The 144179-nt window shown below is 38.1% G+C and overlaps 2 protein-coding genes across 2 annotated transcripts; one reads left to right on the forward strand and one right to left on the reverse strand.

The window, feature by feature from the left end:
- Nucleotides 1-2256: 2256 nt before the first annotated feature.
- On the reverse strand, nt 2257-30056 carry NUP62CL (nucleoporin 62 C-terminal like; the record flags this gene model as incomplete). The annotated part of the gene is made up of 8 exons (XM_080910832.1): nt 2257-2390; nt 17107-17173; nt 20317-20428; nt 22664-22798; nt 22940-22989; nt 23249-23402; nt 28304-28460; nt 30002-30056. 8 exons carry the CDS (start codon nt 30054-30056, stop codon nt 2299-2301), a joined length of 822 nt encoding a protein of 273 aa, XP_080766958.1. The 3' UTR covers nt 2257-2298.
- Nucleotides 30057-61864: 31808 nt separating this feature from the next.
- On the forward strand, nt 61865-98876 carry DNAAF6 (dynein axonemal assembly factor 6; the record flags this gene model as incomplete). The annotated part of the gene is made up of 6 exons (XM_080910675.1): nt 61865-62032; nt 65541-65613; nt 67687-67792; nt 72880-72976; nt 92185-92270; nt 98750-98876. 6 exons carry the CDS (start codon nt 61865-61867, stop codon nt 98874-98876), a joined length of 657 nt encoding a protein of 218 aa, XP_080766801.1.
- Nucleotides 98877-144179: the final 45303 nt, after the last annotated feature.

The following is a 144179-nucleotide window of genomic DNA, read 5'->3' on the forward strand; positions in this document are numbered from 1 at the left end:
TGGTAGATGGCTCAGTCTCTGGGAGCTCCCGGAGGTCCGGGTTAGTTGAGACTGATGAAAAATATTTTTAAAAAATATCAAAATCTTCTCTTGAATTTACTGAACATCTAATATTAAAAGAAAAAAAAACTTGTTTGTGGCTTTCAAATTTCTTCTTAAAGGAGAAAAATGGCTATGTATTGAGAAAAGGCCATGACATTAGAAATTTAAGAACTTCCCTTCAGTAATATTTAAGCTAGGTAACAAGGGTTGTGTTAGAATTATTAGCAAAATAGATTCTTTCTGATCTTTAAAATTAACATTGGTTTGAGCAATGTCATGTCTTTTAGACAAGTTCGAACCAGAATCCAACCGTCTTTAGGGGCTATTTCGTGTAAGGCTCTAAATTCCCACACAGTACAGAGGCTTACTAGATTAATCTGGGAGCCACTGGCCACTTTTATGGTCTGAGGGTCAAAATACTACACATTCCAGTATAGATACTTCAAAAGGACAGAGTAAACAGGACTTTAGCTTCCTCTTTATCAAGAAAAGTTGTAAAACACCCTCTGCTAGCATTCAAAAACTTTAGAGACTTGAAAAAAGTTTTAGTCTCGCAAAACGGTTGGCAAAACCCAATGTTGCTCAGGATGATTCTCTCCAGTGAATTCGATAAAAAGAAGTTTAAAACTAAAAATTCATATAAAACATTATATTGTCTTCAGTGAATGTGGAACCTCACTTACATGTGGGCAATTATACGAGAATTTTATCAGAAACAAAATAAGGACTTTTGTCCTCACCTAGGGTATACTGGTAATAATATTGAACCCTAAAAATTAGAGATTACTCAAGATTCTACTCCAAAACCATGTTTACCTTCAAGAGTCTACAAGATCTAATAGTCTGTGATCTTCTCTCTCATAACTGCCCCCCACACACACTTCAGTACTAAAGACTGAAGCTTGTGCATGCTAGGACTGCACTCTATCACAAAACTGCAGGTTGCCATTGTTTCATTCTTTGAGACAAGGTCTTTAGTTGAATTCAAGCTGGCTTTTAATCTATGATCCCTCTGCCTCAGCCTTCCAGGTGGCTGAGATTATAGGCCTGTGATCTCAGGTCGAGTTCACATTGTATAATTTTGAATGCTGACAAGAACCTTACTGACTTGGCTCTCTATTTCATGGCAACATTTGCATAGGAGGTGAATGCATTAAGTTCTACTTATTTATTCTACTATTTATTCTACTCATAAAACTTACTACTACTGGTAGTCCTTTAAAAATTTGTTTCTGTAACATGAACCCTTCAATGTTTATGAGTGATATGGAGAACAAAAGCTCAGTTCAGTCACTTCAAGTCTTTTAATCAGTTTATTTTCATTTTTAGGACGTCATATGATTAGTGACTTGGATGAAACACAAGAGATGAAGATGTTTTAGAGCTAAGAAGGCGGCTTTTTTATTCTTTAAAGACAAAAAAGCTAGATCATATGCTAAAACAAAACAAATGGTAAAAGTCATCAGGACACCTAGGTATGGTGGCACTTGGAAAACTGAGGCAGGAGGATTGTAAGTTCCAAGGCAGCATAGGCTACAGTGAGATCTTGATTTAAAAACAAAAGCGCTGAGGTATTTGTCTATTGTCAAAAGTAAGTAGATCACTGGACCTTACCCATGCAGTGCTGGGTATATTATCCAAGAGTGTGGCACAGGGTTTGATCTCTAGTACCATAAGGAAAATAAAAGCCTTAATTAAATCTCTAATCCATAAAACCATGTTACCATCTGTGAGTTCCTGAAAGACACTTGCTGTAATTTATAATACACTTCCTTTTCATTGCCCATATTACCCTTAACAGGTAAAATTATATCTCAGAGTGGATAGTAAATTCCATTGAGACTTTACAGGATCCAGCACTTTCTGGGAATGGCCACAAACACCCAGTAAAGACTGGGTGACATGTGCATTTTGGCAAACAACTGCCCACAATTAAGCTGCAGTAAGAAGCTGGTGTGTATTAGTGTAGAATCGGAGTAAGGTAAGGATTACATACACAAAATCAAGGGGGTTACTTAATTCTGGGTAAGCATTACTATCACCGTGTTCAGATTTTATTCCCTTCTGAAAGAAAAAAAAGTATACTTCACAGTATTTAAATGAAAAATAAACACACGCACAAATTATTGCAACCAAAGATTAAGTAGTAACTGAAAATACTACTCTATTTAATATCATCAGAATTCAGGATTAGTGAGTAGTAATTCAGAAGGAGCAGTTTGGAGTGATAGTAGTTAGCGACAGCTATTCAGATAGTTATTCAAAGGCAGCCCTCATGGCTTCTTGCTCCTTGCGGCGGAACTCCTCAAACGCATTTGCAACCTCTTCCACCTTCTTCTGCATGATGCCTAGAGTGGGAAAGGCACACAACCATTAGTCAGAGTCACATTCCGTGGGCCCAATAACACACCCTCCCCATCCACTAGGACATATGGAACTTTACACCACAACTTCAATAGGATCAAGCTTTAGAAAATTTGAGAGAGAGAATTCATTGGTTTGGTAACTATGAACATAGTGGATGAGAAAATGTTTCCTTTGTTGTCTTTAACTTTGGGGCAATAACAGTTTGCCATAAATTTGTGTTTTATTGGAGAGAATATTAACTTTGTTTTTACTCATTTTTACCCAAAAGGACAATTCAGAGTGGTCAATACACTGAACACATAGATTTCGGTAGGTCTACCTATAAGACACAGATCTTGGAGAATATTTATTTTTCTGTTGTTTCCTGATTATTTATTTACCTTGGTGGTTCTTAAGTTCACTCAGGGGCAGTGTACTGCAAACTGTCATTAGTAGTTACCCTATCTAATAGTACTTTTCTGCCAGGCAAAGTAAACTGTTGAGATTTTCTACAATGCACAAACAAAACTGCTCACTGGGGTTTAGTAGGGGACAAACGATAGTTAAGACTCCCAAAGGAAAGAGAAGTTTTGAAAAAATAAAAACTAAAACTTAATTGATCTACTTTATTTCTTTCAGCCATCCAGAACTGTCTTCATGTTTACCCAGTTTTTAAAAAAGCATCATGCCTTATTTTATCATACAAAATACATGCATTCTGCAGGATCACACTCATAAGAGTGGGTAATTTCAATCATGGCCATCTGATAAAGGGCCAGAACAACAACGAATAATGAGCTTGACAAAATACATCTCTTCTTCTTGTTCTAACAACAAACTGCAGGGTGCAGCTTTCCCCCCTTACAAAACTGTTTTAATGTGATAGAACCCCAAATGAGCAGTCCGAGCCATTAGCTTCAGACTAGAGATGTCAACATAAGTGCAATTTACTAATTTGCTGATTGATACATACTAAATGCAAAGGAGTAGATTTATAACAATCTTAAAAATCAATAAAATGTCAAGAAACACAAGTCAGCATTATTCAGAGAGGCTTACTATAAACAGTTTGTCATGTCTTGGATTCCCAGGACTATTTCTGAATTAACTCACTTTAAATGTTTAGGCCCTTCATTCATTAAGGCCAAAAATTCTATCGCTAGACAAAATGTGAGCTATCTACAAAGACAAGAAGTAGATTCAAGGTTTCCTGAGACTTGCTTGGGATAGGAATGAATGGTAAGTACTAGTAGGCCAATAGGAAACTTGGGAGCAAGAGAAATGTTCAAATATTGAAATGCTATTGATGTTCTTATAGCTCTACCGACTTATCTAAATAGCCAATGACAATGACTACATGTTTAGTAATGAAATCACAACAATCTATTTTCAGAAACAGCCATTCTCCTGCTTCACCTCCTTAAACCTGGGATTGCAGACATAAACAACCACATTTGGCCCTTGATTTTACTTTTGTGCCTGATCAAAAATAAGTTTGGGGTAAGCTTGAATTTTTGTTTATTTTGTGGTCTTTATTTTGTGGATCTTTGTGTCTCTATTAAATATCACTCAGCCCTAAGTTCATTTATTATTTTCAGTTCGCTTATGAGTATCAAGGTAAAAATACTCAATAAAATGCTATCAAACTGAATCCAAGAACACATCAAAACGATCATTCACTATGATCAAGTAGGCTTCATCCCTGGGATGCAGGGATGTTTTAATATATGGAAATCCATCAATGTAATCCACCATATAAACAAACTCAAAGAAAAAAAAACTACATGGTCATCTCACTAGATGCTGAGAAAACATTTGACAAAATTCAACACCCCTTCATGTTAAAAGTCCTGGAGAGATCAGTGAAGCACAATTTAAAATAAAAAAAAGTTGGGGACTTTAAGACTTAACAATGGACTATAAAAACCATTTGTATGTCTCTCTCTCTCTCTCTCTCTCTCTCTCTCTCTCTCTCTCTCTCTCTCTCTCTCTCTCTCTCTGTGTGTGTGTGTGTGTGTGTGTGTGTGTGTGTGTAACAACAATTAACTTACAAAGAGGTCATAAATTTGAAAGAAAGTAGTAGTATATAGGAGGCTTGGGAGGAAGGGAAGAGAAGGGGGAATGATGTAGTTATACTATAATCTCAGAAATAAAAGAAATAAAAATAAACACCGTGGCATATCCAAATATTTAGCTAACTGTCATTAGTAACATGGAGAGATATCATGTATACTGGTCTATCACTGATCAGTTTTGTATCTTCTCTTTCATCAAAAGCTCAGGGGTTGGTGACACAGCTTAGCAGGATAATGCTGGCTGTATAATCAGGAGGGCTTGGGTTCAAGCTCCAACATCTTGGTAAAGGGTGCTTTGGAACTAGAGACAGATGGATTTCTTGGGCCTGTTGGCCAGCCAGCCTAGATGATGAGCCCAATGTCCCAATGAGGTGTCATGTTTCAAAAGACATGGTAGGATGGCTCCTAAGGAATGACACTGAGGCTTACCTCTGGTCTACACACACACACACACACACACACACACACACACACACACAGCAGGAGGTAAGAGGGAGAGACAGACAGAGACAGAGAGGAAAAGAGAGACAGAGATGGAGAGAGACACAGTAGCTTATATACACTCACGTAAGTACACATATACATACTCACATACACACAGGGGCACACACACTGACCCATACAAGAAGTTGATTATACTGTACTGGGTACATGTCAGGGGACAAATACACTACCACTGTCTATTAAACCCTAAACTAAATCAAAACCTAAGGTCAGAGCTTCATTTTGAAAATTACAGAAAAATTAATGCATTTTTTTTGTGAAGAAGTTAAAAATTGTACTTTGTATTTCATGCCAAGAGCAGGTCTTACTGAAAAATCAGGAGTAAGGGGTCTGTAGTAAAGACGGTGTCATGAGGATCATTCTGACAGGAGTGTGGAAACAAGCAGAAGTTAGAATGAGAAGAGAAAGAGGGAGAAGATCACTAAGGTTTGTGCAGACTAAACTCACACATCTGTAAAATAGTCATAAAGATGTAGAAGACTAAAACACTAAAACATTAAGTGTACAAAGAAAGGTGCAAAACACTTTAAAAGTACAAGTTATGCATCAGAAATATGGACTTGGTAGGACTCTCTCATTCCAAATGGTGTTCAAAGTGGAGCAGAAAACAGGATGTATGACTCAGAAGCTGACCCTTCCTCTCCTCTGGGTAATGCTCCCTATTCAAGCTCTACAGAAGATTTGCTTTGACAACTGAACAGGCTAAGCTCTAGATCAGAGATACCAGATCGAGTCAAGGACAGGCATTCTGAATTAAACCTAAGGATTAAACAGAAGTTTCCAAGAGCTTAAGTGTACGAGTTCACAAAGGAGCATGGAGTGTCTACTTCCTGCTCTGTGGCTCTAAGAATGCTGGGTTAGCACCAGCCTAACTAATCTACAGCCAGGAACTGCAAAATTCTTCTCCACAGACTTTGACCCCCTAGACAGAAAGTCTAAAAAAGATAGTGGCTAGAAGTCCTTCAATGATGGGAAAAGAGAGGACTCTAATCATATTATCGCACAGCAAGCTAACAAACTCAGCTACATAATGTTTCATGTTGCTTTAAGTATAAGAATATTTGAAAAAAATTATTTGAGATTGAAACAAAATGGAAAGATGAAAGCAACAAATTAGGAAGAGCAAGGTAAGTTTTTGAAAATACTTAACCCACTCAGGGATGATACTAAATCTATAAACATAAATGAATGTTACTAACTGCACAGGCGCTTGTCATATGACAGGAAGCTCTTGCAACATAAAGGTCATTGCAGAAAGTAAAGATCAACACAAAAGTTTGGAATAAGAAGTAGCAAAAATTTAACAAAACCATGAGACACTAGGAAAAAATAGAAATGTAGATCAATTCAGGGAAGCAAGCATTAGATTAAATATATTTCCAGAAAGTGGAACAGAGATAACACAAGCAAAGAAATGAGCAGAAAGCTCACTTGAGAGCACAGCCTCAGACAAAAAGAACTGAGTTTCTTGACTCATTAATATTAGGCTCTACAGATGAAACAGATTCACATCAAAGTATATCATCATAAATTTAAGAATTCTGAGAAAGAGCTTAAAATTTTCAATAGGGAAAAAACCAAAATGAAGAATCTTCAGAAAAGGTTCAGAATCACAATGGCCCTCAGAGTTTGAAGACAACAGAATGGCTTCTTTTGAACTCCTGGGGAAAATTCAAGACCTATATTATCAATTAAGTGAGCTGGTTGGATGCCTATCTTTTCAGAGATGCAAAATATCAACATATTTACACGATGCACATTCTTTCTGGAAGCTGGGGGAATATGTGACAGTGAAAAGAAAATAACCATTTGTGAAATTAAGAGAAATGCCCTTCTAAAAGGCATTAGATTCAGGGAGAGGTCTCAAGTCAATATTCTAATACCTACCTTAGAAAAATAGAAAAAGGATGAAGTCAACACAAAGAAAGAAAAGGGAGGAATAAAGACAAGAGCTAAGCGCAATAAACGTGCAAACAGAATCACCATAGAGAAAAAAAAAATCAATGAGCTAAAAAGCTAGTTCTTTGAGAGAGAAAAAAAGTCAATAAAATTAATAAACTTCAGGCAAGCGGGAGAAATTTAAGCACAGGAACCACAAATCACCAGGACCACAAAAGAAACAGTACATAACATTGCAAAACTGCAAAACTACTTTGTACTTACAACTCAAGAGAAACAGAAAGCTTTTAAAATATAACCAAGGTAAAATACACAATCAGAATAGTTTTAGAAACAAATGAAACGTTTTCCCTACAAAATTACCCAGGCCCAAACAGATTTACTGAAGATCTACCAAATATTCAAAGAAGCACGAATACCATTTTCCTACAAATCCTAAGAAATGGAAGACAGTGTTGATTCCAAAAGCAGGCAAAGACAGTACAGTATCAAGAGAAAACTACAGACCAATTAATCTGCAGAACACCCAAAATATCTCATATCTTTAAAAGCCTGTAGCAGAGTGTTAGAAAAACAGATCCGAAAGGGCTGATGTTTTATTCCACGTGTGTGTGGCTGACTCTATATTTTAAAAATAACAGTGAGTCCACTATGTAAACAAATTAAATGAAAACCTCTTCTAACAATTGATACTGAAAAAGTATTTGATAAAATCTAGTACTTACTTATGATTTTAAAAAATCAGCTACTTAGGAATACACAAGAATACATGAGCTAATATTACCATCTTAATATAGTAAGACTGAATACTTGCATATATGATCAGAAATTAAAGCAATAAATAAACTTAGGGATGAGTGATATTTAAGAGGAAAGACAGAAAGATCTATAAAATAAAGACCTCAGGAAAAGAAATCTAAGCTTGCCCCAAACTGACTTTTGATGAGGCAAAAAAGTAAATTTAAGGGCCAAATGTGGTGGTTCATGTCTGCTATCCCAGGTTTATGGAAGTTGAAGCAGGAGAATTTCTGTGAGTTAGAGATCAATTTGGGTTACAGTGTCAGAAGCCAACTTTCAAAAGGAAAGACATTTGGACATCATGGTAGAGAGAGCTGATTCCTGCATGTTGTCTTCTGACTTTTACATGTGTTTTGTGGCATGTGGTTGTGTGTGAACATACACACAATATAAACAAACAAACATAGTAATAAAAGAAAATAAACTAATTTGACCAAGGACAGCTTTTTCAGTAGTATTGGATCAACTGAATGAATGCAGGCAAAAATCAACAAACAAAAAGCCATTGATCTAAACCTATCCTACAAAACGAAACCAAAATGCATCACAAACCTTAAAATATAAAATGCAAAAAGACAAAACTTTTAGAAATGAGAGAAAAATCTTTGGGAAACAGATAATAAAAGCGAAACCAAACACTGACAAATTGCCTATAATCAAAATCTGTGACAGGCTGGGTCAATGTCAGTACCCTGATTATGGTATTATACTGCCGTATTGCTAAGATGTTATAACTGAGAAAAATAAGATAATAAGATAAATAAGGTAATAAGAAAATTAAGGTAATAAGAAAAATAAGGTAATAATAAGTAAGGTTTCTGTATTATTTCTTACAACTCTGTGAATCTGAGTTGACCTCAAACCAATTTTAGAAACAAAAAGCCCAACACATATATGTAAGCTATTTTGATATTGCTATTGAAATGGGTTTTTTTCCTCTATAATTGAAGTTGGCCTGGGGACCTCACTCAGAAGCTCAGGCTCGCTTCATACTTGTGACTGTCCTACTTTAGCTTCTCTAGATCTGTCACATATTAAGGTTTTAGCTATTGCAGAACATATCCTACATCTGAGGTTAGGTTGATTTTGACAACTTTGAAATGTTGGGAATTTAATATAGTTGATGTTTCCTTGTAATTCAGAAAAAGGAAGTGAAGAGAAAGAGGGGAAAGAGGATATGACATTATCCTCTGACTATTCATAGCTACTTTTAAGACATTCATTTTACTAAAATTCAAGTAACAGCCGACTATACTTCCATTCTTGGTATATACTTCTGGATAGAGAGAGTATTTCTACACGTACAAAGCCCCTCATAAGAATGTATGTGTTTCATTGCTGTATTAAAGTGATGAGAAGACACTGTGCTTGGTGTGGCACTGTTATTCACACACAATTGATGGAAAAACACAGCTCAAGGAGGGATAAAAAAGAAAGATGAGCAAGTGGCAAAGGGGTCCTAAATTATTGCAGGGGGGTAGCCCAGGCAGCAGAATTATGTTTACATCTTTATGTGATCCTAATTTGGTCAGTTATCAAAATTATCCAAATATCACTCATTGTAGAAGTCTCACTTCAAATATCATCTTCGTGAAAATGAAAACAGCAGCAGCAGTAACAACAATAACGACCCTGCAGTGCCATTTTGCCCATCCTGCTTTTATTTCTTTATCACACCTCACTCTTCTCCCCCTGTATCTTTGGAGGCAGAGATAGCTTTGCCATTTGTGCCTGCTCCAGACTAACATGGAGCCATGGCACATAGGTGTTCTGTTCAATATCTCCATAACATCTACAGTTACAACATCTAACCACAGAGCACTTTGGTTTTTATTTTTCTTCATGTGTGTCTACACAATGCAGTGTGCAGGGTCCCCATATGTGGTGTATGTGCGTGAGTGTGCGCATGTGTGCATGCAGAGGACATTTGTGTCTGTGTATCATTCTTTGCCTTATTCCACTGAGACAGGATCTTGTATTTAATCAGGAGCCAGCCTAGCAGCCAGCAAGTCTCAGCGATCTTTGTCCCCCACCTCTTCAGCACTGCATTTACAGGCAGAACCCAGTTTTTTTGTATCAGGGTTGGAAATCTGAACTCAGGCCCACAAGACTGCATATGCACAGCAAGCACCCAAGCTCACCGAATCATCTCCCAGCCCCAGTGCCTGTGGATGCTACTTCGAGTCTCATAATATTCTGTGATGGTAAATAAAAATGTAGGAAGGTTTAAATAACTTCCCAGAAACCAAAGCTTATGAGAATTCATAGTTAGGCCTGTATAGTTGCCTCTTCTCTAACAGAGTTTTTCCTATTAATGTACCTGCTTGTTAAATGCTGTGAAATTTTTGAAAAGTGCATAATTCACGCATATATTGAAATATCACACTGAACTTCATTGATATGTATAACAGAAACGTGTTGATTAAAAGTAACTAAATGCTGGGCCAGCAAGATGCCTTGGCAGATAAAAAGAACTTGCCACCAAGACGAATGACATGATTTCGAGTCCCAGAGTGAGCTGACTTCCTCCCACAAGTTGTCCTTTGAATTTCACAGAGTCACCATGAATATACAGAGCCCCTCCAAATAAATAATAATAATTTAAAAATCAGATCAACCTAGTGCTGAGCTAAGCATGGTGGCAGAATTGTAGTCCCAACACTTAAAGGCTGAGGCAGGGGGAGCACCATGAATTCAAAGGCAGCCTGGGCTACATAGTGAGACCATGTCTCAAAAATAAAATAAGTGTGTGCTGAGCCATAACTGGCAGCATAATGGTATTTCTTGTTCCTTCAAACACTGGTGCGCTTAACATGAGGACTCTCTATTTGAATACTATATGAATATAGAGGCTTAACTGAAGAAAAGCCACCGGGTTATTTCATGTCTGAGTTGTCTATTGAGCATGGGCCCCCAAACAACATTATCATGAGGTTCCAGTGTATGTATATACGCATGCATGCAAGCATGTGTTTAGTTACTAGCAGGAAGGAAACCACTTTGGAGGGGGGAAAAAAACCCTATCTTTCTCACAAACAATATAAAATCTGGTATTTGTGAGTGATTTAAATTATGTTGCGTATAATTCATGTTGTGGAGCTCTCCGGCTTGAGGAAACTCACTTGGGCACAAAATGTACATAAGTAGGATTAGTGAGAAATCTAATTTTGCAGGTGTACGTATTGAGGGTATGTCAAATCTGGATTTACATACGGAAAAAGAATTCTGAGAATTCCACTCCGAGAATGTTAACCACCACACACGATTTCTTAACGGGAACTAAAGATTTGCTTAATTCTAATGTTAGCCCCCTAATCTAAAGTACAGGACATTCTTTGGAATTGAGGGCAAACATCTGTTTTTTTTTTTTTTTCTGTAAAGAATAGGAGAGATGATCCAGTGGATCATTTAAATAGTGGAAAGACACAAAACTCCATTCAGTTAACTGAAATGGCAAGGCTTAAGTGTCCCTGTGGAGTTTCAAACTCACATTCTACATGAGCAAAGTCCACTTAGGGGGCTTTGGGCTGCTGTCACAGAGCTGGCAGAAGCCATTCAATTCTGAAGTAACTGGAGTGGAATGTTCAATTCCAGAACATAAGATATGACCTTACCAGTCCACCAGTGTCGGCAAGATTGCCCAAAGAATGTAAGAAAAGGAAGAGGCAAAAGGAACAGCCTCAATCAGTGAATCTGAATCGGAGCCTAGTCTAGAAGATGAAAGAGGAAGAGGCTCAATTGCAATTTAAAGGCATCTTTTGGTACTTTAGCATTGGACGCTCTCCAGAAAAGAGAGCTGAAATAACTAACAAAATATCCTGCCTTTTCTGTTTGTTCGTTTTGACACAAGGTCTCATACAACACAGGCTAACCTTGAACTACTGATGACCTTGAACTACCGATTCTTCCGTCTTTACCACCCTCACAAAGGTAACAGACCATGTGTCTGCACCATCATGTCTAGCTTTAATAAAAAGTGTTTATTTGAAACAAGGTGTCACTATTAGACTTGCATGGTCTGGTACTCACTGTATAGATCAGGCCAGTCTAGAACTCAGAGAGATCCACCTACCACTGTCTTCCAACTGAGGGTAGTAAAGTGTAATACCACCATGGTTGGTTAATAAAAATATTTTTAAAACCACTTATTGGCTGAATCAAAACTGCTTTAAAAACATCTAACACACACACACACACACACACACATACACACAAAACCCTTCAATTTGAAACTGTCACCTCAAATAAGAACCATTAATATTGGGCAAAACAAAAGCATAATTATAACACATTATGCCAAACAGTTGTTCTAGGATGACCTTAAAAGCATTTTATGCAAGAATTACTTAGATACAGCTGATGACTAAGAATATTTAGCATAGAAAGTAAGTTAGGAACAGACATAGGACTATACTTTGGACATATAACAACCCTCAAGGCCATTTTAGTTACTCTAAAGATAAGTCTTTCTGCTCTAAATAACAATATGAATGTGAGAATCCACAGAATAACTATGCAGCTCTAGTCTTTAGGGGCCTGCAATGATTACAGATTTAGTCTTAGAACCTCGGGATACCTCATGAAAGAAGCCAAATACTAAAGTCTCAAATAATAGTGTTGTTTTCCTGGCCCGTTCCTTCATTATGGTGTTATTTGGTGATTATGAATAGATGTGGCGATGATTTGGAGGTATATGAAGCAACAGGAAACATGAATCCCTTATCCCATCTCCATCCTCCTCCAGAAGTAGCTCCACATACTTAAAACAAATAATAAATGACCTCAGATGGATTGCCAATTCTGTCCTAAGTGGTCCCAGAAGACCTAGAGTTGCTGCAGCTTCAGTGGCTGCCAACTCAGGAGACAGACAAGGGACTGCAGCACCATTGTCGAGCCAACCTTGAAATAATGCTGCACACTTTTACAAAAAGGAAGACAAGTTGAGGGAGCACAGGCTTATATCTGTGGCTACTATTTACATATTTCTTGGCTGAAAAAAAAAACCCCACAGATAATGTCTAACAGTAAATAACCATCACATTTGAAACCCTGCATATGCCCAGACTCCTCTTAATTTGATGCTCTCTGATCCCCCTTTTAATTCTGCCCTATCCCTATGGACTATTGTAGGAGTTAGAGATCTAAAGGAGCCTGGCTTTCCACACCTTTGTGATGTTCAAAAGTTCATTGGACAAGGAAGTAAAGAGTTAACATATTTAACGCGTATGTGCTGTTCAATTTCCAGCTCATCTTCATTTATTTCATTTATTTTTCTTTTGAAATACAATGGGCTCTTTGAAGTAACTTTAAATTCATGGAAAATATTGCCCAGATAAAGAGACTCAATATACTCAGAAGTCCTACCCTCACAAGCCTCTCCAGCTACCAACATCCCATATCAGAGCAGTGTCTTCAATATCCCTGATAAACTACCATTGCCACCCAAGGTTCATGAGCAGTGTTGTTCATCCTACAGGTTTTAGCAAAGGTATAATGATAGTTATCCATCATTAAAGTGCCACAGTAAACATTTTTACAGCTCTGTGACTGCCTATTTATTCATCACCACACCCACTACTGATCTTTTTCTTTTTCTTTTTTTTAAAACTATCTTTACAGTTTTGCCTTTTACAGAATGTCATATATTTGGAATCACACAGTATATACAGTCTTTTCATTTTAGCTTTTCTCCGTTAATAATATTCATCAAAATCACTTTTAAAGAAATGATTTTTCAGTTAAATATGTGATCTTTTTCATATAACCGCTGCCATGTTTTATGATGGAAAAATTTTGTGCCAATATCACAGACATTAAGTTACAAAAACATTTTCCAGGAAACCTTTAAAATAAAGATTTGATTTTATATGATTTAATGATTTCTTTTTAGTAAAATATAATTTTTGTATTGCCAGAAGAACACACTCATTCATTTTTTTTATAACTGCTCTCTGAAAGTGAAAAAAAATGGACTAATTTAATCTTAAACTTTCAGTCCACAGAACGTTTCAACAGACACGATCCAATTAGCTATTAAAAAGGAAAATAAAACAAAAAGAAAAAATCCTCTCCTGGACAACATAATTAAACCCCGCCATGCTGCCTTTCTTGATTACCTCATTTCCTGCTATGAAAAGAAAAGGCTTGTTGAGTGGGGATGTCAGAAAGAAGCTTGCGTTATCAAGAATGAACAGGCTTTTCTCATTCTTCAGCACAGCTCTTCTCAAATGAAACCCTCTAGACTAGGGGTTCTCACCCTTCCTAATGCTGTGACCCTTTAATGCAGTTCCTCATTTGTGGTGACCCCCAACCATAAAATTATGCTACTTCATAACTATAATTTTTGCTGCTGCTATGCATCAAAATATAAATATTTTTGAAGATAGAGGTTCACCAAAGGGGTCATGATGCACAGGTTCAGAACAGCTGCTCTACATTTCTCTGGTTCTTCAGCACAAATAAATCTTTACCAAAAAGGGAATTCTTACTAATCTCAACTCTCTACTGCCTTATTCTTGCTATCGATTTTGACTAAGAGCTTCACCCAGACACTGAAAATTAACATCCCATCCAAAATATAATCTTATTTTGACTATCCTGTCCTCCACTTGTTTGGTGCATGATTAAAATTTGTTTTTATATCTAACAAAAGCTAAACTGTTTGAAAAGCATATCAGAATTAAAAATACTGTTTTTCACATAAGGACCTCTGGGTTCTGATCCGAATTCTTCTATCTATGTCTTGGCTGTGTGTTCTAAAGAAGTCATTAAAGTTTTCTGGGCCACATTTTTTTTTTCACTTATATAAAGTAAATCCCTTGCAACACTAACAACTTTAATTTTATAAAGGAAACACTGGCTGGGAACCTTGCGGTTTCATTTATAACAAAGAGGATCCCCGCCAAGAGAAAAATCACTGCAATTTTTCTTTATAACCTAAATTACCTTGCAACACCCCTTCAACTCCACCCCAAAAGTATTGTTCACTGTAGAAAACAAGCCACACACAGGAAAACTTTGAATAATCTCATTCCTTGGAATTGTATGGTTATTAACATTTCCCTACTTCTTAGCTACTCTATCACCTTCTCAATGTAAATGGTATTTAATTGAGAACCTACCTGGAACTAACTTATTTAGATCCAGTTTAATAGCTACCTTTGAACCCCATGACCTTTCTTATCTCCAACCTCCTTCACAAGCAGCACAAATTTTAACAACCAGTAACTAGTTCTTCCCAATATAATTTACTGACTACCAACTATGGATTAGATACTAATCAAAGAAACTTATACACTGCTTCTTTTAATCTTCAAAAATATTAAGGGTAGGTATTATCTATCTTTTGTTTTGGAGAATAAAAATAAAGGCTCCAAGAGACTAAGTGTATGCTAAAAATAGGTAATGACTTGACCTCAATTGTGTGTGTGTGTGTGTGTGTGTGTGTGTGTGTGTGTGTGTGTGTGTGTTATTCATCAATACATGGAGTAATAAATTTTAGGAGTATATAAATATCTTATTCCTCAATCATCTTAAATTTTATAGTTTCACCATTATTGATGACCCTTGCCTGAATCAGCTAACATAGAACACAAATACACAATCATGATTTCCCCATTGACTTAAACAACTAAAATGCTGAATTTCATGGTATGTAAATTGTACCTCAATACGACTATTTTTAGAAAGTTAACAAAATAACCTTTAGTCTTTATTTGGTTCATTTTCTGCTAGCATAATTTTCTGCCAAGAAATGACTATCAGTATTCAAGATAAAGATGAACTTAAACATATTCTGTGGAAAACTTGGAATTATAGTTTCCTAATTCTATCACTTTCTATAATTATTTGTTGGCACAATTTTGCAAAGATTTGCTCCCCTTTACATCTCTCAATTTTCTTTTAAAAGGTATAATTTTTACTTTGTGAGGTTTTGCATTTAAAGTATCATAATCTATCATTGCTATTATTTTCATGTACAAAGCATACTAACATAGTAGTGTAAATCCCATGTAATCCCATGTAGTAGTCTTAGGTGTTGGTGGTATTTTATAAGTGTGTTGCCATTTCTTTCTTAACCCCAAAAAATTGAGACTGGACTATCATATTTATTGTTTAGCTTTAAGGCACAACAACTAAGTAGAATTATTCTACTTTAATCCTTTATGCTTATCTGCCTATCTCCCAGTCAAAATCCCCAAGATACTTGCATTTTATGGGTTTTTCTGTTCCAGGTGTTTTTCCATAGTCTCTCCAGGACTCTCTGCACAGGGCAGAGTCCCACTTCCTTCCTCTCCTTCCTCTGCCCCCCCCCCACTCCCCCAGGAGGACTTCCAGCCCTATTCTTTCCCCTGGCCATTCATTGGCTGATCAGCTTCTTTACTGACCAATCAGGGAAAAATTGGGGAGTAGTGTTTTGCAACCAGATATGGGGGCACAGAAATCAGCATTTGAATAATCCAGGGACAATCTTTACATAGTGCACAATAATATTATGCCTATACTTATATTCTGGTATAACATTATTAATATTAGAACAATGTTAATTTCTTGCACATCTGAAGTTTTCATGTATTTCCCTCCCTTAGTTCTGAGATCAAAGACCTCCAAGAAGAATAACTTTCTTTTAAAGGGAATTATCTATAGAAACTGAGATCTTAGTGCTAGATATGTTCATTTATCTGTCAGTGCTTTTAAGCCCTTTGCATGCATACAGCAAAGCAATATAAGTTCATTACTCATATTTGAATTTTAAGTTTATATGACTGTGTAAGAAAAATGACTTGTATCTCATTTATCAATACAAATCCTAATTTTTATTGACATTAGTATATGTAAACATTTGGTTTATTCTGCTATATCTATAAAGTGACCATGATATTTGTTTTATAATTCTGAAGCTAACAAAAGTATTAAGAAAGTTTACTCATTTTTGCATTTAATTTCATTTTCAATTAATAAAAATGCACCACCAAGAACACTCCACTCTAGGATGCTGGAGATGGCTCAGTTGGTAAAGTGCTTGCTGCTAGTATCACAAGATCAGTGAGCTCCAGGCTCAGAGACTGTCAAAAATAAAGCAGAGGAAGATACCAAACTTCGACTTGCCCAGTTTCTACAAGCATGCACACACATGACCTAAACACACATCATGAAAACATATACATTCATACCCTCAAACCCAAATCATTCAAAAAAGAATGTTTTATTCAATGGTTATCTGCACTGAGTATGCTATAAATTGTGCTGTTTTGGGGTGAGGAGGACTACAGTATTTGTCTTTCCATTTGGGGTCCAATTATGAGTATATAAAACATATGTTTTACCAAGATCAAAATTGTATATAAAAGATAAATGCGCTTAAGTCAGTGTGGTCACTGAAAGCACAACGTGTGTTATACATTTTCATACCTACAACAGTATGTACAAAACAAACTCTCACCTGAGTTGTGACTAATCCATTGCAGAGATTCCATATGAGCATTCAGAATTTTGCAGATCTGCTCCAGCTGAAAATAAACCAAAGCCTTTTAGACTATGATTATTGTAATGTAGTAAACAAAAAAGAGAGCAACAGAGGAAACTGAAACTAAGAAGCAACATTTCATTTTGTTCCAGTAAGTGGTGCATTAACAATGAAGTACATATTAATGGTGTTTTGCCGTTTCATATTTATACACTAACTTTATGCATTAGTTCAATGTATTCACTTGGTAACTGTCAAGAATTAGATTCCTACAAATCAATAAAAAATTGACAAGCACAATATAAAAGACACTGAGAAATGTTTCAAAAAACAAATAAATAAATCCATTTAAAGTTAATAACTTCAAATTTGTCAATCAAATCTGCATATTTGGGGAGACACTGGCTTTTTTTGTAGTACAGACTGGCCTGCACTTAATCATGTAGCCGAGTCCCCTCCTCAGCCTTCTGAATGATATAGTAACAAGCATGGCCCCTCAAATTCATTATTGAAAAATAATAACATTCAATACTCAAGTACAGGTTGATTATTCCTTACTCAAAATGCTCAAAATAGAATTGCTTCAAACTTTCTTTTCAAATTTTGGAACACTGCATTATATTATAAAATGAAATATCCCAGATAAGGGAAGCAAGTTCAAACATGAAAATTTGTGTCATACATATTTTGTACATATAGCCTGAAGGTGATGTTATATAATATTTATATCATACCTGCAGTTTTGTATGTATGTTGATTTGTTTGATCATTTGTTTCTCACGTGCTACTTTGACCACCGAGCTATACCCAAGCCTAGCTATACCCATATTTTTTTACTCTGACCCATTTCATGGATGTGGATTTTTCCACTTGTGCACTATCTCTTCACTGAAAGAATTCTAGATTTTAGAGCATTTAAAATTTCTCCATTGCAGATTAAGAACACTCAATTTGCAAGTAGGAAAAAATTCGCATGTTAATATACACTAAGCAGTAATGTAAATAGGCCCAAATTTACAAATGTAATTTTTATGTCACACCAATAGTTTAAAAATATTTATAGCATTTTACAGTTTATTCAACTTCTGGGAGCCTACCCAACTCTAAATATAATTGGTCATTACAAGGCTATATTAGATAGCTCCAAAATTGGAAATAATATCACCATCAATAAAAATGTTAAATAGAGTATGAAATTCATGTCCAGTGATATATCTTGGCATTATTAAAACTCACACTGTCAAAGAATGACTAAAAGTTTTCAAAAAGGACCATGAAAACAGAAGGTAAAAATCAATATATTTATGTTTCTGATTTTGTTTAAATAGAAGAACTTTTGTGTGTTTGTCAGCAGTGTAAGACTAGAAGAAATGCATCAATATAAAAGAGAGGGATTGGTAATATTGATGCTTTAATTTTCTTTATGGATTTTATAAAATTATAATTGGGTAATAGACATAATATGTTCAACAAAAATGTACATATTATGTGATCTTTCCCATTCATTGAGACACACAAACCCACACATAAGAGTAATAAAAGTCATTAAATCTCAGCACTGTGGATGCTGGAACACAAAGCTCCTATTTTTGTACTGTGAGTGTGATGATCATCACATTATCCCTAGGAACATTATCATTCAGTAGGTGTGATTTTTCTGTTCAATGATTTATGCTATCTGAAAAGAGAGATGATCTCTCACTTCCTTTGTCCTGATATCACACAGTAATTACCCTTAACTCACTCATCTTAAACATCTCCATTATCCCTACCAGGAAAAATGAAAACAAAAGACTGTTTCCTAGTCGCCATTAAAACAAAATAATCATGGGCCAAGTTGAGAAAATGACAAAGATAGATTTTACTAACTCTGTTGACGACACTTCTCACATTAATTCAGCACTCCAGGACTAGACATCCGTTCTGCTGTGTCTAAATCTGCTTATATTTATCTATGCATCAGAAACCTATCCCAGCAAAACAATTTTGGATCTTGGAATTACATGCAGAGACTAATAGAAATGTACTTTGTTGACTCGTGATCATCTTTGTGAACACAGGGCAGATGGTAGCATTGGTAATTCCAGACTAATTTATATTTGTCATTGTTCAATTTTAGATTGATTCTAAGTAGACAATAGCACTGTTTTATGGTTGAAAGGGACTTACAGATCATTTATTCTATCCTTGACATTTTACAAACGAAGGAGCTGAGACCCAAGGAGATTATGTGACAAAATTCTAATAGTTTCTCAGCTATAACTGTCTTTTCATAATTAAAAAAAATTCGGTAATAATATGTATGCACAGAACGAACTGTCTGCATCTAATTGGACAAAGAGCTTGCTAGAGAATAATCACCACTTATGTATATGTTATTCATTCTCATCTACCCAGATCTAGCCTCACTCCTACTTATAATTAATGAGAAAAAGCACAATAGGCGCTCCTACAATGGGAGATTCCTCTTAGCTTTAGTCCCATTGAGTGGGAGTGGGGGAAATGAGGACTTCATTTAGGCTTCTGAGACAATAGGTGAAGATAGGGGGAATATGCTCTTTATTACTGGAGTATAGAGGACTGAAAGAGAAACCCCCTACTTCTTTCTTACTGCCAGATTGATTCACAGACTCTCAATTCTAAAAGGATCCTCAGTCATACATGTGTAAAATATAATGTATTTGCTTTATGAACTAAGGAGGATGCTCTGAAGCAGTTAGAAACATAATGACAACATTTAACAGAAAATTTCTATGGGAGAGTGTTGTCTTAATAGTTAGGTCACTATAATTTAAAAATATAAATTAGAGTGCCTACATATGTCCAACAGACCTAGACATATCTGTTCATATGTACAAGAGTATGTAAATAATTATATGGTATAAAAAATTAACTAGTAAGTGAAAAAAACACACCAGGATCCATTTAATTATGCAAAAAGTAAACCCTGAATAACATTGAGAGACATTTATTTTACCCTCCCCGGAATAACTACAAAAATCTCACAACTGTAAATATTTACTAAATATTTACTGTCCCACTAATCATGCCTAAGGACTTCATATCTCTAGAGGGCGGATAAGGAGTACTCTGGAGAACAGGAGAATGTGACTAATTAAAAAAACCCACAGAGGGCTAATTTTCTATAAAATCTTGGCGTCTAAATCAAAGGAGCAGGGAGCATACCGGTTCAGCAGCATCAGCAGGATGCACCAGTGAATTCAGGTAAACAATGATGTCCCTGAGTTCTTGAGACATCCTCCTCAGCTCAGCATCTATCATTTCGGCCAATCTGTAGCTGCAAAGGAAAGTGAATGAGATTAACAAGAAATGTTTTCTCATGTCTACTGTTACTGATATAGAGAGATGTAGTCGTCAACTAGATCGGTTTGGACTCTCCTACAATCAGATTAGTTTCCAGTTATGATCAAGGACATATGGTCTCAGATTCAGTGTTACCACCATGACTTAAGACTGCAAAGGCAAAGGCTTTATAGCCTCTGTTTAAATTTCTGATGAGTGTTACAGCAAAGGAACCCTTTGATAGAACCAAAATATATGCATAGGACATTTAGATAGACAGGAGTCCATTGTTCAGTAATAGTCAGTAGTGAGATTTCTTCAATGATTGTGAATACATAAACTTTCACAGTGAAACATTCATTACATGATATGCTATAGCAAGTAATAACAGATATTTTGAGAAACAAGCTTCACAACAATAAGAGGTAGATCCATCTAAGTTTAGTTTTGAACTGATCAGTGGCCTAAATTCTCAAATATTTTACTCAAACTGCTTATGAGACAGACAGAGAAGGGAACGAGGAGTGACGGAGAAAGGTCGCTTGCTTGCTTGCATGCTTTAGTCTGGACTATTGATATGTTTACAAGAATTAAAAGCAAAGTGACAATTTTTCAACCTTATTATCTATAAAATTAAAAGACTCATTTAAATTCCTTGGTAACTGTCCATTGCTTTCTGTGCCAAATCACTTATATGTAATGGATTGCCTAAACTGTTCAAAATTCTGGTGAAAGTATTATTGCAATATAAATTTGAGTAGAATACAAAAGAACAATTGGGAAGGAGTTTTTAAGGTTTTCTTCCCCAATCTACAGTTAATATATTTTAAAAATGTGTTTATAAACAAAACCAAACAAAGACTATAGAATAAAGTAGAACATGGTGATACATTCCTGTAAACACATCACTTGCAAAGAATAGGTAGGAGGGGCAAGCTTTTTAGGCCACTCTTAGCTGTTACATAGTTTGTGCTAGATGAGACCTTCTCCAAGAACAGGTAATAAAATATACTGTCAGGTATGGTGCTGCAAATCCTACAGTCCCAGTACTCAAGAGGTGGAGGCAGATGGATCTCTTGAGTTCAAGGACAGCCTTGGTCTACATAAGGAGTTCTAAGTCATCCATGGATACATAGCCATACTTATCTCAAACAAGAAAACAATGTTTGTGTGTGTGCGTGCGTGCACACACACTCACATGCATTGTGCATGTGTGTTGCACAGAAACAATGCCAAAGAATAGAGCAAATAAAGAAGCATAAAAGAAAAAAACCAGGAAAGAGAAAGAAAACACAGACAAAAACATGGCTGAAATAAAATGGAGGTCAGTACAGATTAGCCATACTTATCCACATTCCTACAACAAAGCATCATTTATCAAGCCTTATAACAAGTAAGTTCTGCTGAACACTTGCAAAAGCTCAGCTGGGCACTGTGATGTGTGCCTGCAGTTCCTGCTACTCACAATGACATAAAGTGACAGAATCACTTTAACCCAGGAGTTTGACATAAACCTGGGCAAAACCGCGAAGAACCTGTCTTAAAAAACAGAAAAAAAAAATCCAAAACATAAAAGCCCCATCTCAATTCACTAACAAGCCACTGACAAAGTGAGCCCAAGTTAGTTGCAATTTAGATTATATAGTATGTTCACACAACATCTCTTAATGCTGTCTAAAGTGGCCTGATTATCAAATCACAGGTCCAGAGACAGAGTTACCATGGGAACCCTGACAGCGAACAGTCACAAAGTAAAAACTGAACAGTACACAAATAAAACATACCTAGTTTAAAACCCTGACAAAATCACTCAATTTTTTGAAAGCCATAGTTCATCCTCAAATTATCACTCTGTGTTTGAAAAAATCAAATAATGTATGACTAAAACCATTGTATGAATATTATTTTAGGTTTAGATGTGCCAATATGAGGCCAGAAATATTCCATAATACTATGTCATACTTTGTATTTTCACTTTAAGAATACACTTGACAAATATAAAAGCTTTATAGGAGATAAACATGAGCTTGAGATTTATAATAGCGAATGAAACGCTATAAAACAAAGCTGCCAGAATGATTTCTTCATTTGCAAGCATCTGCTAAAGATAAACATGGTGCAGTCAAACAGGCTGGTAAGTACCAACTAGAAATTGCCCTTTCCTACCAGTATTTATTTTCTTCTTTGTGAGTCAGTTTCTCCCTCCTTCAATCTTTATGTCGTTACTTACATTATCTCATACTCCTTATTCACAAACATCATATTAAGACGACCATTCTGCGCCTTTAAAAACTCCTCTATAGGAGTCAACATATGCTCCAGTTCCTTCTGCTGTAACAGGATAACATCCAAATCTTGTTCCAACCTGAATAAAACAAGCCAACAGAAGGGCTAATGCAAGCAATTTTGGGAAGCAAATTAAATGCCAATTAATAGCAAGGGGCAAAAAAAGAAAAGCAGAACAAAAGCATCTCAACTTTTTCAACCAAAGACATCAAGGGCTTACCTGCTCTGATCCATTTTCACTCTTTCCATTTCGTTGTACAAATAAGCAATCTTTAAAGAGAAATAAGAACAAGATTATGTTGATATTCAAATTGTCTCAAAATTTTTAGAACAATATACATTTTCTCAAACATCTCTCAACTACCAAACACTTCCTAATTCGGAGAGCATATTCATTCAAGAAAATGTTTTTTAAGGTACTCATCAATATGGCAACAGAAAAACTAATCACAAAACCAAAGTCTATTCTCCTGTGTTTATCTGAAAGTTCTTGTACAATACAGGGAGATGAATGAGAATACCTTCTTACCTCATTACCAGATTCAATCATTGCAGCATGGTTCCAAAAGTTGAACTGGTTGGCATGATAAAAATAGAGTTTTTCTTGCTCCTGTAGATGATAGTTCCACCTGTTCACCATGCTGTCCAGAGGACCATATGTCATCACAGGAGTTACAATCGAGCTGGAATACATAAAAATATGATCATATTTATGAAAGTATAATCATATTTTAAAACAAACAATACAAGAAGACCAGGGGAGAAAAGCCTGTGGGGAAATTCTCCAATCTGCTGTCCAGCAAAACCATAACATGTAGAGATGATTTTCAAATATCCAGTTGAATTCTCTGAAAATTATCCTAAAGAACTAGAGCAAATGAATATGTCTGAAGATGTATACTAAATCAAAATATAAACAGCTAAAGCCAGGGCCACAGTCTGCTTCTGATCTCCATGCTATATTGGTAGCACAGTATGATGGAAGCTCCAGAAATTACTCATCTAAGTCAAAGTGTGATTCTGAGTATCATTCACAAAAGACAGGCATTTCTTACCCACAAGGTATCATGCAGAACTCCAACTCCCTTGCTGATTGTATTAAGAGCTGATCTCCCATATTCTATGATCAGGGTAACTAGGCCAAACTCTGATTGTAGCAGGGGTAGTATCAGTGGAGCTCAATGGGAAAGTAATAGGTTAATACTTTCCTGGCAGAAGCATGTATCATTCTAATTTCCTACTAGGGTACTAATGGGGACATATAATGCCAGAGTAAAGCTAAATCCTCTCTCAGAAGCAATAAGATTTAATAAGAGTGGGTAAGTCAGGATTAGTCAGTAGGCTTCTCCATCTGCTCTGGTATCCTAGAGACCCAGTAGAGAATCTAACCTCTGAAGACTGAACATTCTAACACAAATTCAGACTGGTAAGGACTCCCATTTCCTCCACTCTGGAAGTCAAGTTAAGACTTCATGGGGAGTTTAACCTGCTCGCTAATGGGCAAAACCAAAAGTGGAGGCCAATCAGAGAAGGACTATCCTCTTTTTTTCTATGAGCCTTGTATCAGCAAGACCCAAATGAGGGCCAAGCCACCATGTCAATAGAGTATCCATGAGGCCAAACAAGTAGCATAAAGGTAAAATAGTTGGTATTCTGAGTCTTCTGTCAGCATAGTCCCAGTAATTGAAATTTTGCCTACCCCTATATCAACTAAGTATTGAGGTAGCTCATCACTTGTCTCTTCCGCTGGTGTTCCTAGCCCCATGTGCACGCTGGGCTTACATTCCTGCAAGAGCTAGTGACTTGGTGTGATACAGTGTCCCACTTTCATGGGGAATGAGTCAGCAGAGCTCAGCGTTGAACTTCCACACCACCTATGTGCACTGAGGCAGTATGACTCAGGGTTCCAATTTTGCTGGGGGTGGGGCAAGGTCCAGTAGGAAGTGAAACATAAAAGCACACCCACTCTTAGCATTAGATCTCAACAAAAGGGCCATCTAATGAAAATAAAGAAGATACAAATAGAACCCAAATACTCCTAAAATAATAGACATATGCCCATGACACAATAAAAATGAGACATATCAAGATCTTGGGAAATCAGCACTCCAAAGAGAAAAAGCCAGTAGCAGAGATAAAAACATTGAGAGGTATCGTCAGGTGTTCGCAACTGTCTGAAAGGAACTTTAAAGCAGCCACTAAACATGTCTGAAGAGGGCAATTTTGAATTCTCTTGAAATTAAAAACAAGAAACAAAGAAAGGGGGATTATAAAAAATACAAGGGAAGAATATACAACTGAAAACTTAAAATAAAAAAAAAAACAGGAATAATCAGGGCTCCTGAGAGGCTTGACACCAGACTGAGCTTACGAAAAACAAACTCCTAAATGTAATGGCCGGTGACTAAAATGTACCGAACAACATTTGAGGGAAACAAACCAATGGGAAATAAAAGTCCTCCGGGGCACAGGAGGGCAGTAATAGTTGAGATAAAAGTATATGCAAGAGAACTTCCAGAAAGAGAGAATGGGCCTGAAACATTATTGAGAAGAAAAAGTTGCAAAGGTCCTGAGTTTGGGAAAAGGCATAAACATGCCAATTCAAGAGGTAAACAACCTAAACTAGGATAAGTCACAAAAACCCATCCTGTGAGGCGGTTGTGACAGCCACTATGTTATGGAAAGAGCTCTAGAAAAAATCCGTGGTGAGACACATAGTGATTGAACTTCTGAAAGGTAAAGATGTGTGCATTTGTGTGTGTGTGTGTGTGTGTGTGTGTGTGTGTGTGTGTGTGTGTGTGTGTGTTTTAAGTCATGGAAGAAAAACCTAAACAGAAAAAAATGTGCTTAAAATATCAGAGCAATTGAATGATAGCTGATTTCTCATCTGAAATGGAAAAGTTAGGGTTGCACTTGTCGGTGGGAACGAAAACACAGCCTTCTGTGCTGTTGTGTTCAATCTGTACATGGACGAAATACTTGTGACAACACTAACAAAGTAGGGAAGTAAGTGATGGGTTTCTCTAATTGGGCCAAAATGGTAAAAAGCCACTATGAATAGACCATTTAAGTTACATATGCATACCTTAATATTCATAGCAACCAGTAAAGATGTATATGAAAAAAGTATTAAAAGCACCATATATACAACAAGGTAAAATCCCCTAAAATTTTCCATCAATGACAGTTAGATTAAATCCAAGGAGAAATAGAAGACAAGTCAAACTAGCAATCAAATAACCGAAGAGCAGAGTCAAGCTGTGATAGTCAATAACCACTTTAACCATAAATGAGCTAACTATAGCAAATAAAATACAGTGGTTGATATTGCAGTTTAAAAACATCCAACATGGAATCACACCAAGATATGAAACATTTAACAAACAACTATAAAGGGCACTAGAATTTTCCCAAAAAGAAAAACTGATAAAGCTAACAAGAGAAAATAAGACAAATCCAAAACTATTTAGTTGAGAACTTCAAAAGCTACTTTCCAACAACCACAGGAATTACTAGACTGGAATAAGACAGACCTTGAAAATCTTTACATATAATAACAGAAGCACAGGACATTAAACTTGCTAAGATTAAAAAAACATAATATTTAGCTTTCTCTGGAACAGTCTGTAACACAAACCATTTCCCCACACACAGGAAGTGTGAGCAAATATAAAATAGCTAAAATCATACGGAACATGTTCACTGACTGTAACTAATTCAAGAAGAAAAGAAGACAATCTCAGAACACTTGGAAATTAAGCAACATGCTTCCAAATAACCCACTGCTCGAAATGAAATCAGAGCATAATGAAAGATGCGGGCCACAGGAAAAGCAGTGCGAAGGCTATTTATAGCAGTGCTGGCTGCCATGAGAAGAAAATGCCTCAAATCAATAGGCTAAGATGAGCCCTTAAGAAACTAGCAAAAGAAAATGAACCCAATCCAACCAGAAGAAAAGAATCAGCAGTGGATAGCCGGGAACCTGAAAACAGGCAAGTTTTACAGATTAATCGATGAAACAAATGCTGGTTCTTTAGAGAAACATCAATAAAATTCATATAAGAAAGACCCAGGCCACCAATATCAGAAACGAAACAAGGATATGTCTCCAATGTAACAAAGACAATAAGGGAGGAACTCAGATAACTTGATGCTTATGAATTTTGGATTTGTTCCTTTAAAACCACACACTGATCAAGCTCATTAAAGATGAACTAGACATTCTGGCTGGTTCTGGATCCATTAAATAAGTTTATCTTTAATTTAAAGGCTTCTGCATGAGATGTGTCTGGGCTCAAGAGTTTTCATTAAAGAAACATTTAATGAATCAGTATTTGATCATTTCTTTGAGAAAACAGGAATAGGAATACCTCCCAGAGCATTTTGTAGGTTGTAAAGCTGGTACTGATTCATTGAATATTATTCTGTTGCCAAAACTTAAAAGTAAAAAACCAAATCCACATGTATACACACAAATACATATATAAAATTCAAAAATAAGTAAAATAGATATAATTGTATCAGAGCCAGCCAGAATGGGGAGTGTAAGGGACAGAGGTAACAGATGACTGTAAGGTCATAGCAGGGTAGCTTCACATAGCAACTCACAGCAATTACGACAGCATTCACAAGGCTTGGGAAAGCCCACACCAGTCCAAACCCCAACATGGAAAGGGTAGGTAGGCATCAAGTCCCACCCTTATCTAGACTGTTGGGAGAAAACCAGTATGTTTTCTTTAGGAGTTGAAAAGGAAGCCCACACATCCAATAATATATAGTCAGGACAGACTGGACTTCTTGATAGTTGTTAAGAAAAAGAAAGGGGAACAAAAAGTTGAGTGAGTAAGATTGGGGTGGATCTGGGAGGAGTTGGAAGAGAGGATGAGTCTGAATCAAACCACACTGTATTAAATTCTCAAAGAACGAAAGAAAATTTGAAGATGTATATCAGCAGGCATTAGAATTCAAACCACAGTATAACCACTTCACATTTGTAAGAAGGGTAATAAAAAGTGTCTTCAGCTCCCTAAGTTGTATCTTGACTGAATCAACATCAAAATTCTAGCTAGTTTTATTCTATGGTAATACGAGATTCTGTCATTGAAGGAACTATACAAAAAACACACAGGATATTTCATATAATATGCAAGTTTATCTAAGTTCTAGAGTTCAACTGTTTGAATTTTTTTCATGACACACACATTACAAAGTGTGTAGCCATTAAAGTATTACCTGATCTCTATGTGCTCCGGTATTCTATAAAACAGGACCCCAAAACAGTATCTATTTCATAGGGTTATTATGAGTATTAAATGATATGATGTTCTTAAAGCATTACCGTCTTCCTAACCATGCAGAATTGCACAGTAAAGTATAACTATTAGTTGTACTAGAAATGGTGGTATTGTAACAGTAGTACAGAAACTTGTTGACTGTTCACCTTCCAGAGCTACATTTTTTAAAAAAAGTCCTTCCCTGTTCCCTCAACTGATTTATAAAATACTAGTTTAAAGTTACCCATGCAAGTATGGTAATATACGGAGTATATAAAACAAAACAGAGAATTTCCAATAAACAAACTTACTTCACAGTCATGGTAGCAGGCAGAGCAGCCACATTGATCAAGCCAAGGTTATTAAACCAAGGTGATGCAGGTGGTCGCACATACAGGTTGAAGCCACTTGTAATTGTGGTAGTGGTATTGGTGGTAACCGTGGTAGTCGTAGTTGTTGAGGTTGTGGCTAGAAAATAAAATAGACAGTGTTGGTGAAAATTTAGAGTGTTAGTAAGGGATGAGAAACTTGCCTCAGTCATTCAAGATTTAAAAAGTGTGTGTGTGTGGGGGGGAGTCCTTGTTAATAAGAATTTGAAATAAAAGCCATGGATTTGAACCCAACACTGTTGCAATATGAAGTGATATACTGCACACCAGGCATCTAAATTAACCTTCATGCTGAAAATTAAAACTCCTGGAGAGATTCATTAAAATATAAAACAACTTAAGGAGCTCTATAACCATTAAGGGAATTCAATCAATTTTCAAAACTCTTCCCATAAATATTGAAAACTCTAGACCCAAATGGCCTCACTGGTAAGTTCTTTCAAAGAAGAAAAATAATTGCAATGTACACAAAATCTCTGTACATATTTTGCATAATAACATGACTGTATTTGAAATATTAATTCCTACAAGTGAAATTGCTAAATCAAGAGGCTGGTATGCTTTAAAATCTTAATATGTCTTGTAAAAGAAACCTAGCAGAGTGATTTTGAAAAAGCTGTGGTCTTGTCAATAGGGAAAAGTACCCAATTCTCTACATTGTAGCTAACACTAGGCACTTATCTTTGGCACCCTCATCAACAGAAGCCTCTTGAAGTTTTACTTACATCCAAGAGTTCTTTTATAACTTTGTTGTTGTATTTAGTCTAGAATGCCTTGCCCTCTCATAGATTAAATCTGAACAAACATCCCAGCACCAACTAGGCATGTGCATAAAAATACACCATAGGAAGGCTCTAACACTTATTCTTTTGTATTTGTGACAGACAATAAGGATTTCTTTTATTCAGGGGTACTTGGAGAGCTTCCTTGCTTATTCTTTATAGTTATCTTAAAACACCATATTGTTAGTGACAGAGATGCTAAAATGTGTCATTATAACATATTTACTGTGGTGGTCTGAATGAGATTAGTCTCCATAGGCTCCTACATTATTGACTACCTGGCTCTCAGTAGTTGGAACAGTTTGAGAAAATTAGGAGGTGTGGCCTAGTTGGAGGAGGCGTGTCACTGAGGTGGGCTTTCAGGTTTTCAAAAGGCCATCCCATTCTCAGTTGGTGCTCTCTCTGCTTTGGGGCTGTGGATCATAAGAAAGCTCCCAGCTGCTGCTCCAGTATCATACCTGCCTGTCTGCTGCCATGTTCTATGCCATGATGGGCATGGATTCTAACCTTCTGAAACTCTAAGCAAATCCCAATAGACTCTAAGAAAACCCCAATAGACTCTTTTCTAGAAGCTGCCTTGGAAATAGTGTTTTACCGCAGCAATTTAAAGGGTACCAAGAGATATAATAATAATAATAATAATAATAATAAAAACATCATAGCTAAAGTCATGATAATGAGCTTTATGCAAAGCTACTACTGATATCAACAGTGGTAGATAAATTCAAACTTAGTGATTATTTATAAGATACAGAAAATCTATAGCTTTTATTGAAAAACTGAGTTAAACTGACTCATGCAAAATAACAGTCATTTCTTTAAAACAAGTGGAACTTACCTGAGAGTTCCTGAGAAGCCATGCAGGCAGGAACATATGGCATTGAAGGGAACATCTTGGTGCTCAGAGTCTCAGTGGTGTCCACAGAGTAGATCCAGAAGTAGACCTAAACAGCAGAGTAACAAGTAAAATTTAACTCTCCAAAAGTAAAACACCGGTACAGGATTCGTTGACATGGGGGAATGAAAGCAGAGAACAGAAAAGTAAAAACTACAAATTAAATGTCTTAAAGAAAAACATTAGTAAAAGCCTTATTCTGAAAACGTTCCTCGGTGCCGCCGGCTATGAGCAGTACTAGTGACATCGGTCGAAAGAATAAACATGAGACGCATCCCCACCCTGCAAGTTCAGTCTAAGAACTCCTGTGAACCAGATTGAAGCTCGTGAAAGTGTTTTTTAAACACTGTAAACTACTGTATATAAGTGTATACAGAGAGGGAAGAGATATTTCTTCAAGAACAAGCCAGTGATCTAACAGTGATGGTCTACATATGGCATATGAGCCATAACTCACTGCCATTCCTCCCATGCCCTTGCTTGACTTTGTATAAGTAACACCCCAGATAAGAGTGGCTTACAAGACTGGATGGTCTCTGGCTTTCTCAGTCAAAGGAAACAGGCTTCCCATGAGAAAGCCAGCAGCCAGCATTCTCATCACCTCCACACTGATGGGAAGAGCAAAATTCCTGGCAGGGACGGGCAAAGCTTCTGGAACTTGTTTCTTTTAGCCAGTTCCCATTCATGGATAGAAACTCCATGATACAAAGGGTTGAGAATAGGAGGGATGTAGTCGCTCCACTCTGCTTCCCATGACTAAAATTCTTTGCAATTCTAAGTTCCCCCAAGTGAAGAGGCAATCAAGATTGATGGTTGTTTACCACTGCCCAACACCGCAAAGTCCCTGATCAATAAAAGATTTTGCCCCAGAGCTAACAGCTGCTCCTGAGAACGTAGAGCTCCCAAACTTTCCCACCAAGAGATGCCTTTATGTAAAACAGAACGTGAAGTAGTTCCAGTTGCAGGATTCCCTTTTTATAAGATAAAGGTTTGGTGGTGAGCAATGAAAAGGTGACGGGTAAGCTTTATGACAACAAGAAGCTGTCTCACTCCTCTTGTCTACCAGAGAAAATACGAAAGAATTAAGCACTGATCTAGCTATAGCATGAACAAATATTGGGACTAGTAAGCTAAATAAGACAGACACAGAAGGCAATGTGTTCTATAATTTCAATTATATGAAATATCCAGAATAGGCAAAGCCATTGACAGAAAGTGTGTTAGTGGTTGGCAGGAGCTGCAGGGTGGAAGAGGTTGGGGTTAATGGAGGGTGACCACTAACTAGGACCAGGGTTTCTTTTAGGGGTAATGAAAATGTTCTCAAGTTACATGCTGGGGATGGTTGTATATTCTGTGGCTATATTAAAAACCACTGAATTGTACAATTTCAAAGAGTGAATTGCAAGATGTGAATTATATGTCAATTATACTGTTATTAAAAAACACATTATCATCTCAGGAAAAGGAAAAAAACAGCATTTGACAAAAATGAAATGCCCCTCCATGATAAAAACACTCAACGAACCAGAAAGAGAACTTCAACTATTACTAATGATTTTTAATAACATGAAATATCAAGGCTATTTATTCTTCCATATGATGTAAATACTCCCCTACCCCAGTTTTGTCAATGACTTTTAATTTTCTTACTACTCTAATAAGTGGCCACATCTTTGTGTCATTTTCTTCCTTTATGGTCTAATCTAGGTCTTAATATCATGTTTTAAAAGGCCTTCCCTTTTATACATGAGAAAAAGTGTTCAATCTATTTTTTTAAGAGAAAACTACAAATTGTGCCTACACTGAGAGAAATTTCACATAGCAGAGACAAGAATTCAAACACTACTCACGCACTCTATTAGAACATCAAGGAAAAAAAAAAAAAAAGAACCAAGCAGGCAGCTTCATGGAAGTGTGACGTGGCATGGCTTCTGAGGAAATGACAAAGCTATCTGCTATCCGAGACAGAAACCCTTCTGGAAATGTATCCACAAGGAATGCACTTTACATTACAGAACTATCTACTCAGAGGTGGATCATCCTTAAAGTGATGAAGAGTTTGATTGTTTGCTTGGGTTTTGTTGTTGTTTTGGATAGTTTTTGCTTTTGTTCTTTTAGAGGCAGAGTTTCTCTGAGAAGCCTTGGCTGTCCTGGAACTCACCCTGTAGACGAGGCTGGCCTTGAACTCAGAGATCCAACTGTCCCTGCCTCCTGAGATTGAAGATGTGTGCTAATACCGCCCATGCTAATTTTTAAATGTATAGTTTACCACAGTAAGTATGTAAGATGTTCTTGTGTACTTGTGAAATGTCACATAAAATGATATCCAAGGCTAGCGAGGTAGTTAAGTTGGTGAAAACGCTTGCCGCCAACCATTATCCAGGATCCACATGGTAGGGTGGGGTATTTGGTAGAAAGGACAGAATGTCCACTTATCTCCACACAGGTGCTATGGTGCATACATATACACAAAAATAAATAAATGTAATGGAATTATATCCACTTCATTACTGCTTGTATCAGCAAAAATAAGCTAATATACTAAATGCCAAGGGGGTAGATATACAAATTATGTACTTCCAGACCATGGAATACTATGATGATATGAAAAAGATACTAAAAAATCTTTCAACGATGCAAAAGCTTTTAAACAAGTATAGTATAAAAACTACAAGTTGAAAAAGCAAGATACACACTGATAAATGGACTATATTATCTATGTTTAAAAAAGATAGAAGTTTGGAAACCCTGGGATGGCTCAGTGTCACAAGATGATGCAAACAACCCGAGATCTGTCCCTGGAAACCACTTAAAGGCAGAAAGAGATAACTGACTCAAGAAAAGTTGCCCTCTGAACTTTATATGTAAGCCATGACCTGTGTGCCAAGCCCATCTTTCTCTTTCTATCTACGTATTTCTCCCTCTCTCTCCCTTCCTCCCTCTCTGTCTCTGTCTCTCTCTCTTCATATATACATATATATGTGTATGTATATATATAATCACATACAAATAATAACTATAATAATCATAATTTCTAAAGGTGGAAGGCTAGAACTTAGATTTTGTCACTGAAAAGGCTCTGGAAGGAGGGACACAGTGGCAGTGGTTAGCAGCTGGGTATGAAAACAGAGAGGGGTGCAGTGCATGAGGGCATAGTACATCTATTTATAGAATAATTTATAGTTTTATTTTGAGACCATTAGCCTATATTATTTACGAATTAGAAATAAGTACATGTTCTTGTAGCCAGTGTGGGAAACCTTACTTGCACAGTTTCATATTCACCTACGCCTTTAAAATATTTATACACTCTATTTTCCACCTTTAATTCACACAATATTTCTTATGATTAATATTTTAGGCAAACAACAGTTACCCAGCTATTACAATTCATTTATTCATTATTTGAGCGTCTCCCCTTACGGATTAGAAATGCTAGCTTCATACACACGGGTTTGTTTCTCTGCCCTAAAATATTTCACTGATTATTATTTTTTTCTCCTTGTGCCTATTATATGACAGAATCTCAATTATTATAGCCCTCAAATTATTTATTTTCACATTACATAACATTTTAAACTCACAGGAAGAGCATTAACTTATGCATTTGATATATTTTCTCCCATAGTATTCCATCATTACCTGCCCAAGAAAACATCAGGAATGGCTAGTCTTGTACATTTATTTCTCCATTTGGATTTCAGAAACTTTTGAAGTTCTTTGCTCCTTACCTTCTCTCCCCAAAGAACAAGCATGGCCCCACAAACAAAAGTGTTTGTAACAAAGAATTACATTAGATTTATAGATTAATTTGGAGGTAAATTTTGTTTTGATATTACTGAGTCTGATTGTTCCTAGTCATTATTCAGTGTATCTTTTATATGTTTTGGTAAAATTTTGTGAGATTTTTCCATCTAATGCATGCATATGTTCAAAAGTTTATTCCTGGGTATTTGTAATTTTGGTTGAACTTGTTAATGGGCCTTTTCTCAGCTGTATTTCCCAACAACTATTGCCCAAATATAGTGAAACTATTGATTTTTTAATATAATTTATTTTGTAAATGGCTGCATTACTGAAATCTCTTCACTAGCTCTAATTACATTTCTACTTGATTTATACCTATATTTTTAAAATCCTCATCATTTATCACTGATACTAGCATAATTTCTGTGCCTGACCTTAAATCACATGCCCGAAGATAGCCAAGGAAGCAAATACCCTTTAATATGACTTAGTTTTAAGTTAAATGGATCTTACTGTAAAATAGAAAAGGGTTGAAGACACAAAACCTTTTTTTCCTTAATTATAAATAGGATTTCTTAACTTGGCCCTACTGATATTGTGTCTGATTATATTTTCTTAAGGAAGAACGTCTTGTAAAACTTAGGACATTTAACTAGCTCTACTCAGTATGTGCCACTCCTGAGTCTATACTCAAATGACTTTGTCTTACTACAGAGTTACTTACTACCATGTTTACTGATGCTCTATTCACAAGTTAGGAAATTGAATTAGAATAGATATCCGTTGTCTTGGTTAAGGTTTCTATTGCTCTGAAGACACACTATATGACCATGGCAACTCATAAATAAAGACATTTAATTGGAGTTGGATTTCAATTCTGAGGTTTAGTCTATTGCCATGATGGGAATCATGGTGGCATGCAGGCAGATATAGTGCTGTAGAAGAAGCCAAGAGCTCTTTATCTGGATCATCAGGCAGCACAGAGAATGATACTGGGCCTGTCTTGAGCATTGGAAGCCTCCAAGCCCACCCCCAGTGACACACTTCCTCCAACAAGGCCACACCTTCTAATAGTGCTGCTCCCTATAAGCCTATGGGGGCCACTGTCATTCAGACCACCACATCCATCAACTGACACATGGGTAAGAAAAATGCCATATACATAATGGAATATGAGTTAGATAGAAAAAAAATAAAAGTATGAAACTTACAGAGAAATGAATAGTGTTGGGAAAATTATACTGAATGAGCTCACAGAGAGAGAGAGAGAGAGAGAGAGAGAGAGAGAGAGAGAGAGAGAGAGAGAGAGAGAGAGAGAGGGAGGGAGGGAGGGAGGGAAGGAGGAAGGGAGGGAGAGGCAGAGACACACAGAGAGAGACAGAGAGAGAGATAGAGAGAGTTGGGATGGGGTCTTGTTGGATGGGTCCAGAGAAATGTGATAGGGGAGAAATGGTGAGTGGCTATGCTCAAAATACATTGTATGTGTCTACAATTTTTTTAAAGATATACATTATTTTTAAGTCCTTTGCATAAAATGAAAAATGTGGTCAACCCTCACAGCCTAGGAGATAATAGTCTCTAGGGGAAGGAATACTATGGTTTAGCTAAACTGATATAGCATCACACTGCCTTCTAAATATTTGTTTATACCCATAGACAAATGTTACTCTCCACCTTAGTCAGCAAAGACAAAGCCTCATGGCTACACAAGGTATTTAGACTAAGTGACAGATGAATACTCAGCCCCAAACTAGACAGTAAAGCTCAAAGTACACTTCTAAAGTAGAGACAGAATAAAAAACTAAGAGCCAGAAAACAGAGAAAATGTTGCTAAATGATATCATCTATGCAAGTCACAGCCATTGCAATCATGAGCTCCCAACAGCTGTGGATTCTGTGCACTGGATCTACACAAGAACGGACCCATGAAGTGTCAGGAGTGGATGGAGCAGGCACTCAAGAGACCTTAACCCTTATTGCACAGCTATTTGTCCCTTGTAGATCCAGGGAGGAGAGGAGTCACTGTCTTTAGTTGTGTACCCATTGGTAACCCCAGTTTGTTCCAGTTAACAGTTCTAGTCCCACACAGATAATCCTGATTAAAGCAAATGGATCACAAAACCAAACCAGAAGTCATGAATCTGCAAAGGGGATTGGTAACTGGGAGCAAGGGTTGGTTATAACAAGGAGATGAGAAAGGCTGGGGAGAAAGTAATCAGAAGGCATTCTATGCAAGTGTGAAATTGTCACAGTACAAGCTAAGTCACAGGGAGGGTTGGTACCCTTGTGAGACTTTCCTTTTCAGAGGAAAAGGGGAGGAGGGAATGGGGAAAAGGGGTGTGAGCATGGGACTTGGAGGAGATGAACCGAGGCAAGAGCTGCGATTGGGATGTAAAAGGGAATGAGTAAATTAAAGGGAAAAAGTGACTGCCTTTTCACACAAGGTGTTAATAAATTGTTTCATGTTTTTAAAAAAAGGTAATACAAGAAAGCCAAAATCATTTTTTTTAAAACACCCAAATAGCAAATTCGAAATGGAGGGGGATGGGAAAGAAACAGACATAGAAAGCTGAACAAATGAAAACAGAAAGTGTGGTGGCATACATCTGAGTTCCCAGCACTGGGAGATGGAGGCAGGAGCATCAAGAGTTCAAGGCCCATCTCAGCTACATCGTGAATTCAAGGTCAGCCTTGGATACACGAGACTATTTGTTACCAAAAAAAAAAAAAAAAGGAAAGGAAAGAAAAGAAAAATGAATCGAAAACAAAATCACAGAGAACAAGAATTTTAAAAAAGTAACTACAAGCCAAGTATGGTAGCACACAGCTTTTATCCTAGCGCTGAAGCAGAATTATAAATTTCACTTCAGCTGCCCTGCAAACCAAGACCCTACTTCAAAAGCAAATAATAAAAAATGGAAATGTCAGATTTCAGCCCTAATATAACAATAATCACAGAACATGTTAAGTGATCTGCGTATACCAATCAAAGAGAGCCTGAGAGAGAGATTTAAAAGCCACAAATGACTATGTCTATAGTGTATAAGAAAATTCATTTCCAAAACAATTACATTGGCAGGCTAAGAATAAAAAGATGAGAAGATGTGTCCCATGCTACATTAATCAACAGACAGAAAGATTCAGTGTATTATTATTAGGTAAGTAGACTTCAGATTAGATGAAATTACCATAGAAAGAATGGAAGGTTACATAATAATTAAGGGTCAGTCCTGTAAGGCATCTAGCAGTTCTGTCAATGCACCAAATAATGGAGCTTCAAAATACAAAAGGTAGAAACTGGAAATACAGCAGGAGAAAATGTCCTACATGGATACTTCAGTACCTCTCTCTTACTAGCCCATAGAGCCAGTCAGAATATTAGCAAAGATACAAAAGAACTCAGCAACAACATTAACCACGAACATGCAATTGATGTTTATAAAACAAAGCAAAGCAAAGCAAAGCAAAAAAAAAAAAAAAACAAAAAACAAAACAAAACAAAAAACAAAAAAAAACTAACTTAGCCCCAGAATGCTAGACATTCTTTCCGTTGTCAAGGTGAAAACAACTCCCCCACCCCCCACACAGTGTTCTCTAACTGCAGCCCAGTCAAACTAGGCATATAGGTCAGGAATCTAGAAAGGAAACCATAAAAGGAGAAAAGAGATTTTATTGGAGAGGAAGAAGTTAGAGGAACAGATATAACAGGAAAGTAGAAAGAGGGCGTTTGGGCAGAGGAAGTGGACCATCAGGAGGGGGCAGGAGGGCAGGAGAGGACAGGGGAAAAGGAGGATTAACAAGAACGAAGTATGTTTGGAAAATGCTATAATGAAACTCTGTGCTTTGCATGCTAATTTTAAAAAAATGAATTAAACTTAAAACTAAAAGAAATCAATAACAAAAAGATAAGGAAAGTTCCCAAGCATTTGGAAAGCAAGCACACTTTCAATAATTGGTGGTTCCAAGAGGAAGAAGTTAAAAACATGTTGAACCGAATGAAAATTAAAACACACACCCTATGAAAATTCAGGGGAAACAAAGCAGCCTGGCCAACAAATTGGCAGTGTAAAATGTGGGTGTTAAAAGACAAGAAAGGCATAATCAATATAAGCTTCCAACTCAAGAAATGTCAAAACAAACCCAAGGCAAGCAAAAGAAATCACAGGGCAGAAATCAATGATGTTAAACACCAAAGCCATGGGAGGGGGTGGGGAGGCACCAGTGCTATAAACTTCTGATTGTTAAAATACATCAATAAAATTTAAAGCGGAAGGGATGACATCACCTCAGTGGGCACAAGTGCTCATTATATTACATAGGTCTAATGACCTGAGTGTACATCCCCAGACACCAAGTAAGAGACGACTGCATGGTGTGTCTCTGTAATTCTAGTACTCCTAAGTGACACGGCACAGGAAGAAGTGACCAGAAGCTTGCAGCATATGCAGCATTGCCTCCAGACAGGGTAGAAGTAAAGGCACTTGAAGTTGTGCTGTGACTTCTACACACACACTGTACCACACACGGCCTGTTATACACAGACATGTGCACATATACATCATACACCGATGTGCACACTCTGATGCACGTGGCTCATTTGAGTGTGCACACATAAGTAAACAAATGGACAAGTAATGAAAAATTTTAAATCTCACTGAACAGCACTTCCGTCTTTTGCAAAATCACATTATGCACCAATATCCAAACCCCTATACAAAAGTATTCATATAACAATACATTTTTTTTCTGGCTGAAGAAAGACATCCACAAACAAGATACATAGATGAGACATTAGCATTGGAAAAGATATTCAACATCATTAGCCATCAGGGAAGTTGCAAGTTAAAGGCACAATCTGGTATCATTATCTGCAAAGGAATCAAACTGAAAAAGATAACACCAAATTATAGTGACAATGCAGAGAGACTGCATCACGAACATATTGTTGGTGAGTATGCAAAATGGCACAGCTAACCTGGAAATAGTTTGGCAGTTTCTTAGAAAACTGAATATGCAACTACCATATGACCCAGCAATGTAATTGCTGGGCATTTGTCCCAGAGAAATAAAGGTTCACGTTTGAAAATATATAGAAGTATTCATAGAGGCTTTATTTGTAATAGCAAAAGGGTGATGTTATCATTTGAATGTGTCCCCCTCCAAATTTATATAGTAGAAAATTAATACCTGATACAAACCAAGTAGTGGCCCTTCAATATGTCATTAGATCCGTCCTTCTGAGTGGCTTGTTGCTATTTCTACTCAGGGTCCATTAAAACAAGATGAGCTCGATGCTCTTATGCCTGTCTCATGTCTAGTATTGTGACTTTTGCTCTGGGATATCACAGCATGAAAGTCTTTGTCAGATACAGGGCCCTAGATTTCTCCATTTTCGTAATTGAAGGAAAAGCTTTTGTTAGAAATTACCCAGTCTCATACAATGTTTAACAACGAGCAAACAGTTCAACTGCAATGTTTTTCCACGATGGAATACTATGCAGCAAAAAACCAACCAAAAAAACCCCAAAGACTTGATGTGCACAACAAACAGGGAATTATTATAGTAAGTTTAAAAAAAGTCATTCCCTAAGGATTATATACGATGTAGTTTAAGGTATATAATTTTATATGCTGTCAAAGACTAAAAACCATAACCATTCTGAAATGACAATCATTATAGAACAGGTTGGTGATTATTAGACTTAGTGAGTTGGAGTAGAAAAAAGTGGATGCCTCTATAAAAAGGCAAACTGAGAAAAATATTCCTGTAGGGGCAGAGATAAATATTTACAAAATGGTATTGCATACGTGTATGTAAGATGTCAGTACTGGACATGGCATTTTGGCAAGAATATACTACAGTGTTTTTCATGAGTAGTTTAGAAGCAGCATGTGTTGACATATACCTGTAATTCCAGCATTCAGGAGGCAACCTAGATTATATGTTGAGTTTTAGCTCAGCCTAACAAGGGCTATACAACAAGACCCTATCTAAAAAATAATTCATAAAATGTTAATTTTGGCAGATTATAGGTCTTACACGTTTACTTTCTGAAGTTTATTTTTAAAAGGCGAGTTTCAGTTTTAGGGAAAAAATCACAATCACAAGAAGCATCCCCTTAAAAGTATTTCTTATGTATAATATTTTATGACAAAGTGCTTCCACATTTACAGTATCCCTAAAATAAAGGTGTCTTTACTATGGTGGGACCAAGGAGAATTGCAGGGAGTGTACCCTAGCTTCTACCAGGCATCAGGTAACTACAGAGGACTATAAATCCAACTACATTTGCCTAGAAGACTCTAAATGAGTGTCTCCCCAAAGTCATTTAGGAGGAGAGGCTCATGCCTTCAAAAAGGCTGAGGCAGAGGAATTAGCATGAGTCCCAAACATTAGATGCTGCCTCAAAAAAAAATTGTCATTAATTCTGAAATTCAAGAGGGAAGATCTTCACTAACAAGGTCAGATAATGATGATAAGGGCTTTCTCTTTAGAGAGATGCTGAGTAAACAGCTTCATTTCAGCAAGATCTATGCCTAAAACTCAGAATATTTCTTTAGCTTGCAATAAATCCAGGGGGGCACACAGCACAGAATTCAAAGTGCCCCATGCCTTCTCTGCGAGAGAATGTCAGTTTCTAAGACTGTCTTAGGAGTGAGGGGCATAATTCCAAATGTCCCTCGGTTCACACTCTAACCTTACATCTGCTTTCTAGACAAACCAGCCATCACCATGTAAAGAACCACACACTGTTTTGCTCTCACCCAAAGGAAATGCAGTTTAGGACATGATACTGCTCATGGGACAATCCTACTGTCTGCAGAGCTGAGGACAGGACGGGAGAAAATGGCTGGGTCAGTATCTCAAAATGAGAACCAGCTGGAGTAAAAGGAAAGCCACCCTGTAGGTGAACTGCAAAGCAGCTCCTCCTAAATTAAACCTGTTCTTGACTCCAGACCCTAAAAGGGGTAAAAGAATGACAGGGGAAAATTATAGGCCTCAATGAAACTTCATAGTGAATATTTTGGATGGAAGCTAAAATAGAATCACTTCCTCTTGATTGAGACACACAGAAAGAGACAGAGAGAAAGAGAGAGACAGAAACATGGAGACAGAGACACAGAAAGAAACATTCAGGGTCCAAACAATTTGCCCATGCTATTGCTCAACAGCAAGGTCTTCACTTTCTAAATTACATGTTTTTAAAGGCCACAAAGACTGATTAATATAAAGTAAAATCATAGAACATGCAAGTCAGTGGTCTTTAGGATATTAAATGAAGGAATACCCTTCCAATAAAATAGAGACAATGCATGAAAATGTGCTGATTATGTCCAAAGAGCCCAAGTGAGAGAGTTTCCATAGAGCAAATGAATGTGAAAAATGGAGAAGGCATTCAAGAAATGGATGTTAGTTGTTAGCACTAAAGGAAAAAAGGTTTGCTCAAGAGGTCTAGCTTAGCATTGTACAACACTCTACGACTTGATCCCCAGGACTAAACACATTTCTCAAGATAGGTTTAAACAATAACTACACATAACTGAAGAGAATATTAAGTCACTGAACTGAACAAGAAAAACAGTAAAAGATTGTCAGAATACAGGGCGACTGGAAATGAGAGAGAAATGAAAAGATCAGAAAAAATGGCTACACAAACTTATATCCAGGGATCACAGGGAATATAAAAGAAATAAAACAGAATGGCTAAGACAATATCCGTGCCATTAATACATGTGTTACTTAGAACTAAAGAAAAGTGATTCTTCAGACTCAAAAGGCCACTAATTACAAGAAACCAACTTTCTTCCAACACACACACACATACATACACTCACATACACACCCACACACACATACACACTCACACACATGCACTAACACACACATACACTCACATACATACACTCACACACACACACACACACACATGATATACTGAAATGCTAGAAAATTAAGTATACTCTGAAACTTAATAGAGAGAAAAATGACTTATCTAATATGCAGAAAAATCAGACTGACAAGAAGTGTTTCATTATCATGAATAAATGTTGAAAGACAATACATAAAGCATCTCCAAGTGCTAGGGGAAAATCATTGCACATTTATAATCTTATCCCGGTTGAGTAAGAGTGGGATGTGCCTAAAAATCTGCTTTTATACAATAGCTATAAAAGGCAGTTTAAGTAATCAGGTCTAAAAATACTCCATTGAAACTAAGAGTTCCCATTATTTTACATGCTACCGAGGAAGGACAGAAAGAAAGAAAAAAGACACCAACCTGTCATACTTTTAGTTAACTTTTTTACTTGCTCATAAAGCTCTTTTCATTGATTTTTTTATCAGACGCATAGTCGCTAAATAAAAAGTCAGGCATGGTATCACATGCTTGTAATCTCAGAAATCTGGTGTTATAGGCAGGATGATCACAAGTTCAACACCAGTCTGGTTTGCATAGTGATACCTTGCTTCCAAAGAGCATAGGAGAAGAAAGAGGAGGAGAAAGAGAGGGAAGTGGGGGGGGGGTGAGGACAGGAGAGGAAAGAAAATGAGGGAAAAGAAAAATAAAACCAAAAAAGCATATGAAATCACATATAATCTAACTTTCATCTCAAAGTTCCTGGTACTGTCACAACAGCACTGTAGAAAATATTAATTTATTTATATTCTCTCTTCTCATCCTCCTTCCCCCTCTCTGTCTCTCCCTGTCTCCTCCTCTCATTTCTCATGTTTTGAAATAAGATGTCACTATGTAGCCCAGGTTGGCTTTGAACTTAAAATCCTCCTCCCCTTGTCTCCATTATGTTGGGATTAAAAATGTGTACCATCATGCCTGACTGAAGCACTTTCTCCTCCTCTTCCTTACAGAACTTCACAAGTTTTTATTATACACAGTTGCTACTAAGAGGAAAGTTTACATAAAGTATTTTAGATAGATTTTTAAAAGTGCTTGACTACAAAAGCCATTTATGCAATTGTACCCAGACATGTAAACTCATAGTGTTTTCCATTATAATAATTATACATGTATGCACGTATGCTGTTTAAATTATTTCACATTTTTCCAAAACAAAAGACAATTATCAAAACAAAAAAAAAACTAATGGAAAGGTAAACAAAATAGACATTACATTTAAAATATTACAAAACTATTCTTTAATCTAGAGGATGGAGTTATTTTGTCCAAATATCAAAGCTAAAGTTTCTGAGTTAGGTCCCTGTTATTGTTTTTCTTTCATTTTTGGTAACAATTTAAAAATAAATATTCTTACCAGTGCCAGTGAGGTCAGACCATTGGTCTGAATAAGCTGAGCATATAGACCAGTTGAGCAGAAAATGTAGATGATCATCTAGCCATCAAAACTGAGGCAAAACTCCCACTTAAAACCAAAAGCTTCTGTGTAGAATGAATCAAACTCCAAAAAATTGAGCAACTTATATGTATTTTGACTTCTCAGAGAGTATCTTCAGCACGAAACAGCATCTCTTTCTTTCTGTTTTCTTTTTTTTTTTTTTTTAAGGTCTGGAAATCACTTTGCTATATACTCTTTAACCAACTTTGCAAATAAAACTAGCATTCCTTTGTCTCCCATTTTATGATACTGATAATTAATCTGTTCAGCATATGCTCCACTCCCCACAATCGCTGCTTCCTAGGAGTCAATAAGCCATCCTCAGCATCTGGGAGCTTTTCACCCCAGCTGCCTACCATGCAAACGTTGATCCTAGAGATTTCCACATTGCCTGTGTGCACAAGGAGGATTAGGATGTCAAGACTACCACCTGGACAGCAGACAGTCTCAACTTATTTTCATTTCTGAGGTTAAAATATGAAGCTGTACATGCTTCTTAAAATTGAATGTTACAATCATGAGTTTTAGAGGGAGACAACAGCTCAAAAGGACCATGTTGAATGAGCTAGTTACTGGATGCTTACTTTAAAGTTATCTATACTTGCTATGACTTGATGCCATGTGGAATAAATCAGTCTCAGAGAAGGAGGTACAAGGAGCAGAATAAGAGTGCTTAGTACTGTATTTAATTTTATATCCCCAAATGTATTTCTCTCCTGGGGCTCAAGTGCTATGCTGCTATAAATTATATTAGATTTTTATAGCATGTAATTATATTCTTTTATATTTATAGATTCCCATTTACCGTCATGAAATACAGCTATCTATGATAAAATTACAAAAGCTGGTAGAAAAACTCAGCATTGTTAACCGTGATGTTGATCTTGTAGCAGAATTTTGGACATATTGTTTTTTGACAAGGTCTCACTCTGAAGCCCAGGCTGTCCTGGAACTTAATGATGTATTCCCAGGCTGCCCTTGAATTCATGGCAATTCTTCTTTCTCAGCCTCCAGAGTGCTGGGATCTAGGGTATGAAGCACTGTGACTGACTTTTGGAGTACAAGTGAACACTTTCAGATTTATGTGCTGTCATGAGTACCTGTATCTGTAATACATACTGCAAACGAAAAGATGCTGCCTGGGTAGCCATTAGAAGATGGCCTTGCAGCCATAGACTTCCTATTCTTTTGCAAATCAGTGAAATGTAATTTCATTAAATCGTGATTTTATTTACCTTTAAATTGTTTCTAATTGAGAAACTTGGGGTATAAAATCTTCTCCAAATCATTACTTTGGGGATTGAAAATTGACTTTTGTCACTAAAAATTGTGAACCAAAGATTATTTCCCTTCCATTTAATACAGATCTTAATGGTTATTCTGAAACTGACTTTACTCAACTAGTTTCTGATAAGGATGGTTTTAGAGCTACCATCATTATTAGGATTTGTCCATTCTCTCTATAATTACATTGTATTTTTGCTTCACTTATGTTTTTAAAAACTATACCATTGCGGACCTCCACTGGAACTCGTGTTTGTAAAAAAAACTATACCATTGAGGACCCACATTGGAACTCATGTCTATTACTCTCCTGGTAACAAGTTTTCTCTTTCATCAACACAAGTATCTGTTTCTTGCTAAATTGCATTAAATTTAAATCATATTTTATCTGATCTCAGGGTTGCATTGCTATTTTTTTGTTTGATATTTGTCTAGTACATCTTCTTCCAACTCATCACTTTTAGGTGTCATTTTTCAGACTTTTGTAAAGATCACAGTTAATTTTTTCAAAGTATTTAGAATGTAGTTAGGGATTGTGCTGGTTAAATAAAGTAACAGTGAAAGATTCCCCTCAAAGATCCAGACTTCACTAGCCCTACTTAGCTGGCTAGGTTTCCAGTAACATGAATTATTTCCATGGAAAGGAGGGGCTGATGTAATTACATTGTATGATCGTTTTTTAATTATAAAAATTAATACTAAAAATACCAAGACTGACATAAGTGGGCTTTTTTCTTCAATATTACTTTCTGTTTCTTATTTGCTAAGACTTACCTTTGATCCTTTCCGCATATTTGGGTTGGTAGGGTTTTCTTTACTTGATTAGTCTTTCCAAGTTTAGAAGTTATATATTCTAATTATATTACCTATGTTCTCCTAAATTCTTTTAATGGGAAATAGTTGCTCTTACGAGTTTCTAGCAAAGCCCGAAGACAATCCAAAGGTCCTACCACATTTTGATAAACAAGACAATGGCACACACTTTGATGTCCCTGTACAGGTCAGTATTTTCTTTAAAAGGGGAAAACAGGCCTGGGCTCTTTATCTCTGGCTATCAGTGGGACAACCTTTCTGTCTCCTTGAGTAGCCTTTTCCATGGCACTCGTTTCGTTTCTCCTCTTTCTGTGTCCACTAGGCCTGGCGACTCTAAGTAAATTACAGCTTTGCCTGTTGAGCCCAGTTTACAATTCTATCTCGGATGACTCAACAGAAGTCCACACAGTCAAAGGAAATAGTTAATGGTAAACGCTTTCTGCAGAAACCAACTACGCCTGGAGAGCTCATTGCAGCTCGCTTCGGAGGCTATTAGAAACAGGCAGATGTTCTCAGCCTGGCTATACAATCTAAATAGGGCTTCTTAAATTAGCTAAATTACTGGAGGGAAATGAAACAGCTCACGGAGTGTGAATACCTGCCAGACTCTGCTGGACCCAAATGCATGGGTGCATCTCTTTCTGCATTTCTAAATTTTGCCGGTTCCACTAGGTGAGAAATCAAAATATTTTTTAAATAAAATTCACTAAAGACTCTGCATAAATTACCTTATCTAATTCAATTTAATTTAAAGCGTTATGTGAAAGCTTTCCAAAAACTAATACTGGGTTATCCTGATGTTGTCAGTGAAGGATCAGCAAATCCAGGGTAATTATAGAACACTTTCAGCTGGGCAAGAAATTGAACATACATTAAATTTCAATTATAAAAATCATACCACACATTAACTACACTGTTGCTTACTGACTGTCACTTATTGACCTTAGGAACATTTTAGGTAGTAGGACCCAGATCTAGAATCAATAAATGATGATGAGACACTTCAGAAAACAACAGTCTGTCAATCAAACTCTTGAATCTCCTATAAACAGAGATTAATTATAAAGGGAAAATGTACTGAATCTAAAATTCCTTAATAACTCACAGAAGGAAATCCTGATCACAATTCTGTAGCTGGGGAAACTCGGTCACTGTAACACCACACATGTTTCCCCAAGTGAAGCAGCTATTAAGTAAAGGAAATGGACATAATAATTGTATTTTGATAATAACTTTAACACATAACATTATGAAGATAAATGTGTGCCTCAAATGAAAGAAAGATGAATTCAAGCCCAGGTGCCTATTAGAAGTCATTTTGGTGCCAATGTGTAGAGGCTTTTGTCTCTCCAGGCATAAGCATTTTTGTTTTGGATTATTTGTACCATTATTTCCCTACATTTCTTTGATGACAACTGTCGAGAGGTAACCACCATAGAAACTCGGTCATATAATTTATTAAAAATTGTTCCCACCTTCTTAGAAGAAAATAAGCCATTTTCCTTGGAGATAGCATTTTCTCTAAAATGCCTAGTTACTTGACAACCTTCGAGTTCCATGAATACACTTTTCCTCCTCAGGAACATCCTGATGAAAGGGTCTGGCCAGAAAATGCACAAAATGTGACTATCAAGTAATAAAGCCGTTTCTATGAATAGCCACATCTGATGTAGTGTATGATTCTTTAGCATACCATTCATTAGAAAGGCAGGGAGGCAAAAGAGCACAAATCTGCAGAAGAAAGCGCTGACTCTACTAAGATATAAAGCCCTATAGAAAAAACACTGGGTACGAAAGTCACAAACCTAATTCTCAAAGCAGAGTGAAAATTGTATTTACTACTAATGGCCGGGATGACAACTCTGAATATTCCAGTTCCTGGGGGTTTATTTTAATCTTGTCACTAGTAAGCAACTGCTGGAGAGAGGTGGAATTTGTCCGTGCATTTCAAAGGAAATGGGGAAGAATTCCTTTGTCACTTTACTCCATGTCAAAATAAAATAGAGGGCTTCTGAAACTAGTGTGCCAGGTCTGAGTTCATAGTAAACATCTTTTGGAGCAGCGTGTTCTTGTGAGCTCTTGCTCACAAAGCACATTTCCACTCATCTGTAATAGAGTGTCTGAAAGCTCCAAGAGTGGAACTTAACTTCAAGAAGTTGAAAAAAGTAAAACAAAAACGAAAGCAAACAAAGAAAAGCAAAACCCCTAAAGACCAAGACATAAAAGCAGGACTGTTTAGGAGGTGAAACGGAGCTTAGGGGAGGGGAGCAGAAGAGTAAAGGGCATTTATGATCTGAACAAATTTTAATAAAATGGCCATGGACAATGTTACAATGAAAACAGAATTTGTATGCTACCCATAATAATAATAACAATAATGATTTTTAAAATCACAATATTCTTAAAGTTAAAAAATGTATATAGACACTTTGCCTAGCTATATGTCTGTGTACCTCTTGTGTGCCTGCACCTCGGGGAGGCAAGAAGGTGGCATCTGTTCCCCTGGAACTGGAGTTACAGATAGTTGTGAGTTATGGTATGGGGTGCTGTGACTTGAACCCACGTTCTCTGCAAGAGCAGCCAGTGCTCTTAACTCCTGAGGCACCTCTCTAGATACCACCCTCATTAAAAAGATGCAGGGTTTTATGTACCCAAGTCTACCCTTCAACTAGACAGCCATGGATAAAGTTGAAGTTCTGATTCTTATGCCTAATACCTCCCAAGTGCCAAGTAATGTGCCACACAAAATCATGTGCCACCACACCCATTTTTGTTTCTGTGTATTGTCTGGCTGTGTACCACATGCAGGCCATCATGGAGTCCAGAAGAGGGCATCAAATATCCTGGAACTAAAATTAGAGAAGACTGTGCATAGTCCTGTGCATCCTGTGTGTGCTAGATATAGAACCTGGATCCTCTGGAAGAGCAGCCAGTTCGCTTATCCACTAAGCCATTTCTCCAGCCATCTCTTACATATCACACACACACGCACACACACAGTTTTACTTTTATCAGCCATCACACCATTAAAAAAATGGGAAATTAAAATAAATTTGATGCTTGTTTTTAATTTTAATTTTTAAAAGAGACAGGTTAGGGTTGGAGGATGATAAGTTTGATCAAAAAACAGTGCACAAAATTCTCAAAGAATAAAATTAAACAAAAAATACACTTGGGGACTAGAGAGATGGCTCAGCAGTTAAGTTAAAAGTTTATACTGCTTTTAAAGATGACATAAGCTTGGATACCAACACCCAAATCAGAAAGCTCGCTGTAACCCCAGCTTCAGGGTACCTGGGGCCTTTGGCCTCCTTGAAAACATGTGAGCCCTTGGTGTCAATCAAATAAAAAAAAGCATCTAAAGAAAATGTACAGGCAAACTCTGGCAACTATTGCATCTACAGTGAGTGTACCTGGGTGATAGATTACTTGCATTTGAAGTATCTAATAATTTCTATAAGAGAGATTACTTAATGTTCTAGAATATACAGGGACAAAAAATATGACAGCGTGTGTGGTCTGAAGAGGAAGGTGTGCTCTAAAATCAATTATAGCCTCTCTTGTTGTCAACTTAATTGGCTACTTGGTAAAAAAAATTAAATTAAAAAATTAATAGACATATAATTTTTGAAGAAGATATTAATAAAGAAAGCTAATCAGTGTGAGTGCTATTATGGCACTTGAGTCCCCTTGAGTCTTCTATGATTCATATATTTCAAAAATGATTTTGAAAATGTCTATTTGGTTTTTAAAAATGCACCCAACCTAACTCTTTCATTTTTAAAAAAAAAAAAAAGACACCATGGCTAATCGCTACTGCTTGAGCATAATAAACTAGATAGCTAAATTCAAATCCAAACATCCAAGGGTGACAGACACTCCATTGCAAGTCCAGATCTCTGGCCTTCCCTGTCGACTTCTTAAGTCCAACAGAATGGAAGGGTCAAGTTGTACAAACGATTTTAAGTAATCAAGATTTTATAACTGTTAGCTTGTAACACAGAAAAACTGGAACTTTTCTTGCTGGCATAGGATAAATAAAGTCACTAATTAGAATATTGTTAGGTTATATTAAGGCAAAATTTAAAGACTATTAAACACACTAAATAATTCCCCAGGGCAATATTAAACAAGTAAACAGCAAACTTGTAAACAAGGCTCAAAATCCTGTATAAATTCTGGAGTTATGTGGATAAATGTGAGAAATAAGAGTATGATCTTATGATACAGGGATAGGAGAAATTTTCATCTTTAATCTTTTTGAATGTTGATATAATCAACTATTTACCCAGTATTTTAAAGTGGTGACATATATTCTAAAAGATTGTCCAAGTGATATCCCGTTTCTATAGCTAGTAACACACAGAAACCTTCAGGTGTATTTTGTTCAGTCTTCTACAACATTCAAATTTCATGACTTTAGAACAGAATTAGAAATCGAATTAAGCTACCAGTGACCTGGCTAGGCAAGTAGGGGAAGCACTCTGTACTCCTCTCTAGAGCTGATCGCCTATTAAAGCAGGCTAGACTGGACTTAGGTAAGTCAAGGGAGTCCTACTCTCTGAGAATCACTGACATCAGGAATCCAGGCAAGCCACTGAGTGTTTGAAGTCACAATGTTTTGCAACCTTCAAGTTTCTGTCTGCAAGTCCCCAGGAGGTTTATCTCAGATCTGAGAGCCACCATTTTCTGTGTCAGCCCTTTAGGCACTGGACTCCATTTTGCAGGGACAAACCAAATCTGGAAGGTTCCATTATATCCCTAAAGTAAGTAGCACTTACTTTTCCACGTGGTAAGGGGGACTGAACACCTTTACATCTGCCACTGTGCTGCAAACACATAGAACCAATTTTCAGAGTATTCCAGAACAACCTGTGGTTTTGATAAATTCAGTAAAGGCATACAAAAGTCTGAAACTGAGAGGTGTAAGGCCAGAGTTTTTCCACAATGAAAGACGATTTATTAATAGATCATGTTCTACATCTAAATATATATATATATATATATATATATATATATATATATATATATATATATATAGTGTTAGATTGTACTTGCACATAATACTGATTTTTACAAATGTCAATTATATTATCTATCTGTAGTACACAGATAGACAATATAATGTTTCTTTTTAAAAGAAAGTGGCTTGCTACTTAGTCCAGACTGGCCTTGAACTTGTGATCCTCCTGCTTCAGACAACCCTTACACTCAGTTCTTAAAATGTATTTCCTTCTATGACTCAGGGCCAAAAGATTTCCAAAACAGTGGCTGAATATTACAGATGTAGAATGGAGAAAGGGGCACAACAAAGACCAAACAAGGAAACCAACAGAGATAGCAAAGCATATATAATATGCTGTAGAAGTATCTAGAGACTTAACAAAATAGAAGGCATTTAAACTGTGATCACCCACAATAATAAAGGGAATTATGGTATTGCTTATTTGGCTAAAAAATCAATAATTTAGGTACTCCACTCCCATATTTTTGTTTATCTTGCATGATAACAAGCAGAATAATAAATTACTAAAACTTCATTATCACTTCCCCTTTGCCACATGCAGTGAAGTTACGAAAAACTTAGACAAGTTCAGTGCCTTCATAATCGAATTCCATTCCCTGGGTAAGAAAAAATATTCATTAAAACCATTCTATGTCTCCTAGCTTACAGCTGGAATCATATATCCAAGTAATTTTACACCATTTCCCCCTACCTTCCTCCTTTACTTAAAATCAAATCAAGCAATTCTTGGGAAACTCCTCTAACAGGAAGGTAGATACTTCCCTATCAACGACTAAGGGTACTCACACCTAGGCTTCCCCACTTTGCCAGCAGGCAAAGCTGAGCACTCTGCCCAGAGACTTTCCTGGGACTTAGGAGTCACTGTGGCCTCCAACAGTGCTCCGCAGGAGCATCTTACCAGCTGAGCCCTCTGCTTTCCCCAGGGCTCCTGGACAGACCCGCTTTACCCCCAGGCTCCCGGACGGACCCGCTTCACCCCGAGTCCCCAGGACGAACCCGCTTTTACCAGGGCTCCGGGACCGATCCGCTCCCCAGTCCCAGGGCTCCCAGACCGACCTGCTTTTCCCGGGCTCCCAGACTGATCCGCTCCCCCGCCCCAGGGCTCCCAGACGGACCTGCTTTCCTCCAGCTCCCTGACCGATCCGCTCCCCCGCCCCAGGGCTGCCAGACGGATCCGCTCCCTCCCCCCCGGCTCCTGGACAGACCCGCTCACCACCCCCCCCCCCCCGCGCGCGCCCAGGCTCCCGGACCGACAGGCTTTCTCCCGGGCACCTGGACGGACCCGCGCTTTTCTCTGGGATCCCGGACGCACCCACTTTTACCCCCCGGGCTCCCGGACGGACCCGCGCTTTTCTCTGGGATCCCGGACGCACCCACTTTTACCCCCCGGGCTCCCGGACGGACCCGCGCTTTTCTCTGGGATCCGGACGCACCCACTTTTACCCCCCGGGCTCCCGGACGGACCCACGCTTTTCTCTGGGATCCCGGACGCACCCACTTTCAGCCCCCGGGCTCCCGGACGGACCCGCGCTTTTCTCTGGGATCCAGGACGCACCCACTTTTACCCCCGGGCTCCGGGACGGACCCGCTTTATTCCAGGGCTCCCAGATGGACCCACTTTATTCCCGGGCTCCATGACGGACCCGCTTTTTTCTGGATTCCCGGACGCACCCACTTTACCCCCGGGCTCCCTGATGAACCCGCTTTATTCCAGGGCTCCCAGATGGACCCGCTTTATTCCCTGGCTCCCGGACGGACCCACCTTACCCCCGGGCTCCCAGACGGACCCGCTTTACCCCGGGTCTCCCCGACCGACCCGCTCCTCCGCCCCAGGGCTCTCGGACAGATCCGCTCCCCACCCCGCGCTCCGGGATCGACCCGCTCCCCCCACTCCGGACTCCCGGACCGATTCGCTCCCCACCCCGCGCTCCGGGATCGACCTGCTCCCACACACACAAACTCCGGGCTCCGGGACGGACCCGCTTTTCCCCCGGGGGCTCCGGGACTGACCGGCTTTCCCCAGGGGCTCCCGGACGGACCCGCTCCCCCCGCCACACACACTCCGGGCTCCCGGACGGACCCGTTTTCTCCCGGGGGCTCCGGGACGAACCGGCTTTCCCCGGGGGCTCCCGGACGTACCCGCTTTCCTCAGGGAGCTCCCGGACGGACCCCGCTCCCCCGCAACACACACTCCGGGCTCCCAGACGGACCCGCTTTCCCCTGGGAGCTCCGGAACTCATCCGCGTTCCCCCGGGGGCTCCAGGACGGACCGCTTCCCACCCTCCACCCCCTCTGTACAGAATAAAACGTGCAATCCCACCGCCACCGCTCAGGGCTCCGCGACCTCCACGGCACAGGCTCCGCTGGAATGAGTGCCTACAAGCAACAAGAGTCGGCACAACACGTGTTTCTGTCACGGGAGGGGGCGTGAAGAGCCCGAGCATCTCCCAACGCTTTCCCACCCAAGCCCAGGAGCCCTACCCTTCCACGTCCGCTGCTCCCGATCGACTGAAGGTACTGAGTTCTCAGACCCGGAATTCGCGATTGGGTAAGGGGTGGGAGGTAGGAGGGGGGGGGCGGGAATGCTCGCTGCAGAAAGCCAGCAGAGCAAAAGTCCTGCTCTTACCTCCGCAGCTGAGCAAGCGCGCTGTGCGCTGTCCCGTCTAGGAAGTGAAGGCGGGGGCCGGGCAAGAGGCAGTCCCAGAGAAGGGGGCGGACCCTTAGTCGGAACTACTCTAGCGGAGAAGCGGTGAACTCCCAGGAACTGGCAGAAACGGATCCCGCAGCATAGCCAGGGTCCACCTACTTAACTAAAAGAGCGGCCAGAGCCCCGGAACGGGACTAGCTGGGATTGGTTGCCGCTGGGAGGGCTTCAAAGGAGACTCTTTTGTGATTGGCCAATAGAGTCTAGCGGGAACTACAGGTGGATGGGGGGGCAGTTTTATAAAGTTGCCCTGGCAACAGAGCGACGCACAGCGAGAGGCTGTCTATTTTCAGCGCCTAAGCTGTGACCGCGAGGAGCTCCGACCAAGGTGAGGAAAATTGAAACTTAGGAGGGAAAACCGAGGAGGGTGCTTAATTCTGTGACTGTCAGAGAAACTAGGGACTAGGGAGAATTTAAAATACTTAAGGGCTCAATGAGATAGCCCTGAAAAGCCCTCTGTTGAGCAGGAGTGGAGGCAAACGTTCCCAAAGCCCCTCCCACCCTGCTCAACCCCTGAAGCAGGATGGCGGTTTCTAGAAAATTGGAGAAGGGATGGGTGCTGAACCTCTAATATTTCCCAATTTTCCTTTCTTAAATCTCACACACACTCAGTGTGTACTGCCCCCTCCCCCACTTTCCGTTAAAAAAAAAAAAAAAAAACATTTGTAGGTAGTCTGGCGCTCAAAGTTGGGAGACTTACTGTACCTTCCGTTTTATGTGAACAAGCAGTATTAATTTTGGACCAGCAGGCCTTGGTTGAGAACTGGAGGAAGAGAGCATTCTGTCTTTCAGACAGGAAAGAACAAAATAAAATGCCTCCCACCTCTCACTATGGCAAGGTAAATGTGGGAGGGAATTTCAGTGGCCTAAAAGTTCTGAGGCCACTGGTCACATCCTTAAGAGTGGAGATCAATAGTCACACAGTTACAGTACCTTAAAAATATTACTCAACCAAAGACTGATTAGGAGAGTATTTTGTCATTTGACTAACTTTGGAACACACAAGTGGGATAAAAATTGAATCTGAAGAATGGCAAAGAACTGAGTTCTAGTTGATAGATAAGGATCATTAATCTTAAGAATTCTCCTAGGCTGAAGAGATGGCTCAGTGGTTAAAAGCACTGACTAGTCTTCAGAGGTCCTGAGTTCAATTCCCAGCCACCACATGGTGGCTCACAACCATCTGTATTGGGATCCGATGCCCTCTCCCGGTGTGTCTAAACATAGCTACAGTGTACTTATATATAATAAATAAATAAATATTTAAAAATAGTTTTCCTGTAGTGATAGGGATTCAGAACAGACTGCAGAAGTAAACAAAACTGGCTTTTTTTTACATTTCAAGAACTGAAAGAAAAATTACCAGTTGAATACAAAACTAAGAACCAGTTACTGCCAAGTGTATTAAGTTTGCCTGAAATGTGCTATATATAGTACCCCCTCCTATTTACTATTTAGGCTCCCCTAAACTTAAGTTCCTTCTGCCACAGCCTTCCAAGTGCAAGGATTGCAAGCACACTACACAGCTTTTGATGACTCAGGGTGAGTCCTATAAAAATGAAGTTTCCCATCCAGAATAAAAATTTACTTTCCAGCTCATGTAATACCAGCTACTAGGGAGGCTGAGGTGTGAGGTTCCTTTGAGCCCAGGAGTTCAAGATCAGCCTTGTAGAGTTAGGAAGATTGACTCAAAAACAAAAGCGAAGCAACACATCTTTTAAAGGATGGGAGAGACTCCATTTTTTAAAAAAAATAGATAACCTAAGTAAAGTGCAGACTCAGGAATTATTAAATCAAATGAGGCTTAGGGTTTTATCTTTAGATAAAATGCCACCACTGGGCCCCATGCCTAAGCACTCTCTTTTGTTTTTTCATTTTGAGACAAGGGCTCACTAAGTTGCCCGGGCTGGCCTTGACCTCTGTAGTACAGACTTGCCTGAAGTGTATCAGCCTTCTGAGTAGCTGTACCTCAAATCTTGGCTTGTATTTGTATGTAAGATTCCAGGTACTTAAAAAAAAAAGAAAACAATTTCCATGAACTATATTTTAGCTTTGTTACAGAAACCTTGTTAAGCTCCCACATTTATGAATATTTTTATGGTAGTAAATGTTAAAAATATAAAAAAGGAAATTATTGTTGGCTATTTAAAAGATATAACACTGTTATTTCCCATTGGACCCAGGAACTTCGACAGGCTTAAGAACATAACTATTGAAACCTACATCCCCAATCCATAACAAAATTGTTTTAGTAGGCAAAGAATTACTGATGAGTATATACTTGTCAAAAAATTAATTATGTCTGTCTGTCTGGGGGTATGTGTATAGGAGTGCAGCTGCTCATGGAGGCCTGAGCTGTTGGAGCCTCCTGGAGCAGGCATCCCAGGCATTTCCAAGCTGTCTGATGTGGATACTGTCAACTAGAGTCTTCTGCAGGAGCAGTAGGCAGTCTTAACCACTGAGCAATCCTATCAGTTTCCCCTCCCTGCCCTGTCCTACCCCAATACATTTTTAATGGTATGAATAGTTAGTGTACCATAATAGAACACTTACTTAATAAGGGCCCAGATTCAATCCTAAGCATCACCAAAAATAGAAAAATAATTAGTCAGAATGTTATTAATCAGACATGAGCAGTGATGATACTTTTATATTCCCACAAGACTTTCAATACCAGAATCGATAAATAAGACAATGTGTAAGTAAACTTGTGGAAGAAATGGCAAAATTTATTTGGAGAATAAACAGATTTTGAAATATTTGAAGCCATTCAGCCATTAACTAGTTTTTCCTTAGAGCTATGGCTTCACCTATTTACCAAAATTCAAACAGGATGCTATTTGCTGATTCATTGTTGTTCTAGCAGCACCTGGGATTCAATTCAGGCCTTCTTCCACATTTAGCGAGCACTCTACCCTTGAGCTACACCCCTAGCTATATTTGGTGAGTTTTTTTTTTTTTTTTTTTTTTCTTTCTATTTCCTGGTTCCCTTTACCGTGCGTACTTAGTGAAATATGCTGGGGTTGACTTTTCTCCAAGTAGTTAAAAGTTAAATAGTCATTCTTATTAATGTCATGTACAGAGGCCAATAGAGAGACGGACAGACAGACACAGACAGACAGACAAGAAAGAATGGTGGTAATCTCACACTCAAAGTCTGACTAGATCCCAAGGCTACTGATACTGTCTCAGTGTTACAGATCTCTTGAGCCTTCTTGGTAAATATTTTTAGTCCCTAACTGGTCCCGGTGTTTTTGTTTGAGCTAGTTGCAGACTGTGTGGTGTTTTAACTGGTTAGCCAGACAGGTCACCCAGTTACATTTTCATTTATGAAGGCTCGAAAGACTCAGGCTCATGTAAGGAAATCAAAGCTCTGTCTGGGAACACTGCTTTTGGCATTGGCTGGTCAAAATAGACTGGGGAGTGGAAGAAAGAAAAAACACGACCTTAAAAATTATTTTCTGAGTGGCCACATGTCGAGAAAATGATTCTCTGCTCTTTCTCATGATCTTACTTCTCTGACCTGCCCTGCCTCAGGCTTGCTGAGAACCAAGCTCAAGGCCTCATACAGGATTTTGGGCTAGTATTTTATACCACAACCCCTATCCTGATATTGACCCATTTAAAAGATTCCTGTTAACATTCAGGTATGTGTAGAAAAGGGACTAGGGAGGGCCAATTCTCACTGCCGAACTATTGGATAATTCAGGGAGGGGGTCTTGTTGAATTTATGTACCCACTGATAACTCTTCCAAGCTCCAATGGATAGTTCAAATTCAGTGGTCACTAAATGGCTAACAAAATTCGCCCTATCCCCAAATCATGAATCTGGGAAAGGAACTGGTAGAGAGGAGGAGGGGTGACGGTGATAGGATCAAGATAAGGAAGGTGCTGAGGAAAAGGTAATCAGAATTCATTACGTGATTGTATGTATAGAATTGTCAAAAAAACTTGATAAAAATTATAAATGTTGCATTGAAACATAGGCTTTAGAAATTTTTACTTAAAAAAAAAAAAAATCACCGGGCTGGAGAGATGGCTCAGTGGTTAAGAGCACTGACTGCTCTTCCAGAGGTCCTGACTTTAATTCCCAGTAATCACATGGTGGCTCACTGTAATGAGATCTGATACCCTCTTCTGGTGTGTATGAAGTCAGCTAGAGTGTACTTATACATAATAAATAAGTAAATCTTTTAAAAATGTACCGTACTAGTTTGCCCAAGTTGTCTAGTAATTAGAAAAAAATATACTGTGAAATTTAAAGGCTGCAAGTTAGAGGGTACATTATTAACAGAATGTATAGCATATATATGTAGGGGGAGATTGTGTGAGAAGGGCAGAAAATTAGGATGAGGCTATATCCTGAAATCACCAATTACCAGACTTGAGATTGTATTAAGCTGACAAAAAACTAAAAAGCATATTTCCTTTTCTTTTTTTAATATGATGATCATGACATATGAGGTTTGATAAATCTGTTTTAATTTAATATCATTTTTGACTTGTTGAACTTCTTCTACAAGGTTAGTAGCATTTTCATTTTCAATGGACTCGTGGCTTTTCCAATATTTCATATAATTGTTTTCTTTTTGATATTTTGAACTATTTTGTTATTCTCAAAATATTTGTGATTTTTTTGTGTCTCAAATTGTATCATCAAATTTATCAGTACTAATTAATTGCTTACAGATTATTATTACATTTCATATAGTGAATATTTTTTGTAAATGTGTCCATTTTATCAAATTTTGGATCTAATTAGCTATAATGTGAGTCTATGTGATTTTTATGCCGATGGAATTTGGAAGTCCAATTGCAAATATGTCTCAGATATATAAAATATTAACAAGAATTTTTGTGGAGGATGTTTAAACACAGACCCATGCCCCAAGATGTCTCTGTCACTCCTTCAATTTGGTCACTTTGAGTGGCTAGTGTATTATTCTAATAATGTTGCCATTACTCCGATTGCTTCTAAGTCTGGTATTTTTAGAACTGCCTTGAGGCTTGTATCATATTCCCTTTAATATTCTCAAGAAAGCAAATCTTCATATTTTGAATATAGATATCTAGATATATCTGGAAATCACTCATACACAAATCTGATGTGTAATCAAACAGAATGATGCTGTAATGACATCTATTTTCTTAGTGATACATATGAAGGAAATGCCAAGAGAAATGACAATTTCTAAAATATTTTGAGCATTGATGGCATAATTTACATCAGTATGTAACCTCCCAAGTTTACTATTTTGAAATGCCACATTCCTTAGAATTTAATCATATTTCATTCACTATTCATCAACTGCTGACGAAATTCCAGCTGTGGTTTTGAAGATGTTCTTTCTATGTGTAGAGTTTCTCAGTGACCTCACTGCCCTGCTTCCCACCTCAAAGCCAGTCAGAGCCTTCCCAAGCAACTGGTAGAAATTTAGAGTCAATTTGTTTTTCCTCAATCCTATATGCTATATACTTTCTGAGCCCAAATCTTCCTTCATCACCTGCCCTGTGGGTGCTGGATGACAGAAAGCCCATGATGCAGGGCCTGGCTCAGTTAATATTTTCCCTCTGGAATTTTGATCCCTGCCCTATTCTCAGTGTGTAACTGCTAGTGTCCAAACCCCTGACATTTTTCAGTAACTGGACCTTCCTCTACTCTGACGTGAGGTGGGGTCCTATGTCACTTTGAATATCCCTCTACATCCAGGAAGTCCCACTAGACAGAGAGGACTATGTGAGCAGCTCTTGCTATATTTGGAACTTCTGAATATGTTTGTTATGGCTTAGCTTAATAGTTTGCTTGTTTGTTTTTTCTCTCTGGCTCCCTAATAAGTCTCAGAAGCCTCATGACATACATAGTGCCCCATCTGTGGATACTATGTTTTAGATAATAATGGTACTGTATAGCCTTTCATATTTAAGCAACTACTGTTATTGGGACTGAAAAATTGGCCATCATGTTAGAAAGTTTGTAGAGTAAGTGATGCTGATGTATGTAAGAAACAATTCCATTGTTTGTTTCTTAAACATATAATTGTACAATGTCTAGGCAACATCCTAATTATATCTGCTATTGGGTGTGTTTATTTCCCTTTCACTATCAAAGGTAGAAAATATTTCAATAAACACTTTGCTGTCTATGTTGGCTAAATATTTAATGAACACACAATCAAAGGAGAATTTTAAAATATAAACAGAAACCTCTTTGTTTAATTTCTTGTATGTCAATTATTTATGTCTTAGCAGACCAAACTGTGAGAGAGATTGCTTTGTCACCTTATATTTTAGATTTTTCTGATTTAATGAGTTTCCAGTGTAATGAGCTTTATCACTAACTTAGTATATATCATCATTAACAGTGAAACTAATGTTCAGGAAAATGAAACTTTTAAAGAAATAATAATAGCTTACATAGGTTGAGTATTTACTATGCACAAGGTACTAGTCCAGACTCCTTTATATGTTTTAAGCTACTTAATACTTGTAACAATTCAAAGAGATAGACACTACATTTATCCTCCACTTTCCAGATAAAGAAATTTAGATAGAGAAAATTTAAATAATTGCTCAAAGCCAAAGAGCTAAGAAGTACATGAAGGATCAAATTCCAAACATCATGATCCCAGCTCTCTTATTCTTAGTCAGTATGATATTTTGCCTCCATATTAGAAATTAAAAAGTAGCTAGCATTTTCCATAACCCTAACATCTCCAGTAGGTATCCAAATCAGTTATATATTTAACAAAAAAATATTTATAAAACAAGACTTGGTAAATACCTTCAATGCAGGTTGATTTTGACAAGTGACTATATTAGGACTTTTATTACCACTCTAGGTACAATGGAAAATTTTTCATGTATAATTAAAACAGCTAGAGCAGTGTTCACTGGAAGTGAAGTTTATAAAATGATGTTTCAAAAATATCTGTAAAAGTGTGGGAAAGATACCTATTTCAGTTTTGCTCACTTTACCAACAATAAACACAACTCTCCAGTCCTTTTCAGGCTCCTCATTAAAGTCTGACACCTCCAAGACATAGTTTTTAAAGATCTTAACTGTCCTGCTGTGGATGTAACTGCAGGGATTATTTTCAAAATTGCTACTAAGATGACAGGATTCAGTACTACTGTTATAATCATAAAAACATGCGCTTCTTTGTTCATGAATTTCACTGAAATGAGCCAATGCTCATTTCAAATGTCATTGTAAGGCTAGGTCTCATCAAAGGTTAATTAACAGTAATAAATGAAGCAAAGAGGTACACACATACCCGAGGCAAATATATGAAATAAGTAAAGGTTATCTGGGTATATCCCTGAAGCAAAATCTTTTTTTAGTTCACAAATTGGAATATACAGCAGATATGAAACATGTTAAAAAATAGAGTCTAAAAACTGTGTCCTCGAATACAAGTACACATCTTATAACAAATTGTACTTTTAAGTCAAGTCATCAAGTGGAGTCTCTTTCTGCTTTATCAGTGTTGGGAATTTAATCTGGGGCTTTGAACATGGTAGGCAAGCATTTTGCAACTGAGCCACATTTGAAGATTTACTCCTAGCCATTTCTTTTTACTTTTCCTTAAGTGTTTTTTTTAAATTAACCATTCTATTCATTTACATCTCATATAATATCCCACTTTCTGGTTACCCCCTCCAACAACCCCCCCATCCCATCCATTGTTGCAGTAAATATTACGAAATAAAAATTGGTTTATCTATTTACCAACCCTGAGGTCTCACTCTTCAGGCCCAACCCTGATACTGAGCCTCGCAGACCTCTGGCACCTGGTCCGAGCTATCACGGCTCAACTTGTCCATGCAACTCCCTTCCTTGGCTGTTTACTACTGCTTGTTCTCTGCCTCTGTCCCGAGGTATTTCTGTGCCCCAAAATCCCACACAAACACAACTCTACAGCCTGATAGCTTTTCATACAGGTTTATATGTTCAACTCTCAATCCACAAACCCTCTACACAACAAGATTACATCAAATAGACAAAGATACAAACTGCCCTTTATAGAAGATGCTAGACCTATAAAATCTTTAATGTTCATAGCTATTTAATGCCATTTAATACCACCTGGGTCCAGCTGGTCCTTGGGAACCTCCATGTTGTCACAACGACCTTCACCCTCCATCTTCTCACCTCCTCAGAGCTCTCAGCCCACTCTACTTCCCTCACCCCGCCCAGTCACTGGCTTTTCTTTATTTTACTAATTAAAATGGGAATGTTCAGTTGGAGTTATGTGACTAGGCAGCCCTTCTTGGAGAAGTGAAATTAACATTAAAATACAACAGCTTCAGGACAATCTACAATCCATGATATCCTACTTCCAGTTACACCTCCACCAGGCCCCCATCTCACATCTGACCACCCTCCCCTTTGCCTGTATAAGAGTGCTAACCACCCACCCACACTCTCCAGCCCACCCCTCTAGCATCTTCCAACACTGGGGCATCAAGCCCCTCCGAGACCAAGGGCCTACCCCTCCTGTTGCTGTCAGGCAAGACCATCCCTTGCTACATATGTATCTGTAGCCATGGATCCCTCCAGGTACACTCCTTGGTTGGTTGTCTAGACTCTGGGAGCACTGGATGATCAGGCCAGCCTAGTCATTTCTAAGCACACTGAAAAAACAATAGCCACTTAGGTAGAAACTCAGTGTGTGCTGGTGAGACTGAATAAGAAGTTTTAGTAAAGCAGGCTGAATGCTTGGATTACTCAGTTCTGTGTGTTCTGGGACTTAGCAAACTACATGTGCGCAGGAGTTTATAAGCATTTGCAGATATGACAGAGGCTCTGAAGTGACACAGTGAAAGAAGGGATACGTGAGAAAATTAAAACATGTGTATGATCATTTTCCCCACTCAGAATATGGAATCAAACAATGAAGAAGCTGAGAACGTGAACACAGGAAATTTAAAAGCAAAAGGCATAGAAACTAAAAATATGCAATTTGAGACACTGTCTTCTGCCTCAGCCCTGCAAGCACTGTCCAATCTCCTGAATCCAGAAGAAGAGGATGACTTTGATTTTGAACAGGTAGTCATATACTTACAGATAAATTAGTTGTATTAAGGAAGTTGTAGAACTATATTTGAACAACTCATTCCTATCTTTTTGTGGGAGCAGAACTGTGTCATCTGATACATGAATAGGAGGCTGAAAGGCTTATTATGCATGAGACTATAACCTCTTGTACATTTCTAGCAAACATAATTATATTTTTTTTTTCTACACCACCTGAACACTGAATAGGAAAATAGTTCTGTAACTATGGTAGCGGTAGCCACATTTCAGAATGTTTGTCATTTGTATTTATGGTCAAAGAATGCTTGACAACCATTGCAAAGAGCAGTAGCTAGGATTGTTTTTGCCTAGACAATATTTCTACAAAACAAATACTTTCAATTACACAGTATTAATTTATTTCCCAATGTGAATCTCTTAATTTTAAAAAAAGGTCTGCATATGAAAACAGCAAAACACTTTAAGCCAAATAATAGAAAAATAGCTTTTGTCTACTAATAGGGGTCCTCAGCACATGTGTAAATAAATATGTAGAATTTAATCAGGTTATTCTCATTTGGGGATCTGGATAGGTAACATCTTCAAGCCTTGGGACAGCAGGGTGGCCCACGTTTAGGATAGAAGAGTTACTAATCTAAGGCCACAACTATTATTTCCTGGATAACCAAAACAGTGTTATATAATGCCCAGTTTCCCCCTCCCCTCCTTAAATAGAAATGAACTTTGTTAATTAGACCAGCTATGATGATAAAAGTTAAGTGCACAATTATTCTAATATATTAGAATATTTCAATTTGTATAAAAGTATTTTAAAGAATATTTACTGACTATGACCACAAATAAATCATGTTCTATAAAGGTATATATCAATTTATTCCTTCCTAATTTTTTGACATAGTATGAAAACCAAGTATTTTATGAATGGGCCATAAATGCAGTGGCCCAGAACAATATCCACCTTCATTAGGTGAAACAGATCAGACTTAAATAAGATAGGAAATGGAAATAAAATTTGTAGGAGAGGACTATTAAGTCAGTTTGGAGCCAAGGTAAGGAGACATGAAGTTTTAGAGAAAAGCCTTAGTAGAGCCAAATAAAGAAATCTCAAGACATTAATAATAGCACTAAATATATATGACAAATAAGACACAGGGGGAAATGTTAGGTACAATGTATCCATGAAGACAAGAAAACAAGTTGATTTTGCTATCCAGGTTGAAATAGAATGCTAAATTTCCAGAACACACATCTTTGGAAAGGCAGGCTTATACTACATAGAAAGAGCATATTAAATATTTGAAAAACAGAAGCCATTATTATTGAGCAGAACTTGCAATTGGCACTGATGCAGAGATAAAGATCAGCGCTGGTTACAAAGCCTCTCGCCTCTGGTCTTTATGTCTAGGGATGTTTATTTTCATCTAGAGGTATTTCCAAGAAGAAATACAAGTGTTTATGAAAATAGAGAGACTATAACATCATTTTACTGAATTGCACAATTCATAATAGAAAATTACCATAATAATATATGATTGTGTATATGTGGGTTATAAGCAATTTTGAGATAATTGGTCATTCAGTCATCTCAGTACAGATAGCATTAGAGGGTATAGAATCAGAGACTCAGTACAGTGGGAGAATAATTAATGCTCCTCCTGAACTATTAAATTTTCCTGGAGGGAAAATGCCTTTCATTTTTAACATGCATTAATCCTGTGAACCAGGAAATGATTGCAAGTGTGATGTGTTTTCTAAAATGTACTCTGAAAAACAGCAAGAGTACTGTTGCATACACATTGGCTCATTTGCACTATCCCTCTTCTAAATGAATTGTTAAGTCTCTGGGAGATTGGGAAGAGAGTCTGTTGTTTTTCAAACTCCTGGGGGGAATCTCAAGACTTATGGGAAATATGATCCCACCAATCTTCAGACACTGTGACAAGGATGTTCAAAATCTCTCCAGTATTACCAAGTGGCATGGTTTGGAATGACAAATTTCTCTGATAATTGGCTGTGCGTACATGGTACAGGCTTAAATGATACCCTTATAGAAAACAATTACCAGGTGATATTTTAATATTTCACTCTATCTTCTCACTTGAAAATTTATTTTTAATCAGTTATTTTCATTAAGTTCATAAATTGGAACTCCCCTCCACTCTGATACACTCATCCAATCATAACTGTCCATGAAGAGCATATCAATTTTGGCTAAAATGTTCATGGTTTAATTTCCACTGATTTCAATTTTCAGTGGAAAGAGACACTGCAAAATAAGAGGCCCTTATGTTCCAAGAACTGCTTTGCTCTGATTGACTATTAGTATTCTGATGATTAATAATTTAATAAAAGTACCACACATTCATGTGACCTTGGTGATTAAACAGGAAAAAAAAAGGCCCAGAATACTATTGGAATTTTCACATAAAAATATCTGCAGTTTCTTAACTCCTCACACAAAGCTTTTAAATCTCCTTTTCAAAAACAGTAGTTACCGTCTCTCACACTGCAGAGATGTACATATTATTTTCTGATTTATAATTGTTGGAATAATTGAGCATCATAAAGATGCAGGTGAGCTGCTGGGACATATATTACTCTTCTTACCCAAACAAGACCTTGTAAGTTCTGAAAAATGTCTGAAGTTCTGGATAATGAGGGCAAGAACTCAAAAAGGGGACAGGTAGAGGTGGTACTTTGCCAGGATCCAAGGAGATAAGGATATTTTGACTGTCAGTAATGAGTACTTCAGACTCTGATGTTAGAATGAACAGCTAGGAAGAAATTAAGTTTGTCTTGAAATAGCAAACAATCTCTGAAAGAAGCCAGGGAAGCAATGGGGTAAATATATGTCACACTGACTTGGAAAGAGTGAAGATTTTTCTGTGCACATTAAAAAAATCTGTAATAAAATGATAGCAAAATAAGCACATGGCTATATTAAAACAGAAGTGGTTTGGCATTCATCGGACACTATGATGTGGGAGTTGCTGCATTAGGAAGTGTAGGAAAGAGAAACATTTCATCCCCAAAGTAGGAAGAGATAAAAAGTTACCAGGACTATTAAATGGTTCCTTTGGTGTCTAACTTCTTAGCTTTTGTTTACTTTTATTTCAATAGAATGCTCCTATAATTCTGTCTTTCATCTACCTATAAACAAACACTGACTAAACCCCAAAGTGCCAAGACTTTCCTACTAACCTTCATAGAGATGAATGTGGTCCATTCCTTCTCTCTCAAGGGATACATGATTCGCTGGGCTGGAACCAGGGATTTAGTTCAACCAAAAAAATCAATTCGACCTCAGAGTCTATTAAGCCAAATACTTTTTTTCCTCCGAAAGGACAAGAAAAGCACATTGAAAAGGATAGTTGGATCTGTGTCTGTATTGTATAACAATAGTGAATAATTAAAGTGGAACTTTTTTAGAGTGTTTAGAAAACTTGACTGGTTTAAGTTATTAGTGATATTTATTATACAGGTAGTAGTTACAGAATACTGGACTTCTCTTCTTTCCAAGGTACAATGCTCATCTGCTATTGGCGCCATGGGCCCTGGGAATATTGGACCACCTAAAGCAAAAGAGTCCAAAGGTAAGTTATTTAATAAAGTAGTATAGATAAATAGAATCAATATGGTATTTTCCTCAGCAAAGTCAAAGAGTAATAAAAACTAATAGTTCATAAGAGGAATTCATTAAATGACATTGTATTAGATACTTCAGGTTACTATGAAGGTATATCTTGAGTGTTTTCACCACAAATGATAAATATATGAAGTAATACATATGACTTGATTAGTCATTCCACTTCAAAACATTTTGCTGCACATGACAACAAATTAATTTTTAATTTGTCCATTCAAACCAAGCATGCAGTTTCTGAACGTTAAAGGGGTGAGTTGAAGCAATCGTTCCCATGATGTGCTGCCATTTACATACAAAGATATCATCTTACTTCTGCTGTATGTTAGTAATTTTCTAATAAGGAAAATAATTTTGCCTCCAATTGTCTGAATTCCTTGGTACATTTTTTTGGAGCTAGAAGCCTGAGGAGCTCATACATTAATTAGTAGGTTTCATTGTAGGCACATTGCTCCTCCTCTGCGGCGACCATGGGGATCTCAAAACCTTTTGAGTCTTCGTTTTCACTCTGCTATAGAATAGCAATTTCCAAAACCCAATTTATTAATACAAGTTCAGTAAATATCTATTGAGAATCTGTTATATACCAGGAAATATGATAATCTTTGAGACTACGAAGGAAATCAAAGTGCTGTTCTGAAGAAGGAAGTAAAACAAATAGCTATGTAATTTTACCTTACATTGAAATTCTTCTAAAAGCAATTTATGGAGTTCCTTAAAAACATTCCTGGCCCAGGGCCTAGGATTCAGGTTTAGTAGTACTCATCTAATGCTGTACAAAATCACAACTCACACAAATAAGAAATCGATTTTTTGTGACCCAAACATTTTTTATGTGTACATTGTCACAGAATTGAATATTTTACAAACCTTTGAACATGTAAAAGCATTAATTCTGTTGTTCCTGATCAAAGTTATCAGAGGATGACCAGAAAGGGGAAACACATTTTGTTCATCGAATTAACTTATTTAAAAGGTAGTGTATAAAAAATGTTTAAAATAATGGATAAAATGAGGTCTGAGAATGCTTTTAAATGTTACAGGTATTATTACTGTTTGTACTCAAAAGGCTCTTTGCCCTACTACAGAGATATTCACTACATGACAGACTAGTTCACATCTGGATGGATTTCTGTACTGTCATATTTTCAATAATGTGGGTCTAATAATTTCAACAGTTGGAGGGCAATGAGTCATATGTAAAGTGCTATATATGAGCCTGTACTTCGGCTTTGGAAAGCTCATGCTAGATAGAAGCAGATGATTTGCAAAAAATTGTGGAATTGAAAACCTGACCATCAGGTACATTTCTGGGAACTCGTTAAAAGGACTGAAAGTAATATTCTGAGCCTAATATTTTGTGCCAATGGAAGAAATGCAAGCTGGGCTTCTGCATGCTTACTGAAGTCTCTATATTTTTAAACACTTAAAGATAATACATAAAAACCAAAGCACCTGCTCAGCTCTGCATAAAGGACAAGTGATAGAGATTTTCTTTAAAGCACACATGTGCAGTAAGAAAATACTGCATTAAAACGTAATCATCCTAGCCACTGTTTTCCATGTCTTTAATTCACATTGTTTTGTACAATTACATAACGCACACACAGGAAATGTATCAAAGGGCTTTTTTAGTAAAACACAATGCATGATAATATAACTCTAATCAAATCAAATTCCTTGCCCTTTAGTTTTTTTATGTAAAAAATTATACAAGATCATATTTGTGCTTTGAAAACTATGTATAACACCAGCATAACTATACTGAATATCTCCATGCCATCTAGTTATAGATTATCTTATTTTCTTCTTTTTCCTTATGTGCTTTTTTTCTTCAGTTATTATTACATTTATACATTGTATTGGTGTATATTGATATTAAAGGTAAATTGTAATTTAGTTTATGTGGACCAAAAATAAATTAGTGATTACAAAGCACAATGCTTCTGATCACCTTTCCCAAATGAGTATAAAAACCATTAACAAGCAACAGCAGCAGTTATCTCTTCCTTTTTCTTCAAAGCTACTCCTGAACCCAAGAGTGATGAAAGTGACAACATCTGGAATCCAGAAGAGGTTCCAGAAGGAGCAGAGCATGACGATATATGGGATGTTCGAGAAATCCCTGAGTAAGTCATATGACACCAGGAATGTGTCTAGATGCTTAGGTTGATGTGTTATCTAATACTATTATATTTTTATACAATTCAGGAATGAATTATACTACCTAATAGATAATACTACAGTGTCATACAGAGATCACACACAATTGATTATTTTTCCTGTTCTAGAACAAAAACAAATAATTAAACACAATGCCTCCCTGTTAGTTATTATCTAGCAATAGTAAATTTTTTAATAAATTGAACAATTTTATTTCAAAAGAACAAAGATAAATGTACATATTTTAAGCATTTTTGCATAAAAGTATACGAATACATTTTTGTCAGAACTTGATTTTGTTTAAAGGTTTGATATTGTGCATTAAAATCTTACTAGTTACAATGAGCATAAAGTACATGTAAAACAAGATGTAACCTGGAATTAGTCAAAGTTTTCTTGGTGTGTAAAGATTAAGCATAATGGTTTTTCATTTTCTTTTCTTTTTCTTTTTTTGGCCTTTGTTTTTTCTTGAACTTCATATGGCCTGTGAGAGGTTTCTCGGGTGCTTTCTGGGGTTAGCATCCCATTATCAGTGACTGCATATTATGTCTGTTCTTTTGTGACTGGGTTATCTCACTCAGGATGATAGATGCATCCATTTTCTTAAGAATTTCATAAAGTCATTGTTTCTGATAGCTGAGTAGTACTCCAATGTGTAAATGTCCACATTTTGTATCCATTCATCTACTGAAGGACATCTGGGTTCTTTCCAGCTTTTGGCTATTATAAATAGGGCTGCTATGAACATTGTTGTGCATGTGTCTTTGTTGTATGTTGGAGTTTCTTTGGGGTCTATGCCCAGAAGTGAAATAGCTGGGTCTTCAGGTAGTACTATGTCCAATTTTCTGAGGAATCGCCAGACTGATTTCCAGAGTGGTTGTACCAGTTTACAACCCTACCAACAGTGGAGGAGTGTTCCTCTTTCTCCGCATCCTCACCAGCATCTGCTGTCATCTGAATTTTTGATCTTAGCCATTTGGTTGGTGTGAGGAGGAATCTCAGGTTTGTTTTGATTTCCATTTCCCCGATGGCTAATGATGTTGAACACTTCCTTAGATGCTTCTCAGCCATTTGATATTCCTCAATTGAGATCATTTTGTTTGCAATAGTGAAATCTATATTCAATTTTAGTTTTGTTTAATGGAGAACTACCAGTAAGAGAAAAACAGCTATTAAATTATAAAAATTCATGCAGACAAAATTACAATACCATGTTTGTGTGTCAAAGACCTACTTTTAATTACTCAGTATTCTGTAGTTTCAGTCAAAGGCTGTCCTCACTGTAATTATCAATTATTTTGCAGACTTCACTAGATCTTTCAGGGCTCTGCTCAGTAAGTATTCTGTATATTTTGCAACTGGAATTCAATCTTTGCTTTGCAGCCTTTTCATACAAAATCTTTTCGTTCTGATAGAATTTTACTCTTCCAAGGAATTAAAATAATATTTACATACATAGATAAAATTCATGGTTAAATGAATTTAAACATTTCTGTCTTAAAATCTGGAGCATTTAAAACACCTAGAAACCAAGTATCGCTGGCTTATAATGTACTTTGCTACAGTACATCAGATTAGTCTTGTAGAGTACATTATACATATACATAGCATGCTTGTGTTAGGTTTAAGTGTTTTGATTTGTGTTTTGTTTTAGAGTGGGTAAAACCCTAGTCCCTGAGCTAGCCTCAAACTAAGATCTTTTCTCTATGTCCAAGTGTGCATCTTCATGTCTGGCCTACTTTATTCTGAAAGACATATGACAAATGATCTGACAACATTTTTAAGTTTAACTACAAACCTGTCCAATAAATATTTTTTAAATTGTGATCTTATGTTGGTTTTGAAAATAAAAGCAATGGTAGGCCACACATAATTACCTGAAAGGAAGGATACAGCTTTCACATAAATAAATCCATGATTTAAAACCATTTATCTGAGTGGTTGTTTTTATAGGTCCATGTCCTGGTTGTGGTTACTATTGCTATGAGGACGCAGATGACTAAAGCAGCTTGTGGAGGAAAGGCTGGCCTTGGCTTACGCTTCCACAGTACTGTTCATTATCAAAGGAAGTCAGGAGGACTCATAGGACAGGAACCTGGTGTCAGGAGCTGATTCAGAGGCCATGGAAGAATGCTGTCTCATGGCTTATTCTCCACAGCTTCCTCAGCCTGCTTTCTCATAGAACCCAGACTACCAGCCCAGGAGTGATACCATCCACAATGGACTGGATCCCCTCACCCCCACAAAACCAATCACTAATTAAGAAAATAGGCTGCAGGCTTACCTATGGCTTGATTTTTACAGAGGCATTTCCTCAATTGAGGCTCGCTCCTTTCCAACTACTTAGTTAAGTTGACATAAAACTAACCATCCCCTACCATTAGCATTCTTTTAAAACCTGCTGATAATGGCATCATAAAATTTATAGATAATCTTAACATCTTACATATTTGGGGGGGGGGGATTTTCCATCTCTTTGTTTTTAGATTAAAATAAAAGTAAACCAGTTTAGGTAACAATACTCATTACATGATTTACATTCTACAAAAGTAAACATGTTCAAAAGGAATAAAGTTTTAAAAAATGTCAAACTTCTTATCCCGCTCTGGATCACCCATTTAAGAATAATCTAATTTTTCAATTGACAAAATTTACTTTAAGTCTTTTAAAAGAAAATTCATATTTGGATACCTATGTTGTAAATCTAATTTTTAAAATAAAAATAGATTTTTCATATAATATATTCTGATTACATTTTCCCTATACTTTACCCCTCCTAGTTTCTCCCTACTTGCACTACAATCAAATACACCTTCTTCCTGTCTCTCATTACAAATCAAACCGCTCTTTAAGGAATAATATAATAGAATGTATAATAAGATTAAAAAAAACAAACACAGCAGGATAGAACAGAACAAACAAACAGAAAGTAAAGGCAGTAGAAACACACATAGACACTGAGACCCACTTATTGACATTCAGGAACACAAAGCTGGAAGCCGTAATACACAAAAGACTTGTAGGGTAAAAATGAGAAAAAAAGTTTAAAAAAATAAAAAAGATAAAGTTAAAATAAGATAAAGGTCTTGGTATGACATTTTGAGACACCACAGAGTTTGTTTTCTGTTAACCTCTCTATTGCTGGACAGGTGACACAGTTCCATGTCTAAAGAATGAATAAAGTAACCCTCAAGTTTTATGGTGTCCACATATCAATATGAAAGTCACTCATTTGTCATATTATAGAATAAAAGTCTCACATCCATATGCAGCCAGCTCCAAGCTAGCGTCAATGTCCACTTTTCATCCAGACATTTGAAGTTCTCCAGAAAGAGCATCTGTCAATGTTCAAAGTGAATAATCACTCCAGTCACGACATGCTCTACAAGAATTTTTATCTTGATTTTTTTTTTTACCTTTTGGATATATACTTCCAAAATGTCTTAATATGGAAAAAAGAAGATGAATAAATAACATGGGGGCCACAAAAAGAAGGATTGCAAGTGACCAAAGGGAAAATAATAAGGGCCTAAGCGGAGTCACTGGCTTGAACAGAGAAATGTAAGGGTCAGTTACTTCAGGGAGTCTGAATGAAGATTTAGCAGTTCATTAGATATGAGGGATGGCAGGATGATGACCTTATTATCTAGGATCATAGATGGGGAAGAACAGTTTGGTGTTGGTCACATAGACTCTGAGGTGCTTTGGGGACCTCAAGGCAAATCTACATAGTATGAACTAGGCTAAGTGCAGAAACTTGAGAAATTGCATTTTAGTCACATGCATGCAGTCCAGTTCCTTCCATTTTATCTTAACCTGGATGAACCTTTATAAATACTTGGTAGACATCACAGCTTATTAAGAGAAAGGTATTCCATGTCAAAGCTACCCATTTCTACCTTCATTCAAACTTAATTTCTGCTTCATTCTTGTACTTTATTTATGAACTGTAAGAAATTAAACATAGTTTCCACCTTTATCATCTTCTGTCACACAATTTCTCTGGGTGGAATTGATGATTAAAAAACAGCTTATAGATCTGAGAATATGGGTCCTTTGTAAAACACTCTTCTAACATGTGTGTATGAGGCCCTCATTTAGATCCCAAACACTGAGAGGGACAGGAAGAGGAAGGAACAAGAAGGAACAGGAAGTGAAGAAAGAGAAGGGGGAAGAAAGATGAAAAGAAAAATCTTGTAAATCATCATTTCATTCTATTGGAAGAACTAGAGTACCTTCTAGGTGGGAGCTTCTATCCATTTTATCCCTAGAACAAAGGAAGTATTTGGAAATTGTGTGTAGGGGTGTGTGTGGAAAGGAAAGCCTTTCCTGTAGAAAGAATTCCATTGGACTTTAATCTAAATCCCATAGTACATCTGTCACAACTATACTACCACTGTTTCTGTTATAGAAGCTTAGAAGCAAAACAACCATAAAGATCAGGTAGTTCACACCTGTCTCTCCCATAACAGGTAGTTCACACCTGTCTCTCCCATAAATCATACAAATTTTGAAGCCTGTGCATTTGCAGTGTCACCAAAGTCATGTAGTGAATGACAGGCCGTATTAAATCTGAAGTGTCTTTACATTGTAGTTTAAAGTCAGCAAACTAAGGGGTGTATGTGTGTGTGTGTGTGTGTGTGTGTGTGTAATGCAGGAATGGGTACAGTATTATTCTGAGCCAGTTTATTCGAGGAATTTTGTTGTTTTTTTTTTTCTTGTAATTCTATTTGGTGTGTACTATAAGTTCCTTCAACCCACTTATTTGGCGTAGAACTGAAGCAGGTAAGCTTTACTTTAATAAACAGTATAACAAACAAAAAGTACAGTCCTGCCCTTCAGTGTTTAAAGTTTTGATTGAATTTCCAGGCTTCTATTCCTTTGTGAACTACTAGATATTTGAAAAATAGTGAGTATTTAATCTATTTTAGTCCGATCCTTTCCTTATGTTTTTGTGCTAACATGACCTCAAAAGTCTTCTGTTTGTTTTGTGTGATGTGACAGGAAATTGTTCCTTCACCTGATTATTGTCATTGAAACTGATATTTTTCAGGTATGAGATTGTATTCCAACAAACTGTGGGCACTGAGGATGTATACCTAGGATTAACAAGAAAGGATCCTTCAACAGCATGCTGCCAGGAGCTGGTGGTAAGCTTCACCTCATTTGCTCCATTTTGTATTGAACCATGTAGATAACTAACTACTATTTCATAGTATTGTAAACAAAAATATAAACTACAAGTCAAATAGGATAAAAGATTTCCTTCTCTAAATTGGCCTTTCCCTGTTCTTGGGATGACTCAGTGTGTGTTGAGGAGCTTTGAAAGGTGTTTTCTTTGTGATTTTCAGATCTGATCCTTCTTGCTAAAAATAACTGTAAAATATTGCCTAGTTCCCGTATTTGAATGATGACACGACACATGGGGGACCATGTCACCACTTTTGTAACAACAATGGTGATGGCAATAATAGCAGTGATAGCAGTTCAGTGTTGCCTATTCAATCCTCATAATCATTTTTTTGAAAAGTCTGACTCAACCCTAGAATGTGAAATTCAACTCACTTTGGAAACATGTACACATAATTGGTGTTTTAATTTTATTTTTTAGATCAGGGACTTTTGTTTTTTAAAAAAAATTCTTTTCCTTCTCTTACATGATCAAATGCTGAGGTATCCTCAGGAGATACTTAATATATTTTCTCAAGAAAATGATAAATGGACTCTCCTTTTGGCAGTAGCTTCAAGTTTTCTATTATTAACAAAATCTAAGACATTCAATTGAATCAAGTAACATAATGGGAATAGTGACTTTAAGGACCTCAGGAGATTTTTCAAACTCTAATGAGTTAAGATTTCAAGTGATCTTGAAGAAATTAGCTCCCAGGGTCTTAACAGTAATATTCAAATTTCTCTCTCTTAAATTACTGTAAAATTATGTTTTTGATGTCTAGTGTTGAGGATAGCTCTAAGCTCTGGAGAAATTCTAGGCTCTAAATAAATAAAACTGTTGCTAGTCTATCCATTTTTTCTTATGCAAATTGCTATTAGTTTTAATATTAAGGGTATCGTGAATAAAGGATCTTGGAAACAAAATCACATCTCCTAACAAGAATATACAGTTTATCTAAAACCAAATAAAAATATAGAGAGAATATATGTGCCTTCCCTCAAGTGAATTTATAATCAACTAGAGGGAAACCTAATAGAGATAAATTGATTTTATTATTAGCAATTAAATTTAATATAGGCAATTGTAAGTCTAATAAGGAGTTCATATTTGGATAAAGCATAGACCCCAATGAAAAGCAACATCAATGTGTGTGTGTGTGTGTGTGAGTGTGTGTGTGTGTGTATGTGTGTGTGTGTGTGTGTGTGTGTGTGTGTTGGAGGACAACAATTTGTGGTGTCGTTCTCATCTCATAAACACCATCCACCTCTTTGAGACAAGGTCTTTCATTGGCCTGGATTTTACCAATTAGGCTAAAGTGGCTGGTCATAGGCTCTGAGGAGACAAACTCATGTCTTGGTACTTACAAGGCAAGTGTGCTATCAACTGAGCCATATCACAGCCCAACTCTATGCCACTCCTATATTTCTTTTTTCTTACTTTCATTTCTTTTCATATTTATTCTGCATCTTTAAATACTTAACTGAATTCAACCACATACCAAACTTTGTCCTAAGTGCTGACATGCATAGAGAAATCAGAAATAGTCTATATATTGATTTTTAAAAAATTTACAGTGAAGATGATAGATGTCTTTAAAAAAATCCCTGTAGTTCTGTATGGTTAGTCTATATGTGGAGGAATGTAACAGGTATAGAAATATCAGAGAAAGATCAGTTAAGTCCATTGAATGAATAGGATTTCTACAGTGGACAAAATGCAAAGAAAGGCTTCCTGAGCAGAGAAAAGAGCATTTGAGAAAGTACACAAGCATGATATATTTGAGTAAATGGTGATTATAACAAGAATCAAGAATAAGTGTGGGCAATATTATACTGGTACACTGACTCTCAAAACAGATTTTTTAAACATTTTTTAAAAATTCTCTGACTTGGGTTAGAAATGCTTAGATCAGAAATAATAAAAGAAATAGAAACATGCAGAAGGTCATGGGGTTTGATTTGCTGCACAGAAAATAATCAACCCCCTAAATTTTAGCTTGTATTTATTTCTATGAGTAAATGAACAGTGACCTCCATTTTCATTGCTTAACTCCACTGGCAAGACTCAGAGTAAAGAAACTGTTGACCTCATCTGTGCTGGTTAGTTTTTGTCAACATGGCATAAGCCAGGGTCATCTGGGAAGAGACCTGTGTTAGGAAAATGCTGCCATCAGATTGGCCAGTAGATGACACAGTATATGCATTTTCTTTATAGATGATGGATGTTGATAGTTCCACCCTACTGTGAGTGGTGCCACCTCTGGGCAGGTGGTCCTGGGCTGTAAGAGAAAGCAAACTGAACAACCAAGGAGAATCAAATCAGTAAACAGCACTCGTCCATGCCCTCTGCATTAATTCCTGCATACAGATTCCAGCTCTGACTTCCCTCATTGATAGAATCCGACACACCTCCTCCAACAAGGCCACACCTCCAAATCCTTCCTAAACAATCCACAAACTGGGAATTAGGAGTTCAAATGTATGAGCCCCTGGGGGTTCGTCTCATTCAAACTACCACAGATATATTTCTCTATACCTCATGAGTACTTACATTTTAAAAAAATTGTCCTTTCCGTTTTTTCCTTTCCCTTTTTCTTTTCAAGATAAGTTGTCTCTGTGTAACAGCCCTGGCTGTCCTAGAACTCAGTATGTATAGTAGGCTAGTTTTGAACTCACAAAGATCCTCCTGCTCTATGGCTCAAGTGCTGGAATTAAAGCCATACACTACCACTGCCCAGCTCCTTTTCATTCTTTATATTCTCTATCTTTCTCTCTCCCTCAGGTCTTTACTGTATGGATTTTTTATAAATATCACTGACTATATTGTCTTTGAATACTAGCATATCATTGTTTGCTATAATTTCTTAATTCAACAAATACTCAGAGACCTTACTATGTGCCAGATGCTATTGATGGACCACACAGTGGATAAGTAATGTTGAAAAAATAAAAACAAATTTCTCCTTCTCTCTTACTGACAAGACCAAACAGTCCCTAAGCAGCAGTGCAGTTGGAGCTGCTAGCCAGACTGAACAGATTTTTCACAGATTCATCAACAGGAAAACAATGACACTCCCCCAAGGGAAGGAGATTGTTACTTATGCAGACAGTGCTAACAAGATCACTCTTCAATCAGCTACTCAAATCTTTTGCTCACAGGATAATATCAAACTAAAAGGGTCCAGATGGCAGGTAACCTGAACACTAGGGTAGACTGTTGCTGTAGGGGCAACTGTACACTACAGCTAGCTACTTTATAGCCTACCTCTGTACTACATACTTGGTGTGTGTGTGTGTGTAAATATATAAAATGTAGGCTATAAAATATGTATATGTTTTCTATATTTGTTATATATACTATATATGATATAGACTATAAAGTATATATATACTTGCTATATATACTATATATAATAAAGGCTATAAAATATGTATACATACATATGTATATATACTATGTACTTGTTATATACTGTATTTGTACTCAGCATAAATGAAATGAGAAGTTCTGTGCTTTTCAAGAGCTAAGAAGCTGTGTGAGAAACTGTCTCCTGGCAACCTCCTACAAGACTGGGTGCCTCCTACAAGGCAGAGAGACAGATAAGAAATAGCAGCAAGGCAATTCCTCAAAGGTTACTTATTTTCCCACATTTCCAGAGGATTCTAATATGGTCTGCCAGTACCTAGGTCACCCAATAGTCTAACCTTGCTTACACAGCCTATGTGGATACTTCAAAGCCACTTGAGTGGCATAGTGGAGACATTTCACTACACTATGAAGAAATGATTTTTGTCTTGCTGCTAACTTTCACTCAATAGTAGGACAAATAGCACATGGTTAATAGAATGTTTATTATGTGCTAAGCATTCCTCTAGAAGCAACACATTCTGCCTTCTTAATCACCACATCACAACAGACATGGATGTTCTTTTTACTCCCATTTTACTGATTAGGGTACAGAAGCACAAGTAATTAATTTGTTTAAGGACATACTTGTGTAAGATCTGGCGGAGCTAAGGCTATTGGAATCTGATTGATGTGTGGGTAAAGTGATCTAAGTGCAAAGAAAGAAAACCCCATGTTACTCAGCAATGGAGAAGGCATTTGACCTGGCCATTTGAAAGACAGGCAGCAAGGGATGAAATGCGTTCTGAACAACATGATAGGGAAGAATAGAGCCATGACAGGATGAGAGCAGGTGGTGTGTTTTCACTTCCTTTTTTTAATTTTAGAGATTATAATATGACTACATTTCTCCCTTTCTTTTTCGCACTCCAAACCCTCTCATGTACCCCTTCTTGTTCTCTTTCCCATTCCTGCCCTCTTGTTTCCATTTGTCATTTTCAATTGTCATTGTGTGCGTATGTGCTTTGAGAACTATTTGTGAAATTCTTAGAGCTCCAGAACACATGTAGACATGGAAAGGATAAGACAGAATAAATGAAGTGGAGCTAGATGTGAAAACCCTTGAAAGTCATTCTAAGTGCTTTGGCTGAATAGTGTGCCCCTCAAATTCCTATATGGAAACCCTGTTTTCAGCAAGATTAAATTTGAAGATGATGCCTTTAGGAAAGAGATTCGGGCCAAATCCTGTGAGGCTCTCATGCTGGGCTGAGTGACTTTGTAAGAAGAGACACTATAAAGTTGACTCATTGGTTTTCTACCATGTAGCGACACAGGGATCACCTATATATTAGGAAGAAGCTCCTCACTCTAACCAACCCTACTGTCACTCTAATTTCTGATTTCCTGGTTTTGGACCTGTAAGAAGATAAAAGTTTCTACCATTTCAGTTACTAAGTATTTGGTTGTTTTCTATGTATATTTATAATTTCTTTTTTATTGGTTATTTAATTTTTTACATTTCAGATGTTATTCCCCTTCCCAGTTCCCCACCACAAGCCCTCTGTCCCCCTTCCCTCCCACTGCCTCTATGAGGGAACTTCCTCACTCACCCACCCACTCAGCAGCTTAGCATTCCCCTCTCCTGGGTCATCAAGCCTCCAAAGGGGCTCCCCTCCCAGTGATACCAGATAAGGCCACCCTCTGCTACTTGTGCAGCTGGAGCCATGGGTCACTCCATGTGTATTCTTTGGTTGGTGGTTTAGTCCCTGAAAGTTTGGTGGGGGGGCGGCTGGTTGGTTGATATTGTTCTTCTTCCTATGGGGTGATATTGTTCTTCTTCCTATGGCGTTGCAAACCCCTTCTGCTTATAGTCCTTGCCCCAATTCCTCCATTGGGATCACTATGCTCAGTCCAATGACTGGCTTCAAGCATCCCCATCTGTATTGGTCCAGCTCTGGCAGAGCCTCTCATGGGACAGCTCTACTGAACAGTATACTGTCAGTAAACACTTGACATCAGCAATAGTCTGTTGGTTTGGTGTCTGCAGATGGGATGGATCCCCAGGTGGGGAAGTTTCTGGATGGTCTTTATTTCAGTTTCTGCTCCACTCTGTGTCCTTTCATTTCCTTTTGACAGGAACAATTCTGTATTAATATTTTTGAGGTGGGTGGGTGGCCCCATCCCTCAACCAAGTCCTTCCTGTTGGGTCCTGGGGACCTCTTGGGTCCCTGACATCTGGAACTTTCTAGGGGCTACCCTTAGTTTCCTCTCCCCAACTGCTACACACCTACTTTCCAATTCCTGACCCTCTGGACTTCTCCCCATCTCCTTCCATATCTGAACTGCCCCCCTTTTTCCCTTCCCCCTCTCTTCCTCCCAGATCCCTCTACTGCCCAGAGATTAAGAGCTCATTAGATTTCAGCTTTCCTGTTTAGTAAATAAATGTTTTAAAGGGGGGAGTGAGTTCAATGATGGCACCTGTATTTCAAAAGAACTCCAGAGGCAGTGTGAACATGTACTGCCCTTGGTTTGCTGATGCTGATACGGGAAAAGGGTAAGTTTGGAAAATCTGGCGATAGCAAGTGTCTCAGCTGTGACAATGAGGTTGGGAAGCAAAGGAAGTGTTCAGTAAACATTTTGATGTTAATATGAATAGGGCATGGACAGAGCAGTGGTGGCACAAACCAGGGAGGCAGGGGCAAGTGGATCTGTGTATTTGAGGTCAGCAAGGTCTACAAAAGGAGTTCCAGGATGGCCAGGCATACATGGAAAAACCCTGTCTTGAAAAAATAAACAAGCAAGCATTTATAGGGCCCAGAACATGGTTGGTGTGATACATAAGGGAGAAAAAGAACATCAAATCTGAAAATGCACAATTCTAGTATTTTTCTTTCACATATTTCTCTTAATATATTTCTTATTGGGTGTTAGAATGTGTGACCACAATGTACTTGCTGTTAATCATATTTGAAATAAAATAGGTATGAATGATTTTAGGCTATGCACACACACACACACACACACACAGAGAGAGAGAGAGAGAGAGAGAGAGAGAGAGAGAGAGAGAGAGAGAGAGAGAGACAGAGACAGAGACAGAGAGAGAGACAGAGAGACAGAGTGTGTGGAAGGGTGGATTTGAAAGATACTGGAACTTGGAGGTATAGAGCCACTTGGAAGCACAGGAGGCCCTTAGAATGAAGTGAACGATCTGAGAACTCAGAAACATAAATTATTATTCCAGTTTTAGGCTAGGTATTGAAAACCAAGGGGAATTAGATCAGTCAAGTGAGGTTGGGATTGTGGTATAGAATTAGAGATACAAAGGTGATGAGAGAGGAAGAATTTCCATCATAGAAACAGGGTGAGAAAGAATGGGAACTCACCTGATGCCTGAGAACAGGACTGACAGAGTCACTGTGGTTGACGAGTGAGGCCCATGAAGACATGGGTGACTGTGATAAGTAGGGAGATAGTCTGACCTCTGCAAAGGAAGCAAGTGGGTATGAGGACTTAGGCCTGTAAATTCCCATTTTCACACCTCTCCCTCTTTCATGCCCAAAACTGAATGCTCTACAGTCATTCTGCTAAGTGATTCATTATTTGTTCCAGAAGAGGGAAAAAACAGCCTGCCAATGATTTAGTACTCCTTCTTTGAGGGATCAGTATTGATAAGGAAACAATCTCGTCTGACCTAACAAATGAGGTTGCTTTTTGCTTTGTTTTTCATGGTCACCTCTTCAGAGTTTGAGCTGGGAGTCTTCTTGCCATCCTCGAATCTCACTGAGAACAGGGAGGGTTCAGGGGTGGACCAAAAGTCAGTCACTACCCAGCTGGTCCAGTCAGGAATCACATCTTTATCACATGCATTTATTTTGAAAATGCTGTCAAAATAATTCTAACCCGTTTACTGAGATTTCATGAGTTTCTTGAATAGTGTGCTTTTTGAATCCCGTTTTGTGTCTTAAGGTTAAAACAGTCATATTCATTTACTCCTAATAAGTAAATAGCTTCGTTAGTAATGAAGTTGATTATCTTTTTCCATTTAAGATTCTAGAGGACAGAAACCTATTTTGTCTCGTTTTGTTGAGCTTCTTGATTATGCTGACCTTGTTTGATTGGTTATATATCAAGATGTGTATCTGGGAGCAGGATATTTGAGCTGTAATAGGATTCCTTATTATCAGCTTGAGGCAGCACAGTAAACCTTCGATTAAATTTCTAATAGTTCTTTCAGTAACATGCATACATTTATAGTTAATATTATAGCATTACTTTATAATGATCATGGTGGTAGGCGAGGATAACAAATATCTTCTTAAAAGCTAACATAATTGTGTTGACTTAATATATTTCTGATTATGAAAGTAATATGTATTTATGATAATAAAAATACAAATATGAGCAGTATGAAAAATAAAAGCCTTTCACAGTGAAATATATAATAACTCCAAGAAGGCCTTAGAATCATGAATGAAATAAGGGTACAAAATGTCTTATACACATATTATATAGTAATAAAAATCATCAGTAATTTCACATTTCAATGAGGCCATTTTGATGTAGTTTCATCAAATGATCAAAATCACATGCCCTGTAATTGTTGTGGCAGAAACATTTGATTATAGACTAGCAGTTTCATAACTTGAAAACCATCAATACTTAAGGTATGGATGAACAAAGGAAGGCACATAGAATATAAGCAATTTTACTCTAAGAGTAGAATGGTTATTTACCAGAGGCTGGAGAGAGTGGGGGGGTGGATAAGAATGGGGAAAGCAAGGTTAGTGGGCAGTAAATTATAGTTACACAAGAGCAAGGAACTCTGGGATATTATTGCACAGCAGGGTGACTCCAGGCAATTATTAATTATGGGCTGTACATTTCAGAAGGTTAGAAGAAAGGATTTTCAGCATTTTCACAATAAAGGAAGGATATGTATTGGGAGAGAAAGATAGGTTTAACTTGATTTAGACATCACACAGCGTCTAAATGTATCAAAACACCATGTGGTTCCTCATTAATAGAAATATTTTCCAAACATTTTTGCATGTGCATGTGATTTATACATGTGTGCTGTGTATATGACCGATGAGGAGATGTGGTGTCCATGGCAGCCATTTGGAGATCAGAGACAATCTTTGATGTTTATCCTGACTTTCTACTGGGCTTGAGATAGGGTGGTCTCCTTGTTTGCTTCTGCATGTGCGGCTGGAGATTCTTGTCTTTGTCTCCCATCTTGACACAGGAGCATTATGATTACGGACATTCTCCTGTACATGGCTGCAAATGAGTTCTAAGGATTTGAACTCAGGTTTACTCCAAGTCCTTTGCCCACTGAACCATCTCCTCAGCCCAATATGTACATTTTTGTACATAAGTTAAATAAAACATCATTAAAGAAAAAATGGAGAGAAGAATTAAGATGGATACTTAGAATTGCAGGGAACACCATTAGATTGGTTAGATAAAAGTCAGTCAGCCAAACAGAAACGAAATGAAAAGCTCACAAAAACCAGGAGTCTACGTTGTACTGACCAGCTGCTTCTTGACATTTGACCTGCTTTGGGGTGTGGTTGACATACTCTACTGGAGAAAACTGACTTTCCCTTTGGCAACAAGAACCAACTACAAGTAGGCTTCTCATTAAGGGTGGGACTTTGTGTCCCCTCTCTCCTTTCCCTTCTCATTCCCCATGCTGGAACTGTGTCTGTTTGGGACCTATAGAGGCCTTGTGTGTGCTGTTGCATATTCTGTGAGTTCGTTTTATCACCTCTGCTGTGTCCGGAAGACTCGGTTTCCTTGTGATCATCCACAACCCCTGGCTCTTACAGTCTTTCCGCCTCCTCTTTCACACAGATTCCTTGAGCCTTGAGTCTGACTAATACATCCCATTTAGGACCAGAATAGCTCAGTCTCTGCACATTGTTGAGGTGTGAGTGTCTGTGTTAGTTCTCATCTACTTCGAGAAGATTCTCTCATGGCGGTTGAGCAAGTCTATGGATATGTTATTAGGAGTCATTTCATTGCTATGGTCCTTTAACACAGTGTTTCTCAACCTGTGGGTTGTGACCCCTTTGAGGGTTGCTTGGCAGATAGTAGTATTAATAAGAATAGCAAAATTACAGTTGTGAAGTAGCAATGGAAATGATTTTGTGATTGGGTCACCACAGCATGAGGAACTGTATTAAAGGACTACATCATTAGGAAGGTTGAGGACCACTGTTTTAGCAGAATAAGAGTAATAGGTTTTCCCCTTGGGGCCCATGACCAATCTCGTCTTGAGGGTGCTTGTATTTTTTGTCTTACTACAGTTTATAATATTTTTTAAATTTATTTTATTTTATTTTATTTTTAAACTCAAGATTTTATTTCCCTCCTGGTCTACTCTCCTACTGTTCCACATTCTATACCTCCTCCCTGCCTTCCCCCCCATCTCTGTAAGAATGTCCCCACCTCACCCACCCCACCAGGCCTCCAGTTTCTTGAGGGTTAGGTGCATCTTCTCTGACTGAACCCAGACCTGAGAGTCCTCTCCTGTATGTGTGTTGGGGCCTCATATCAGCTGGTGTATGTTGCCTGGTTTGTGGTCCAGTGACTGAGAGATCTCAGGGGTCCAGGTCAAATTGAGACTGCTTGTCCTTCTACAGGGTCGCCCTTTTCCTCAGCTTCTTCCAGCTTTTCCCTAATTCAACCACAGGGGTCAGCAGCTTCTGTTGGGTGCAAATATCTGTGTCTCATTGGGGGTGGGGTGTTTTTGAGAGTGATAGAGCAAGGGTAGGTTGCAAGGTTGTGAGGATCTAGGAGGATTTGGGATATGGGAAAGGATATGATCAAAATATATGATATGGAAAAAATTAAGAATTGGCCAACCCTCAATACATAAACATATGCACAATACCAAGTGGACTTAGCAGAGTATATTTACAGGCATACACATACACCTATGTAGATGGTGTGTGTGTGTGTGTCTGTGTGTGTGTGTGTGTCTGTGTGTGTGTCTCTCTCTGTGTGTGTGTATAACAGTAATAACTAAAAGAGAGTTCATTGAATTTTGGAGGTGGAGAGGATGAGGTATAAATTATGCAAACTCAGGGATGAGTCTCAAAAAATAAGTGTGAGAAAAAAAGAAATGAAAAGAACCATTTTTTGTCTTTGGAGGACAGCAGCTTCAGTGGTCTGAGCAGTGGCTGCTTCAAGAGAACCAAGGAAGCACGGCTGAAAGGAGAGCAGAAGCCACACTATTTTTTAAGGAAGTTTAGTATAGAAGAGGGGAGAGAGATGGATCAAACATCAAACTTGGGAAACATTCTAGAAGAGGATTGTTTTGAATATGCTTTTAAGTTAATGGAAGATTTTTAGTCCTTTATTAACATTTACTTTTCCCCTATTGTGTCACTAGGGCAAATGAAAAAAACCCTAAAAAGTATTCCTCGTTTAAAGGGTGCCTAGGAAAGAATACATGCATTTTCACTTACTATTCCAGGATATCATCCTTTATACTCAGGGGCCAGGGACTATTAACTCCTGCCTTAAGAGGGTCAGTCGTGAGTGGGTAGTACTTACTGGGAGCATGCCAGACCCTGAGCACCATTCTTAGCAACTAACCACTAAAGGATAGTCTTGAAAATGAAAGAATTTCTCTACACAACCACACCGAAATTGCTCTGCTCAGCTTTAGAGACCCCGATTAGAAAAGGAGTTTGTCTGGGTGTGGTAGTGCATGCCTGTAATTCCAGCACTCAGGCAATGGATACACAGGGATCCCAAGTCTGAGGTCAGCCTGATCTACTACATACTGATGATACTCTTGTCCCTGAATAAAAAGGACAGTGGGAGAAAGAGTTTGGAACTATGGGGCGACCACTCTATTGAATTCTGTGCTGGTGGCTTTTTCCTCTTTGAAGCAGCTTTTCTCTCTCCCTTGATGATCTAACTCCTGGTTTTCTTCTGGTATCACTGCATTCCTCCTTTCCGTTGCTCCTATATCACTGTTTGCAGTTTCCTTGAGCTTTGACCTATGTCCTTTCCCCTCTATCTGTTCTCCTTCGGGTTAGTCTCTTGGCTTACTTCCCGATTTTTTAGTAGGTGACAGAAACCCAAAATGTCCATAAAAGAACTCATAATTCTGTTCTTTGGCATCCTTCTCATTCAGCTTTCTCACAGCAATGCTATTTACTAGGTCCAAGAGATAACAGCCCTTGCCTAGCACACAGCAGGCTCAGGCGAAGACCCTGACTCAGCACTCATTTCTCTTTCTTTGATATTTCATGGTCAAGCCGTCAGCAAGTCTTATTTGTTGTACTTCCAAAATATATTTTAAAGCCCGCTAATTTTAATTACCACAGCAATTGATTTTATGTTCCAAAGGACCACTAATTCTGGCCTAGTCTGTTTTGATTTTCCTCTGACTCATCTCTGTGCTTCCACTGTTGCCTTTTGACACACAGTGTAAGGGATCTTTAAAAAGTAAGTAAGTTCCAGCACTTTGTGGGGTAAAATGGGAGAATGGTTAGTTCAAGGTCAGTGAAAGCTACACAGTAAATGTGAGGCTAGGCTGGACTATGTAGCTACATTTTTTTTCTTATAAAAGATAGCAAACAAATGTACAAAATTAGATCATGCCTTTTTTTCTTACTGGTTTTATTGAATATATTTTATTTACATTTCAGATGTTATCCCCTTTCCTGGGTTCCCCTCCATATCCCCTATCCCATCCCCCCGCACCCTGCTTCTATGAGAGTGTTCACTCTCTTCTACTCCCCGCCCTGACATTCTCCTACACTGGGGCATACAGCCTTGACAGGACCAAGGACTTCTCCTCCCACTGCTGCCCAACAAGGCCATCCTCTGCTACGTGTGCAGCTGGAGCCATGGGTCCGTCTATGTGTACTCATTGAATAGTGGTTGGTTGTTTGGTGTTGTTGTTCTTATGCGGTTGCAAACCCTTCAGCTCCTTCAGTTCTTTCTCTAACTCTTCCATTAAGGACCCTGTTCTCAGTTCAGTGGTTGGCTGCAAGCATCCGCCTCTGTATTGTCATGTTCTGGCAGAGCCTCTCAGGAGACAACTGTATCAGGCTCCTGTCAGCTTGTACTTCTTGGCATTAGCCATATTGTCTGGGTTGGGTGGCTGGATCTCCAAGTGGGACAGTATCTGGATGGCCTTTCTTTCAGTCTCTGCTCTAAATTTTGTCTCCATATTTCCTCTTGAGAATATATCTGTTCCCCCTTCTAAGGACTGAAGCATCTGCACTTTGGTCAACCTTCTTCTTGAGCTTCATGTAGTCTGTGAATTATATCTTGGGTATTCCAAGTTTTGGGGCTAATATCCACTTATGAGAGAGTACATACCATGGTTGTTTTTTTGTTTTGTTTTGTAATTGGGTTACCTCACTCAGGATATTTTCTAGATCCATCCATTTGCTTAAGAATTTCATGAAGTCGTTTTTAATAGCTTAGTAGCACTCCATTGTGTAAATGTACCACACTTTCTGTATCCATTCCTCTGCTGAAGGGCATCTGGGTTTTTTCCAGCTCCTGGCTATTATAAATAAGGCTGCTGTAAACATGGTGGAGCATGTGTCCTTGTATGTTAGAGCATCTTTTGGGTATATGCCCAGGAGTGGTATAGCTGGGTCCTCAGTTCCTCAGCTATGTCCAAATCTCTGAGGAACTGCCAGACTGATTTCCAGAGTAGTTTTACCAGCTTACAACACCATCAACAGTGGAGGAGTGTTCCTCTTACTCCACATCCACAGCAACATCTGCTGTCAATCTGAGTTTTTTATTTTAGCCATTCTGACTGGTGTAAGGTGGAATTTCAGGCTTGTTTTGATTTGCATTTCCCTGATAACTAGGGATATTGACCATTTCTTTAGGTTCTTGTCAGCCATTCAGTATTCCTCAGTTGAGAATTATTTTTTTTTTTAGTTCTGTCCCCCACTTTTATAGAGTTATTTGATTCTCTGGTGTCTAACTTCTTGAGTTCTTTGTATATATTGGATATTAGCCCTCTGTCTGATGTAGGATTAGCAAAGATCTTTTCCCATATCATGCCTTTCTTTGCATGGGCCCCTAATGCTTTCCTTTGGCACTTACAACAAAATCCAAATGCCTTTATCCTGATTTGGGAGGTCCTATGTCATCTCAGTCTTACCTTCTTTTAGTTTCATCTTAGCTATGATGTTTCTCCATTCCCTTTCCTCCCTCCAAACCCTTCCACAGCTCCCACGCTCTATGAAAGATAGTAAGAGCCAGTGGGTCAGGGAGTTTCCTGTGAGATTGTGTCTCCTAGTAAAATCAGAAGCTATGTTACTAAAGTCTCCCCCAACTGTGAGCAGAGCATGGATGACACCATCAAACATGCCAAACTGGGTGGGGACAAGCCCACAGGTCTCAACACCACATAAGGAACTACAGCAATTGAATAAAGCTGGTAGTGGGAGAAGGGGGTCATCCTTAGGAAAGGACACACCAATTAGATGTCCTTTACCAACTGTCAGCCTCCTTGTAACATTATATGGACTAAATGGCTTATATTTAGGAATATATGCATATACATAATATGCATGCAATAATTGATGAATATTTTTCTAATTAGAAGAGTTTAGTATAGTCAGTGAAGGCCTCAGGAGGCACTATTTGAGTAAAGATTTACACGAGATGAAGGAGTGAAATTTGAATATTAGATAATCATCTGAGCAAACATTTGAATCATTAGTGTTTAAGACAGGAGGTGCTATTGGAAATATTATAGAGAATAAGGAACTCTTTAGTGAAATCAGAACCATCCTGGAAATTGGTAAATGATTTGAACGTAAATAATAATGGGCAGTACAGTGTCAAGATGTGGAAATTTTAATTACATATATTTAAGATGATTTGATATCCATACACATAATGAAATTATTACTACAGTAGATTCTGCTTATATATACCTCATTTCATATGTTCTGTGTATTTGTTAAAGATACCTAAAGTTGAATCTCAGGAAATATTTGTTATTAATTATAGTCTTCGTGCTGTATTTCAAGTCTCTAGGTTTATTCATCTTACGTTATTGAACCGCTAAACTCTTTTTACCTGACACTTGCATTCCTCTGTCTGGTAACCACTATTCTCTCTCTATGCATCTCTGTTTTGAAAGATTGCACATATAAGAGAGATCACACGGTATTTTTCATTTTTGTATCTGGCTTTTGTTACTTGGAATTCTAGAGAACATGGAATTCTTTAATGAAACAGAAGGGGCAGACAGTGATATAAATGAGATATGAGAAAACACTCAAAACAAAAAACAGGAACCAACTGAAAAGGCCGTGGGGAAAACAGTGCCCTCGGTGGAGACATGGATTTTATTTAGACAGAAAATGCAGAGAGTAGTTGAGGAGGTAAGCAACGAGGAAAGTGTGAGGCACTGTGTGGTCCAATGGACCTAACAAAAGGCACTGTGTAATCTTTGAAGTGTAGGATGCAGCAGCAGAAGAGATAGGAATAGCCATATGATAATTATTAGGTTACAAAGAAGGCTTCTTATTGTTGTGAGCAAATGGAGATAGAAGCATAATGGCTTTGCTTTGGGTTGTATCAAGGCAGATAGTGGTGGAGGAACTGACTGATAGCGGTGGAGGAGGGACTGAGTGTTTAGGGGACAATTGGGTGCCTGTGTAATTATGGAAGGCTGCATGAACTGAGCTTTTTTTGTCTTGTAAGCAGTGTCTCATTATGTTTCCTTGAACTCCCCGTCCTCCTGCCTGTTTTCCAAATGCTGGGGTTACAAGCTGCCTCACCCTCACCACACCTGGATCTGAGCTTACTCTCGACTCCTATGATAAGAGAGGAGTTGTATTTCTCAGACATATTTTTAAAAGAAATGGAAGGAGTGGCAATGTAGTACCAGAATGTTTTAAAAGATAATGACACTATAGAAAACATATCTTAATTAAAATGGTGTTTTATTGGTTTTGTGCCCTTGTTTTGGAGAACACATGTTTCTATATACTTATTTTTAAAAAAGAATATTTATGTAAATTCAAGGAAGGGATCTATCATCTATGCTTCTTTCATTTTCTATGGATTACTGTTGTTCAAGAGGTTTTGTTTATAAACTACTGGTTGTATGGAAAAAAAGATCTCATCTGTTTTCATAGTTCGACAATGGGAAATTAAATTGTTCAAGCGATTCAAAATAAAGCCTACCCAAGCCTCTCTCATCCCAATTTCCTCATGTTATTTTGTTTCATAGTGAAACTCAATTTTAACTTTTTTAAAGAATCAAATATATCAGGAATAGTGTCTATGGTTCTGAAAAACAGACGTATTTTATGATATCTGTAGCCCTTGAATTAATTTAGAATAGTTTTCAAAATACCAACACAAAATCATCTGTATATATTTTTACTAAAATTTCAATAAATAGTACATACTAGCCAAGTTACATATAAAGCATTCTAAAGTTATTCTTTTTAAAATATTAGTTTTTAATTGAAATAGTTACATTACTTTGCCCCTCTCTTTCCCCCTAACCTCTGCCATGTCCCTCTCAATCTGTTAGCCTCTTTTTCTATTATTATTATAATTATTATTACTTTGTTGTTGCTTATTATTGTGTGTATGTATGTATATGTGTGTATTCACAAATATATAAATACAACCTGCTGAGTTCATTTTCGTTGTTTGTGTGCATATAACTTTAGGGCCATCATTTTGCACTGGGTAACTAATTCGGCAGTCATCAGTCATTGATGGCTTGTAGTTCCTTGTCTAGGGTGTGGAACACCATGTAATTTTCTCTCTTCAGCATTATCATGTCTATGATAAAGTCATTGTTAGGATCTTGTTTGTGTAGTTGTTTCTAAATGAATACGGTTTGTAAGCAATATAAAAGAAATAACCTAAATTCCTTTGTTTGTCAGCGGTATTCCATACTTGGCAATTTTTAACAAGGTAAGCCTTTCACACAATCAGAGGTCAACTATTTTCTAAGTGTTTATTGACAATACCACTTATTAAACAAGTCTGACTCATTTTTGGGGGGGGGATTGTTAAGATTACAAGAGATTTTTTTTTAACTTTAAAAGATCTAAACAGTTCAAAGTGAGAAACAGTTGTATCCCTTGATCCCTGTGACAAGCACAAGCCCTTCCAGTTTTCAGGAGGGGATTTTCTGTTCAGATCCCCATGGAGGCCTTATCTAGTGAGATATTGGTGTGCTCCATCCCACTTAAGCTGTCTTTTCTCTTGTCCCTCCTTTGAAATATTGTAGCAGACACTTTTAATTTTCTTAAGAGGAAAAATTAGTGAGCTGTTTCTTTGAATTATCTTTCAGTGGAACCACAGATTATTATAATAACCACTTTGAAGTTCTTGCCTAGGAATTCTATCTAAATTTCCCATACATCATCATTCTTTCCTTTCTCAAGTATCCTTTCGACATGTATAAAATACCATTTTACTTTCAAAGATCTAAACATTTCAAAGGCAAGAAACAAATAGTTCTATCCCTTGATCCATTTGGCCAGTTCAAGACATTAAAGGGCATTTCAAATTGACTATTGACTGGAAAGATATTTCAGTCAAAGTGGAACTTTTTGTCCGATCTAATGCCTACAACTGCTTCTGTGAAATATGTGCTGTTTGTTTCACTAAGGCATCTCTAATTAGGAAGATTTAATTACTAAAATGTATTTCAGAAGTTAATTGTTTGAGTAAAAATTAACCACAGGAAGAACTTTAAATGCTATCACCAGTCGATTGCTATCTGTCGTAATACGTAAGTATAGATTTAATAAAAAAATATAACTCAGAAGCATGTATTGATCCACATACCTTACATTACAGAAACACCATTGCCTGTGTTGAGCATGCTAGGAGAAAATGCCTGTATGTCACTATTTTATTTGAATTTTCTTTAAAGCTTGCCTTTACCCAGGCAATTACAACAATTGGACTCCCCAAATAACTAAAATGTCAGGTCATCCACTTTATCTCAGAAAAAGCACCATAATTTACCTGAACTTTGGATTCTATTTTTTGTTCCTTTTTTATAGAAATGATATGTTCTCATACATTTATGTATGTATATCACAATATATGTCATCTACCATTACCAAAAAGTAGGTGTTCTTTTGCCTAGTTTATGTCACCTTGACACAAGATAGATTTTTGAAGAGGTAATGTCAATTGAGAAAAATGTTCCCATCAGATTAGCCCTTTGGAAAGCCTGCTGTTTGCTTTTCTGTATTTATTACTGATGTAGGAGGGCTCAGCTCACCCACTGTAGATGGTGACATCTCTGAGTAAGTAGTAATCTTGGGGTGCATAAAATAGTAAGCCATGGGGACCAAGCCAGTAGCCACCTTCCACTATGGCTTCTACATTAGTTCTTGCCTCCCATTTCCTGCCCTGGTGGATAATGAACTACAGAATCTAAGATGAAATAAACCAACATGTTCTTCCTCAAGTTGTTTATGGTCATGGTGTTTTATAACAGCAATAAAAAGCCCAACTAAAACAGATGTAAATTAGAGAAGTGCAATTTTGTGGTAAAATATACATTTATCATTGGTGACACTTGGTGTATTCACGGTGGAATATAACCATCATTAATATCTACTTCCAAATTATTTTCATATACCTAAAAGGAAATCTCATACATGTTAAACAGATACCACACTTCTCTATCCCCAAGCCCTCATCAAACCCCAGTCTACTTTTTGACTTCTGGATTGGCCTGTGACTAACATTCCATATAAATAGAACTCTACAAAACATACCTTTAAATGCCTGGTGTCCTTTCTTTAGTACCCTGTTTTCAGGATTTATCAGTAAAATATACTGTGGTTTAGAAATGACTCAGCAATAAAGAGTACTGGCTTCTCTGGCAGAGGACATGGGTTTTGTTCCTAACAGACACATGGAGGCTCACAATTGTGACTCCAGTCACAGGAGATTCTATACATTCTTCTCATGTCTAGACACCAGGTATACATGTGGTATGCAGACAACCCTGCAGACAAAACACTCATACACGTTTAAAAAACATAATGTACTCTGCACTTTTTTCCAGCAGAATTGGATTCTACTGTATGCACATGTTACATGTTCTCTATCCATATTTTGGTTTTTTATGCCTTTCAAGTATGACGAATATTTCTGTTATGAGCAAAACCATGTATAAAATTTTGAATATATTTTGTTTTTTAAAAAATCTATTTTTTCTTTTGTCATTGCTATTGTTTTGAAGCAATATCTCATGTAGCCCAGGCTTTCCTCAAATTCAGTATATAGCCACAGTTGGCCCCATGTTCATGTTTTCAATGCATTGGGATGTATCATCTGAGGTGGAACTGCTGGGCCCCATGGTAACTGATGATACATTTTAAGTGAAATCTTGCTCAATTAGTAGGCAGTCCTTCTTGGGAGGTGGAGATTGTTATTGTTTTGCTTTAGTTATTTTAACTTTTGTGGAGGCTAATCCTTCCATAGAAAATATGACATGGGTATTTTTTGCCAGGAGACTACAGATTGACTTCACCAACCTACACTTAACATATTTTACACATTTCTGTGAAACCAGCTTAGATGAAGGTGGTCTAATGGTGAATCAGAAGCTTTGTTCCATTACTGATGGATGCTCTTTAGCCACTTACTAAACTCCTCTGTCTGTCCACAAGTAAAATGGGGCTAATAGCCTGTTTCATAAGAAACATAAGGAAATCACAGAGCCTGGTTCATAGTTGGCACATTCTCTTAGTAAAGATTATATTGTCACTCCACATATATCCCAATACTTTTAAAAGTACCTGTACTCTAAAGTGACAGGATTTTCTTATTTTATCTTAGGTGAAAATTAAACTGCCCAATACAAATCCTTCTGAAATTCAAATTGATATCCAAGAAATGCTCCTTGATCTTCGCACCCCTAAAAAGTGAGTAAGACATAAGATTTAAATAGAATGTTATGATAGTAATGAGTTATTAGATTATTGCTTTTTAAAGTATGGTTAGCTTTCATCAAACTTAAAGCCCTAAGGAAGGTAAAATTTTCATTGATAATTCAGAAATTTGATCTACATAATAAATTAAAGATGGGGACTAGGACAGAACTCTGTGTTTAGAGTCTTGCAGAGCATACACAGGAATCTGTATTCAGTTCAAAAATGTCTGGAAATACCAAGCTTTTGTATTTTGCCTCTGCATTTAGGTGAAGGTTGACACGACTGAAACATAATCCTTGATAGTGTAATATAATTCTGGCTATCAGAAAAAAATTAAAAACAGCCAGAAGTGAAATTTTGCTAAGCTATAAGCCTTCATTTTATAATAATATGGAATTTGGTACAATGGTTATATAAAAGAAGAATTGTCCTTAAACTTTTTGTATATTAATAGGCCTCTAAGATAAAATTTGAGTGTGTTCATTTTTTAAAAAATGCACAAAATTATTCTTCACAGTCCATTGGTTCAAGTCATGTTTCTCAGGAAAATTCTTACAAGACATTTCACCTGAAGCATAGATGAACCAGTCCTGCTTCTCAAAACTCTTTATAAAGGACACTGTTGGAACCGGAGGTGTATTAGACAAAATATCTAAGCTTCCTTTCCATGTGGGCACACCATAGTGAGCACCTACAAGTGATTGCTGCAGCCCTTGCTCTAGAATTCATCACCTTTCCCCACTGGGTTTGGGAAGCAGGTAGTTCCTGGAACATTCTTGTCCTTTATTATCAATATCTACAGTTTTCTTTTGTCCAGCTTGGGGCCTTGAGGAGATTTCAAAAAGAAAAGTCAGCAAAAGAATACTCTATTTCTGCAACAGATCCATTTAACACAAAATGATCTTCAGATGAATATTTATCTAAACTTTTTGATCATTTCCACCACTTAAAAATGTACACACACACACACACACAAACACACACACACACACACACACACACACACACACACACACACACAATTTCACCTTACCAAAATTAGATTCATTATTCTTAACATAATTTCAAGGAGAGGTTAAGGTTTATACTGTAATTTTATATGCATTTATTCCCCCTACAATCTTTATAAGGAAAGTTAGTTAGATGACTACTCAGTTCTCTGTGATATCTTCATGCCAGCTAAAATCATGTTCATATCTACAGCCTGTGCAGTTAATTTCCCATTTCCCTAGTGGTTCTCACCGTCTCCATCAATCTTGAGACAGCGGTTCTAGCTTTGCCATCATTCCATATACCCATCAGAACTCAGTAAATGAAAGTCTCTCACCAAGGTACTTTTCAACAGAGAACTTGTGCTGCACTAGGTCATTTGTATACTCCATTTATATGTTAAATCATCAAAAAAAAAACATGTACAGATGGAAACTAGGATGGCTACTGTCTGAGTTTGCTTTCTGTTGTTGCAGTCAAACACTGAACAAAAACAACTTGGGGAGGAGATGGCTTACATCATCTTTATGATTCTCAGGTCATATTGCATCACTGGGGAAAGCCAGGCCAGGAGCCTGGAGACAAGCACTGAAACAGGATACAAAGGAGTGCTTTTTCCTAGCTTTTTCTTCATGGCTGGCACAGCCTGCTCTCTTATACATACCAGGACCAGCCGTCCAGGGGTGAAACCACCCACAAGTGGGCTGGGCCCTTTCCTATTGATCACTAACTAAGGAAATGTCCCCTAGACATGTCTACAGGCCACTCTGATAGTCAATTCCTGTTGAGGTTCTTTCTTACCAGGTGACTCTACTTTGTGTCAAGTTGATAAAATTAACCAGCACATATACTATAGTAAATAAATTAAATATTCAGTAAAGGAAGAAACATATCCCCTATGCAAACTTAACTAAAATAGAGATAAATATAGACTTATTTGAGCATATTTTAAAGCTATACCATTATCTTAAATTATATAATCAGAAATATGCTTTGGCTTGAGTCTTTACATATCCCAACCTTCTTCACTTAATTTCTATCTGTAAAATTCTATGATGTTATGTTTGTGGACTCAGAAAAGGTTTCATGGAGGACATTCTGTTCATGTATCTAAACATAGAACAAGGTAACTTATTTTAATTAAATTGACTAGTGATTTCAGTCAAACTGAAGTAAGATGCATTGTATTATCTTTAAACCTCTGACGTCTAGCATTATTCAACCAAAAGAGAGGTTTGCTAAGTTTTTTTGGATGATTATGTTGGCTTAGGTAGAAAAGAGAAGAGATTTGGCACTAGGAGATTCTCAGAATCTTTTCAATTTTTCTTACATATTGAGGATTCATTAGTTTTGTGATATGATTCTTAAAATATTATAAATAAATGCCTTAAATATGATCATCAAACCCATTATAAAGAGACTTATAAAATTCAGTATCCAAGTAGTATGCCATCCCCCCACCCTCCCCCAGTAAAAGTTGGGAAAGAGCTCAGGAGGTAAAGAAAGCATGAATCATACAAGCATGAATCTGATCCTACATAAAAGTCCAGGACAGAACTTGTTGGCCAATTCTAGGCATAGTGGGAAGCCTAGCTCAAAAAAAAAAAAAAAAAAAAAAAAAAAAAAAGAAAACCAAAAAAAAACAACCAAATATCAAAACAAAACAACAACAAAAATAACAAAACTAACCATAGAAAGAAAGAAAGAAGGAAAGAAAGAAAGAAAAGCAATTGATGCCAACCTCTAGTCTCCACATGTATTCCCTTGCATGTGCACCCACACAGAAAAACAAATAATACAACATGTACACACAAACACACACATACAAAATGTTGGGTTTCTTTACTGAATTGGATCCAGGAAAGTTTTTCTGTTAGCGTTTTGACAAAACACTCAAGCCCTGTCTTTACTGTGTGTCTCTACTGAGAAAGTGAGGTTAATAAATGTTTCACATATTTAAATTTCTTCAGGCTTCAACATGTGCTGACCCTATGCATAATTCTAACTCATACCACTGTGACAGAATTAATGGTTAGCTTATTGCAGTGATACACCTAAAATCATACAACTATCCAGCAACTGAGCCATGAACAGCAAGATAAACTCAGTAATCTATCACAGCAAATTTTTGTCAATGTGTAGCAGAAAGTACCAGAGGCAAGCAGAAAGAAATATATTCATTGAACTGGCATTGAAATCATTCCAGGCCAAATATCCAAAGTCTACATATGTAGTAGAGGCTTGGCCTAAGGTAGTGTTCAAAGAAGCGTTAAAGAACCATTCCAATTTCAGATTTGTATCTGCTGGTTGCATTCCACCGACATGTAAATTAGACTGACACTAGAGGTATGGATCTATTTCTATGCCTAGAGGCATAACTTGAGACTGTATACAATGTAAAACAAGGTAAATTTAAAGAAAAAGAGAGAATCAGTCAAAACAGTTGCTTAGGTTATTTAAAAAAGTGAGACGGGTTCTTATGATGTTGCCTACGCTGGCCTTCAAATTTGGGTCTTCCTGATTCCACATTTAAAGGGTTTAAATTCTACATGCAGCTTGCCTGGTTAAAATTATAAGGATCCAGCCAGAGCACACTGTACCCAGACCCCAGTAGGAGAGAGAGGGTCTCACAGGAATACTGATACATCTGAGAGAGCACAGGTGAGACCAACACCTTTGTTCAAATTTCTGGCCCAAGAGGAACCCACCCAGATCCCTCAGGACACAGGAACCAAGGAGCAGTCTGAGACAGGATCCCTTCAGTTTTTGTCTGTTCCCTATGCTGACCCTGTGCCACAGCTATCTCTACTGAGACCCCATTTGGAGAAAGTGGGTCCCCAAGAAGTGCTGACACACCTGAGAGCACAGGTAAGACAACCACTGCTGCTCAGAGGGACCTTCCCAGAGCCTTCTGGACACAGGAATTGAGAAGCAGTTTGGGATAGGATCCTTCCATTTCTGTCTGCACCCTGTGCTGACACTGTGCCACAGCTCTCTCTACCTAGAGCCTGCTGGGAGAGAGCTGGTTCCCTAGTAGTGCTGACACAAAGGCTTACAGGACAGTCAAGTTACTGTCAGAATCGGCAAGGCCAGCTACCACCGGAGATAAGCAGATGGTGGGAGGCAAGTCCAAGAACCTATACAACACAAACCAAGGCCACTTGGCACCATCAGAATCCAGTTTCCCCACCACAGCAAGTCCTGGATACTCCAAGGATACACCAGAAAAGCAAGATTCTTATTTAAAATCACAACTCATGATGCTGTTAGAGGACTTTAAGAAGGTCATCAATAGCTCCCTTAAAGAAAAACAGGACAACACAGGTAAACAGGTAGAAGCCCTTAAACAGGAAACACAAAAATCGACCCAACAGGTGAAGGAATTGAACAAAACCATCCAGAATCTAAAATGGAAATAGAAACAATAAAGAAATCACAAAGGGAGACAACCATGGAGATAGGAAAACTAGGAAAGAGATCATGGATCATGGATGCAAGCATCACCAACAGAATACAAGAGATTGAAGAGAGAATTTCAGGGGCAGAAGATACTATAGAAAACATGGACACAAGAGTCAAAGAAAATGCAAAAATCTTCTAACTCAAAACATCCAGAAAACCTAAGACACAAATGGAAGATCAAACCTGAGGGCAATAAGTATAGAAGAGAGTAAAGATTCCCAACTTAAAGGGCCAGTAAATATCTTCATCAGAATTATAGAAGAAAACTTCCCTAATCTAATGAAAGAGAAGCCTGTAAATATATAAGAAGCCTACAGAACTCCAAATAGACTGGACAAGAAAAGAAATTTCTTCCATCGCATAATAGTCAAAACACCAAATGCACAAAACAAAGAAAGAATATTAAAAGCAGTAAGGGAAAAAAGTCGAGTAACATGGAAAGGCAGACTGATCAGAATCACACCAGACTTTTCAACGGAGACTATCTGTGAAAGCTAGAAGATCCTAGGTAGATGTCATACAGAACCTAAGAAAACACAAATGCCAGCCCGGGCTACTATATCCAGCAAAACTCTCAATTAACATAGATGGAAAAAACAAGATATTCCATGACAAAAACCAAATTTACATAATATCTTTCCACAAATCTAGCCCTACAAAGGATAATAGATGGACAACTTCAACACGAGGAGGGAAACTACACCCTAGAAAAAGTAAGAAAGCAATCTTCTTTCAACTAATCCAAAAGAAGGCAGCCACACAAGCATAATTACAACTCTTAACAACAACAAAAAAAAAAATACCAGGAAACAACAATCATTGATCCCTAATATCTCTCAACATCAGTGGACTCAATTACCCAATAAAAAGACATAGACTAACAGACTGGATACATAAAGAAGACCCAACATTTTGCTGCATACCTGAAACACACCTCAGAGACAAAGACAGACACTGCTTCAGAGTAAAAGGCATAAAACAATTTTTCCAAACAAGTTGTCCCAAGAAACAAGCTGGAATAACCATTCTAATGTCAAATAAAATTGATTTTCAGCCAAAATTTATCAAAAAAGATAAGGAAGGTTACTTCATGCTTGTAAAAGAAAAAATACACCAAGATGAAATCTCAATTTGGAATATCTATGCCCCAAATGCAAGGGCACCTACATTATTAAAAGAAACCCTACTAAAGCTCAAAGCATATATTACACCACACACAGCAATAGTAGGAGACTTCAATACTGCACTCACATAAATGGACAGGTCATGGAAACAGAAACTAAATAGAGACATAGGGAAACTAACAGAAGCTATAAACCAAATGAATCTAACAAATATCTATAGAAAATTTCTTCCTAAAAGAAAAGAATATGCATTCTTCTCAGCACCTCATGGCACCTTCTCCAAAACTGATCATATAGTCAGTCACAAAACAGGCCTCCCAAAAAGACTGAAATAATTCCATGCATCCTATCATATCACCATGGACTAAGACTGGTCTTTAATAACAGCAAAAATGAGAAATATTTTTATGACTTCAGTTTTGTCATAATTTTTGTATGTAAATTATAAATTTTATTAGATTTTTTCTATATATTTCTTCTATTTTCTCAGAAATATTTTAAATGTAAATATTCATTTTTATCCAGAAAATTTTCTACCTGCCTCTTCAATTTTGTGAGGAATATTTTCAATGTCTCCTATTTTATTATGATTTTTCCATGTGAATCTTTAATTTTATCAGAAATCTGTATATATGTTTCTTCAATTTTCTCTGAAATATTTTCAATGTAAATTTTTTGAAAATATTTTTTATGTCTTCTATTTTTTCATGATTTTTTCAGTCTTCAATTTTAATAGAATTTTCTAAGAAATATTTATGATGTTAATATTAATGTTTTTCAAAAAGTTATAGGGACCTAAACTGGTATAGGATATATGTTATATAAATGGTATATTACTTTAGGAAGTTAATTCCAGGTTCTAATCTTCTTTTGTTTATCTTATCTCATTTTCAGGAAGCTGTTAATAAACTTTCCCCAGCCCGTGGAACGTAACAGTGCTAAAGCATCCTATATCTGGGAAACTGAAACACTTGAAGTCAGGATGACCCTCCGAAAGGATTTGGATTTTAATATTTCCTGAAAGTGCTTGAACAAGAGACAGAAAAAGATTTATGACAAGGAGAACATTTTTTATCTTTGAATACTGGTTGTTTATGTTCTCCCCCCCCAACATATTTTAGAGAGGTTCAGATTTTTGTCAAATACAGTCAACTTTATTACTGTTAGGTTATGTGGTTGTTTCATACAATAAGGTGTTATGCCATTTCTATAGTGAGAGCTAAATAAAATATTTTTAGGTGAACCATCTAGATTACTACATGGTCAGTTGCACAGCAGAGCTACAGACATAAAATAAGTGATTCGCTTAAATCAGCAGTCTGAAGATCTTAAGCTAATTATTTACACTACCATACAATCTGCTATGTAGGGATTTGTCATTATTATCACCAGGAAATTCATTTGGCTATGCTTTCATTGATTTTATCAAATGATTTAGGATGTTTTCAATCTAGGTCCTCAATATTATTCTGGAACATACAAGTAGGAAAGGACTATAAATAACTTGCTGTGTCCTGTGAGGCACATGTTTACTTGAAAAAGTAATATTTATAGATATATTTGTGGATTCATTTTTCTCTCATTTTATCTTCCTAATTGGGCATTCTTAGTTTTATAAATTATCCTAATCTTTCTTACATTTTCTGTACTAGTGAATGAGTTTATTTCATTACTGTTTATTAAAAAGTTATGTTTTATCATTGTTGTAACTTGACATCATTGTATAACTGTGCAATTGACTGGGACTATATTTTGAAAAAGAGATAAAGAGCTGAAATATGTTTATTACTTCTATGTCAACTGTCATGACAATATTCAGTAAGATATTTCCTGGAGTTAATTATGAATATAACTACTAGACATCTAGTTTGTCACTAGAGCTAAGAGAATAGGTTAACATTTTGGAAGAAGTGATTATCAAAGTACAAAGCGAAGCGACTCTAACATTCAAGTGACTACCATGACTTTGTTGTATGAGAGGAAGCATTGAAGGAGATAGGAGAGAGGGTGGAAGGAGAGAGGGAACCAAAAGAAATTAGTTTTACACAGGCCAGGTGTGGTAGTACATGCATTAATTAATCCCTGCACTCCGGAGGCAGGAGCAGGCAGATTATAATAAGCCCATAGGCATCCAAGACTACACAGAGAGACGGCATCTCCAAAAAACAATTTAATATCACAACCTAAAATGCAATTTCTGGGGCAAGATTAAGTAGTAACCAATGTTTTTCTTTGCTAGAGAGCACTGATGACTCTGAGAAGCATGTCATATCTCTTTTTGTCCATGTAACACTGGTGCTAATTATGGAGACAATTATTACTCAAACTAACTAAATGCATTCAACTTGTCCCTAAAAGAGAGGATAGAGCATATTTAGGTCGACATGACTTGACCTTTGGTTATGTTGTGCAGTATCAATTAAATAATGAAACAGAGCTGTAAGAACAGTGAAATATGCTCTATAATTATGCTCATCTAGGAACCATCCTCTTTTACTGTCCTTGGCCTTAGAGGAAAAATGGCATTGATTATACTGTTGCTTTGTTTTAAAACAAATTTGCAAGACTTTATTCTTCTTCTCATGATTCTTTTTTATTCTATGTGTGTCGGTGTTTTGCCTGCATTTATGTCTGTGAGACTGTCATTTCTCCTGGACCTGGAGTTACAGACAGCTGTAAGCTACCATGTGAGTTCTGAGAATTGAACCTGGGTCCTCTGGAAGAGCAGTCAGTGTTCCTAACCACTGAGCCACCTCTTTACTCCCAAGACATTTTTATTTTAAATAGAAATAGCCCACTAAATAAGATGTAAAAAAAGACAATACAAAAGGGCAAACTATGGTGTAGCCATTTTTAGTGACTCATAGCCACTTTCACAATTGTGATTTAAAGCCACAGTTGTGGCACAGCATAGCCTCCTATCCCGACTTGCATTCTCTTGCTATGATGAAACACTATGGTCATACAGCAGCAACTTGTGAATGAAAACGTGTATTTCACTTTCACATCACAGTCTGTCACCCAGGAAAATCAAGGTATGAAACTGGAGGCAGGAACTGAAACAGAGCCCGTAGTTTACTGGCTTGCTCTCCATTGCCTGCTTACTCATCCATAACCACTGGACCTGAAGTAGCACCTCCCAGAGTGACTAGGCACTCCCACATCAGTCAGCAAGCAAGAAAATGTTGCCACAGACATGTCCATTCTGATGGGCAAAATTCCCGAGGTTCCTTCCTGCCTGATAACTCCAACTTGTATCATGTTGACCAAAAGAAAAAAAAAATCACAAGTTCTTAAGACAAGCCTCTCAGGATCCTGAGAAAGGGAGAACAATAGTCTTTTCAACACAGAGGGTAGCAGATATGAATACCTAGAAAAGAACAGTGTGTCAAAAGAGAGGAGAGATGTGGTCCCGGGGAAAAGGACCAGAGAGAAGGCTGGAAATGTAGGCCAGGGAAATGTCTTGTAGATGTTTGGAAGCTATGGTTAAGAATTTAGACTCAGTATGAGATAAGAGCAGAAAATAAAAAGGCAGCTGGGATGCTATTGTAGTAGCACACGCAATTATTATTCCATATATTGTAGTTTAAACAGAATACAGTGTTGATTGTATTCATTATGTAAACAAGTCGGGAAGAGGCACCATCTTGGAGGTACTTTCTAGTTTTGGTTTAATTTCAAAGAAGTGTTTTGTATATTGTTAAAGTTCCCTGCTTACAGTATGTCATCATGTGCATTTCCCTAATGAATGAGGGGGATTAGGGGGTGAATATGGAGAAAGAGACAGCTATATTTCAGGGTCATTTGCAGGATAGTATTGAAACCTAATCCAGTATAAACTTCCGAAGATAGATACATATAAAAGCAATCTAAGAAATTATCAAGTAATAGGGGAACAGAGTCCCAACTGGCCAGCTATTGTCACTAAAAGAAGTTTCCTGTCCCAGATTAGAATGCATCTTATTGGGGTTTTGTCCAAAGGAGTCGAATCAGAACTTCCAAGCAACCTAGGCTGCTGTTGCCAAGACTATTGTCCACAAACACACCACAAGGCTCCACTAAATATAGAGATGTTGAGCTGGTACCTACATAGATTCTTCACCCCCTCTGTTGTAGCATCTTTAGTATAGTAAAGTACTCTGTGTACTACCAAAAAGAAACACCAATCCAGTCACAAGCCCTTGAATCAACAATGCTGTCCTGCTACCAAGATATGTTAGTGCAATGCATTCCACAAAGCTTGTGGTAGGAACCAACCAATAGCTGATTTGGGTTAACCCCCACTCCACCAGATGAAGCCAGTAACTGACTCACACTGCTTGAATGACCAAGAACTCAAGACTAGATAGCCAGGAACCTAGGGTAGAATGAAATCAAATGACTCCTAATGACATTTTGCTATAGTCATAAACCATAACTTGCTTAGTCATCATCAGAGAAATTTCCTCCTGTATCAGATGGGAACACATTTAGAGACCCACAGCCAGAGAAACTTGAGAAAACAGGGACCTTGGAACACCCATCCCTAAAAGGAATGTCTTCAATAATTCTCTCTCTTCCGGGCTTAGGGAACCCTGTGGGAGAGGAGCCAGAAAAGGGCTTAAAAGCCATAGGGGATGGAGGCCACCGTGAAAACAAGTCCCTCTTAAAGCAGCGTGTTCAAAGCACATCTGCACCATGTCCTTTATGTATATATTATTGCTTCCAGTTTAACATTTTTATGGGATTCCTGATTGTGCGAACAAGTGAATCTCTGTTTCTCGTGCCTTCTCTTGGGTTCTTTTCCTTCTGTTTGTTTGTATTATCAAATTCCAGTGTGTCAGTTTTATCTTATCACATTTTTATTTTATTGCTGTCCTTTAGAAGCTTGTTTAGTTTTTTTTATTTCAAGAGACGGAAACGGGTGATCTGGATGGGAAGGTGGGTAGGGAGGAACTGGGAAGAGAAGAAGCAGGAGAAATCTTAATCAGGATGTATTATATAAGAAAAAAACTATTTTCAATAAAAGGAAACATAAATGAATAAATATAGGATGTACTGCTAATCATGCTCAGCCTGAGCACAAGGAATTAAGCCAAGCACATAGTCTGATGACCTCATAAGTCAACCATTTTTAATTGTAACTCACTCAGCAGGGTTCAACAGCCCCTCCCTAACGCCCCCTGTAGTCTGAAACCCAGTGATATGTACAGCACACACTGTGTACCTTTGATATGATATCCCCAGAAGGAAACATAGGATTGTTTTTATCCAGAAACAAAGTTAGGTCATTGGAGGCATCTCCTTGAAAATGATTTGGACTTGTAGTATCTTCTCTCTTTTCACTTTCCAGCTGTCACTAGGCAAACAGCTTTCTGTCACCATCCACTTTCATCAGGACTTATCATGAAAATGCAGCAAGACCAAGCAAACAGACCAAAAACCAGTAAGGTGAAATAACTCCTGATAACTTTTAAGTTGATCATTTCATATAATTTGTACCACTGACAGAAAACGAATTCTCTCTCTCTCTCTCTCTCTCTCTCTCTCTCTCTCTCTCTCTCTCTCTCTCTCTCTCTCTGTGTGTGTGTGTGTGTGTGTGTCTTTGACTCTCTGTCTTTATCTCTGTCTCTGTCTCTGTTTCTCTCTCCTCATTCCTCACTCTGCCTTCTGCTTATGGATTCGATATAATCTCTCAGTAACTACTCTAGAGACATGCCTGCCTGCTAGCATGCTCCCCACCATGGTCATGGACTCAGCCTCTGAATCTGTAAGCAAACCCCCAATTGAATGCTTTCTTTTATAAGTTGTGTTGGCTTCTTATTTATCATAAAAATCAAACAGCAATTCAGAACATATTTCAAAACTCTTTTTTTCAGGATATATTTTGCTTTTTAAATTTGTTCATATATTTTGGCAAGACTAGAGATTAATCTTATGGCCTTATGTTTGCCAGGCGAGCCATTTTTTACATTCCAGTAGCAGTAATCCTGATAAGCTCTATTGTTTATTTGGCATTCTTTAGCCTGTTAACTTATTTTCATCCTAGCATCTTAAGATTTTTATTCTTACTTCCAACTGTACCCATCAGGAATTTATTTTGGAATAATTAATTTTTGGCCTCCTAATTCTAGACCTCAACATAATAAAATATGTTTAAGACATTCACTGTCACACTCTGCCTTCTTCCCATTTATTTTTGCCATGAAGTCATCCGTAAATTTTGCTGCTAGAAGAGCAGTTGATGATTTGTGATGTATGATTTGTAATATATTATAAAGCAAGGGAATTTGAGTGCGATACACTTTTAGTCAACTCCCCTGACATGATAATTTTTAAAATGTTTCTATTTGACTTTAAAATATATTGCACCCACACTCATGGGCACACACACTCCCACCCCCACACTCCCAACCCTACCTCCACACAAGTCTTGAAATAAATTCGTACAAGTCCAAATATTAGAAGTATCGCTGACTGGAGAAATGCTGAAAACCGAACTGTTTTCCTTATCCTGTCAATCATGTAAATGGTTATTATTTCAAATATATTATATGAATAATACTATATGACTGGGTAGTGAACATAACAGAGTACAGAGAAAACCAATGACAAAGTTAACATATAAAAAGCCTTTCTTCCTTGTTGACAAAAGGTCACCATTCACCAACAAATTACCAAAAAAAGCTCCTCCACCATCCCAGAGAGGTGAACTGAGAGGAGACATAATCAAGAGCAAAGGCAGTTTTGACTGTGCTTGTCCATATTGCTTGGATGCTCTTTGTCCTGTGCGACCTTCTCCGCAGCCTCCTTTTAAAATTTCTTGATGAGTGCTTGCTACACTCAAATCTTTAAAGGTCAGTCGAGAAGTTTGAACAAAGCTGCAATTTAGTTACCGGTGATGTAATGACGTGACTATTTCAGTCTTGACCATCTTTCTATGGTTATTCCAGATATTGATGGCAGAATAATCAGAGTAAAGAGAGTATGACAACACTTTCTAGATTTTGCTAATTGGTACAAGTCTGAGATTACTTAAAAATAGTTTTTGGAAATAAATAGATGAAAACAATCAGTGAGAAGACTTTTTGACCCCAGGACCACTGTTTCCTTTGTAATTCTGAACTCTATTTTTTTGACGTTCTTGCCTATCATATATTGTACCATACAAGAAGTTTTCTTATAAACAGCTAACTTTATTTTCCAAATGGTCTGTTCAACATAAAGATGTAAGCATTAGATATGATCTCAATTCCAACAAAATTCCTTAATCAACTTTTCTAAACACCATGAGAAGTATACTGTCAAACAATTTAGTCTCGAAGATGCGATTAGTGTATATAACAAAAGAAAACAAGAAAAATTATAAATGTTAAATTGGGTACTGTACAGAATTAGCCACAGTAAGGGTAAGAGTAACTGAAAATCTTCTCTTACATAAAAGCAAGTGGAACACAATCAAACTTTAAAATCAGTTTTAGGACTCCTGAAGTTAACCAAAAGCTTCTCACAATCTAGAGGGTGTTGATTCTAAATAAATAAATAAATAAATAAATAAATACAGATCTGAGTAAAGGAATCAGCAATATTCATAGATTCTCCAGATGATCACTTAAAACCCTCCCAGTTCTATGGTAGATCAGGAAAAGGTTGGACTATTCTTGTGATAAATCAAGCATGTTGGAAACCACTGTAGGGAGCAGAATGTGCTGGCCAGATTGATATTCATATATTGAACCAACATTCATCCAAATCAGCAGCAACTAAAGACAATTTTTTTGGGTGCAGCAGAACGTTATTGATGGTATTCAAGAGAGTAGGGAGGGCACCCTAGGACCCTATTATTATGGGGGTCTAGAATGGAAATTGTGAGGGAGATGCTCAGTGTTGGGGGCCAAGTTGGGATGGGACTCCTGAGCAACTGAGGGCCTCTCTCTTGCTCTCAGTGTCGTTGCTGGGGAGTAGGTGGTCCAGGGTTTCTTACTCATTAGAGGCCATGTAGGCCATGAGGTCCACCACCCTGTTGCTGTAGCCATATTCATTGTCATACCAGGAAATGCCTTTACAAAGTTGTCATTGAGAGCAATGCCAGCTCCAGCATCAAAGATAGAAGACTAGGAGTTGCTGTTGAAGTCACAGGAGACAACCTGGTCCTCAGTGTAGCCCAGGATGCCCTTTAGTGGGCCCTCTGCTATCTGCTTTACCACCTTCTTGATGTCATCATACTTGGCAGGTTTCTCCAGGCAGCATGTCAGATTCACATCAGATACATTGGGGGTAGAAACACGGAAGGCCATGACAGTGAGCTTCCCATTCAGCTCTGAGATGACTTTGCCTACAGTCCTGACAGCACCAGTGGATGCAGAGATGATGTTCTGGGCTGCCCCACGGCCATCACACTACAGCTTTACAAAAGTGGCCATCACACTACAGCTTTACACAGTCTTCTGAGTGGCAGTGATGGCATGAACTGTGGTCATGAGCTTTTCCATGATGCCAAAGTTGTCATGGATGACCTTAGCCAGGGGGGCTAAGCAGTTGGTGGTGCAGGATGCATTGCTGACAATCTTGAGGGAGTTTCCATATTTCTCATAGTTCATACCCATCACAAACATGGGGGCATCACCAAAGTGGTTGAGATGATGACCCTTTTAACCCCATCCTTCAAGTGGGCCCAGACCTTCTTCATGGTGATGAAGACACCAGTAGACTTCACAACATACTCAGCACCAGCATTACCCCATTTGGTGTTAGCGGGATCTCACTCCCGGAAGATGGTGATTGGCTTCCCATTGATAAAAAGCTTCCCTTTCTCAGCCTTGACTGTGCCCTTGAATTTGCCATGGGTAAGTCATAGTGGAACATGTAGACCATGTAGTTAAGGTCAATGAAGGGGTTGTTCAAAAATATCCAATTTGCCAGATCCTGAGCAGAAGGCAACCCTGGTAACCAGGTGCCCAATACGGCCAAATCTGTTCACACCGACCTTCACCATCTTGTCTAAGGGATGAGGCTGTCACTGCACAAGAAGATGTGGCTGTCTGTGTAACAGGGAGGAGCAAAGAGCCTAAAGACAAAATTTAAATTGGACCAGCAAAATTAAAAATATTTGTGCTACAAAAGACATTAACAAGGAAGTGAAAAGATGGGATCAGACAGTGGTAACACAAGTCTTTAATCCCAGCAATTGGGAGGTAGAAGCAGGTAGATCTCTGAGTTTGAGGCCAGCCTGGTCTACAGAGTGAGTTCCAGGACAGCCAAAGCTGCACAAAGAAATTCTGTCTAGAAAAATAAAAATACTACAAAACATAAAACAAACAAAAAATACAAAAATGAAGTAAAAAGACAGTACTCAGAATGAGTGAAAATATTTGTCTAATAAAGAACTATAATCCGGAATATATAAGGGACTGTTATAACTCTTTGCAACATGTGGAGACCATTATAGAAAGCCATGACCAGTCAAAAGGCAAAGATGTGACGCTCAGTTCCAACATGTCTCCAAAACAACTCCAGCACCTAAGGCTCAGAAATGATTGCAAAAGAGGGCAGAAAGAGTACAAAAGCCACAGGAAGAAGGAGTTAGCTATGAGGTTTTATCTTCTTGTAATTTCAGAAGTTGTACTCATAAAGTCTCACCATCATGAGAACCAAGGCTGAATAAGGATGGCAGCAATAGGCATGCCAAAGTGGACAGGTGGGAAATCCAGGAGGCTTGAGCCCTACCCAGAACTATAGGCAAGGAAGAAGCTCTGTGAGTAGGAGAAATAGTCTTCCCTAGGAAAGAGCACATCAATTGGTTACCCAGTACCAAATGGGCAACCCTGAAAGCAACATTGTACAAACTGAGCAGTTTATATTTAAGAATATATATTTATGTACATGTATGCAATTAATAGAGAAGGGGACCATTGTTTTGAAGGAGAATAAGGAGATATTTATATGAGGGTTTGGAAGGAGAAAAGGGAAGCCAGGAATCACATAAATATACTAATTTCAAAAAGTAAAGGAAATAATAATAATAATAGTAATAATAATAATAATAATAATAATAATAATAATAATAATAATAATAATAATATCTCTAGATAACACAGACCTGTATCTGAAGTGTGGCTCAGACTATTTCTATCATGATCACAGTACCCTTCCTACTTCATAGCTTTGAACTTGGATCTTTGGCTTTTAGTAGGTCAAAGCTGTATCTCTTTCTTAAGCTAACCATGCTCTCTGCTTGTTAAAGATACTTTTCTTTGCTCAACTATGTTCCTAGCAGCTTTATTCACAATACCCAGAAATTGGAAACAACCTAAAGATCTCTCAACTCAAGACTGAATAAAGAAGATGTGGTATATCTATACAACATAATGCTATTCAGCCATTAAAAACAAAGACATGAATTTTTCAGGCAAATGCATGGAACTTGAGAATATCTTGAGTGAGGTAACCCAGACCCAAAAGGACATGCAAGGTATGTTACCCATGCTATACAGACCCAAGGAAGCTAAACAAGAAGGAAGGCCCAAGCAAGGTTGCTTGAATCTCACTCAGAAGGGGGAATAAAATGGTCATAAGAGACAGATGGAGGGAGAGATCTGGGTAGGAGAGGGGAGTGGAAGGGGAATGTGGGGGTTCAAGATCAGATGTGGGGAGAAACAGGGGAAATGGCTAGATGGCCATGAGAGTGAATGGAAATCTACAACTGACTGGGGGAGGGGAGAACATCTTGAGGATGAGACAGAGAACTGGGACAAGGGAGGCGCCCAAGAAAATAATGGGGGTGACCTTAGCTGTGACTCACAGCAATGGGGACATGGAACCTAAAAAGTCCACCTCCTATAGCCAGGCAGAATACACACACACACACACACACACACACACACACACATTTAGTAATGATACTAAAGAGACCATAAATTTGGGATGGTGGACACAGATTTTGGGGATTGGTGGAGGGAAGGGAGGTGTAGATACAGCGTTCATATACAAAGTTCTTAGTGTGAGATTTGAAATGGGTTAAGTAAAACTGAGCTAAAACTTACCTCCAATTGATTTTCTAGGAAACAGTGTTAGGAAAATGATATGATACACAGAGTACTAGATTAACTTTGTGATTTAAATTTTAGAAAGTAATTTTATACATGAGTATTGTATTTGGGTCATTTCTATGCTACCCTCTATTGTTTTGGGAAGCTTTTGGACTCCCCTGACTAACAAGGGACGTTTCCCAAACTGGGAAAGTAAAAAATGGACAGATGGGGGTCAGGGCAAAGGAGTCCCAGAGATGGAAGAGGTGGGGTGCAGTGCTGCGGAGGTGGGATAAACAGGGGACTTTAATCAGGGAGGTGGGTAGAAGGATTACTAGTCAGGAGGGAGGAAGGGATAAATAACACTAAATATCATAAGGGAACACATTTTATGTTTATTTATTTAGTGTGTGTGTATACATATGTATATAGTTTAAATAATAATTCTCTCTCCAAAAGTAGCAGACTAACAAAAAGCCCAGTGCCACACATGTGGGATTTTATGACTATTTTGACACGTTTTTTATTTTAATGTGAAAAGTAGAACTACATACTGATAGCTTCATTAAAGGATACCAAGTAGGAATTATTTTCATAAATCTATGTCAACAATAAAATATGTAATATTAATAACCACAGTAGTCCCCCCTTTATACATAAAAGATATTTCCCAATATCCCTTAGACCCAGATAGTACCTAATTCTATGCAAGCTATTTTTGCCTATATATCCATTCCTATGATAAAAATTTAATTTATTTAAGCATAGTGAGACACTAGCAACACTATTAATAAAATACTGCAGTTATAACAATATAATAAAATTTGTGTGAACATGATTGTTCTCTCAAAACACATTGTTGTGGGTGAGATGGATTATAATAACGTAAGATTTTATCATGCTTCTCATAACAGAAAAAAAAAGAAAACTTATGAGTTGTTTCCTTCTACAATTTTTCATTTAACCTTTTGGACTTTGCTTCATAGTCTAAAAAAGAAACTTTGGATCGAGGAACCAAACTTCTTTCCTAAAAATAATAAGAGAATAGAGATCTATAACTAAACTGTTGAGAACTTAGAAGGCTAAAAGTTGTTATTACTCCTTAAAGAATAGACAGGGAAGATTGGCTCCTTTGACAATACAGGCACATAATGAGTACATAATGACTGGACAAAGATCCAGTGAAGTTGGGTGTTAAGAAAAGACAGGTGGAGATAATGAGATGCTCAGGGGCTTAAGTTGTTTGTCATCAAAGCCTGACAATCTGAACGGCATCTCTGGAGTTTACATGGGAGAAGAAGAGAACTAATTCCCCCAAGTTGTCCCTGGCCTTTGTATGCATATTATGGCATGCATGCCCAGTCCCATTAAAGAAATACATAAATGTACGAAAGAAATGTTGAAAAGTACCATATGTTCCAGACACACCATGAAGCCTATTGCTTGAATTAAAGGATTTCCTTGGGGAACTGCTGTAGGAAGTGGTAGAAGCAAGAATGGACTGGAGAGATGAATAAGAAGGCTGGAGTTTGGAGAAAATTGGGAGGAAAGGAGAAGGAGACAAAATTTTGTGGAAGAAAGTAGAGTTAGGCTTTTGGGGGGGGTTTTCTCCCTTTCTAATTTTTATTTTCTCTTGGAAGATTTTAAATATGGATACTTGAATACAATGTAGGCCAGGGCTCCCAAAGATTCTTTTTATCAATGTCTGTGAAGGCCTATACTGGAATTTTAATGGAGATTGTGCTGAATCTAGACATTGCTTTTGATAAGATGAACATTTTCACTATATTAATCCTACTGATCCATGAGTGTGAGAGGTCTTTCCTATTTTCTGGTATTCTTTTCAATATTTTGGTGCTTTAAAGTTTCTGTTGTATAAGTCTTTCACTTGTTACAAGGTAGACTAAATCGACCTTGATTAGATTCAATCTAAGATAATTTATGAGGCCGTTGCTAATTGTTTTATTTTCTTGATTTTTCTCAGAGGGTTTATCATTTGTATATATATGAAGGCTGAATATATTTATTAGCTATAGCAGATTTCTGGTAGTGTCTTCAGGATCTTTTATAGATACAATTTATTACCTTCAAATAAACAGACTTTTTTTCCTATTTGTATCCCCTTGATCTTCCTCATTTGACTTTCTACTCTAGTTGACTTTAAGTGACATGTTGAAGAGAAATTGGGGGAATGAATATTCTTGTCTCATTTGTGCTTTTACTGGAAATGTTTTAACTTTTTCTCCATGTAGGATGAAGTTGGCTGAGAGCTGCCTAACAATAGTCTTTCTTAGCTTAAAAGACATCCCTTGTATTCCTGTTCTTTCCAGGACTTTGAAGAAATAGATGCTAAGTATTCAAGGAAATAGAATTTCAGAGAACATTAATGATGGAATTAAAGTCGGATACTTATTCTTTACAGACAGGAGTGACAGAGATACTGTAATGGCGATGGCAATGACAGCTAGAACTTAATGCAGGCTCTGTTCTAAAGTCAGTATGAAATGTATGTTATTTAACCTTCACATAGGCCCTTGGAGGATGAGGAGATGGACTGGCATTAAGAGATGTGGTTATCTGTTCAACACTACAGGGCTAGTAAGCACGAACTGGGGGGGGGGGGGGGGCAAACAATGGAAGATTGACCTCAAACACTACTAAGAGAAGTAGGCTGTATATAGCCTTTCAATTGTGGGCTCTGTGGGGACAAAGTGAGATCGGTAACAATGGTATTGGAAGCTCGAGAAGAGTGGAGGCAACTTGAAACAGCTGCTCAAAGTCCATGAGTAAGGAATGGAAACACTGATATGGAAAGCCTGCGGGAGAAAGGAGACCTGAAGCTTGCACTGGGGCCAACACTTGTTTGCAGGTGTCTTTAGTGATATCCCATAAGATGTGATAGGATTTGGTTGCAGGAAGATTAGGGGACAAAGGAGTCTAAACTGTTACTAAGTACCATTGTTAAAAATATTTGCTGGAATGATGTCAGTGAAAATGAAAGAGTTAGGACTCTTGGAAACTCCACCCCTCCATTAAGACAATGAAACACTGGAAAAAGCAACAACCTGAGAAGCTCACATTCAACGTCTCAGTAAGAACAGTGGGTTTAATGGCATCTTTACTTCATAACTCCTTTATAACTCAGCATACTTTGCCAGACTGAAGAAGAATGGGGCTCTCCTTTTACCCAGGTCATCATTTGATCCCCAAAGCTTAGATTGTAAGGCCCTTTATCAGCAGCCATGCAATGAGTATTTCTCAAAAAAAAAAAAAAAATCAGAGACAAGTATTTAATGGCACACATGTACACGGTATTTGATAAGGAATTAATATTAAAAACCCATAAGGAACTCATACATCTGAATAGCAAAAGGGGCAACTAATCTGATTTTAAAATGAGCAAAAGACCTAGATAGACATTTTCTTAAAAGATGCACAGATGGCCAACAGTTACACAAAACGTTGTTCACCATCAGTAATCATCAGGGGAAAAATCCAACCCAAAGCACAAGGAAATAGCACCTAACACCTCTTAAGATTTCTATTATCAAAGAGTCAGGCAATGAAGGTGTCAGTCCAATGACTGGTCAAACTTGAGGCCTATGTCATGAGAGGGAGGCCATGTCTGACACTGACTGGATGGCCAGAAATCAGAGGCTGGATACCACAGAAACATGGGATAGAACCAAACACAGACAGACATAAAAAGCCAATGAAATTATTCCTAATGACATTCTGCTTTAGTCAGTAGACTGGAGCCTAGTGCTATCATTATCAGAAAGGCCTTCCGGCAGCTCATGAAAGCAGATGCAGAGACCCACAGCTAAACATTAGGTAGAGCTTGAGGAAGCCTAAAAAAGAGAGGGAGGAAGGACTGTGGAATCCAGAGGGTTCAAGCACACCAGGAGAACATGGCCCTCAGAATCAACTAAGCAGGGTTCATAAGATCTCACAGTGACTGAAGTGACAATCGAAGACTCTGAATGGGATGGTGCTAGAGCTCGCATATATACTTATGGACATATAACTGGGTGTTCTCGTGGGACTACTGACAATGGGAATAGGGGCTGGCCCTGACACCCTTGCCTGTGCTTAGAACCTTTTCCTCCCACTGGGTTGCCTCATCCTGCCTTGCTATGAGGGTTTGTGTCTAGTCTTATTGCATCTTGTTAAGCCATGTTTGTTTGATATCCCTGGGAAGATATCTTTTCTGAAGGGAAATAGAGGAGAAGGAGTGGATCTGGGGGAGAGAAGAATTAGGGGTGGTGACTGGTAGGAGTGGGAGAGGAGGCTGTGTCAGGATGTATTGTATGAGAGAAGAATATTTTTTAAAAACAGGCTTATGCGAGGATAAAAAATAAAGGTGTTGGAAAGGTTATGGACAAAAGAGAACCTCTGCACTCTGGGGGTGGGAATGTAAATTGATTCAATCATTATGGAAACAATATGGAGTTTCCTCAAAAATTTAAAAATAGATCACTATTCAGAGATCGCGCTTCTTAGTATATATTCAGCAATCCTATTTCTTGGTGTACAGCCAAAGGAAATTAAATCAGTACCTGCAAGAAATATGTGCATCCTTATGCCCATTGCAACATTTTTCACAATATCCAAGATACAGAAACAACCTAAGTGCCCATCAACAAAGAAATGAATAAAAGAAATGTAGTATATAATGGAATATTATTCAACAATAAAGAGACAAGTAAGGCATTAAGGCAGAGTAAAACAGTGATATCCAACATCTGGGGAGAGGAAATAAGAAACGTCTGCCAAAAGGTGCAGGCTTTCAAGGACAAGATGAATAAGTTCCAGAGATTTTATATGGAGTAGGATGATGATAGTCAATAACACTATATTAGTTACTTGAAATTTACAAAGAGGATCTTAATGGTATTTACTACACACACACACACACACACACACACAGAGAGAGAGAGAGAAAGAGAGAGAGAGAGAGAGAGAGAGAGAGAGAGAGAGAGACAGACAGACAGACAGACAGACAGACAGACAGACAGACAATTAAATGAAGGTGGTAATATAAACCTTGTGTAAGTTTTATCCCAACATTCCATGTATTAGAAGCTTGTTATCCCCAATATGGGAATTTTGGTGGTGGACCATTAAGAGGTGGGGCCTAGTGAATGATCATTGGATAATTCAAGAGTGTGCCCTTGAGGGGATTAATGTAGTATTCAATAATGAGTTATCACAAAAAGAACAAAACTGGCTAGGATGTAGCTCAGTTGTGTAACATGCAAGAAGCCCTGGCTTCAGTCCTCATCACTGTATATGCTAGCATGGTCGGCCATGCTTGTCATACTAAGACTCAGGATATGAAAAGAAGAGGAACAGGAAGTTAGGACCAACCTTGGCTACATAATGAGTTTAAGGATAGCTAGGGATATACAATATGAACCCATGTCTCAAAACCAATAAAAGCACACAAACAAACAAACAAAAAAACAAACCTTTCCCCACTTAACACTGCTTTTCTGTCTGAGTATAGATCTTCTCACTTACCCACTAACTATAGCCATAACATCTACCATTAAGCTATTCAATGTTGGACTTTCAACCAAACTTATGGAATAAATAAGCCGTATTTTCCTTATAATTATTCCACCTTGGTTATTTCAGTGTAGTAACAGAAAATGGGTAGAATGCTAATTAATTCTATGGTGGTAATCATGTCCCATTATATACATCTACATTTGGTATTTAAATACCAAATCATCACTTTGTACTCTTGATTATATATACATTTTGACAATTATACTACAAAAGCTAGGGAATTAATAAAAATTAAAATAGTGAACATAAGTGAAACAAAAATTTAGTCACTTAGTCAAGAAAAATTAGAGTCATACAAATTGGAAATAAAAAGCAAAGCTTTCTTTATTCACATATGATGTAATTTTATATATAGAAAATTCTAAGGAAGATTTTTTAAGGAACTAGAGATAATAAATGAATTCTACAATGTTGCAGAACACAAGATCAACATACAAAATTCATTCATAGTTATGCGTACTTGTGATTAACAGGCAGATTTATGCATGAAAATTGCAAAACACCATTGAAATAAAGTTTAAAAGGCTAAATAAATAGAAAGATACCCTGTATTAATGGATTGGATGACTTAATATTATTAAGATGTTAATACTAACAAAAACTACCTATAGAATTAACTTAATCCCTATCAGAATACAGTGGCCTTTTTGTATTCTTTAGAAATGTCATAGATCTATGCAACGAATCTTGATTGTACTCAAACCAAGTGCATCTCTCTTGATCAACTAACTCCACATGGTTCTCCATCCCAGTACATATTTCTTTTTATAAACCACTAAGTCTACTCACTGGTGTCTATATGCACATAACTGTTGGGAGGTTTACTGGGACCTGGACAATGTGCCAGTGGCTACCCCTTAAAGAAAAGCTGCTCTGTATCTCAGAGAAGGTACCAATTGCCAATACCTACTCAGCTGGACTTCGACCTCAGGAACCTCTTCTACCTCCATCTTGGAATCTTTTACTGGCATGATTTTACTCAGGCCTTGTGTAGATAACTACAGTTGGCATAAGTTCACGTAAGGAAGTACCATGTCATGAACAGAAGATACTGTTTTGCTACAATCATCCACTTCCTCTGGCACTTAACATCCTTTCTCTTCTTCTTCGATGATACTTGAGCATTAGCTGATGAGAGATCTATGGATGAGCAGTCACCTTCACTTGCTCTGAGCACTTTGACCAGCTATACAAATCTCTTCATTGGGTGCTACCCAGAACAGTAGGAAGCATCTCTGACCAAGGTTGAGAGCAGTACATGTCTATGGATAAAAACAAATATTCAGAAGGCATTTAAAAAGTACAGCCACTTAGCAAACCAACATTAAAAGGTTTCCCTTTGGGGCATAGATTTCTTTAGCTATGTATTTTTACCATGTTTACAGTACCAGGCATGAATGTGACTGTCTTCCTGCACTGGCTAGTCTTATTTATGTCAACTTGACATAAGCTGGAGATATCTGAAAAGAGGGAACCTCAATTGAGAAAATCCCTCTATAAGATCATGCTGTAAGGTATTTTCTCAGTTAGTGATCAATAGTGGAGGACCCAACCAATTGTGAGATGGTGGTCCTGGGTTCTCTAAGAAAGCAGGCTGAGCAAGCCACGGGAGCAAGCCACTAAGAAGCACTCCTCTGGACTACCTTTTCCTCAGTCTTTTTTCCATTTTGTCCCTGCAGTTCTTTTAGAAAGGAACCCTTCGCGGTCAGAAATCTTGACTGTGAGTTAGTAACACCACCCCTCCTCTTGAGGCCCTGTCTATATACTGAAAATGGACTCTTTCTCTCTAATCAATGTTGGGCATTTTGGCTAAGGTCATTCTCATTTGAGTCCTTAGAGTCTCTCACCTCATGGGTCACTAGTACTTTCTACAGGGTCCCCTTCCTACCATCTTCTAATGATGCTTATCTCCATTCATTCTTTTGGCTGTTTGGGCTTCCCTCCTGTCCCCCATCCTCATACCTGCTCCTGTTCCCCCCTTTCCCTTCCTCTCCCCTCTTCCACCCAGATCCCCCTCTCCCTCTGCCTCCTTTGATTATTTTCTTCCACCTTCTAAGTGGGATTGAAGCATCCTCACTTGGCCTTTATGCTTCTTAAAGTTCTTAAATTCTATGGGTTACATCTTAATTCTTCTGTACTTTTGGCTAATATCCACATATCAGTGAATATATACCATGTACATCCTCTTGGGTCTGGGTTACCTCACTCAGGATGCTATTTTCTAGTTTCATCCATTTGCTGGTGGTCCAGTGCTTGGCCCAACTGGTGATCCACCTCAAAGGGAGACACCAAGGCCTGAAACTATTACTGATACTATGATGTGCTTATAGACAGAAGCCTAACATGGCTGTTCTCTGAGTGGTCCACCTATCAGCTGACTGAGACAGATGCAGATACTTATACCCAACCAGTGGACTGATGTTGAGTTAGGAGGAGGATGAAGGAAGCAAAAGAGGAGGGTGACCCCATAGCAAGAACAGCAATCTTCACTGACCTGGATCCCTGGGAGCTCCCAGACATTGAGCCACCAACCATTCAGCATACACCAGCTGGTCCAAGGCCTCTGACACTTATACAGCAGAGGAATGCCTGGTCTGGCCTCAGTGGGAGAAGATGTACCAAATCCTCATGAAATTTGACGCCCCAAAGAGGGCTGGGAAACTTGGTGATGGGGGAGCATCCTCTCGGGGATGATGGTGAGGTGTGGTGGAGGAGGAATGGGATGAGAAACTATGGGAGGAGGGACTGGGAGTGGCAGACAATGGCTATATTGTAAATAAATTAGAAAAAAATCTTAAAAGCAAAATAAAACAAACAAAAAGAAGAAGCACTCTTTCACATCCTCTACATCAGCTCTTGCCTCCAGGTTCCTGCCCTGCTTGAGCTCCTGTGCTGACTTCCTTCAATGATGAGGAAGCATAAGCCTGGTAAACCCTTTCTTCCCCATGTTCATTTGCTCGTGGTGTTTCACTGTAGCAATAGAAACTATAACTAAGACACTTCCTGTACAGTAGGCCTCAAATCTGATTAAGAGAACAGTGCCCCTCCCCTCTTTTGTAGGAAAGAATAAGATGATCCTAAAATTTTACATGGGACTTCAATTTTTAAAAATCCAAATAATCAAAATATTCTTGTAAAAGAACAAAGTTGGACAACAAACACTTCTCAAAACACTGCATAGCTAGAAAGATATCACAGTGGTTAACAGTACTTGTTGCTCTTCCAGAAGACCTGGATGCAGTTCCCAGCTCTCAAGTTGGATGGCTCACAACCACCCACAGACTGCCCGACCACTCATGTATGACACCCACAGACATACAGGTACACATACACATATATAAAGATTTTAAAGTCATTAAAAGTAAACATTTTAAAACTGATTACAAAGTAATCAAAAGAATATGATCCCGACTTAAGAACAGACATAAGTATGAACAGAATAAAACTGAGATTCAGAAAACCATACATCTAAGGTCAGTTGATTTTCAAAGAGGTGCCAAGGTCATGCATGGAGTAAGAATAGTCCATTAAGTAAATTGGAGCTGGAATAATTTGATATTCACATATAAAATAATTGTTTCCCTCACTGCATGTACAGAACTAAGCGGAAATAGAGAGATCTAAATGAAACAGCTAAAGATTTAAATATTTTAAGGTCAATATCTTGGAGGCAAAATCATGATAATAAACTTGACAATTTTAAATATAAAACAGAAACATATATTCAATTGCAATACACTCAAATGTGGGGACATAAACAAACAGTAATAAGAAAATGAAAAAAATACTCCACACAATGAGAGAAAATATTTGTAAATCAAATGTACGATCAAGGTCTACTATGCATATAATATGAAGAACTACTAAACAGGAAAAGGCCAAGCAACTCAATTTTAAAATGTAAATTAGAAAGCCAACTCTACGTTTTTGATGGTAAGAACGAGGTAGAGTAAGACAGGAACCAGAAGTTGACGCTGACATTTGAGAGGAACAGGCAAATTTGCTTATTGGTACAGCTGAAATTCAAACTCGGTTTCTTTAACTTCAAACCTGTGTTTTTAACCACTCTATCAAATGTTCTCAGACTTGGGTGGGGCGTGAGAACCTAGGTACATTACCTGGATAGCTGGATAAAATGCCCTTTTTGCAGCTCAGACTTGAGACTTTGCATCAGTGTGTAGAAATTGGGACGCTAACAAGTTCTTCAATCGATTCTGAACCCAGTGATCCAAAGATGATACGGTAAGTGAACATGCCGAGGCACAAAACGCCGCAGGTCTTGCCAAGTCTGGTACTCCCTGCTCATTAATCCTCCTGGTGGGGAAGATAAATCAAAGAAAGCTCTGTAGACGTGGCTGCGATGGATGAAGTGACTTTGGAAGCAAACTGTTAAGATTTTCAAATACAGCGATAGGAAAGACTGCTTTTCTTTTCTTTTGTTGAAACTCAATTCTTTTCTCATGAAATATATTCTGATTGTCATTCCCCTCTCTCTATTCCTCACCGTTCTTCTGCACCTCCTGACCCTCTATATCTACCCCCTTTCTGTCTCTCTAGAAGGGGCTCCTAAGAGCTAACAGCCAAACAAGGAAATCAAATATGAAGCAAAAACTATCAGAACAATGTTGAACATGGCAACCCGACAGGAGAAGAGGGGTCCCAAGAACTGGCACAACAGCCAGAGACCCACTGGTTCACACACTCAGGAGTCCCATAAAAATACTAAGCTAATAATTGTAATACATACACAGAGGATGTAGTATAGACACATGGAAGCCCCTTTCTTGCTGCTCCAGTCTCTGTGAGCTCATATGCACCTTGCTTAGTGGGTTCAGAGGACCTTGTTCTCCTGGTGTCTTCTATCTCCTCTCACTCTTACAATGTTTCTGCCTCCACATCTGTGGGATTGCCTGAGCTTTGAGGGGAAGGATTTGATAAAAACCCTCCAATGTAGATTCTCTCTGAATGTTGTCTGGCTGTAGGTGTCTATATCTGTTCCCATCTACTGCCATAAAAAGTCTCTCTGACGATGACTAGATAAGGCCCTTATCTATGGGTGTAGCAGACTATAATTAGGAATCATTTTATTGATTTTTTTTTAAAAAGACCAGTTGTATTTTGTTTCATCCTAGGTCTCCAGGCTATCTAGTTTTTCAAGTAGTGTCAGATATGGGTTCCTTCACATAGAGTGTGCACTAAATTAAATCAAACATTTGTTGGCTATACCCACACATTCTGTGCCAGCATCGTCCTAGTGTATCTTGCAAGCAGGACAGAGTATAGGTCAAAGGTTTTGTGGCTGGGTTGGTGACCATGTTTCCATTTCAGTAGCCTGCAGAGTTCCTTCCCATAACAAAGACACTAGAATGTAGTAGTGAATGCTTCATGTAGGCACCATCTTGACTTCTTGATGTTCAACAAATTACGTGGGTGTTTTTCTTGGCAATGGGGCCCAACTGTCAGATTTCAGAGAGCAATTAATTGTCTTGGCAACAACCTGAGTTGTTTGGGGATTTTCGTGGGACCCCTTTGGCCAACAATTCAACTGGATGTAACCCAGCCCCACCACTGGAAACCTTGCCTGTCTAAAAGTGTTGACCAGTAGAGACTCCTTATCCCTCATTACTAGGATTCCTCATTAGGATCACCTTCATACATTCCAGGAGTATCTATTACAATGGGTTTCTACAGCACCCATCAACTCCTCCCCCCCCACAATTTCAGCAACCTTTTCTTGTGCTCTCTCCCTCCACCCTGTCTCCCCACACACACCTGATCCCTCCTAGCTCCTGCCCCCACCCACCACCAGTACACTCCCTGTATCCATTTTATTTTCTATTCTCAGGTAGATCCATGAGTCTGTCCAAGATCCCTCCTCTTTACCTGAACTCTCTGATTCTACAGATTGCAGCTTGGTTATCACCCTACTTAATGGCTGATATCTACTTATAAGTGAATACATACCATATTTGTCTTTCTAGGTCTGGGCTGCCTCACTTGGGATGATTTTTTTTTCTAGTTCTATCCATTTACCTGCAAACTTCATGATGTCACTTTTTAAGAGCTAAGTAATACTCCACTTTGCAAATGTACCACAATTTCATTATCTACTCTTCTGTTGAGGGGCATCTGGGTTGTTTCTAGTTTCTGATTATTATGAATAAAGCTAAAATGAACATGCTTGAGTAAATGTCCTTGTGTTATGGTGGGTGGAACATTCTATGGAATATGCCCAAGAGTGATATAGCTGGTTCTTGAGGTAGATCAATTTGCCACTTTCTGAGTAACCGTCATATTGATTTCCAAAGTGGCTCTACGAGTTTGTATTCCCACCTACAATGGAGGAGTATTTCCCTTGATCCACACCCTTGCCATCATGAGCTGTCCCTTTTATTTTTTAGCTTAGTCATTCTGGCAGGTATAAGATGGAATCTCAAAGCACTCTTGATTTGCATTTCCCTGATAGCTAATGACGTAGAGCATTTCTTTAAGTGTTCCTCAGCCATTCAAGATTACTATATTGAGAAATCAGTTGAGATTTGTACTCCATTTTAAAAATCATATTACTTGGTGTTTTGGTATCTAGTTTCTTGATTTCTTTCTTCAAAGACTTGAAATTTTTATTATGATGTCTTTCACTTGCTTGGTTAGAGTTACCTCAAGATACTATGTTATTTGAGGCTATTGTGAAAGGTGTTGTTTCTCATATTTCTTTCTTAGTCCATTTGGCAATTGTATATAGGAGGGCTACTGATTTTGGGGGGGGGGGTTGTTTGTTTATTTTTTTATTTTATTTCCTTTTTAGTTAATCTTGTATCTGAAAGTGTTAATCAGCTGTAGGTGATCCCTGGTGGAATTTTTATGCTTGCTCATCTATACTATTGTATCATCTGCAAATTATACTTTGACATCTTCCTCTCCAATTTGTATATTCTTCAGTTGTCTTATTGTTCTAAATAAAACTGGAAATACTATATTGAATAGATATGGAGAGATTGAACAACCTTGCCTTGTTCCTGGTTTTAGTGAAATTATTCTGAGTTTCTCTCTATTTAATGTTGGCTATAGGTTTGCTGTAAATTGCCTTTTTTGTGTTGAGGTATTTCCCTTATATTCCTAATCTCTCTAAGACTTTTATCATGAAGGAATGTTGAATTTCATCAAGGACATTTTCTTCATCTAAAGACACAATGGTGCGGTTTTTTTTCCAGTTTGTTTACATGGTGGGTTACATTTAGTGATTTTCATATATTGAACTATCCCTGCATCTCTGTGATGAAGCTTGCTTGGTTACGGTGGATGGTATTTTTGATGTGTTCTTGAACTTCGTTTGCAAGTATTTTATTGAGTAATTTTATCTATGTTCATAAGGTAAATTGGTCTGTAATTCTCTTTCTTTGTTGTGTCTTTGTGGTCTTTGGGAATGGAGGTAACTGTGGCTCCATAAAATGAACTGGGCCATGTTTCTTCGGTTTGTTTGTTTGCAGAATAATGTGAGGAGTATTGACCTTAACTTTACCTTGAAATTCTGGTAGGATTCTTCACTACAACCATCTGGCCTTAGGATTTTTTTGGGTTGGGAGACTTAATGACTGCTTCTTTTTTTCACTGGGAGTTAGAGGTCTATTTGAATTGTTTATCTGATCTTGTTTTAACTTTGTCAGTGGTACTTAAAGAGAAAATTATTCATTTCTTTTAGATTTTCTGATTTGGTGCCCTGGAGGTTTTTAAAGTATGTTCTTATGATTCTCTGGATTTCTTTGGTATCTTTTATAATGCCCCCTTTCTTTCTGATTTTGTTAATTTGGATATTCTCTGTGTTTTAAGTCCATTTGGGTAAGGATTTGTCTATCTTGTTGATTTTCTCAAAGAACCAACTCTTGTTTCATTGAGTCTTTGAATTGTTCTCTTTGTTTCTATTTGATTGACTTCAGCCCTTACCTTGATTATTTTCTGCCATGTACTTCTCTTGGGTATGCTTACTTCTTTTTGTTCTAGAACTTTCAGGTATGCTGTTAAGTTGCTAGTATGAGACCTCTTTACTAGTTGTATGAAGACACTTGGTGCTGTGAGTTTTTCTCTTAGCACTACTTTCATTGTGTCCCATAGGTTTGGGTATGTTGTGCTTTCATTTTCATTACATTCTAGAAAGTCTTTTTTGTTTTTTTATTTCCATCTTGACTCATTTTTTCACTCGGTAGAGATTTGTTCAGTTCCCATGAGTTTCTAAGGTTTTTGTTTGTTTCTGGTTTTGTTTGTACCGAGCTTTAATTTGTGATGGTCTGATAGGATATATAAAGTTATTTCACTTTTCCTGTATCTGTTGAGACTTGCTTTGTGACTGAGTATGTGTTTAATTTTGGAGAAAGTTCTATGAGGTGTGGAGAAGGCATATATTTTTTTTTTTGTGCATGGGTGAAATGTTCTGTAAACATCTGTTAGGTCCATTGGTTTATGATACCTGGTCATTCCAGTATTTCTCTGTCTAGTTTTTATCTAAATGACTGGTCACTTGGTGAGAGTGAGGTATTGAAGACTTCTATCAATGTGTAAGGACCAATATGAGATTTAACCTATAATAGTATTTCTTTTATAAACTTGGGTGCCCTTATGTTTGGGGTATAGCTGTTAATAATTTAATGTCATCTTGATGGAGTTTTCCTTTGGTGAACATGTAATGTCCTCAATCGCTTTTGATTTGTTTTGATTTGAAACCTATTTTGTTAGATATTAAAATTGTTGCACTAGCTTGGTTCTTAAGTCCATTTGCTTGGTATATCTCTTTCAACCCTTTACCCTGAAGTAATGCCTATCCTTAACATTAAGGTATATTTTTTGGATGTAGCAGAAGGGGGGTCCTGTTTTTACATCTATTCTGTTAGTCTATGTCTTTTAATTGGGAAATTGATATTGAGAGATATCAGTGACCAATGATTGGTGTGTATGTGTGTTTTCGTTTTGCTGTTGTGATATTAATTATTTCCTGTGTTTCCATGGGCATAGGTAAACTCTTTGGTTTGGAATTTTCTTCTAGAATCTTCTGCATGGCTTGATGTGTAGATAGCTATTATTTAAATTTGATTTTAGTGTGGGATATCTTATTTTTCTCCATCTATAGTAGACCCAGTTTTGCTGGGTTTTGTAATCTGGGCTGGCATCTATGGTCTCTTAGGGTCTGCAGCATGCCTATTCATGCCCTTTGGGCTTTTAGTCTCCACTGAGAATCAGGTAAAATGCTAATAGTTCTCCCTTTATATTTACTTGCTCTTTTTACCTTGTAGCTTTTTAATAGTCTTTCTTTGTCCTATATGTTTAGTTTTTTTTAAAGTTACTATGTGACAAGGAGACTTTCTTTACTGGTCCAATCAATTTGGTGGGCTGTATGCTTCTTGTACCTTTATAGGTATCTCCTGCTTTAGTTTAGGAATTTTTTTTTCAACACCTGGGATTCTCTCTCCCATATCTTATAGTCTGTCGGTGAAGTGTGCCTCTGTATTTCCTGTTAGGATTCCTAAAATTTTCATTTCTGAAATTACTTCAGTTTGTTTTCTTTTCTTTACAGATTCTATTTCCATTTTTGGGCCTTAAACTGTTTTATCCATTTCCTTCCATTGTTTGTGTTTCCTTGGCTTTATTTGGGAGATTTATTCATTTCCTCCAAATTTCTGTTTGTATTTTCCTGGATTTTTTTACAGGATTTGTTCATTTCCTCTTTAATGACCCCTATTATCTTCATATTGAGGGTTTGGGTCTAGGGGGAACTATGAGCAAGGTTTAATGTATTTTTCTTGTGCTTCATGCATGTTGGAATATTCAGGTCCAGTTATGTTAGGATAGCTGGGCTCTAGTGGAGAAATATTGTCCTGTCTATTATTGATTATGTTTTTACACTGGCATTCAGGCATCTGGGTTTAGGATGATTACATGCCTATTTGATAATTTCTGGATCTGTCAATTTTGGGTGGGTGTTTTGTTCCTTGGTTTTTGTTTCTTCTCTGGATTTATGAAAAGTGTGATGGCTGTGTGTTGCCTATTTTCCTGATCTGTTCAACTGGTGTGTACACAGGGAATGTCTGCTGGTGTTTGAGTCTGGAATACTGTGATGAATTGAGTTAGGAGAAGGAAGGTTGGAGGAGAAGTTCTTTGTGATCCATTGGGGATGGTATCAGAGAATAAAGGGAGATCACAGCAGGTTTCCTGCTTCAGAGCTGGAAACGAGACTGGGGGTTGAGTCTGGGAGAACAGAGAGAGGAGTAGTTCTTTGGGTAGCCTACATGGGTTGCTGGCAAGTATGGCAGGTGGTCCAGCAATGAGTGTCTGCTGGGGTTGGGGACTAGGATACAGCAACAAATTGAAGGAGTAAGGTTAGGGGGGATGGTCTGTGGGATCCACTGGGGATGTGAATAGCAAGGAAGAGAGGCTGCAGTTGGTGTTCTGCTGCAGTGCTAGAGGTGGAATGGCTGGGGGATTGGTCTGGAAGAACTAAGAGCAACAGGAAAACTTGTTAAAGAAGCAAGAATTAGTCTAAGTTTAAGGAGTAGTTGCTACATGGTTTACATTTGCCCCTGGAGACAACCAGGGGACTTGCCTTGGGTTGCAACATCATTGTTTTCTAGTTTCCTCTCAACCTGTACTATTTATTCATTTATCTGACCCATCTTGGGTTTCAACCTTGTCTACTTTTGTTACTGGCTGAATCCCAGCTTCTGGCTCTTGCTGCATCCCCAATTCCAGTCTTTGTGCAAATCTGTGATCCTTCCTGACATTTCTAGACTAACTGCCTTTTCAATGATCTTGGTAATTATAATTCTATGTTGAACTTCTTCCCCCATCCCACAGACTTCCAAAGTATTGTTCACAAAAATTGTGCCACTATACAATCTCAGAGGCATGTATGAAGGTTCCATATTGTTCACTAACACTTACTGTAAGGCACAGACAGAATATGTACTGAAAATAGGCCTTTAGTTAGCTAGCCCCCATCACCCTGGCTTATTTAAAACTAAAGGTTATGTTCTTAATTGTATAAATTTCAACTATGAAAGCTAAAGTGCAGAAATTGGACTGGAACTTAAGCTGCAGTGTGACAACTGAAAGGAAAATCTTTGAAAGAATTGGAGATGATTGCAGAAAGAGAGACTGGCGTCCTTTCCCTGACAGAATTCAAATTTATCCCCGTGACAGGATCTGTAGCCTTGACAGAAAGGTTAACATTTCATAGATCACTTAACAACTTTGGCCATAGCCATTGAAGTGAAGAGGTCAGCAGACTGAGAAGAAATGACACCACGCCGCTCAGTCTGAGGAGCTCCTTTAGTTGATTATTTTAGAACTTTCTGGGTGATACAATTTGGCCATTTCTCCCTATTTTTAAAGTACTCAAGCAATTTAGGCATTTAAATGTTCTTCCATCTGTAAGAGGTTTAATCACTTAGCCCTGCATTTTCAATCTTCTTGAATCAATTGATGCCTTACAAAGTGTTCCTTTTAGCTGAGGCTGGAAAGAGAACAGCAGCAGCTGAGCCAATGCTATTATTTGGGATCAGAATGGAGAACAGTTACTAAAGTATGTTGGGCTGCCACCCAGCCTCTAATCCATGTTGCATAGGACTCAAATCCTGGCCTGGGATGTGTATCAGAAACACCTGAGGGTCTTATCTTAAAAGTATTCACCCCAGAAGTAAGCTAATCAGCCATCAGGATTTTCCTGGAGCTGAGGGATTGCTTTGTTCTTAGGCATAAAACTGGGTAATACATGGCCACACCAAGATTCTTGGTTACCCTATCACAGGCTTACAATGAACCAGTCACTGCTTTCCTACAAACGCTAACATTTGGAAACTACAACGACCAAAGAACCCCACTTCCACTCCTCACTGAGAATCAGTTTCTCAATGCCATCATTAGCCCACAGCTTCCTCTGGTATTGCTTTCTCTAACTACCATAACTCTTACCTTCTTCCATTACTAAACATAGGCAGCAAGTGTTCTTCTTTTGGAAGGCAGTACGTTTAGAAATATACCCTAAAATGGCTAAGCAGATATCAGATCTATCACTGTTGTTTGTGTCTGAGGCAATTGTAGTGAATGCTTTCTCTATAACTCATTCCATGGCCGTTTATTACGAAACTTTCTATATGCTGTATTAGTTGCTTAGTGCAAAAAGGGGGTGGGACTAAGGTGAATTGTGAGCATATGCAGGTACATAGGAACATATAGCTAGTATATTTCTGAATAGAGATGGAGAAATAGACATATTTCAATGTTTTTTGGAATATTTTTAACTCAGTGAAAATTCACTTTGGGTCTTCTATATGACAGTGTAGTGATGGGCAGCAGGAAGCAACAGCGTGTCTGTCAAACTTCCTGCTTTCCTGGAACTTGCATTCTAGTGTAGAAAGCCTGATAAGGACAGGAGGAAATATATAATGATACATACCTTGATGAATCCTATTCATGATGGAATGGTGGAGTGCTGGGTGGAGCTTGGTGATAGAGCATTTACCTAGTATGCAGAAGGCCTTCAATTGAAATTCCAACACTGACAATAAAATGCAAAGGCAACCAAACGTTGATGTGACTGATGATGGATTTGGTTGGTACAGGAATGACCCCTAAGGAGATGAAGTGTGGGCCAAGATCTACATGATAAAACTGAGCAGTTGGAAGTCCCCTAAGCAGCAGTGGGGTTCGAGATCTACGGGACAACTACCACATGAGCATGAAGGGGGGAAAATAACTTGATATACTTAAGAAATTTATGGAAGGCTGGTTTGTAAGGAGTGTCAGGAACAGTGGGATGACTAATCAGAGGGGCTAGAGAGGGAAGCCTTTGTCTTGGAGGCATTGTGGGGTTTTCTTTGGGGGGATGGCTAGCAGTCTTATTCAGAGCATTTGTTCAGGGGAGATACTGGAAGGTTTCAGGCAGAAGAATGGGGTAATTAGCTTTAGATTTTTGAAGATCTCCCTGATACAGACTGTAAGGTATTGGGAGACTATTGTTCATGGACCATAGAGAGATGGTTGTGGCTTTGAATAGGTGGTGGGAAGCACAGTGAAGAGCACGTCTACATGTACTTTGCAGCTATGGTCATTGGTTTTTAGTGTAGGGTATATAGGAAAGAAAAGATCCTAAACTGTTCCCAAATGTGGGGAAATTGTGTGATTATTTGCTAAAGCACCAAACACTCAGGAAGAAGTGCCTTGGGAAAAGCATAGCCATATACTGAGGATTCAGATTTAGATATGGAAAAATTCAGACTCTTGAAAAAAAAAAACCTCAAGCTGAGATGTTAAATAGTGATACATACATATTTCTGGGTTTTTCTTTTTTCCTTTTTTTTTGGAAGATAATTTTGTAATTATATTATGTACAGAAAACTTAGTGTACATTTAACACAGTTTAGTGGCGAGTTCTTTAGCCTTTGCCTTTTCTGGCTTAGCAATGTGAGCCATAGACTTAGGACCCAGAACATTGCCTCCCCAGTGGCGGTGGATCTCATCGTATCTGTCATTATAATTGGTCCTAATAGCTTCCACCAGTTTAGCCAGAGCACCCTTGTCTTCTGAGTTAACCCGTGTAAAGGCAACAGTGGAGCATGTCTTCCTGTGAACCAGGCACCCCAGCCTGGCCTCTCCCTTGATAATGCAGTAGGGCACCCCCATCTTTCAACACAGGACAGGCAGGAAAACTACCAGCTCAATGGGGTCTACAACACGGGCAGTTACCACCAGCTGAGCCTTCTTGTTCTCCACCAAGGTGGTGACTGTATTGACTCCTGCTTGGAGGACAGGTGGTCTTTTAGTTGGGACGTCCCCTTTGCCAGCAGCTTTCTTCTCAGCACGGGCCAGCAGCCTTTGCTTCCTCTCTTGCTTTGTCTCTGGCCTGTACATGTGGGCAAGCTTAAGCAGCCGAGTAGCTGTTAGCCTGTCCAGGGCCTGGGAGAACTGGTTAATGGCAGGAGGTACTTTGAGCCACTTATAGAGGATGGCCTTTTGCTGCGGCAGCCTGGAGTAGTGTGGACATTTGAAGAATCATGTGAAATCCCTTTTGGGCTGGATATCTTACTCAATGCTGAAGGTCTTGGGTCTTTGCTCAAACAAAGGATTGACCTCCTTTTGGGCCTCCTGCTTCTTGATGATTGCGAGGGCAGGGGCCACCTTTATCCCCTTGGCCTTCTTTCCTTTGGGCATCTTGCTCAGCTAGAGGAGGGAGCTATACCTACGTATTTCAAATTCAAGCTCACCTGCAAACCAAAGATATTAATGACTTTTGCAGTCCGCAGCATAATCATAGTCTTTAAAGCCTTCGAACATTATCTAAAGACTTAAACAAGGAAGACAGTTCTACAAGGCAGATTATTATTATTCCCATTATAGGGATAAGGAAACTAATTCAATAGCCTAAGACTATAGCTTACAAATGGCAAAACCTTAATTAAAACATGTCTTGAGAGCTTAGGGATATATATGTCTGTGGTTTAGAGAGCTTGCTGCTCTGGCAGAAAACCTGTGTTCGGTTCCCAACACAAACAGTGGTTTACAGTCCTCTGTAACTCCAGTCCAGTGACTCTGATACCCTCTCTTGTCTCTTGCATGTGCTATATGTCTGTGGTCCACAGACATAAATGCAGGTTAAAAACCACTCATACACATAAGAATAAATAAATGTTATAAAGTTTAAACCTGTCTGTTTAATTACAAAGCTTCCGTTCTTATTAAAAGACACTCTAAAATGACTAAAATAATTTAAACATGGCTTACACCTTTAATCCCAGCACTTCAGCAGCAGAAGCAGATAGATCTCGGTGAGTTCAAAGCTGGTGTGGTCTACATAGTGAGTTTCAGGACAGCTGAGGCTACATAGGGAGACCATCAATGACAAAATGGCTACCAAAAAAATGGTCTGGACAAGCAAGGTTTACCAGATCCAAACTGAACAGAGTAGCCATGTAATGCCATGAGCTAGTATTTTTAACATTGATATTATTTCTCATGTTTCTCGGTTTTATTTCTTTAAGAAAAGACAAACAGATCACCATCATGAATACCAAAAGTCAAAGTAAGTGTGCGAGATTATGGAAATGAGAAGATGATTTTTAAAATGTTGTACATCTAACACACAGTAGCAAGTTAGACTTGGCGTGGGAAAGTGTAGGAATGAAGGCGGAGAAATTAGTGGAGAAAAAGGTCAGCGCTGAAGCATCAGGACATCTGGAGGAAGCAAGGCAATTAAAGGTCCCCGCTAGAATAAGACTGATTACTGAAGAACTCTGGAGTCAAATGGGATCAAAGAGCTTTCTCCCCACTCCTGATGTTTTTTTTTTAAACAGGTTTTTTTCTAACCTTTTTAGTTTTTGTTGAGATTGTCATTGAAAATCATAGATTTATATAGTTATGAGGAAACAAGAGAGAGCACGCATACACTTTACCCAGTTTCTGAAAATGGTAACACCTTACAAAGAGGTGGTAAAATACCACAGCATTGATGTATGAGACTTACCCTCCTCAGAGTTTTCCATTTTACCTGTAATCACTGTGTGTGCTCGTTTTGCCTGCCTTACAGCCCATGTATTGCCATTATGAGAAAGAAATCTATTATTTACACGGTACACAGTCTTGAGGATTTTTTTTAAATAATAGCACAAAACAGAAGAGAGTGCCTTTTAAGCAACAGAGAATTATTCCTCACTGTACTTGAGGCTGGAAATAGGAGGCCAGGCTGTCAGTATTGCTGGGTACTGATGAGACCTTATTCAGTTCAAACACTGCCAATTTCATGTATCCTCACATACTTTTAAGAAGGCAAAGGTGTCATCTCAGGTGCATGCATCTTATTTATTTGAGCACTACCCCCATGACCTAATACTTGACAAAAGGCCAAATACTTCATAAAATCAGGGTTTTAACATACAAATTTGGGGGGCCTCATAAACATGCATCCCATAACATGACGACTGTGCTAAAAGCTGTGCTGAACATTTCTGTTCAGGTTCTGTGTGAATATAAATTTCCATTTCACTGGGATAAATGCCCAGGAATGTGTGGCATTGCAGTTGCATACTTAGTTGGGTTTTTGTTGTTGTTAATTCTTTGACAATTTTGTGCACACATATGTACTTATAATTTGTTTTGGGTCCGTTTTACAGCTCATTTGCCCTCACTCGTCTCCTTCTCACACGCCTTGACGCCTTTTCTCTTGTTGTGCTGTACCATTTTGCATCCCTTCCAGGAAGGAGAGATCCAGTTTCCCTCTGTCCTTGCCAGCATTTTCCAGTGTCACGAGTTTTGTGGTATCCATTTTGATTGGTGTATAGTAATCAAAATCTGTTATTTATTTTTTAAACAGAGGAAAATTGGTGAAGAGAAACTGTTTTTACATTTTTTAGATTAAGATCTCTTATTGTTTTCAATTTAAGCTCCTTCAAACTGGTTTTGCCTGGAAAACCTTTTTGAACTTTTGCAATAAAAGATCTTCATTCATCTGGGAGACAGTTGCCCTAAAACCACAAAGCAATTACTTATCTTCACCCAAGACTACAGAAAATCCAAGAAAGCTATGAAGATTCATTTGAGGAATCTAAAGAAGGGATAGAAAGACTCTCTGGGACAATATTTGCAAATAATAGAAGTTTATTATTATTTTTTTTTTTTTACAGTTTCGTCATTATCCCTCTCCTGGTCTGTCCTCCAACTGTTCCTCATCCCATTCCCCTTCCACCATCTCCAAGAGGATGTCCCCACCCCACCAGATCTCCCCACACCCTGGGGCCTCAAGTCTCTCCAGGGTTAGGTGCATCTTCTCTCACTGAGGACCGACCAGGCAGTCCTCTGCTGTATATGTCGTACCAGCTGGTGTGTGCTGCCTGATTGGTGAGCCAGTGTCTGAGAGATCTCAGGGATCTAGGTTAGTTAAGACTGCTGATCTTCCTATGGGGCTGCCCTCTGACTCAGCTTCTTCCAGCCTTTTCCTAATTCAACCACAGGGGTCCCTGGCTTCTGTCCATTGGTTAGGTATAAGTATCTGCATCTGACTCTTTCAGATCTGCTTGTTGGGTCTCTCTCAGAGGGCAGCCATGCTAGGTTCCTGCCTGTAAGCATATTGTAGCATCAGTAATAGTGTCAGGCCTTGGAGCCTCCCCTTGACCTGGATCCCAGTTTGGGCCTGTCACTGGACTGCCTTTCCCTCAGTCTCTTCTCCATTTTTGTCCCTGTAGCTCTTTCAGACAGGAACAATTGTGGGTCCAAATTTTTGACTGTAGGATGGCAACCCCAACACTTTCACTTGATGCCCTGTGTTTCTACTGGAGGTCGACTCTATAAGTTCCTTCTCACTGTTGGGGAGCCCTTTGTGTTCTAAGTGTCTCTCACCTCTCAGTTTCTGGTACATTCTAGAGGATCCTTCATCCTACCTCCCAAGGTTACCTGTTTCCATTCTTTCTGCTAGCTCTCGGGGCTTCAGTCCTGTTCCCTGAAATACCTGATCATGTTCTTCTCTTCCCCTCCCTGTTGTCTTTTCCACCCAGGTCCCTCCCTCTGCTCTCACCCTACCCCCGCTCCTGTGGTTACTTTCTTCACCCTCCCAAGTGGTACTGAAGCATCCTCACTTGGGCCCTTTGGCTTCTTAACCTTCTTGAGTTCTATGGATTGTATCCTAGGTATTCTGTACTTTTTTTTGGCAAATATCCACTTGTTTGTAAGTACACACCATGCATGTCCTTTTAGGTCTGAGTTACCTCACTCAGGATGATATTTTCCAGTTCCATCCATTTGTCTGCAAAACTCATAATGTCCTCATTCTTAAAAGCTGAGTAGTACTACTCCATTGTGTAAATGAACCACATTTTCTGCATCCACTCTTCCATTGTGAAACATCTGGGTTCTTTCCAGCTTCTGGCTATCAACAAATAAGGCTGCTATGAAGATAGTGGAAGATGTGCCCCTATGGCATGATGGGGTATCTTTGGCAAATAATAAGTTTTACATTCTGTTTTATAGCTTTATGTAAGGTTACAGCATCCTGATAGAAGTGACCCAGGAGCAAGCTGGACTACAGTCACGGAGTAATGAGAACTGATTATGCGCTTCTGTTTCCAACTCTGTGTTCTGTGCTCACTTTAGCCGCATGTATATCAATTCTGTGTTCAGTAACTTGAAATCTGCAACAATGACAAAATTTACAACATGGAAATTGATGAACACTGCATATCACTAAACTTTATCTTTTTTGTAAGTCCAAGAAGTTAGTTGGTAAACATTAACTACTGCATTGCTGTTCAGTTCGTTCCAGAATTCCCTGTCATGATAATCCAAACAAGGATGTACCAATAGTCTTGTTTCATGGACAGCAAAAAGCTCACAAGGACTGAGCCCAACACAAAGAACTACACACAGCTAAGGAATGCTAAGAGCGGGAGAGATTGTCTCTTCTTTGGTAGAATGTACTAAACAGTAATCCAATGCCAAATGGCCATCAATGAGATCATATACAGGTAACATATACAGATGGAGCAGGTTATATTTTTGTGTTTAAAAAATACCCATGCACATGCACACACACACACACACACACACACACACACACACACACACATGCACACACACACATACACACACACTACCACTGCAACAACAATTAAAAAGAGGCTATGAGTTTGAACGAGAGCAAGAGAGAGTACATTTGAGGAGTTAGAGGTAGAAAAGGGAAGGGAGAAATGATGTAATTTTAACATAACCCAGTCTAAAAGTTCTAAAGAAGGAGGGATTTATTAGGTACCTATTAAAGAGCTTGCCACACGTAATTCTCCTGACAAATTTATAGATGCTCTTCTACCCATATTGTAGATGAAAACACTGAGATTCAAACCCTTGAGTATTTTATCAGACAATGCTATCCTCTGCTACCTTTATCTTCTAGAGACCCTAGAGTCAAGGGTCTCTCCATGTGAACTCATTGTTTGGTGTTTTAGTCCCTGGGAGTTCTGGAGGGTTTGGTTGGTTGATATTGTTCTTCCCATGGGGTTGCAATCCCTTTCAGCTCCTTCAGTCCTTTCTCTAGCTCCTTCATTGGTGTACCCGTGTTCAGTCTGATGGTTAGCTGCAAGCATCCTTAACTGTATCTGCATCAATGGGAGGAGAGGTCTTTATTCCAATGAAGGCACTTTTCCCAGTGTAACGAAATGCCAAAGCGCTGAGGTGCAGAGGGTGATTGGGAGAGAGATCACCTTCATGGAAGCAAGGAGATGGGGAGGGGGGATTGGAGTGGGGGAAAGGGATAACATTTGAAATGTAAATACAAAGAATATCCAATTTAAAAAGTATTTTATCAGTGTTCATTATCAGGAAAATGACAAAACCTATATTTGGTGTTGAGCTTGAGCTGGCTATACTACATTGGCTCACTAAAGGGGAGAGAAGGTTGAGTCAGAGAGAAGGAATGGTTCTGAGCTCATATTTTAATGCTGAACCACCTCTCCAGCCTGAACCAAAACCTTAAAATTATTTCTTTGAATAAACAGAAAAAAAGAAAACTTAATCCTCAAAAAGGTCACTGGCATTATATAGCACATAGCTTATCTAAAGTACACTTATATTTTTATCTTAATTACATTTACCTATGTACAATCCTGCTTAGAGTACATGCTGATTTTTGCTATTCACATATGGTTTCCTAATTCCTCTCTAAGCAACTCCAGTAAAACTTGCAATTAGAGAGCTCTGGCCTCTGCAGTCATAGGTCCCACCAATAGCAAAAGGCTACCATTCCACGGGCCAGTTAGGATACTCTCTTGGAATCGTCTACTGAAGCTGAGGCTGGAGGGAAAATGAATCTCTGATTTTACTGCTTAGCTTGCTTACCTAGGGCATGGTGAGCCTGGGGCTCAAACAAAATCGGGACTTTTCAGGCTGTCTCCATTCCTCAGTTGACATGGTATTTGAGGTGGTTTCTGACAGTTTCAAATCTGCTATATACAGGTGCCAGTTATGAGAGCCAGTAAAGTCTGCCATCTTTGTGTGCACATAAGACGTATGTTTGATTAAGCTGGACTAGTTGTGTTTGCATCACTTGTGAGCAAGATTCTCGTCTCTTCTGAGATTGTCCTAGTTCATCAGACTTTCCTTTATTTGAATTCTTATAACACATTATTTATAAAAGCTCTTTTCACCAGGAGAATAATGTGAGCCATATAAATATCTTTGAATTATCTAATAACCACATTTTAATGTATAAAATAGGTGACATAAATTTAATATTTTCTTTAATCTAATATGTTTAAATTAATAATTTCAGCATAAAATTAATGGAAATAAATTTGTTTGGAGTCACGGGGATCCAATGGAAGGCTGTGTGCTTGCTAGGCAACTACCTTACTATTGAATTATCCTCACAGTTTTGTTTCTTAATAAAACAATCTCATCACATAGTTCAGGCTGGAACCCATGTAACCTAGACTGTCCTCAAACTCTTAATCTCCATTTCTCAGCCTCCTAAGTGAAGCCACCACACTATCAGCCAATACAAAAAAAAAATCTTAATATTTCTACGTTCACTTATTTATTCTATTCCAAGTCTCAAATCACCTATGTATTTTACATACTTTACTCAAAGTAATGACATTTCAGTTGTTGCTTAACTATTTAGTGGTTGAGGCTGCACAAACTGGTCAGTAGTTAAAAGTTAAGCTGCTCTTGTAGAAGACCCAAGTTCAATTCCCATCACCCCCATCATGTAGCTCTAGCTCTATGGGATCTGACATCCCCTACCAGATAGTGAAGGCACCTGTGGTCACATATACATACCCACACCGAGATAGAAATATACACATAATTACATAATAATAACAGCAATGATAAACACATTTTTAAAATTAGTGTTATTTGTGAAAGCATAGTAAGGTTTTATTGGGGACTATTGCAATGGTACAAGTTTAGAACAAGTTGATTTTTAGTATGTGTTGGGGGAAGAGATTAGGTTTGATGCCAAATACAGACTGGAAGTTTATAGCCAGAAAACAAAGTAAGGGACTGTGGAAAATTACTAGGTTGAATCATCATCAGAAGAGTCCAGAAGATTCTGGTCAAACCAACCCAACAGGTTTCTTGTTGAAGAGGCTAGGTGATCAGACTCCTGACTTACCAAGTTACTTTGCTGAAACTGTAGTTTACAAGTTTGCAGATAGGCTGAGAGGATTCAGAATTCTGTCCACAGTTTGCCAAGTAGAAAATCTTTGTTTGTATCTGATGTGGAAGGTGGCCACTATAGATCCAACAGATTTATGCTGTGCACGTAGATAGATATTAATGATTCATCATTATGTACCATTGTTAGGATAATTTGTTTGTAAATGCCTGATGCTCCCACCTAACATAAACCTCTGTGGAACAGAGATATCACCTTAAATTCTTCTGTGACCTTCACATTTTACTATGATATCTTACCAACAGTAATTCTATGAATATGTGATTTCCATTACTGCATTCCATAAGCAGAGGATTATAATCTGTGCCTTAGTAAAAATGTGACTGATCAGAAGAAAACACATTGCATATCCAATGGAAATATGTCAGGTATCTGCATTACTTTAGCAACTGTTTCTCTGAGAGAAAACTATCATACTCTCGGCAGAAGAGATAAGGGCCAAAGTGCCAAGAATGCTTTATATATGTCTCAAATAAAAAATGTTAAATTCAAAGTGCAAAATGAGTCCAGGTTTAGTACCCTTTTCCCAAAATTCATGGGACCAGAACCGTTTCAGATTTTTCAAACATTGCATAGGCTTTGGAACTTTATATCATTATACAAACAAGCAGTTTTGGGTTGCAGAACATGTCAGACTTCCAGATTTTGGAATACAAATGCCCATCTGTAGCCATTCCCAGTCCCATTCTGTCTTTCAGCTGATAATATTAACGTGTATACGAGTGATTTCTGCCTCTGTTAACACATAACCATTAAATAATTAGCATCTTAGCAGAATTTCTTTTGCCATCGTGTGTGTGTGTGTGTGTGTGTGTGTGTGTGTGTGAAGGATGTGAAACAGTGAGAGATGGAGAGGAAAGAAGAGATAAAGAAAGAAAAACCTAGAAATCATCTTCCCAACCTTTTCCACAATGTCTTACCTCCTGTCTTCATGCCAACACACACTGCCTATCAATATAACACCAGCATCATAGCGGAGTACAACGGAGGTTTCAAATAGCTAGAAATCTTTCTGGATCTTCCCCCAAATCCATATATCTACTCAATGTCAAGTGATCCATTAAATCTCTCAGTCCCTCTTTCATTGAGTGTGTATTCTGTGCAAACCACTCTTGAGGGATAGAGTGACAAAAGACTCAATATTTTCCCACATAAAGTTCAATCTATTGTGAACATATGGGGGATAATAAAAAGCAAATGGTAGAAGAGAGGATTGCTACCCATAATGACAAAAGGTAAACATGATAGATTGGCTATGTATAAAATGCTACTGTGGAATGCGACCTGGTAGTTCTAACAATGAAAGGTATTCACAGAAAAGTCTCCAAGTATATTGTTTGAATTAGTCAGATGTTCTGGAAGTATATAGTCCTTGGACCAACAGCTTCAGTTCACCTGAGAATATTTCAGAAAAGTCAACTCTTGAGCCCTAAGCTAGACCTACTAGACCTACTGAATCAGAAACTCAGTGAGAACAGCTTTAGAGCTGGCAAGACACGGAATGGGATAAAGATGCTAAGCCCGAGACCCGAGTTCTCTCACTGGGACCCCCATGATGAAAGGAGAGAATTTGTCCTCTGTCCTCCACACACACATTTACATATTCTCCCCCCTCTCTGTATGTGTGTGTATCCCACTCTTCCTCTCCCCCAGACCTACACACACACACACACACACACACACACACACACACACACACACACAGGCACACACATAAATAAATGAAAAATGTATTAAGAAGTAGAAATCTCTTATTTAACAAATAAGTCTCCCAGGTATTTCTGATGCACACTAACATTTAAGAATCATGGAGTTTTAGAAGGGGGAAATGTTGTAGAATAAAATGTGATAGTATTTATATTAAAAAAATAGTGCATCTTTCCAGTATATATAGATAGAGATGTGTATTTGGATATGCATAAAGAGCACACTGAGGGATATATATACACAACTAATAACAGGGGTTGCTCTAGAGAGGGCTTCAAGATTCTGTGTAGCATTGCCTCAGTCCTTCTTAGAAGAGGAAACAAAATATTCTCAAGGGGAAACATGGAGACAAAGTCTGGAGCAGAGACTGAAGGAAAGGCCATCCAGAGAGTGTCCCACCTGGGGATCCATCCCATATACAAACAACAAACCCAGACACTATCGAGGATGCCAAGAAGTGCATGTTGACAGGAGCCTAATATAGCTGTCTCCTGAGAGGCTCTGCCAGATGGTGACAAATACAGAGGCGGATGCTAACAGCCAACCATTGGACTGAGAACAGGGTCCCCAATGGAGGAGTTAGAGAAAGGACTGAAAGAGCTGAAGGGGTTTGCAACTCCATAAGAACAACAAAACCAATCAACCAGAGTTCCTAAGGACTAAACCACTATCCAAAGAGTACACATGGAGGGACCCATGGCTCCATGTGCATATGTATGTTGGGCATCAGTAGGAAGAGAATCTCTTGGTCCTGTCAAGGCTGGATTCCCCAGTATGGGAAAATGTCAGGGTGGGGAGGCAGGAGTGGGTGGGTGGCCAGGGCACCCATAGAAACTGGAGAGAATAGGGGGTTTATGGGGGGGGTGAAACCAGGAAAGGGAATAACATTTGCAATGTAAATAAAATATATCCAATAAAAAATGCTTCTAAAAATGATAGAGAAATTTTTGGGGAGGGCTGGAAATGTATGGGGATGGCAAGGAGATGAGAGAATATGGGTGGTTTAAAAAAAAAAAAAAAGTAGCATTGCTTCTTCCGGAGAAAATTGCCTCTGAACCTGGCTTTGGGACCGACCTGAGCCTTGCTTCTCATCTGTCTCTTTGAGTCACTCATGTCCAGGACATAGGTTCTTCCAGATAAAGGGGAGCCTCTCCAGAGAAGCTGCTTTCTGGTTTCTGAAATGTAGCATTTAACTACTTACTCTCGCCTCCTGTCCTCACCAGCCTCAAGCCTCAGGGAAAGCATTCCACTGAGACTCTGAGTTAGAGTGAAAGGAGCTGAGGTGAAAACGTGACCATCTTTCCAACACAAAGGATTTGCCCTCCACCCCGTGTTTTAACAGCGGTGTTGATCTGAGAAGCATATTAGTGCAGCTGAAAAGCACGAAGCAAAGATCACTATTGATTCGCCCGCAGCCAGGCTCATTCAAATTCAAGATGGAAAGGCCCTAGAGAGACATCCATGTCCTTGTCTTCTAGCATTCAGTGACAAGCCAATTTTGGGGAGGGGAAAAAAGCTATGTCCTCTAGAAGGCCAAGGCTGCATGTTATTGGCTCCCTCCCTCCCTCCCTTCCTCCTTCCCTCCCTCCCTCCCTCCCTTCCTCCTTCCCTCCCTCCCTCCCTCCCTCCTTACCTACCTACCTCTGTGTGTGTGTGTGTGTGTGTGTGTGTGTGTGTGTGTCTGTCTGTCTGTCTGTCTGTCTATCTGTCTGGATCTTTTTAGCTGATGAGACTTGTGGGGGGTAACAGAGGGAAATTAAGAATGGTAAGATTCAGCCAGAGTCAAGCAGAACATGTGCATGGCCTTTGGAATTATAAAGATAAATAGCTCTCTAAGCAGCATTCTGGGGAGTTTGTTTCCAGTAAAGCGAATCTGTGGAGAAGGAAAAAATAGTCACATTAACCTCTGACACAGCTTTCCAGGCAAAAGCTTTCATAATTAAGGGCCAATCTTGTGATGGCAAGAAGAAGCCCTGTAGAATGGGCCAGGTTGCCCTAGATAATCAAAAGGGGGTAAGGAAACTAACTGAGTAGGGAGATATCTCTATCATTAGGAATCACTCTCTGACAGTCTAGAAACTGGAGGAGTGGGCTGACGTGTCCCCAGATTACTGAGTTGAAAGGCTGTAGAAAACTGGTCAGTGCAAAGTGTCTGCTTCATTCTGTAAGGTCAGAGATGGAGAATCAACACTTAATGTTCCAGACAGTTTGACTTTGAATCCAGGGTTCTTTGGGCTGAAAGATCTTCCAGGACTTTTGATCTAGCAGAAAACATCAACGGATTAACAGAGAATCGTAGAATTTGGAGATGGAGGAGTTCTTTGAAAGAATGTATTTTATTTGAATTAAGAATTTTGCTCCACTGTAAGTATTGGATGGGACTTTACACTGAAGCATGCCGAAGCCTGTAAAAGAACTCAGAGAATTAATGGTTTGCCTTTACATGGAATTTCTGGAAAAATTCCACAAAATCAGGGCATAGAGATTTTTAATATGTTAAATCTTTATTGTGTGCTGTGGTTCTTCTTCATAGTCATAATCCTTAAAAGGATTTTAGGACCAGCATGAAGACACATGTCTGAGTGTGTCTATGAGGGTGTCTCCAGAGAAGTCTGGCCAGACAAGATCCATCCTAAAGACAGATGCCACTAGACCATGGGCCTAGGTCCTTTCCTGAATGGGAGGGAGAAAAAGAACTACATCTTCAAACTCTTATGACTGTGATTTCCTTACGACGATGGACAAGAACCTTCAACTGTGAGCCAAAAGGAAACCTTTACTTCGTTTAGTTACTTTTGTAGGGTATTTTTGTCATGTAACCAAGAAAGTCTAGATGTCTCCTACATGTCCAGCACAGAACTGAGTATAATAACAAAGACAATAGCATATATGTCAAAAATACTGTCAAGGAAGTTGTAGAATAAGAATGGAAAAACAGCACAGGGTAAGACACACACACACACACACACACACACACACACACACACACAAATTTATGGTAATGGAAGAACAATTTATAATTAAACGACAAATTAGTGATACAAACAAAAAGGTAAATGAGAATTTTTTTGTTGGTTGGAAAAGTCTGAAAATTTGAAGGAGATGTAGGAAATTAAATGTCCCCCTAATAAACAAATATGCTTATCTTGAACTATTTGGGTATGTATTTGAAAAGTTCTCTATGAAGTTTCATCATAAATGATGGCCAACAGTGATTGATCTAGGACATGATTGTGAAGTGAGAGATTGTTTTTCTTGCCTTCTCATCCTACCTTTTTAAAGGGTAGTGTACTAGTACTGTTCCTGATATGGAGGATATAAGTCATCCTCTACTTAACCCCACTTACCTATCCCATACCATGCTTCTCTCAAAGTCTGCCTTCTACTTAAATCACCAGTTTATGCTTAGATGATAAGGATCCATGATGTCTTCGAGTGAGCCCATTTCTTGACAACCTGGAGGAACGTATTGTATTTGTCCAATGTGCCATATGAACAGAAAAAGTACATTGGACATGTCACAGGCAGGTTTTTCCATTGACAGTATGGTTCAATAACTTATGCAACCTGAAAAATCCCGAACATTTAAATATTCACATCAGTATCATCAAAATAAGTTGCAATGCATCTCTTAAAGAAAAATAGTTTAGTTATTTAATTAAATAATTAATTAAATGATCAGTTCATTTGCTTTTTTCCTGAGACAGTCTTACTCTTGCCCAGGCTGGTCTAGAATTTATTATGAATCCCAGGCAGGTCTTTAAAATGGCTGTCATATTCCAACTATCTCAGCTTCTGAATTACTAGCAATTCAGGCACAATCTATATTAAGCAAACAGAAAGAGTTTAAAATTTAAAAATAAACGTATTTTTATTATAAAGAGACTTTTACACTGTCAAGAAAACAAAATGGCAGCCAACAGATTGGTAAAATATCTTTACCAACCCCACATCTGATAGAAGCCTAATATCCAAGGTATACAAAGAACTCAAGAAGTTAGACACCAGAGAATCAAAAAATCCTATTAAAAATGGGGTACAGAGCTAAACAAAACGTTGTCAATTGAGGAATATCGATTGGCTGAGAAGCATCTAAGGAAGTGCTCAACATCATTAGTCATCAGGGAAATGCAAATCAAAACAACCCTGAGATTTCACCTCACACCAACCAGAATAGCTAAGATCAAAAATTCAGATGACAGCAGATGTTGGCGAGGATTCGGAGAAGGAGGAACACTTCTCAACTGTTGGTGGGGTTGTAAACTGATACAACCACTCTGAAAATCAATCTGGTGGTTCCTCAGAAAATTGGACATAGTACTACCTGAAGATACAGCTATTCCACTTCTGGGCATTTACCCCAGAGATGCTCCAACATACAACAAAGACACATGCACCACAATGTTCATAGCAGTCCTATTTATAATAGTCAGAAGCTGGAAAGAACCCAGATGTCCTTCAGTAGATGAATGGATACAAAAATTGTGGTACATTTACACAATGGAGTACTACTCAGCTATCAGAAACAATGACTTTATGAAATTCTTAAGAAAATGGATGCATCTAGAGAATATCATCCTGAGTGAGGTAACCCAGTCACAAAAGAACAGACATAATATGCAGTCACTGATAATTGGATACTAGCCCCAGAAAGCTCAGAACACCCCAGAAACAACTCACAGGCCAAATGAAGTTCAAGAAAAACAAAGGCCAAAAAAAAAATGAAAAACCATTATGCTTAATCTTTACACACCAAGAAAACTTTGACTATTTCCAGGTTACATCTTGTTTTATATGTACTTTATGCTCATTGTAACTAGTAAGATTTTAATGTATACTATCAAACCTTTAAAAAAAATCAAGTACTGACAAAAATGTATTCATATACTTTTATACAAAAATGCTTTTAAAATCTGTACATTTATCTCTGTTTTTTAAAATAAAGTTGTTCAATTTTTTAAAAAGACTTTTTAAAAAACGTTCCAGACAATGCCCATGAACGTGGCAGCTGAACAGGGGACTCTCATGGCTTTTCCCTCACATACAAGAAGAACAATAAAAAACTGGAAACGCTGTTCTAAGTAACTTGGTTGGACCTCTAGAAATTAATCAAATGCTCGTAAATAGCAAGCAGGCCAGTGTTTAATAAAGAAAATGTGGCGGTCTTGCAAAAGGAGAGCTTAAAGATAATTTTCCTCACTAACTCAACATCAAGATAACTTACAAAAGCCTTTTGTTGCCTGTTATGTCAAACCGTATAGATTTCACATACGCTAAAGGTCTCTAAAACACAATTAAGACAAGCCACAAGAAACAACAATAAGCCATAAAAATGAGGGACACTATGAGTCTCATAATTATCACACTGTGTTTAAAATGTTCAGTTTGGGGAAAAAAAGCAAAAGACAAAGAAACAAAATAGCAAGATTCATAACAAAGGAAAAAGAAACAAATAGAAGCCATTTTTGTGGGAGCCCAAACATTGTATTTTGAAGAAAATTTTTTTAGTCAATTGTCTTAAATATTCTCCAAAAGAAGGGGGGACAATAGGATTCAAGTGACATCATCGACAAATGGCAAGATAGGGCATCTAAGCCCTCTCCCAAAACACTGATATATATGCACAATATACTCTTATGAGAGGTCCAGAATTTAATCAAGATGCTGTGATACCCACCTAGTTGGTTGTGGCAGAAGACAAACATCAGAACGCAGGAGGCTGGGGTAGGTAGGATATTAAGTTCAAAGCCAATTTGAACTTACACACATAACCATACATAATCATACCCTGTCTCCAAACCCAAACCAAGCCAACAAACAAAATAATTCAGCAGGTGTGCTGTCCCAGACAAACACAAAACAATGAACAGCCACACTAAAGGAAGACATTACTAAGAAGAGCACTTTCACTTTTCCTGTGCCAACCCCTCTCGAGACAGAATAGCATAACATCAAGAGAAATCAGCTGGGCCCATGCTTTCTCCCTCTAGGGAAAAGGGTTAGTTAAGTGGGTGTTCAGTCTTTTAGGCTGCTTCCTAAGGCACGCACACACACACACACACACACACACACACACACACATTTTTCATATGTAGTATCTGAAATTACATTGATGAACCTTGAAATTATTATGGGAAGTAAAGGAATCCAGGCACAAAGAGACACATGCTGTGTGGTTCCATGAATTGTTCAGAAGAGGCAAGGCCATAAAGGAAGTAGGCAGATTGGAGGAGGGGATGACATAGGCTGAGGGAAGATAAAATCAAGAAGAATTGCTTAGATATATGGGTTTATTTGGTGGGTAACCAAATCATTCTGAAGTCTGTCTTGGTTGTTGCCCAACATTGTAATAATCCAGGAAGCCAGTAGGCTTGCACACCTGGTGTGGATACAGTAGAAAACCCCATCTTGCGTAAAGTTTTCACGTTTTTATTTGTGTATTTTTTTATTGTTTGAAGTGATAGGATTCATTGGGCTTTTTAAAATTCGAGTCGTTTATAGACTTCATGTGACCCCAGACGTGTAAAGATTTGGGGCGTTCTTCTGGTTCCAGAGCTGAGATGCTAGACTTTCTGAGGAAGGGAATCTTCCCAGATGTGAAGAGAGCAAATAAACAGTTCCTTGGTATGTTAATCCTCTAGGACAGAGGTTGGAGATCTGCAGCCCCCAGGCCAAGCCGGTCTAGTGGCTTGCTTCAGAAGGAGGAAGAGCAGCTGAAAATGGTTTAACCCTTTCAATGGTAGTTAAAGGCAGTAAGAGTACCAAACAAGGCTGTATAATACAGACCTTTTGGGGGGGGTTGGTGACCAAAATTTTCTACTATCTATCCTTTTACTAA

Source organism: Micromys minutus (assembly GCF_963924665.1).
Source record: "Micromys minutus genome assembly, chromosome: X".
In the NCBI taxonomy this organism is placed as follows: Eukaryota; Metazoa; Chordata; class Mammalia; order Rodentia; family Muridae; genus Micromys; species Micromys minutus.